The sequence below is a fragment of the Microchirus variegatus genome (assembly GCF_963457635.1).
Source record: "Microchirus variegatus genome assembly, chromosome: 21".
Taxonomy (NCBI): domain Eukaryota; kingdom Metazoa; phylum Chordata; class Actinopteri; order Pleuronectiformes; family Soleidae; genus Microchirus; species Microchirus variegatus.
This window is the reverse complement of record NC_139822.1, coordinates 11,922,586-12,066,764: the sequence shown is the minus strand read 5'-3', so window position 1 is coordinate 12,066,764 and position 144,179 is coordinate 11,922,586. Positions and strand designations below refer to the sequence as shown.

At 40.1% G+C, this 144,179-nt stretch overlaps 2 protein-coding genes across 2 annotated transcripts; both read left to right on the top strand.

The window, feature by feature from the left end:
- Positions 1 to 27,720: 27,720 nt before the first annotated feature.
- Positions 27,721 to 46,274, top strand: c9orf72 (C9orf72-SMCR8 complex subunit). Its single transcript, XM_083907462.1, has 10 exons — positions 27,721 to 27,860; positions 29,639 to 30,137; positions 33,147 to 33,242; positions 33,777 to 33,841; positions 34,392 to 34,464; positions 35,335 to 35,451; positions 37,096 to 37,331; positions 37,426 to 37,483; positions 37,981 to 38,090; positions 45,199 to 46,274. The coding sequence occupies exons 2-10, from the start codon at positions 29,691 to 29,693 to the stop codon at positions 45,383 to 45,385; spliced, it is 1,389 nt and encodes a 462-aa protein (XP_083763588.1). The 5' UTR covers positions 27,721 to 27,860; positions 29,639 to 29,690; the 3' UTR covers positions 45,386 to 46,274.
- Positions 46,275 to 47,525: 1,251 nt separating this feature from the next.
- kiaa1109 (KIAA1109) lies at positions 47,526 to 132,321 on the top strand. Its single transcript, XM_083907544.1, has 88 exons — positions 47,526 to 47,660; positions 50,105 to 50,240; positions 51,368 to 51,484; positions 52,487 to 52,565; positions 52,661 to 52,725; positions 52,966 to 53,140; positions 53,898 to 53,979; positions 54,135 to 54,328; positions 57,356 to 57,435; positions 57,668 to 57,818; positions 58,566 to 58,722; positions 59,177 to 59,255; positions 60,879 to 60,970; positions 61,082 to 61,199; positions 61,295 to 61,450; positions 62,296 to 62,393; positions 62,908 to 63,092; positions 64,533 to 64,639; positions 64,756 to 64,985; positions 65,728 to 65,946; positions 66,219 to 66,356; positions 67,380 to 67,556; positions 68,340 to 68,468; positions 69,095 to 69,214; positions 69,303 to 69,634; positions 70,737 to 70,987; positions 71,203 to 71,443; positions 71,579 to 72,070; positions 74,291 to 74,564; positions 74,684 to 74,821; positions 75,781 to 75,851; positions 76,024 to 76,197; positions 78,731 to 78,851; positions 79,041 to 79,190; positions 80,181 to 80,308; positions 80,969 to 81,171; positions 81,252 to 81,449; positions 82,584 to 82,795; positions 83,164 to 83,315; positions 85,213 to 85,363; positions 85,533 to 85,685; positions 85,919 to 86,159; positions 86,655 to 86,803; positions 87,430 to 87,727; positions 88,533 to 88,682; positions 90,325 to 90,500; positions 90,618 to 90,793; positions 91,157 to 91,730; positions 93,721 to 93,919; positions 94,575 to 94,838; positions 94,954 to 95,047; positions 95,987 to 96,037; positions 96,554 to 96,760; positions 97,329 to 97,564; positions 98,859 to 99,103; positions 99,190 to 99,295; positions 100,025 to 100,122; positions 101,498 to 101,683; positions 101,817 to 101,985; positions 102,289 to 102,500; positions 104,634 to 104,832; positions 105,118 to 105,177; positions 105,338 to 105,564; positions 107,276 to 107,406; positions 108,017 to 108,140; positions 108,293 to 108,405; positions 109,164 to 109,254; positions 111,829 to 112,097; positions 112,281 to 112,496; positions 113,137 to 113,317; positions 113,408 to 113,597; positions 113,943 to 114,104; positions 114,686 to 114,825; positions 115,455 to 115,650; positions 116,167 to 116,367; positions 116,965 to 117,141; positions 117,687 to 117,824; positions 118,576 to 118,821; positions 119,006 to 119,159; positions 121,788 to 121,945; positions 123,509 to 123,698; positions 124,155 to 124,372; positions 124,719 to 124,970; positions 125,094 to 125,297; positions 126,223 to 126,417; positions 127,601 to 127,735; positions 130,221 to 130,398; positions 131,189 to 132,321. Exons 2-88 carry the CDS (start codon positions 50,135 to 50,137, stop codon positions 131,403 to 131,405), a joined length of 15,288 nt encoding a protein of 5,095 aa, XP_083763670.1. The 5' UTR covers positions 47,526 to 47,660; positions 50,105 to 50,134; the 3' UTR covers positions 131,406 to 132,321.
- The last annotated feature ends 11,858 nt before the right edge of the window (positions 132,322 to 144,179 follow it).

Here is a 144,179-nt window from a genome sequence, read left to right as displayed (position 1 = left end):
CAATAGCCGGCCGGTGCGGACAAGCGATCGTTTGCTATCGTTTACTTTTCAATAAGCCGTGGTGTGTGGTAACTGTCAGCTGAATATGTCCGTGGTTGTGGTATTTGTATGAGTATCATCTTATAACTAACTGACAACCTAATAACGTGACTGACAAACGGATCGTAATAAATAATCGTGACGTAAATGTGTTCTTTTTTGGAGTCGACAGACTGGACGCAGCTTTCGCGTTATTCTGCCCCCCACAGTCTGAAGACGTATCTGCATTTAAGGGGTGTCCCATTTCTAAGTGATAAAATAACCCTCAACACTTGGTTTTGAAGGCCAGTTAAGATTAAGGGTTGAGCTTGAGGGTGAAGATAGGAATTGGAATTGGCCCTTAGTCTTAGTGTAAAGTGGTGTGGAAATGCCTGAAACCTGTATTCTCCAGGTGGTGGCAAAAAAGAAATCGCTTTGTATGTAAGTCTTTGATTGATGTCATCAGTAAACATTTTTCCGAGGAGTTCATGGTCTTATTGCTAGTTTCAGGACCTATCCTATCCCGCATCATGATTTCCAATCCACATTCATTGGAGGCCGTTGGGGCAGCAGGATCAATCAGTACGATCCAGGCCTCGCTTCTTCCTGAGCCCCACCCTCCTCATCCAAATGCGGTCTCTTCTGTGTTGCTTCTCTTGAGAAAGGATCCTCGAAAGGTTGAATTTCGAGGATGTGACGTCATCAGTCAAAGGATCCTCGAAAGGTTGAATTTCGAGGATGTGACGTCATCAGTCAAAGGACTGTTGCACTTCAAATTCTACACATTTACAAGGATGCATGCTGTGTGTCCACAAGTACCCACAGTCCTTTGCGCATCCTTTTTTGGTCCTCTGTAAAAGCCGACTTGGAAGGATCCTTGACTTTGAGAAACACCACTTGTTTGTACACAATAGTGGATTCATAGAATCTAACAAATATTCATTATCTTGACAGGTTAAAATTGTTTTTTTTTAATATGTTTTTGTTGTTGTTGATTTACCAGCAAAATGTCCCATCAGCCTCAGCTCTATGGCTAATAAGCAATGTGATCAAATCATCATTTTATCAATTTACAAAATGCTAACTAGCTAGAAGAAAAATCTAAATCAAATTGATATCTGGTGTGACCACTCATTGCCTTCAAATCTGTAACGATTCTTATCGGTAAACTTGCACAAAGTCTTGTATTTTGTAGGACGAGAGTCAGTTTTTTTACTGAACCAATTCCACCAAACAGGTGCTGATGATCATCCCTCGCATATGTAGGTTGAAGCAGGGTCATTAAGTGAGCACAGAAACAGCTGTGTAGGAGGCTCCAAACTGAGTGAGGAACAGCCAGACTAAGTTTATCAGTTTGTACACCATCTCAAGGCTGAGTACAGACCCAAGGTAGTTCTACTCCATCAGAAAGGTCTCTCCCAGACAAAGATTTCAAAGCAGACAGGGGTTTCAAGCTCTTTTGAAGCGGAACAAAGAAAAGTTGAGGACCGTAGACACAGTGGTCGGCCAAGGAAACCCGATGTGGCAGATGTGGCCTTCAAAAATCTGAAGATGTTTCGCTGTGCCATCAGCTCAGAAGCGGCAGAAAGCTGAAGGACCATGGGTATAGAAATCTGGTCAGAAGTGGTCTTCATGGAAAAAAAAAAACAACAAGCTACTTAACTAAGAAATGTGGTGCAGAAAAAGGGCTCTGGACTGATGAGTCCAACAATTGCATCAGAAGGCAGTTTGTTTATCAAAGAGCTGGAGAGCAGTACGATAATGACTGCCTGTAGGCAACAGTGAAGCATGGTAGAGGTTCCTTGCAAGTCTGGAGCTGCATTTCTACAAATGGAGTTGGGGATTAATGGTGTCCTTAATGCGGAGGAGTACCAGCAGATACTTATCCATAATGCAATACCATGGGGGAGGCATCTGACCTTAGTTATCAGGGATGTTTGGAACAACCTACCTGCCGTGTTCCTTCAAATACTGAGTGCAAGAGTGTACCTATACCAAATATTGATTTATTCTGTTAGCTCACTCTGCATGTTGTAAGTTGGTAAGAAAAAGCAATTAGAATGTCCCATCGCATACTATTTAAATTACATATTCTTAAAGGACATATTTTTCACTATGAATACAACATAACATCTAGTCAAACACACACTATATGGACAAACCATTACACCAACAGGGAAGAGACTCTGCCAAATGCTGATTTCAAGTACATATAGAGTACTTTAATATGGAGTCCCCCTTTTGCAGCTATAACAGCTTCCACCACTTTTGTTTCTATGGGAATTTGTGTCCCATTCATTCTGTAGAGCATTTATGAGGTCAGGCACTGATGTTGGATGAGGAAAAGCCTGGCTCACCATCTCTGTTCCAGTTCATCCCAATGGTGCTTGATGGGGTTGAGGTCAGGGCTCTGTGAGGGACAGTCAAACTATATCTTTGGAGTCCTGGTTTTGTACACTGAGGCACAGCCATGTTGTGATAGAAAATGGGTCTTCCTCAAACTGTTGCCACAAAGTGTTAGAATTACCCTTCACTGGAGATAAACTTGTGAATTCAATACTTAACAGATGTGTCCAAATACTTGTATTTTAAAGTCCATATTAAAAATATCACTTTAAAAGTTCCTTATTATTTAAAATGAACTCTTTATTCATTTAAATTGTTATATTTGGGACTCTTTTGTGGTCCTCAGTCTAATTACAAGAGATAAAACACGTGATGTTGACTTCCGCGCTCACTGGCACGTGACAATGCGCTAAATTCCTGGAATTGTTGTCTCGTGGAGCTCCACTTTGTCCGTAAAACAGGTCCGTGAAAAGTTCCATTCTTGGCTCCACAGTGCAGCACAGAGTTCTACACAAACTTCCAGCCTCAGAGGATTTATCTGTCCAGTGGATGACATCAATGTCCCTGCTTGAGCCTGCAAATGATCACTTTTCCAAATGCTAACTGCTGTTAGCTCCCAGTAGCCTCTGTGGCTGACGTCATTTCCTGTCCCTTAAGTTTCGATTTCCTTTTTTTGTTCAGATACTACTAAACAGAGCGTTCTGAACAGGGCTGCTTTGGCAGGGTGATTGAACTGCTGTGGTGCTTCATCATTATGGTATTTTGACCAAAGCATGTCACAGACATGTTCATTAGGACACCAGGGGAACTAGTTTAACTTGGAGAAATATGGTATAATATGAGTCCTTTAATAAAAAATAAAAAAATACCAGTTACATCACAGATCTGGCTTTATAGGATTTTCCCTCAAAGTGTTTAATGTTTTGGTCCATCCTCTTGAGCTGTATCTGTTCAGTCTGGACAAACATCTAATATCTAATCGCAAACATCTGACAACGGAGACGAGAAACAGAGCGACTTCTGTAATATGAGGAGACAGCAAACGTAATATTCAACAATCAGTTCCAACTTAAACAATCAGTTTAATCAGAAAAAAAAAGGACATCGTCTTTTACGGATGCAGCCTCGGAGCTTGCGAGTCCTCCATTAGACTCTTCGGTGACAGAATGTTCCCTCACACTTAACGGAGGCTGTTATTTCTTATATTTAATCTGCGAGAGGTTACACACTATGTGAACCTTTGTGCCGTATACATCCACGTAAGTCTGGCTTTTCACTCGCCATGGCGTGTCAATTTATATATACGCTGCTATGGGCTATGCGTGCATCGCGGAAAACGACTCGTAACGGCTGCTTTCCTCACTGCCTCGGCTGACAAACAGATAAAAGCAAACGCTAATTTGGCAGAGTTTCCTTTCTTCCAGACAGCACTTGACGTTATCAAGACATAGCGTTACGTGTGGAAAGCTCACTCGGAATATTCCCGGCTGTTAATGTAACGTTACGAAGAATGGATCAAAGTCTTTTATTATATTTGTTACAGTTTCCCCTTCTGTTGAGGACGTGCTGTAATCAGTGGTGAGGAAATGTAATGAATCTATTTCTGTCTAGTTTTCGACACACAGTGGGACTTCTGAATCATGATAGGAGTCTGCATAAGTGCTTAACAGTGGGACATCTATTTTAAAACCTGAAAAAATATTCCCCTGCTCAGTGATCCTGCAAAGATCCGCACATAATAAACTTTGTTGTGCATCTTTGATTTCATTCTGAAAGCATTTGCAGCGGTATATATATGTATATATATACGACTCTGGCACTAAAAGTGAATTAAATTGCTGAGCTGTGTGTGTTCGATGGCACTCGAGCAGCAGTAGTTTTCACGCTCGGGCACAAGTAAATGAATAATTTCATCCGTCATATAAGGGAGCTTCAAAGAATCTAAAGAACCCGTCTCACACTTGCAGCCGCATCAAAGCGAGCGAGTCAGAGTCAGAGTCGAGGAGCCTGTGTTGCAACATCGGTGTTGAGCCTCACTCGCTTTCCCTTTCATTTTATGTTAAGCTAAAGCTAAAGCTTCACCACACCTGAGGTCCAGCTTTACAATGAGATTTTTTGACTTGCTGGCCAGTAATTTGTCCCACTTTTATTTGTATTTTTTTTTTTGCAGTGGAGGTTAGAAAAAGTTCATCAAGACGAACTCGTGTTTTCTACCTCTAAAAACATTCATCAGGCTGAAACTAAGTAATTATGCTGTGAGTCCAATATAGATAAAGGGATAAATGATGCAGCCTTTATCTCGCTGATAGATTTACCATCCGTCAGCACAATTGAGGCTGCTGGGATTTGTGTTTAGAGAGGGTTTTAGAGTCCTGGGGAAGGAATTAAGATAATGCATTTAGAGGAAGAAAAAAAACATTGGTGAGATGTGAGTTGAATGTCTGTAACAATCAGACCTTCACCAATTGAGTTCACGCAATGCTAATTAATCCAATCGGCTCCTCTTGACTCTCTGTTTCTCTTACTAAAGCAGTTTTTTTGTTCCTGAGTCAGTGGCGACCAACAGGGCAGGCATAGCAGGCAAATTTTGGGGCTCCAAAGAAAAGGGGGCCCCCATAAAGCCACCTAATATGCAGCTCACCACCAAACCCCCTTAATGGGGCCCCACTATACACTCTTAGAAATAAAAGTGTTAAGTAGAACCATATCAGGTTCTTCGACTTGTCCTCATAGGAGAACCGTTTTTGGCTCCAGGTAGAACTTTTTTTTTATAAAGGTTCCACCCGGAACCATTTTGGACCCAATAACCGTTTTAAAACCCTTCATTCAGGAAAGGGGTTTAAAAGGGTTCTCTGGATCAAAATGGTTCTTACTGGAACCATAAGTGTTACCAAGAACCCTTCCCCGAAGAAAGGTGTTTTTCAGAAGCAAATGGTTCCAGCTGCTACATCAAAAACACCTTAATGGGGCCTCTTTCTGAGTGGTGGGATCAGTGAGAAAAGGTCAAAACACACTGACACATGAGCCATGTCTCAGACCGACCTGTGAGTGGCAGTAATGAGCCCAGAGCTTATTAGCCTGGGGGCCCCCCAGAGTCTAGGATCGCCTCTGAGTGATGCATTTTAAGTTACATCTACCTAAGTAGGTGAAGTGGAAGAAGCACACAGCGCAAGTAAAACGAGGCGGTTTCAAAAAGCAGCACTAAGGCTAAAATCACGAGAGAGAGGCACCATTTTTACAGACACCATAATTTAGACCAAGAGTTCCATTTACGTGAAAGGTAAAGTCTACGTTTGGCTGCATATTTCTTTTCCTAAACTGACCTGAGGCTAAGAGAGTTGTAACTGAGCCCAACATAAACCCAACAGGGATTCTGTTCTATTTCCAAACCCGACCTGAACTTGACAGTTAATAAAAAGCCGTATCACTGAGTTTGGGTTGCACATCTTTCAACCCAGTCTGATAATGGATGTGATTGAACTTGGGTCGTGACATTTTATAGTTTATAATAAAGCGAAAGAAGAGTGACGATGAAGAATGATTTTGTTCCCCATTTCTCATCAACATCATATAAAATCATATTCCAAACCAGCCTTTGTTTAGTAAGACTTAACACTTACTAAAATGTTGCTTTTCTGTGCACTCTTTTCTGCCTTTTATGTGTTACCAGACACTATCACTGCTACATATCACTTTCTGGATCCTGCGGACACTGTTGCTGGTTTGATGCAGGATTCACAGTAACCCCCAAATCGATAAAAAGTATTGGAATTTGGTGCAGTGGCTCTTTCTGGTGCCCTGGGACTGGCTGATGATGTGCAGACGATAATGAAAGGTCAGTCACTAATCGAGCTGGACCTGCAGCTGAGGCAGGTTCATGCCACGCTGGACCCCCAGAAGGCCCTCAGAGAGGAGCTGTAAAAGTGTAGTGTTATTGCCTGGTTTTGATGGTGCTGGTGTTGTAATAGAAGCTGCTGCTGCTCGAGAGCCACAGAGTTGATCTAATTCTCCTCAGACCATCCATCAACACAGGTGCCATCCATAAACTTCTCCTCACATATAATAAAAATGACAATAGAAAACATGCATACACGCAAAGACATTAAATACACAGTGTGAGCTCAGAACTGAGAAACAAAAGAAACCATGCAAGCAAGATAAAAGCAATTCGGAAACGCACGTTTCTTGACGGATTTAATTGGAGGAGAGAGAAAAAACAAACACATTCAGACCAGAAGTAATCATCCACCTAATGGTGCAAAACATGGACAAGTGAAGCAGATGGTTCTGCTGTTTTATAATTGTGTTTACAGCCTATAAAAGTGCAGCTTGGCATTTTTTTTACTGTGTTGGAAGTTTCTCGGTCTGAAGCATCCAGTGATTGATCTCTGCAGCTGTGGATTTCAGAAGCGAGCATCATTTTTGAGAACGAGATGAAAACATTGCCTTCGCTTTGATGCGACGTTTGAAAGGCAAAAATAACGCGTTCGTGGTAAAGTTAAAAAATACATGTGGAAACAATGCAACACTTATTTACAGGGAGGAAATGTGCTATTTCAACTGTTGGTCCAGTTGGCGAGTTGGAGCTAATGAGCCATTTGAAATTACAGAGAAATTACAAAAAATTAGTTGTTGTTTTACTATGTGTATATAGTTTTTTAAAAGCTATTTACAGTATTGTATTGTTCTTTACATTTATAGTTTCACATACTTTTTAATTACAAGGTTTTTCCATGTTATTTCATTCATTTCAGGAAAAAAACTTTTTTTGAATTCATACATTTTTCGTTATAACGTATAACATAATGGTGATGAACACTGATTGGAAGGGCCCGCTGGGAATTTTTGCTTAGCGCCCCTACAGACTCTAGAATCGCCTCTGGAGACCTGAAATGCTACTTTAAAAAAACAATGATGTCATATTCCCACCTCTTTTTTGCACCGGCATTCACTTCTTGTGTTTGGAGATTGTGCGATAGTGTTCTCAACTACTTTCAAAGAAAACTAACCAAAGTTCTGAAAATATCACGAGAACACGTCCTGTCTATAGCAATTTCACACACGGGGGGGGTGAAAGGAAAAAAAAAAGAGGTGAAACTGAATCGTAAAAGGGGGGAGAAAACAAAACCTATTCTCACAGACACTATTTTCACTTGAATGAACAATACAGTGATTGTTCTGCACACGGTCAGCTGCACTGCACATCCACAACTCGTTCCTGTCTGTGACGCAGTGTCTTACTTTAGAAAGTAATTAAGGGTTATGCCAGAAAGTCGCTAGATTTTTCACTTTTTGTGAAGAAAAAAAGTTGCAGAACGTCTGTAAATTGGCTAAATATAAGTAATATAAGTTGTCAACACTTGCTTGGTGCTACCAGTATGTGTAAGTTGAACACATGCTAACTTACACAAGTAAAGAAGTGACACAAAAGCTTTCAGTTAGCCACAATTAGCTTTCTTTCGTGGCAGCCATTTTGAGATTTACACTGGTGGATATGCACAGGTGTAAATAATCAACTGAAAGATTAAATGTAAAAGTAAGTAAAGAAAAGACAAAACAAAGAGCTATATTAGCCACAATTAGCCTTCTTTCACAACAGTCATTTTGTAGGCTGTAATGGCAAATTCAATTTCTTTGTCTCAGAAGCGAGAGCCTTTTCTAACACAAGATACCAGGTCCTTTTGTGTATTGTGTATTGAATATTGTGTAACTAGGACGTCTGAACTTGCACCTTCCTACAACATCCGCAGGGAGTCGGCTCCCCGATAGCTACAGTAGAAAAAGAGGTGTGAAAACACAGCCTGGAAAGGTAGACTCTTTGTCTATTGGAGGAATGCGAAAGGGGAGTTGCTCAGGTATAAAAAAATCTTAATTCATGCCGTAATAGAAGTAGAATAAGGTTATGTAGAATAAAGTGTTAATAAGTGCTTAATGATTACTGATAAAGGGCTAGTATGTTACTAATATATATTACTCAGCGCCTAGTTAATGGTAAATATGTGTTCTCTAATCTAAATTGTTACCTGCTGTTTTCGCGACTTTCTGTCACTTGCATAACTACATAACATCAAAATGCATTTCAATATAAAATACCAAATATCCAACAAGTAAATGTATCAAAAGTAAACTACAAAATACAGCAGCCAAACCCTGCATCTAAATAAAATATTGTATTTGTGTATTTTCAAAATACTAAAAATGAAACTTCACCCCAAGTGATTTTGAGGCAGAAAATCAACCTTTAGGAGCTGCAATTACCTTTTGGCAAGTGGAAATGTACATTTTATAGGTTGTATTTTGCCCCTTAAGGGTATTTCAGGGTATTCAATAAATATATAAATATTACCCTAATGCCTGAACCAAGTGATTTTGAAGCAGAACAAAAATCATATGTCTTTTGAGCATTATGTATTAGAAATACTCCCCATCCATGACTGTGTGTTCAATTATACTTTAAAATACACATACTGTATATACAGATGATGGAAATATTATTTATGACATAGTGCCACTATTAAAAATATATATATATATATATATATATATTTTCAAGATGAAATCCAGTTGTTTCAAACCGATACTGATTTAACCCTGCACTGGTCAAAGTGGAGCAGCTCGTCTAACCTCTGTGGAACATTAAAACACAGCTTATGGCGAGTGTCAGCGTTAGGGTACAGTGTGACAGATGGGCACAATAACAGCAAAGAAGCATCACACCAGTAGTCGACCTATGGGGTGTGTGGATTGACTGGCTATGTTGTTCAAAAGCTCAGGGGGGTAAAAAAAAAAAAAAAGAAGGAAAAAAGCTTGAACGTGAGTTGTATTAGCCCTGGACTGTGCTTTTATGAAGGCCCCCGCAGAACGTGACATTACAGCTGGGTGCCCGGAGCCATGTGGTGTGATTTGTGCTGAAGCCACAGAGAATTAGAGTAACATTAGGGATGTCCTCCGGGCTTCACTCTCACGCTGCATGAACACTGGCCCTGCAGGAGTGTTCCAGCTCAATACTGAGCAGCACCTTAGAATTGTGCTTCGATAAAATCTCCACGGCACTTTTGTGGGATCAGTGAGGAAGACAGACATGTCATATACATGTCAGTGTCTCTCATCAGTGCCTGCTAATTCACCTTTTCCTCGATCGATGATTATGAATGATTAATTTGCGAGTTATGACTCGGTGCCCCGTTTCCTCCCGTGGACACTAAATCACGGAGGAAGAAAGGCAAAGCTAGGTGCTGATTAATTCAAACATTAATTCTCCTTACAACAAGCCTCCCAGTCAGCTTTAAATAGACCCCATTGTTCAACTGAAATTTGCTCTCCCACAAGGCGCTGTCATCTTGTCACGGCTCTGTTCTTGTCAGCGAGTAAATCTGGTGCGTTCTTGGAGGACTGGCCAAAGGCAGCTCGATTTACACCGGTATCACAAATCTATTTAAACGATGATGATGCGTGATGTCTGCTGACATCTACGGAGCCCCCGAAGTGACATGAGAAAAAAAAAAAAAAATGACTGAAAGAAAAAATAATTAGAAATCTCAAGTTTCCCAAAAAAAAACTTGAGTGTGTTTATCTGTTTGTGTGTTTACAGATACGTGTGTTGCAATAATCCCACAAACGTAATACACTCTCTCTCTCTCACTCTCACCACTGTCCATGGTGCTGAACCAAAGAAGCCCTGAAAAATGGTGCAATTGAAAATGTTTGAGCGGCTGGCAGTCAAAAGAAAATCGAGATCTCGACTTTGAAACTCGAGATCTCAAGTTTCCAAAAAAAATATGAATTTTTTATTTCTTTTTTCTTTTTTTCATATTTTTTGGAACTCCAGTTTCAAAGTCGAGATCTTGAGTTTCCAAAAAATTATGAAAAAAAAATGGGATTAAAAAAAAAAAAAAACTTGAGATTTCAATTTTTTTTTTTTTCGTCATTTTTCTCATGTCACTTCGGGGGCTCCGTAGACATCTGCTTCTACTAAGGTTAAAAAAATGCAAGAAATACCCGCGCATGTGATGGAGCATCCGTCCTTTTTCTTAAGCTGCGTGTCAGCCAGCAGTCAAAGGGATGAAGCAGCAGTCAGCACCTTTACCAAATGAAGAGGTCACGGCCCTGCTTAGAGGGTCAGGAGAGCTAATTAGACAGAATGAATGAAGGGGGGACCTGAGGGGCTGAACGCAATTACCAACAGAGTGAAAGGCATAAGTAGAGGAGATAAACCCGTGAGATATTGGCTGATGAAAGTTTAAACATTTTTATAACTTTAAGCCCTGAAACACCTGAAGTAAAAAAAAATCAAATATATGCAGCGCACTCTTACTATAAAGCTTGGAGATATAGCAGGAGGCTCACCTCACAAAGAGCTGCTGGCTCATTACCACACAGCACAGCACGGATAATCATTAATGCATCAGAGTTAGTTACAGAAGGCGATGAGTGTGCCTGCCGTCTGCCGGGGGGGGGGATTTGTGGACAATATGACGTCGCCGACGACTGCGAGTTAATTTTGTCCAACTGCCAAATGAAATGATGGGTTAAAGTGAATCAGGGTAACGAGGATCACTCGCTCCTAAATACATACGCGTATCCCCGCCGCAGCAGGTGCTTGAGAGCGAGTTGCACCGAGCACCCAGATGAAAGAACGCCACTTCCAGCACGTCTGAAGAGAGACACGCTGCCTGAATAATTGCAGCGTGTTCAGCTCTTTTCCTCCCCCCCCAAAAAAAGGCAGCGATGAGCAGAATAAGTAGCAGTGCTACATGTTTCATGCTGTCTGTTTGATTGTTTGATCTGGAATAAAAGATGCACGGGGAAACCCACGCGGCTGCCTCGGCTTGGCCCGCTTCCAAAGACTGTCACTGTTTGGAAACAACTGGGGAGTCCCTTAATGTCTTGGCAGTGTATAAGAAGGATGTCTGGAGGGATTTAACTCTGCAGAAATGAGACTGGGGTTGACACAGAGCAGACTGAAGGCGCGATGGTAATAAGAGCACACAGGGCACAAATGAGTCCCGAAGGAAAAATGTCAACATGCACAGTAAAGGTGTTCATACAAGTACATCAGGTTCTCCTGGATGTGAGATAATTCACATTTGCAAAACAAGAAAGCAAACAAATATCTTGTCACAGGAGAATCCAGACAATTCTATAAATCGAGTTTTTTGTTTGTTTTTGTTGCATTCTGAGACCTAATAAACTACTAAAGCTGCTTTCAGACATGCACTAAACTCTGGTTTAAGTTGCAGTGCATAACTTTTGGTCATTTTTGTTGCTGCTGTTGTTGATGTTATTATTCTGGCCCCAGTTTGGTCTCCGTGAACAGAGATGATTGGTATGCTGCGTACTTCATCTGAAAACGGGCTCTGTCAAACATTACTACCAAACCTGAGTGATGGAGCGCTGGTATTTATACACCAGCATTGAAGGGAACAGATGGGGGCAAAAAGTCTTATCTCATCAGACTGCTGCAGGACCAGGTTTTTGGTGCAGTGGAATTCACTTCCAAAACTTTTCCTGCACGTCTGTTTGCTGTCACCTCACTTAGAGCACAATGTTGCTGTTGGCTCCTGTGTGCAGTGCAGTGTTGCTGAGATTTAAACCACACTTTACTGAGAAACACAAGGGGATTTGTGTGGAGGTGATATACTTAATCAGCATTGTGTGCAACACTTTTGACAGTGGTTTAAATGATACATGAGACCATATTTCTATAAGTTAACCTAGTTCCCTGGTGTCTTAATGAACATGTCTGTGACATGCTTTGGTCAAAATACCTTCAGGATGAAGCACCATAGCAGTTCAATCACCCTGCCAAAACAGCCCATGAAACTCCTCTGAGGCTGGAAGTTTGTGTAGAACTCTGTGCTGCACTGTGCAACCAAAAATAGAACACTTTGCATACTTCCGCTCTTCAGGATACTATTGCCCTCACCTGCACTCTCGTGTTTTTTAGGGACAAAGCGGAGATCTGCGAGACAACAATTCCACGAATGTGTCACTGTGACGTAGCAATGAGTACGGAAGTCAACAACGCGTGTTTTATCTCCTGTACTTAGACTGAGGCGGACCACAAAAACATGAGTAAGTCATCTTTTTTCACACTTTGCCTACTTATAGGGCCTCCAGAGTCCCAAATATAAGTATTAAAATGATTAAAAAGTTGATTTTGCATAATATGTATATGTATATAATATGATTGCAACAATTGGGGGCTCACCTGGGGATCGTCTTTTACAAGAGGTCCGGGGTTTAAATCCCACACAAGCCCCCAGTTGTTACAATCAGGCCAAGGGGAAATAACCTAATCGTAACAGGAGTAATGAGACTCCCTCTTCCCAACAACCAAAAACACACCAGCGACACAAAACAAGCACAAAATGTCTGCTGGCAATCTGTCTGTGAGTGGTTCAAGGGAAGTCCACTCACAGCTGGGATGATCAGGCCTCTTATACTGGAAGCATTTCTGTGCACGACCAATAAGCTCCCAGGATCCACTCGCACACGTCATCCAAACAAGCATGCCCACCTTCAACTCATCTCACGCTCACATGCAGACACACATACACGGGCAAAACAATGGCACGACCCTGCGGTCGTAACAGTGTGAGTGCCCGCTGCTGCAGCACATCAGGACAGATCAGAGCAGATAAATATGAGGCATTGTATTCATTTTGTCAAACACAGGGGAAAAAAAAGGTTTTGACCCAAATAAAGGCCTACAGATTTTCTCAATAAAGTAGCTGACAGCCAGTGTATAGGAAGCACTTTAACTGGAATAAAAGATCAGGATGGGGTGATTGGAGTTGACTGCCAATCTCCAAGCTGTTAAAGTGGAACCATGCAGGATTTGTACCCTAATTTTACAGATACGGAGTCCATTTAACATCAATGGTTAAATGAGATTGGGGATGTCTCCACTTCCCCAACCATCTGTTAAGCCTGCCCCACACGAGAGCATAATTGGCTCGATTTCAGTCGCGATCTGGCCCTTCCGAATATCGTGGGTGCTTCCGATTTTAGGCTGATTTGAGCCAACTATTGTGCCAAATTATCCTACGTCATTGGACACATCAGAGTCTCCTTGATTTCAAATTGTAAGTGTTTAACATGTTTGATATTAACGACTGAACAGTGATTGGGGGCATGAGCAGAACCCCACAATAGGAGTTGACCTGTGTAATGGTACATTCAGTTTCTCTGTCTCAGAGCTACATTTGCCCATCACCCATACCCAGTACAGAATACCAGGTCCTTTGTATATAGTGTATTGTATGTAGTGTATTGTGTCTAGCCTGCACCTTCCTGCAGCACCAGTAGGGAGCCAGCTCCCCGATACCTAAAGTAGACAAATAGGTGTGAAAGCGCCGACTGAAGGTAGAGTCTCTTTGTCTATTGGAGGAATGCTCAGGCATAAATGTGGAGTGTTCACTTTGCTCGGGGTCTTTTCTCCAGCAAGGATCACTCCTGTGAAGATTGACCTTTTCCTTGCAACGAAAATAAAACCTTGTCGGCCGGCAGAAGTTCTCTATTTCATTCTTCACCAGCAGCAGAGAAATTTCCACAACACCGGGAAACGGATGTTGCATACTGTTGTTTAAAACCATACTTTGTACAAGTCATGTTGTTTCCGTCTTCTCAGCCACGACTGCATCCACAGATTTTTGCATTTGGCAGCTCTAAACATCGCACACACTACAGCTATTACTGTAAATAAGGATGCCGACAGTCAGCCTCCATGTCTGTGTAAATCACGTGAGTCTCTGTGAGATCCAAAATCCCTGGAATCTCCTCCCTGCAAATTGTTTGGTTAAGTTTGTGGACCTGCGTCTTTACTGCGTGATCCAGTCTGTGCTTTCTAAGGATTACAGTAAAACATTGAAAATCAGTTACATCGGTTGCCTTACATTTTCAAAATCAAGTCAGATTTGAAAATCAGCCCCTCACCTGGATCTTCTTGGAGATCTCCTGCTGTTGTGAGAATGTTTCACCCTGAGGAGTTTGTCAGATTTGAATGGCAAATTCAGAGCGAGAATGTTTCGGACACAAATCACCTGCAGTTTATGTCTCAAAAAAATGACTTGAGTGTTTTCTTTTTCCATCAGTAGAGCACCTATATGCCTTCACACCTCAGTTGTATGTATTGTCACTGAACATTGATTGGAATGAAAATGCATCACATCATCCAGAAATGGCTTTTTATTCACACATATACCGGGGTGATGGAAACAAAACCATTGAAAACTGCAGCGTTGCTACTTGTTGTTGTTTTTGGACGGCAATGGGATTAGTGTTAGTGTTAGAAAGAAAAACGTATAGATAAATAAATACAAAAGCGGCGTACAGATTTGCAGTGGATTCTACGCCTGACTGCACAAGCCTGAGCTCTGAGTAAAGCAGCCCCAGCACTTGCCACTGGCACTTAGGCACAGGGAATTGGAAAACAAGTTCAAAGAGATTGAGGAGGCTTTGGTGTTGGACCAAGAAAACCTGCGAGACAAAGAAAAAAAAGCTCAGAAAACAGCAGATAGATAGATAGATAGATAGATAGATAGATAGATAGATAGATAGATAGATAGATAGATAGATAGATAGATAGATAGATAGATAGATAGATAGATAGATAGATAGATAGATAGATAGATAGATAGATAGATAGATAGATAGATAGTCAGAAAACTGAGTTTTTGGTCTTTGCTGCTATAATCTGTCTGTTAGAAATAGTGCTGTCTGTCAAGTGGCTGGTGGATTTCACTTAATGGCCAAATCGTAACAGGTCACAAGTTCAGTTCCTACCTGACCACACCATTTACCGCGTGTTATTCTCCTGCGTGCTCACCCCGTTACCTGTCTCTCCTCACTATCTCTATCACAAAAACCTAAATATGATAATATTATGAAGGAATTGCGATTGGTCTGCAGCAAATCCTCTGAAAAATAGTCGACACTTTTGGCCTTTTTGTGTTACAGTCCTATATATTGGTCCTCTTGCTGAATTTGTTGTGTCATTCTGTAATACTTAAAGCGGCGGGGAGTCGTGACGAAGCTATTTTTAAACATTGAGTAGCAGTGCATCCACCGTTCCAGAGGGGGGAGCTGCGCTTCTGAGAGCTGGTGCGCTAATTACGTTACTTCCAGGTATTGGCCAATCACATGACAGTTGGGAAAGCTCTACGCTGGCTGGCCGATCACAACACAGTCTGTCTTCTGGGTGTGAGATTTCAGTCTGAAACAGCGCGACTGACGAGAGCTTCAGTGAGGAGAGATTTCTATCGGCTCATTTACAGCAACTAGGAGGTTTTTGACCATAAAAACAAGTTAATGTATGTAAGTAGACCTCCATAACTCACATATATGTGTGATAGGACCACTCTATGGGAGCTTTAAGGGGGTTTATTGGCAGAAACATACTTTCCAAACAGTATGTGTATAAGTGCTTTAGAATAACATCAAAAATCTTGTTTGGTTTTCATAGCCCTAAAACAGATCTAATATGTACTTTAGGTAAGGGGTTTGTTTCTACAGCAGCCTGAGTCAGTAAGTCAGTAAAGTTTATTTATATAGCGCTTTTCTGCTGTACAATCATAAATAAAATGCTACAGGAACTACTACAAGGAAAATAAGACCACATACTACGCACAGTTGGCATAAACCAGCTCAAATCAACCCCAAGTAAAAGTCTGTCTAGTTTTCAGCAACTTCTTAAAAGAGTCCATGCCGCGCAGGAGGAGGCTTACTACACAAATGCAGAAAAATGGTTCCACCCGCATGGACCTGATGCATAATCCAACAAAGACAACAGAGAGAGTGGGAAAGCGAAAGAGGGGATAGAGTTGTGCAAGAAAGAGGGAGAGTGTTTACATCTTTTTTTTTTTGCCTTGTTAAGGCTGCTGTAGTTCTCCGACACTTTTGGGAACGCAACGGGTGAGGAGAGGGGGGTCCTCTGTTTTTTGTACAAACCTTTAAACCTCACGCATTCTAAAGAACCACCACCCTCTGACCTTGGCAACATTCAAAAAGACCAGGTTTTTTTTTTTAGCAATCTACCATCTACCAATCATTCTTCTGCCCATCATTTATTCACCCAACCACTTGCCAAGTCATCCAGTGAATATCTGAGGCGTTACAAGGTCAAACAACTCGCCACCGTATCAGACTGAGTCATGCCTAATTGGACAAGCTGCAATTGCTCTGGCAAGGTATTCGGCAAGCCAGGAGTTGGTGAGCATGCATATTTTACCCTCAGTGTTAGCAACTTTTCTCTCAGCAGTGTGGAATACACTGGAGAAATCACACAATGGGATTCTCGCAGTGCGACCGGTTCCACCCAGATGCGAGATGACGGCATCGTGCCGTCCTCCACCTGCCGCTGGGTTGATGAAGAGAACTTTGACTTTGACTTTGTCAAAGATTTCAGTCAATGTCACAAGTATATGCTTTAATAGACACTTTAAAGGGCTCCTGAGCTACAATTGCAGTTGTATGTGAGCAATCTATGAATAAAGAATGAGGGTTTTTTTTTGTATTTGATGTGAAATTACAGCCTCACTGTTTCCACTTGCATGAGTGAGTTCAGGACTAATGGCAGCTTTGAAATTAGCACGTCCACGTCCTTGTCATCACGCGTCAGCCCACTCAGTCAGAGAACATGAGCAAACGTTAGCCGCAGATGCTCAGCTTTGCATACCAATGCGTTATTTGCGTAAGAGGTTTCGAGCGGCACGATCAACAAATGATATAATCGTGGGAAAAGTGGCGACGCAGAGTCAGGTGTTTGAAGGACTCACAGCTCGTGACATGGCAAATAAAGCACGACGGGCATATGTGAGGCATGAAATCCCCCCACACAAACACAGACTGGACAGTAACGGGTGTCTTTGAGCCTGGCCACCCTCCGTGCATGACTACCACAACAAATGCTCACATTGGCAGAGGCGATTCTAGAGTCTGTAGGGGCCCTAAGCAAAAATTCCCAGGGGGCCCTTCCAACCAGTGTTCATCACCATTATGTTATAAATAATCTGACACCAAAAAATGTATGAGTTCAAAATATTATTTTTTTCCGAAATGAATGAAATAACATTGAAAAACCTTGTAATTAAAAAGTATGTGAAAATATAAATGTAAAGAACAAAGTACCGTAAATAGCTTCAAAAACACTGTAAAGAACCCACATTTTAAAGCAATATAAATATATGTAAATGTAATGTAATGTAAAGAACAATAAAATACTGTAAATAACTGAAAAAAACATATAAACTGAGTAAAAAAGATATGCATTACACTGTAAAAAATCCTCTTAATTTTCCAACTTGCAGAACAATAACTTCACACAGGTTAAAGTGAGTTGGGGCCCCTTTAGGAGGGTTTCCTACTGAGATGTCATTGCAAATTGCCCATTGTTGTTTAAGAGGGACGGGGAGGCGGCTGGTCACTGCACATTTCAGTAAAAACAGCCCTCAGGCTCCGAGTGTCGGGGCCCGCCTATCGGCTCGGGGCCCCAAGCAGTTGCCTGCCTTGCCTGTTCACAAACTGCACCTCTGCATATTGGCATCAGGCAAAATAAAATAATAGACGCCCGTGTTTAACATGCAAATGGAAAGTCTCTTCTGTCGGAGGCGTGCATAAGAATTCTGTGTGCATGAGAAGCGGAAAGTGCAGAAATCAGAAGTGATGCATTAAAAATCAAAGAAGGTGTGAGCTGCCACACTGTTGTCACAGCTCATCGCTCTGATCCAGGCTTGCTCAAGGTGAACGATGTTTTAACTATTCAGATTGTCCACGCAGTAAAAAGAAATGGCTTTTATTCCTGTTCAAACTCAATCTGTGCAGGGGAAACGTCTTGGGTTCTCGAGCGTTAACTGACATTAAAACCCTCAGATACGTCGCAGTGACACTGTGCTAACTTTTGAGGCGCTCTGGCAGATTCCAGGAAATATAGACTTTAAGTGACAGTTGGAGTTTCTTGAAGTGAGGGTTCTATGAGGGACACTTACACATAATTAGGGTCTTACATAATGCTGACCGTACTCCACGTGCTCCCTGAGCTGAGAGGGAGAGGACAAGTTGACGCAAGCTGCAGTGAAATGATTTTAGAATTAGAATTAAGTTATTTTTGCACTCACACACCATTTAGTGATAGTGAATTCGACCTCTGCATGTAACCCGGTTTTTTTCCACAGCAGTAGTGAACCCTTGGTGGGAATAATACACAACCCCTTATATGGACATTCTGGGGGTGGGTGTTTATATGTCACATATTTAGGCTTTAAAGGTGCCATATGTAAGAATGTGGCCAAAAACAGTTACTACATTCAAATTCAAAATACCGAGGTCTTTTTGGTTTTGTTTTATGACAAAATTGGCAACCTGTGGTTGCTCGGCAGCTGAGACTCTACTGACTGCAATGATTGGTAGACGGCGGTAGGTGGCGCCACATGCCAAAACATGATTTCAAAACATAAACATGATTTGCAGTCTGCAAATATATTTTTTTCATGTAAATATTTTGGTTGTACTGTTGTTGTTGGTGAGTTCAGTTTGTTATATGAACATTATTCCTGAGTCTCTGTGACATATTAGGAGGATTTTATGGCCAATTGCTTTAGATCTATTATGTAATGCACCTTTAATTTTTTTGTCTTATGTGTTGTTGAGTCAAAGTCATGATTCATCTGAAATCGCATTTTTAGTAGCAATAATTGTCACAAAATAGACTGTTTTTCTTTTTTTTTGTTCATCAAAATCACGTGAACTTCAGGTATTCCAAATTTCACAAATTCAGTCCGATTTGAAACATTTTGAGTACTTTTGTTTACTACGGAAGCCCTAAGCGGTCATGGATTTTACTTTTTTTCATGCCCTGTTATCTCGTGATAACAGTGAAATAAATTAATTTGTTTTCACGAGAAAACAACCTTTGTTATATAGAGATAACGACATAATAAGTCGTTAGTATGAGAGAATAGTGCATTAAAAAAAAGAAAAATCCATGGCCGTGAAAATTAAAAAAAATAATAATAATAATCAGATTTCCTATGTTGTGCTGAAAAAAAAGGATATGCGTGTGCACTGTGTTTGCGAGGATGTCTGGGCCATGTTTTCATTATGACATCCACTTCAAATCAATTAAGTGGACACAAAACGTTTTCAAGGTTTCTACTGCCGAGTTTCAAGGATCCACCTCAAGATTTTTTTTTATCGTTATGTGTTTGTTTATTTTAATAAAGGGTCAATTCTGCTGATTATTCGAAAGTGGATTCCCTTCACCTTTTGAGAAATGGGTCTTTGGATAGTTTTAGAAAATCTTTCTATCTGCACTCGACATAGAGGTTTGTGATTCTCTTAGGTCACAGTCGTGCGAAATCAGTTTTTACGGTAATTATTTTTGCTCTCTCTTATTGTGCACTGAATTTGAAATGAAAAAGCCCAAAAATCTATCAGTTATGTCACTTCTTAAAGGTGCATTATGTAATAAATCTAAATCAACTGGCCATAAAATCCTCCTAATATGTCACAGAGACTCAGGAATAATGTTCATATAACAAACTGAACTCACCAACAACAATAGTACAGACAAAATATTCGCATTAAAAAAAATATTTTGCAGACTGCAAATCATGTTTATGTTTTGAAATCATGTTTTGGCATGTGGCGCCACCTACCGCCGTCTACCAATCATTGCAGTCAGTAGAGTCTCAGCTGCCGAGCAACCACGGGTTGCCAGTTAGGTCAGAAAACGAAACCTAAAAGATCTCTGTATTTTGAATTTGAATGTAGTAACTGTTTTAGGCCACATTCTTACATATGGCACCTTTAATGCTAAAGATTATTTATACACGCTCCGATTGTTGTTCACTATATTCTGATTTTCATTTGCATCATAATCTCTCGACTGCTCAGACTGTAATTACGTAACCTATGAAAGCGCTCCTTCATCATCGTGATATCTGACAATCTGAGTCATGCTGTACGTTATAGCTCTCTTCTTAAGCACTTTTTTTTTAAAATTCATTATAATGATTGGCCTGTGGCAGTGAGCCACAGTGCAGCTGGGCAGGAGAAAATAAGCTACTTTGAAGTTCCCTCGCATGAATGGCAACGCAGATTGTTGTTGTTGTTGTGCCAAACCTGGAGCTTAATTGCTCTGAAACAACACAAAGGGTTCGGGCTTATTATGGCCCAGTTGCCTGACAATACTTTGCCCTTTAAAAAAAAAAAAAAAAAAAAAAAAAGTGGAGGCATAATTGAAAGTGGCAGTCACGAGCCTTTACTGATCCTGATAATGAATGTGAAAGCTCCTGGATCTTTGTGATCATATTTGTATGATACATCTATATCCTTTCTGCTGTTTTCATGTGTGTGTGTGTGTACAAACTGTCAAACAAACCTGTCTTAATGGGAACATTGGCTTGTTGTGTACAACTTTAACAGGCTTTTTGAGGATTAAGTACTGTTTTTATTGTTAGGGTAAGGGAAAGGCATTTATTTGTGATGGTTAAGATTAAGGTAAGGGGCTCGGGAAAGACTTAAAGAGAGTGCAAAACCAGCATGTGTGTGTGTGTTCCTTATGTTGTTTACACAGTCACATTATGGGGAAAACATGTCCCCATAATGTAAATTTATACTATTTTAAGGTGAAGACATGATTATGGTTAAGGTTAGAGTAAGGAAATGAATGTAAGCCAATGCGATGTCCTCACTGGTTATGGAAACCAGTGTGTGTGTGTGTGTGTGTGTGATATTTTCAGAGGTAACCCACGAAAACAGGAGGTTATTTGACAATGAGAGTGGAGTATGGGTGGCAGAATGAGGGAGGCTAAGATTCATGGAGGCCCTGGAGGCTGCTCCGAGGGAGGCTTTGCCCCATTTCTTGTGGTCGTGTCGGTTTACCGGAGTTAAAATGATCCAAATGGATGTTGGCGGCGGGCATCAGGTACCAGGCCAGGGCGGAAACAAGGAGCGCCGTCCGTCTGTCTGATGTCAGATGAAAGAAGATGCCGCGCTGTCACTGCTCTCAATCACGTCTCGCTAAGCAAAAAAAAAACAGTGACACTAATGCAGTGACGAACAGATAAAGTGCACCAGACACACCAGACTCCATAACCTCAGAGCTCATGGATCAGCGCTCACTCTATTTCTACTTATTATATTATATCCTATTTCTCTAACATGTCTATGACATGCTTTGGTCAAAATACCATAAGCACCACAGCAGTTCAATCACGCCGCTGAAACAGCCCTGTTCAGAACGTTCTGTTTAGTAGTAACTCTTAAAAAAAAAAAGTAAAACGAAACAGGAAATGACATCAGCCACAGAGGCTACTGGGAGCTAACAGCAGTTAGCATTTGGAAATTTGATCATTTGCAGGCAAAATCCGGACTTTAATCTCAGAATTCAGACTTTAATCTCAATCAGAATTTGAACTTTAATCTCAGAATTATGAATTTAATCTCAGAATTATGACATTAATCACACTCAAAATTCGGACTTTCATCTCAGAATTCTGACTTTAATCTCAGTATTCGGACATTAATCACACTCAAAATTCGGACTTTCATCTCAGAATTCAGACTTTAATCTCAATCAAGAATTCGGACTTTAATCTCAGAATTCAGGCATTAATCACACTCAAATGTCAGTCTTTCATCTCAGAATTCAGACTTTATTCTCAATCAAGAATTCTGACTTTAATTTCAGAATTCTGACTTTAATCTCAGAATTTGGACTTTAATCTCAGAATTCGGACTTTAATCTCAATCAGAATTTGCACAGTAATCTCAGAATTCTGACTTTTTCTTGGAGCAGGCTCTAGCAGGCACATTGCCGTCATATATAACATGTATCCACTGGACAGATAAATCCTCTGAGGCTGGAAGTTTGTGTAGAACTCTGTGATGCACTGTGGAGCCAAGAATAGAACTTTTTCCGCGGGCTTCTGGTTTTTTCGGATACTGTTGCCCTCGCCAGCAAGCTCGCATGCTTTACGGACAAAGCGGAGCTCCGCGAGACAACAATTCCAGGAATTTAGCGCATTGTGACGTCCCAGTGAGCGCGGAAGTCGACATTGCGTGTTTTATCTCCTGTACTTAGACTGAGGAGGACCACAAAAACATGAGTGAGTCATCTTTTTTCACACGTTGCCGACTGATAGGACCTCCAGAGTCCCAAATATGGATATGGATAAGGATTTAAATAATTAAAACGTTGATTTAGCATAATATGGGACCTTTAATTCCCTGATTCATTGTGTTATCAGTTCCTATAACTCAACTTGACTAACCCACATGCCAAGCAACCGGTTGTTACTTCTATTGTGAAAAATCAGCCTGGCTTCTTCTTACATAATGATTCTGGAAGCAATATAATATGTTAGTAGCAGCAACCCTGTTTTTTTTTACTAATGTTATTCTGCCACTGTTTTTAATGAGAAGCAAGTTCATGCTCAGTGTTACACAGATGTTAAAACATGAGCTTAATTAGCAGCAATATATTAGGGAACTTTGCAACTAGCACTGGACACTTGCTAAAAAGTATATACTTCATTTAACTTTTCCATAATCACTTTGACATTCCTAAACTGATGCTACGTTATCAAACCTTAATCTTGCCGTCTTTCGCTGTCATCCTCCTCTTTCTTCCTCTTTCCTTTTCAGCTCCAGAGGCATAAACACATTTCTGAGATGCTCCTCTTACTCTCATCATTTACGAGCAATGATGTGCAGCGCTGTGTGAACATGCACATGATCTTCACGGATGTCACTGCCTAAGCTCAAAGGGAATAGGAAGCACTCCTCCAAAAGCAGTACTATGTGTAATATTATCTCGGTTTTTGTGTTTAGTTTTTGTTTTTTTTGTTTTTTTTTAACAATGCCATGCTGTGCCTTGGGTAATGTTATCATCATGCACAAGCAATAAACAAATGTCAGACTCAAAGAAGATGCAATAATTCTCAAAACTTAAAATGATGCACAATAATTATTAACAGTACGCAAAGAGAAAATAGTTAAGTTCTTTTTCTTACAGCATGAATTCTGAGGAAAAAAAGTCAGAATTCGGACATCAATCTCAATCAGAATTCGGACTTTAATTTCAGAATTTGGACATTAATCACACTCAAAATTCTGACTTTAATATCAGAATTCAGACTTTAATCTCAATTAAGAATTCAGACTTTAATCACAGAATTCAGACTTAAATCACAGAATTCATACTTTAATCACATAATTCAGACTTTAATCTCAATCTAAATTCAGACTTTAATCTCAGAATTTGGATTTTAATCTCAGAAATCTGACATTAATCACACTCAATATTCGGACTTGAATCTCAGAATTCGGACATTAATCACACTCAAAATTCGGACTTTCATCTGAGAATTCGGACTTAAGTCTCAGATTCTGACTTTAATCTCAATCAGAATTCAAACTGTAATTAATCTCAGAATCTGGACTTTGTTCTTCAGAATTCTGACTTTTTCTTGGATTTCAGACTTTAATCTCAGAATTCTGACTTCTGATTTTTGATTTTACAATGAGATTTTGAATCTGGAAAACCACTCAAAAGTCAGGCTGCCACTTTAAAGAATATCACGTGGAACCCTCTGGGGATGGAGAACATCTGTATAATAGCATTTGAGCTGAGACAGACATGTAGGTCTGTATTTTGATAGGCTGGTCAATGGTCAACAGGTGACAGAGAGGGTTTTATTGATCGGGTTTTCATCCATTTATTTATTAGTTTCCATCTGTCGGTCTGTTGACAGGTAGGCAGGCAGGCAGATAGAATATATCGTGACATTTTTTGATCTAGACTAACAAACTAAGCTCTAACATTGTCACCCTCATATCAATGCTTGTACAGTCTAACAACTAAAACGATTTGCAGGCTGAAACAAGCTTTTCATAGTCATCGGCATGCAAGTCAGACAATTGTGAGTCAGTTATTCTGACCCAAAAGAATGTGTCATGACATGGAGCCGAGACTCGTGAAAGGTTAGATAAATGACCAGTCATTTCTCACGCTCACAGAAGGTGAGAAGTAGAAGAAGAAAGAAAGAAAAAAAGGCAACGCAGACACATTTGCCTCGCACTCATTAGAGAACGTGTGTGGCTAAAATGACAACTGAGAACAATAGTGTGACTGCACAAAAAAGGCTGTTTACCAAGTGGAAGGATGAGCCAGAAAGAATGAAACACTGCCTTCCTGCTGTCAGAGAGCGGAGAGTCATCTTAGGAAAGTCAATTACTTTGGGCATCGATTTAAAACGAAATATGTAACACACTGATATATTTATTTTTAACATGTTACAACGATGAAGCAGGTGTCAAGAACATGAAAAAATTAAGAAGAAAATGAACTCAATGTTAGCCACAATAAAGCAAAGATTTAATATGGTGCCGTTAACTTTGTCATGTTTTTTGTTTCTTTCTGTCACGTTTCCTGTTTTATTGTGAAACTGACCTCTCCTCTTGTTTCAGATCCCTTCACTTTCTGTCCCTGGGCGTTTTTTCCCACCATTCTTGATTGTCTGCCCCGCCCCCATTAGATTCACCTGTGTCTCGTTGTCTCCCTCCACCTCATGTGTATTTAAGCTGTGTTCCTTTACCCCATTTGTGTCAAACGTTCTAGGTTTGTAGTTATTTGTTATGAGCTGTTCGTAGTAGTAGGTAGTAGTAGTAGTACGAAGAGAGCGGTAGATATTCGTGACCTGTAGAACCACGTCCATTGTGGCAACTACCCCGTTTTTTAAAAGACTCGCTCACGGTAAAACTACGTTTTGTCACAATAAAATACTGTCAAATATTATTATTTGTTTTACCTGGAAAAAAAAACATGTCAAATGTTGATGAAATCATGTTTTGGCATGTGGCGCCACCTACCGCCGTCTACCAATCATTGCAGTCAGTAGAGTCTCAGCTGCAGAGCAACCACGGGTTGCCAGTTACGTCAGAAAACGAAACCTAAAAGACCTCGGTATTTCGAAGTTGAGCGTAGTAACCGTTTTGGGCCACATTCTTACGTATGGCGCCTTTAATTGTAGTACATAGTATAGTAGTAATTGGTCATATCAATAGACTGTACCATGTTGTGGAACCTTCTTGCCAGCTTCGTATTCTGTCGTATATATGTTATTGTATCATCTCCTTTTAAAGGCACAACACCAAGAATGCTTCATTGAAACCTAAATGACAACAAAAACGATGGTTTACCATTTACAGAGAACTTGCCTTATCTGTACTTATATGTATATGCACATTTACCACGACTGTATTTAGTGTTCTTATTGTAGTGTATTCAGAGTCTAACATAATAATAAAGACCCAGTTTATGACTTTAATAATGCCGTTTGGATCCTCTCAAAGCACAATAGACGTCTAAAACGTGATTTTTGTGGGCAATGTACACGATTATTCAGGCAAGAAAACCTGCAAGCGGCAAAGTAATATCATTACTGTGTCTTACACTGGCAGTAAACTGGTTACTGGGTGAGCCTTTTCTCACTGTGGGTAGTTAGAGAGTCGGATTGCATCTTTGTGGCAGTCTGCAGCCACAAGATATCTATGGAATGCAATTTTTTTGCAGGTCCCCCCCCCCATCACCATATTACATCGTTATACCAACACACACAGTGGGTGTCTGGGAAGAAATATGCAGACATTAGCCCCAAAATGTATTCCCATCTTGTGCTTGAGCCCAAATAATGGAGGTAATTCTTCTCCAAATGTCACATGGGAGAATTTGCAGGAGACACAAAAAAAAAAGAAAAAAAAAAAGCCCGATACGTTTGCACGATGCATTTCTCGAGACTGAACCAGGAACCTTGCGGTGCCTTTGAAGATGAAAAGAATTAAAACACGAGGGGAGGGAAACGATCTCAAGGCACTTCCATGTAAATCGAGGTCATGGGGGTCGATTCATGTCCTTTAAATTTGACATTAAAACGGTTTAAAATAACGACCTCTTTCTACGTCGCATCAGGTCGAAAAAGAGAAACATGACAATCAGAAATATCTTAAGAGAGTTTTTGTTTGTGACAAATAAATAGAAGCAGATACGACTTTCAGTCAATCAATGTTTATTTATATAGCACTTTACAATATATGCAGTGCCTCACATAAAAAGAATGAATAAAAAAAATACTCTCAATAAATTAGCAGGAGTAAAATACACAATAAAACAGGAACCAGAAAATAAGAATCAATAAAATTGGAAAATGTACTATTACGCAAATCAGTGGGTAACCTGTTCCCTGCGACGCATGCGTGCTAGATCACAGAATGCAGATTGCAGATCGGTTGAGCACTAAGGGTTAATTATTAAATATAATCTCGTGAAGGTTTGAGACACGAGTAAGCCGGTTTGAAAAGGTGAAAAAAAAAAAAAATCTCGAAAATAGCTGCATGGTGTTTGTTCCCTATGTGCCACGGGTTTACTCGGGGAGATTTGCAGTCCTCGATTACAGAAGCCACGAGAGGCCTCAGACGAAATTGAAAATAGCTGCCAAAGTCTGACTGATGAGAACGGACACCAGCTGGGAGCCAAAGTATAAAAAGTATTCAGGATTGAGATAACTTATATAGGTGCAACCATTTTCACCAACAAGGAGGATATGTATTGAAAACATTTCCGGGGCCTGCAGATGCAATTTAGTCTCTCGACTGCTGACAAGCCATTTAGAGCCAACAGCATCAGCCACCTCATTAGTGCCTTGCTGAGCCCAATGGATATAACACTGCAAATTAGGTGAACTTTCCCATGAATCCGTGTGAAGATATTCGCGGTGGCATAAATGCAGCCAAATGTCCGACAGGGGAGGGAGAGCGCGCCGGACAACTGCAACTGATGCAATCATCCTCAGCCTGTAAGATCATCCTCTACCAAAGAAACTTTACAGTCTCAATTTACAGATAGATAGATAGATGGATAGATAGATGGATAGATAGATAGATAGATAGATAGATAGATAGATAGATAGATAGATAGATAGATAGATAGATAGATAGATAGATAGATAGATAGATAGATAGATAGATAGATAGATAGATAGATAGATAGATAGATAGATAGATAGATAGAAAAGGCTCAGTGTGATCAATCTCCCATCCCAGAACAATGACATTAAAACTAGAACTCATTTTGCCTGCAGATAAAGTCATTTGAATTTCCCAGGCTTCATGTGAATGAATTTAAATGACTCCTATTCTGCAGGTGGCCCGCCTTGAATAAAAAAATGACATCATTGACTCTCTCTGCACAGTACCCATGTCCCCGTCGCTTGAGGGCGCTGTGTACTCCCGTCAGCTGTTGACGTACGACCTCGTCGACTCACGTTCCAGGAAGTGGATTCAAAGACAAACAAACAAAAAAAATGCCAATAGAGCGATACATGATGCTGTAGCAGCAACATGAACACGATGAAACGCATGACTGTGTTGTAAACATATGAAGCTCTTCCTCTGGGAACATTGTGGTGTTGCAGCGCGGAACCAAAAACACCGAGCAAGTAAGTCTGTTAGCTTCCTGTTTGGTTAACGCTACGTAGCGAGCTAACCCTGAGTTAGCGTACTAATAACTGGTTACACACAACAGGGAATCTTTAAGGGTGTTAATATTGTGTCGTCTGTAATAATGTGTTATAACATTTTTCATCGGTTATAATTAAACCTCGGTAGCAGTCCGGTAGCAAAGACAGCGACATATCCTTTATTATCTGGTCAACTGGGTTTTAATATCAGTCAAACCATAGTTTAAGCTTATATCTGTGGTGTTATTTCTCAACTAATGTAAATATGGAAGCAGCTTTTTGATTTGACTGACTTTACACAATAGAATTCTCAATTATAACTCACAGTGCCAAATACAAAATCTGTTTAAACTGTAAACAATACAATATATCCATACAGCATTGGTTACAAAGTCTAAAATCAGTCTCACAACATACACATGCAATATGTGTTAATATTAAGAATATGAATGACCCACACATGTGTTTTTCTATGCAATAATTCGAGAATTCAATTATAAATGAACTATTTAAATTAAATGGATGAATGTGGAAACTGTTTATTGATCCTCAGCAGTGTGGTACAGACCCTAGAATTCCCTGAACTCCCATGTTATAAGACATGCATTTGCTCTCTCTGTGTGTCTCAATATAACAGTGTTAAGATCCTGCTTGGCCTGGAGACATTACCGCACTGTACACAGGAAGTGATTAGTTTTATATCAAGACAGATGGAGGCAAGATCAACATTATTCTTGTAAAGTGGTGGCAAATAGGGTGGACTTTGACTTAAAACATAAAGAAGGACCAATGAAAAGTTTCAGGAGTGAATTCTATTGCTCAAAATCTTTCAGCAGTTCAATGAAATATGTGCTCCTTGCCCCTGCCCATCAGTAGGAAACACCCAAACGCCTTGAGGTCTCATAGTATTTCTTTATAGAGCCAGTTGTCAGATGAAGGACGCAGCAGACAATGATGTTGCATGATATGTAGCTGTTGACTGTTTTGGCGCAGCAAATATTAATAGTTCCAAACACCCGATTTTTTAACTTGCTCCATGTCATTGTTGTTCTGTGTTTGTGAGTCAAGTTGACCGGTGTGCTGGTGACACATGGCATGCGTTGCACGTGCAAACGTAGAATTGAAGTGAATGGACTGGCTGATATTGGATCTGATATTTTTATTGAATCTGTGCATCCCTAATTATGTTGTTTTCTGTTCACAAAACTAAACACTAAATCAGCAAAAGTGACACATAACACCTTCATGTATAAGACTCAGAAATCAATTGAGTGAGACTTTCAGACCAGTAGTGAACAAACAGTATTATAGCACATTTAAAGTACCAAAAATGACCAAGCTGGACATGCACTTCGTTCTGGTGAGATTTTAAGACTCATTGAAGGCTGCACTGAAACATAAAATCAGTATTTCCTAACTCAGTCCTGACATGAGGAAGTTGAAGGACCAGCCAGTCACGAGTTTTAGTTTGAAGGAAACCAGATATCATGAGTAGCAGCAATGTGATGTATAGTTTGAAGGACTATACTATGCTTTCAAGATGAACTGATGCCAATCATTATTTCATTGCTCTTATGCATCCAGATAAGAAGTATCTTCATATTTTCTAGAATATGAAATTGTTATTTCTGAAAATTATTCAAATTAACTCGTAGTAGCTTGTGATTGTATTTACTACCTGTCTACTATTGCAATTATTTTGTCTATTGTGTAATATACAGCTACCATAAACAGAACTGTCTTGTCTTTTGATACAGATTGAATATCATTCAGACTTCTAGTAAACGGTGACATTTTCAAGCCACTCCGATGTCTTCTGGCTGTCCACCCCAGTCACCTGCTGTGGCCAAGTCTGAAGTGCCAGTTGAGGGCGAATGTCCCTTGCTGGCTGCCACCTTTGCCTATTGGGACAACATCCTGGGTCCACGCGTGCGCTACATCTGGTCACCAAAGGGTGACCAGCTGATGTTCCTCAGTGATGGAGAGGTCACCTTTTTGGCCAATCATACCCTTAATGGGGAGATTCTGCGTAGTGCCGAGTGTGGCGCCGTGGATGTGAAGTTCTTTGTGCTGGCAGAAAAGGGCGTCATCATTGTGTCTCTCATTTTTGACGGCGAGCTAAAGGGGGACAAGAATACGTGTGCCTTGTCTATTATCCTGCCCCAGACAGAGCTGGCCTTCTACCTGCCCCTGCACACCATCTGTGTCGAGAGGCTAAAACACGTCATCCGCAAGGGACGCATCTGGATGCAGAAGGTAACTACTGATGTTTTGACGTCTTACTCTTGGCCATATATTTCCATTTTGTAATTTGCAAAGTACTACAAATAATAATAATATATTGGTATTTTACAGAAAAGAGTGATTCATAGAGGGAATTATACAGAGCACAGTACACCCACAGATTATTATTAAATCACCATTATGAGATTTAGATGAGTTGCAGACATTATTCGTTATTTGTAAGTCTAAAAGCAGCAATGCCAGAGAACCTGCAATAGCTGGTTGTTGTTGTTTTTTATTTCTTAGGATGAAGGCCACAGAAGAACATTTTTAGCAATACAGGAAATATAAACAAATGTCTGGTATATTTAAACTATTTTCAGATGAGTTCAGACAATGCTGATTAAGCCTCCACACAACTCTCTCTGTGACTCTCTCTTAGAATAGCAGTGTTGTTTTCATGTCCGTGGAGAAATGCACTGTATGTGCACAACTGAGCAGGCGAGGAAGAAGAAGCACACAGTGCATGTAAAGTGAGAAACAGTAGCTTCATACATCAGCATTATGGCAGAGAGAATCACCCATGAAAAGTTTCAGAAGTGGATTCTACTGCTAAAAATAAACCTGGAGATTCATTAGCAGATTAGCTAGGTTATGGTTACCCACTGGATCTTAAAAGCATGTGAGCGTATCTGTTATTGGAGTTCAAATTTAGGACTGATTTACGGATTCACTTTAGCAATGTACAGAGAAAGAACACTGGGGTCATTGTGAGACTGACAACTGAGCAGTTTTATCACTTCCCTTCTACTCTCTCCTCATGTTTTGTTGCTTATGACTAATTATTGTCATGATTAGAGTTGCAAAAGTGTGGAAAAGTTCAAGTACATTTCCAAAAACTTAACATGTGAACCTTTGTTTGGGATTCGGTGCTCTATCCAGTTCTTGTAATAAATCCATGGCATGTGATGGAGGAATGTACAGTGCATGTAGGGGGTGTGGCCTCACTTGCCCTGGAGTTAGTAGTGTGCTATGCGCCTGTGATTGAGTAATAATAGCATTGATATTCAACTGCATTTGCTTCAAATCTGATTGAAGCAAATTATGCTACAATATATTTAGCATTTTTTGCAACCCTAGTCATGAGAAATGTGCAGGTAACATAATATTGTCTTACTCCTGCCCTTTCAATCATGGAGTGCACATAAATATTGATTAGAAAATAATCAATAGTTACCCTTTTTTACTTTAATTTACTATAAACCTTATCTCACCTTACCTTCTGGTTTTCAAGTGGTATTAAGTCATCTATCTCTATGGTGTCATCCTTTTGGGGTTGCAGCAACATTGGCACAATAATTAAGTTGCTCACTTTCAGCACACAGGAGTACATTTGCTAATTACATCTGAGATCTCCTGCAGAGAAAGTTAGTGAGCAGATAATAATAAGGGCAGATGAAATAAGCTGACGCACAGTGTTTTACAATGCATCACTGTTGCAGACTCTGCTGTATAGGCCTATTTATCAGTCTCCAGTGTTTCGCATGTTTGTCACGATTGTTATTTTTACTGCGTCCCTTTTGTCAGACTGCTCATCCTGGCGTAAATATTGTAGCACGGGTCTTTATTTTTTGCCCGACACACCTGCAGTGTGGCCTCTTCACTGCTCTGTTAGTTGTGTTGTTACATTTTGAGAAACTAAATATATCATCAGCCTGTATATCAAAGCCCTTACAGCTGATGTTGCTCACTGACTGGGGCTGGGGGTCTGTCCTCCTCTATACTTTTACAGTTCAGTGCAAAATTCACCTCTTGTGCCACTGCTTGTATTAATACTGCACCTGACCTACATTTATGCCCCTAAATGAACAATAATAATTGTGAAGAAACATATTTCTTTATGGTTTAAAATTGCTAACTTAAAGCTCCGGTGTGTACGTTTTGGTGAGTTTCTGTTGTTGTTGATATTATTCTGCCTCTATTTGGTCTCCATGAACAGAAACAATATTTTGTGAACAACGTTATTTGTATACTATGTCCTTTATCTGAAAACAGATTCAGTCAAGCAATGCTATCATACCTAGCTGAGGGATCGTTTACTAGTGGCAGTGCAGGGGCAGGCTGATTGTAAAATTGTAAAAAAAACCATTTTATAATTATGACAAACCAATAAAACTGACACAGATGGGGTCAAATTTTATGAAAAGCTGCTCTCTACTGCAGCTGTGGATTAAAAGCTTTGTGAAGTTAAGAATATATATTGCCCTTGGAGTGACAGATTTTTTAATATTTTTTTAGTTGCCAGGAAAACTCTGTAGCGCCTCCCAGAGCTCAAAGGCTCAAACTGACTGTACATTTCGCTTTTCTGTTCTTTCTGTAAAAAAGCTGATAGATTTTTGGGGTTTGCCAATTATTTTTGTTGCTGTTGACACCATTTTAGAAAGCTTGCAGCTCATTTGGACACACCAGGCAGGAAATTTGTACACCAGTTCTAAGATGTGTCTTCTTACACCAAGGCCTCTCTCAGAAGATGTCAGGGCTGAGAGAATTTCTCAAGGATACATTCTGTGTTCAAGTTCAACTGGCAATCCAAGACTGTGCCAACATATTTAACATCTACAGTTTCTACAAGTTGGCCTGTCAAACCGCTGAACGACCGGGTTTATTAAGCAGCAGAATTCATTACTTTATATTATTTGTGTTTTCAGTCATTCTAGCACCTCAAGCATAATTACTTTTTCTGTGCAATATGAGACGGGTGACATGACATCAAAACACCGAGTTGTGTGGAGTTGATAGGCCTTGTGAACTAATTTGACGAAGGTTTAAATATAATGGACATTTTTTGACAGTTAAACGTTATATAGTAAAAAAAAAAAATAGGCATTGCTACTTCCAAATGTAGTGAATGTGGTAGAATCAACAGATTGGAGAACATGCTGCATCAAATCAACACCTCTAAAGTCTCTGCTCCACGATGTTTTCCATCCGTATTACACCATTTATATGCTGTGTTATGTTTCCTCCTCTCTTCATCCTCAGGGCTACAACATCATCTCAGTGTTAAGCCTGGAGATAATCCCAATCATGGAGCTGTTGGCCTCTATGAAGTCACACAGTGTGCTCGAAGATATAGATGTGAGCAATACACACACACACATACACACACATGCTGATTGATTGTTTCACTAAGGTGGCAACAACATCTTTGAGCCAACTTTAAAACAAGAAAGGACATTTGTTGTTTACTGACACAGTAATTAAGTTTCCAGATTTGTTTTCATTCATTATTTAAACCAAAAAATATTGCCACTTAAATAATTTATAGTGAATTCAGATTAAATGCTATTGCTACAGGAACTGAAAGGAAACAAGTTGCCTTTTGTTGCAAATTTCCATAGTTTTGTTCTATCACTTGAACTTTTCAAATGGCCTCATTTTCCTAAAGGATCTGAATTATTCATGCTTCCTCGATTACCATCCAGAGTAGTTCTATACATTGTTCCCCTAATGTAACAAAAAAGGAGAGAAAAACCTCCCCAAGAAATCTTCTTGGGGTTTCTGAATCAGATTTTCATGGCAGGGCCTGCAACACTGCCCATCTGTAATGTTGTTTCTTTTGTAACCAATTTTCAAAATGACTAATTTCTTTGTTTGGCTCCTGCTGAGTAGATAAAAGACACCGTGCTGAATGATGATGACATCGGGGACAGCTGCCATGAGGATTTCCTCCACAAGTAAGCGCTCCAATGCAGACAAATGGAGACAGATGATGAACAATGCCTGTTTAACACCCATCAACCTACCAATGATGAGTAATGGCTCTCTACTTTAGTGAAGGTTCCTCCTGAGAAAAGGATTGGAGCTAAATTGCTGTTTAGTGTTGACAGTCTGGAAAGTCCATTTTGACAATAAAGCTCCCAGCTGCTCTGAGCTGACCTGGATTAGTTCACCATCATCTGTGGACATGACAAAGTGTCAACTCAGAAATATTTAATTATAGAGTATATTTTTATACCACCAATCAGGGATGGACAAAACATGGCAGACACAAGGTGTAGTTTAGATTAAAAGCAAAACTTGTCAGGCCACATTTTGGTTGGAGCGAGGCTAATGTGACTTCCCATTGGCCAGAGCCATTTCACTTCTTACTCCAGGCTCTTGATTGTTTACTGGAGTCAGTTCATCCATCTCCGTCATGATTCCTAAAAGCTGCCATTAATAATTAGCGTAATGCCAATGGCGCTAATTGGTTATAATTTACAACCCTTTGTCTCTTTGGTTCAGGGCCATCAGCTCTCATCTGCAGACTTGTGGCTGTTCAATAGTCGTGGGAAGCAATCCAGAGAAAGTAAATAAGGTAAATTTACTGGATTAGTGGCTGCACACAGACAGGATTTGTAAACCATCTGCATAGTTTAAAAGCAGGCCGTTCTGAACAGGTTTTTGCAGTAGTTTGAATCTCAAGCTGACATTGCAGAGCAGATTTGCTGCTTCAGCTGTCAACAGAAAAAAGTGATTATATAATGGTGACACTGTAGATTAGACTTCTCTACTCACCCCTTGCTTTCCCAACTGCTTCAGGGAACTATGGTGGCCTTCACATACCAAAAATATGTTAATTTGCATGGTAGATGGCCCAAAATGGAGGCCTCCGTAAAGCAAGTCCTTGCTGGAAGTAAAATAAAACGCTGGCTCTAAGGTTATGAAAACCAAGCCATTACACGTTTAATTAGACATACATACTTCTGAATAGTATATTCAGTGTTTGCCAGTGAAAACTGCTAAATGTTACACACTGGACCTTTAACTGTTGTTTAGTTGACTTGAGGCCCAAATTGACAACCATTTACATGATTTTATTTTCTATCTAACAGCCAGGCCGAAGGCTAATACCAGATTAAGGTCTATAATTAAATGTGGCTTTTTAGTAATTATGGTCCTGATTTTGCAGCAGTTCACCTTCGTTTTAATCCAACGAGCAGCAAATCTGAGGTAAAAGAACAAAAACAACCAAACGAAACAAAAGGCTGTTCAATTTCTGTCCATATTTAAAAACTAGAAACCCAATACAGCGTGATACAGTGTCAAATAGCTTGATTAAGTTTTTCAATTTATTTTGCATGCCCAAACCTTTGACTGAAATCTATTTAATATACTTTCTGTTTATTTTACTGAACGCTTTCATTAGTTTCAGTTTTTAACTCTGTCTCTGTTTGTCTTCTTTAAGATTGTGCGAACTCTTTGCCTCTTCCTCACTCCTGCCGAGAGGAAGTGCTCCCGCCTCTGCAAGGCTGACTCTTCTTTCAAATATGACACGGGCCTATTTGTCCAGGGTCTTCTAAAGGTAGCCGCCAGTTCGTTAGTACATTTGTTTGAACTCGCGCCTGGTTACTGCTCTGTGTGTTGTCTGCTTGTTTGATCTTGCCCATGCTGTTGTCCTTGTTTTTACCCCCCCTTCAGACATTTTTTTTCTTTCTTTTTTTTTTTTTTTTTTTAACAAGATCCATTTATTAACTTATTTCACAGGGGCAGAAACAGCACATAGATCATTGCACAACAATAATCCAATGCAATACATACTGCATTTAAATACAGTACTGCTTCCGTTTTGTCTTTGTGAACAAAAACGGTTTATGATGATTTATATACTGTGTTCTTCATGTAATACTTTCAAATCTGACTGAGGGAGCATTTGTGTGTATACAGCAGCAGCATTCGGGGTGGATGCGGGTAAAAAGCATTTATCCTCTCAAACTACTGAATAGGTATATATACTGTGGTATTAATGACAAAAATTATCACAGGTATCAGTTTACTGTGGTATTGTTAAAATATGTTCAAAATGTAGAAGACAAAAGACTAAATAAATTAAATACAGTGAAAAAATATGTATGAAAACTGTGCAAAATTAAATACAACTGTGCAATATTAATAATAATCTCACTTATAAAACCTTGAATAAGTAATTCAAGTGTTTAAATAAAAATAAGAGTCATTATAAACACATTCCACAAAGTAACAGTTAAATTTCAGCTTTAACAAGATTGTAGGGTTTGGTGATTTCAGTTTTGCAAAGTAAATCCACGATTGGAACTTTGTGCAATTGAATTCACTTCTGAAACGTCTCGCTTCTGGACGCTTCTTTGTGTTTTGTGTCTCACTTTACCAGTACAATGTTGCTATTGCCTTCTTGTCTTGAAATTGTTTGCCTTGTGCAGCGTGGGAATGTCCTTGGATGACACGAGAAGTTTCTGCACGGATCACTGCTCTGCTGTGACGCAAAAGAGTGGGTAAACAAAAACAAGGGCAGCAAAAAAGCTGATAGAGTTGATTGACTTGTTAAGAACATGAGTCTGTTAAGTACACACTGACACTGTTATGTATCTTATACAATATTAGATTTCCGTGTATACATGCAGAAACCAGACGAATAAAACAAACTAAAGGATAGCACAAGTTCCATACTTGAGATATGAAATAATACATTAAAACCCACACATGATGCCTACATAGCATGTTTTTTTTTTCAAAAAGCTATTCTGATATTCACCCTTTGTGGGTTTTATTTCCATGTGTCTGCTCCCCTAAACGCTGTGTCTTCTGTGCTTTTTCACTGGAACAAGACATGAATAACACGAACATGTTATCACACATCTGACACAAAACAAGGACGGCACTCCCAACACTCCCCTTTAATTCAAAACACTGTGCAGTGTTAACAATGCTAATAAAACGATGCCTGATCCGCCCCCTTCCTCTCATCAAATCAAAATTTAATTTTTTCCTCACTGGCGCATGCCCCACCCCTCCACTTTGTTTTGTGAAAATTGGCTCAGTAATTGTTTTGTAATTAAACCAACAGATGCAGGTGAAAATATAGCCTCCTTGGTGAAGGTGATAATCATACCAGATAGTGAGATGATAAGCCCCAAGTTCACATGTTGATGTTGATAACTGGCTTTTCCTTCCCCTGTTGTTTAATTCCCAGGATTCCACAGGCAGCTTTGTCCTGCCCTTCCGTCAGGTTCTCTACTCCCCGTATCCAACCACTCACATCGACGTTGACATCAACACCGTGAAGCAGATGCCGCCGTGCCACGAGCACACATACAACCAGAGGCGCTATATGCGGTCAGAGCTGAGTGCGCTCTGGAAAACCGACAGCGAGGAGGACATACCTCCAGACACGGTCATTTACACTGATGAAACCTTCACACCTGACCTGTGAGTCACACACACAGACAATCCTTGCCTGACCTGAAAGATGCACACATTTGTACATATTCTAACTTTTAATCTAATATTCCTTTTTTCTCAGCAATATTTTTCAGGACGTCATGCATAAAGATACCTTGGTGAAGTCATTTATAGATGAGGTGAGACGACAGTTTTTTATTTTTTTCTTAAAGTGAAACATCATATGAAACGTACACCCAAATTCTCTTTACTGTCGCTAGTCATGATTCCTCCAAATTCTGAGGAGTTTGCTCTTAAAGACAGAGATTATTCAAAGTGATACTGAGCCTCCTCTACATGAACATGGTATTTATAAAGAAAAAGATCTTTAATTTGTTTTTATTTCTTAATGATTTGCCATTTTTAAACCCAAAGCATGTATTCAATCAGCCCTTTTAGGTGAAATCACCAAGCGGAAATTAATTGGGTAGCCATTTTTTGTGTGATCCTTACAGCGGTAAGTCATATTGACAACACTCCTGGAGTGATGGTTACTATTTGTAACAACAATATGTTGCTTTTTCAAGGTTAGCACAAAGGAGGAAGATGGGGGGGGTGGTGTAGTATTAATTATTATGAAGTTTTTCCAGCTGACTTGTGGCCTGGACTACTAATTTGCATCCTGTGTCATACCCAGGTGTTCATGCTGAAGCCGGGGCTGTCCCTGCGGAGCACCTATCTGGCCCAGTTTCTGCTGCTGCTCCACAGGAAGGCCCTCACACTGCTCAAGTACATCGAAGACGAAACGTAAGAACCGTCACAAATGCTGTGTTTCCGTCATGCTGCTGAAAATGGTTTGTAACGGTATGGTTTGGAATGGTAAAGCCCTGGGTCGGGCTTGGCATTTCGACTGACAACAGTACTTGGTAGGCGGGGTGTAGGAGCCATACATGTAAGTTTTGTATATTTATTCTGTGTTGATTGATGCTGGAATTGGTGCACACTTGGGATTGGTATATTGGTGATGGGTGTGTCACTACCGGGAGTATGTGGCGATAAAGGATTGTTGTCCCCAGTTCACTGGTTGCTGGTTGTCAGTCATGACATAGGGTGAGCTAGGTGGAGCGAAATCTTTTGTTGACTAATACAGTGGCTTGTCATTGAAGTAATCTAATGATGATTGGCCGCTATATGGGGTGTGGGCTGTGCCTCATGGCTGCATGAGCAGGCCATCGTACTGGTGTGACAACATTGAACGCTAATCAACAGACAACAATGGAGGACATCCATTTTCTACTCTTTGTTTGTGGCTGATTGTTTCAACAAGACGCCAAGCTTTGTATAGAGAATAGACCGCAGGCATTTGCCTCGACTTTCATGGGATATTTACACGAAGGAGTGAAATTTTTCTGTCGCCCAATCAGCCTTTCTATTTGACTCTGGTACTCGAAGGGAAGGGTTCCAAGAACGGAACAGTTGGGGTTATTTTATTACTACTCTTACTGGAAATGCTAAAAAAATACGTACCATGCTGTACCAAAGCAAACATATCACATATGAAGAGTGCAGCAGGAGATGGCCTTGGTTAAATGTATTCAAGTGCAGGAACATTTCCCCAACTTTCTGGTGAAGGGGTGGAACTTGCACAAGGGTTACTGGCAGGAAAGGTTCAGGAAAATGTCTAGAGTGGCATTTGCTGACATGGGCCTTCTCATGTATTACCCCTCCTGAGAATTTCAAGAAAATGTCTGGACTTTAGTGCATGTTTAAAGCAGAGGAATAAGAAATAACCAAAATAATTAATGTACTGTGGTTGCACTTGCTCAGACAGCAACATGATCACCACATGCCCGAGGACACACAGAATCAAAAAAGCCTAAAGCCCTGTAGCCTATTCATTCTTGTCATATCAGTGAATCTTTGTGATAATATGCAAGAATTTGCTGTGCAGTGGTGAGGATATGGCAGCTCTAGAGGGACAAATCATCAAGCAAAGGATGACGGGGAACTGACGAGATTATTTTCAACTGAGAAACATCTGCTCGTCCTCGCTGTCCGAGTTCAATAGTGCAGAGAGGTGTGTCCTTTGTGCACGACACAGAACTGCCTGAGGAATAAGGATAAGTTACTCTGATTCACTTGACCGGAGGTGCACAGCAGACACTCGATGAACAGATGAAGATGAAGACCAGGATGTCAAACAGTGAGCGAAAGATAAACATATGGTCAGGATACCATGCGGGGAGAGTGCACAGAATGTAGGCTCCTTTCCACTGAGCTGCAGAAACGAACAGATGAGTCACCCAGCTCCCTCGCCCTGCTCTTGATCTGTAGCTGTGATGTGTTGCTCAAGAAATCTAGAAGGTACAGATATTTTTGGCATTTGAAAATGGTCAAATCTGAGCCCTGACACCACAGTTAATCAGAGTCATTATGACTTACACTTGCCAAAAGTAAGTGTGAACTAACAGCTCACAGGGCTTGGGTTGTTACATCAGCTAACTTTGCTGAAATATCTTGCTAATTTTCTCTAAACCCCTTGATATGTAAACAATAGAATACTTGGTATTGTAGTTCTAGCACTATTAAAACAAATAAATCATTAAATATCGTGAAAAAATAAAGCGAAAGTTTAAGTTGTCGTAGGAGTCTGGAAAAGCATGCAGGAATGTAGCGATAAATCCCACCTCCTCCTCTCTGCTCGCTCATCAAAGCTCTGCCCATAAAGAACATCATGTGGGAATCATCTGCATAAAACACTCCTAAATTATCATTGTGCTGGTTGAGGTTAAAGGGGACAGTCATGCCAGCAAATCAATCCATTCAGTTCAAATACAATGTTTTATGTGTTTATTACAGCATTGTAAGGGCTGCAGTACAGGATTTTCACCCAGACAAATGTATTGACTCATGGCTATCAGCTGAGCCGGCCCGAGGCATAAGCAAGCTAAGTGGCTGCGTCGGACCAATATTTTAACATCTAGATATCTTTACATGCGTTCATATAGCTCAAAATAGTGTTTATCAAAGTTTTGTCATTCTGTCATCAAGATTGTACTTAGTATCTAGTGCAAATTTGCACATTTATTCCAAGTTTTGAAAACCAAGGCTATTGAACTGGTTTACTACTTTGCATCAAGTGCAATTCTGCTGTTGTATTTTCTTACTTTTTGTAAGTGCTCCACTTTGAATATGAAAGTGCAAATTAAAACGAGGCAGTTTTTTCTGTGATTTTACGGCCCTGTAAACAAAGAGTGACACTGTTTTGGGGTAAATAACATAGCTAAAATATACAATGTAATAGTCAAGCACAGGCGACTTCTAGGTGGTGGGAGGGGGCCCCAAATCAGATTCGGCTTAGAAGTCACCATAAAGGCTTGGGCTGGCCCTGGCTAAGAGTGTGTGTGAAGAGGATGTCAACAAATAGGATGTGTAGTGTATAAATACTAGGGGTGGGTCAAAATATCGATTTGGTGATATAGCATCCTTCCTCCTGCAATACGATAATCGATACGCCAGGGCAAATATCGATATTTTAATCAACAAATGGAGGCGCTCTCAATTTCCCTCACTGGGTGTCACTACTACTACTACAACGAGATAATGGCAGAGAACGCTACGTTTTAGAGATGCTACTTCTACGTTCAATACATAGACTTCATGCACTTGTTGTGAATAAGTAGAGAAATCTTGCACTTTAGACGGATATCATGGATCTCCATATGATTGTCCTGCAATATATTGATTATCACAGAATCATTCTATCACAACATTGCTATCGTGGAATTGCGTGTCGTAACGTATCGCCAGTTACCCTGTGATTCCCACCCCTATTTAATTCAGACTATAGCTTTAAATTCAGATTTCCCCACCAGTGTGTCCTTTTAAACCTCACAGAAAACAAGTTCACAGTGAGCAGTCGACTGACATCTACTGACTTTGTGCCTCTGTATAATCACACCCGCCACAGCATCAAAGCTGAATTTTCCTCTCTGATAAATAAAGTGTGGGCATAATTTTAGTATTCCCCTGGTTACATTTGCGTCCTTCTGGCGGGACAATGCACATAATGTATATGCATGTGGACAGGAGCACGGAAAAGTCTGTCCTTGAGTTTTAACATGTTGGGCAGATCTCATCAAACAAACACCGTAACACCCAGCCCTCTCTGTTTATGGTACCTGTCATGAGATCGTGCTGCGCGGTGTGCTAGCTCACTCAATTCGACCTGAGTGGTGGTGATTGATTGTCTGGTGACACAGAATGATGAATCCTGAGCATCACTTCCTTCTCCTCTATAATGCATAAGTGTTAAATGAAGTAAATAATATATGGAGTAAGGAAATCATGTAAAGCAATGATTTAAAGCATGTTGCCTTCACAGCCATGTAAGGCTCAGAGAGTCTGGAATGAAGCCAGCAGCGTCATGTTTCCCCATCATCATCAAAACACCAAATGGTGCTTTTATGATCATCGTTTTAATCACTGACAAGAAACTTGTCATTTATCTGCCTCCCTCAGCCACACAAATTGACTTATTTCCGGTTGTAAGTTGAATCTGGTGGCTTTTAATGGCCTCACACCACCTTTTGCATTAATATGCCTTTGATTTTTGACTGTTAACAAAGAACAGCACCGGTAGCTTTACACTTGACTACATCCACTGAATTCCCTGTATCTCCAGGGACTCGATTCAGTTGTAAAAGGACTAGGAATAATAGTATTACTGGTCATTCTCTCGTCCCATCAGCATTACTGTAACCACCCTGTGGCTCAGCTCCAAAGGCCCAGACTTTTCATCACAGACATTTTTTTTTTTCCATGCCACCCTCCCTGTGGTGACTTGGGTCAACGCTCCATCTGGGCTTGACACATCCTTCTGTGCTCTCATCAGTGAACTGACCTTCCCACTCCTTTAGGACAGCAGTCACTCCATATTTAAATCCTCCGCTTTTTACATAGTCTTCCTATACTGTTGTTTGCAAAAGTCATTTAAAGACTTTCTGCAAGTTATTTTTCCCTATTGTTCTATCTTTAACTCTATATAGAAGTATAGCATTTTAAAAGTGTATTTGTCAGCGTCCTAACTGGTTGGCTCCAGGAAGCCCAGACCAAAGCCCCTTTCTAACGTTATGAAGAGCTCAGTACTCTGCTATTTGGCTGCCTCTGTTTTTGTATCATAAAGCCAACCATGCACAAACTCTGTTCACTCTTGCAGCTGTTGAATAGTGGTGGAACTAGTTGTCTTCAAACTAAGAAGTCCAGTTATTCTAGTCAACATGCAGATGTGTAGTCCCAAAGTGCTTCTGACTGTGTTGTAAGCGTGTGAATGGAGGTGATAGATGTTGTAGGCAGGTGTGTGAAAAATGCTGTGAGTGAAACTCGGTAAAATGCTTCGTTCAGTGTTTCTCAAACTTTTTATACCAATTACCACCTGAAAAAATGTTGAGCGCTCAAAGAAACACCTTAATCATGTTAAAATACAGTGGTGTAAATAGGCAGAGCAAAGTCAGCTACAGATGTTTCATAGGAGCCAGGTTTATTCCTAATAAGATAATTTGCTCTCTCATCCTCCTCCTTTTCCTCACATATACTTTAGACACTGGCAACTGTTTCCTAACTTGTTTCTTATATGATGTATAAATGGCAGCTACAAGGCCACAAACCCCTTAAAGGGGTAATATTATACCCTATTTCTCCAAGTTAAACTTGTTCCCTGGTGTCATAAGGAACATGTCTGTGACATCCTTTGGTCAAAATACCATAAGAATGAAGCACCACAGCAGCTCAATCACCCTGCCAAAACAAGTTAAAACAAAACTTAAGGGACAGGAAATGACATCAGCCGCAGAGGCTACTCTAGCAGGCTACTCCTGTATGCTGAGCGGTTGACAAAGAATACTAACACATAAGTTAAAGGCCATGTTTTTGTTTTAGTCCTTATAAGTATTTCTTAAAATACATCAATTTAAAACCTTATTACAAAATTGAAAATGAAAAAACATTTATTAATTTATATTTAATGACCTTTCAAGGCCCATCTGCAGTCACACACGCTGTCTTAATGGAATATCTTTTTAGGGTCTATTTTACAATAATGCAGCTTTCTTAATGATCGTTATCTCAGCATATGTGCCAACTCTACCCCAGTTGACTATAAATTAGCTACATACAATTATGCCCAGTTCTTTTTTACAAGAAACTGAACTGTGTCCCCGGGGAGGATTTAGTGAAGAGCAAAGCTACTTAACTGTTTTTTTTAATTATTATTTTGTTTTATTGTTGAATGAATGTTCTGTTAACGGTGTACATCCACGGCACTTTAATGCAAAAGGTGCGGTGAGGACAAGCCTGACATACCGTTTCAGTTAATCCAACAGCCGCACCCTAGGGGTTCCTACTTCTACATCATCATGTTTGTACTTTGCTAAGCCTCTGGCTGAAGTCAGAGCCCACCAGAGATTTCACTTGTTTTCTCTCCCATCTCTCATCTCTGTGCTCAAAACCTTTTACTCAAATTAAAAACTTTACAGTTTGTGGAGCCCCAGCCGACGCCATGCCTAATCAGTTCCTCCAGGAATTAGAAATTGGCTCTTTTCCATTATACAGTTGCAGCACTACTCGGCTTGACTCAACAGTTTTTTTTTTTTGCTTTTCCATTAGTGATAGTACCTGGTGCTTTTTTTGGTACTTGCTCGGCGAGGTTCCAAGCGCACTGGGCCGATCCTAAAATGTGATGTCAACAGACTGTCGGCCACTGATTGGTCAGAGAGTGTCGTCACTGGACGCAGTCTACGTGACTGTAGATCAGTTAAAAGACTTACAAATCCTGAAAACATGCTTTAATCTCCAACATTTAGCAAGGAAATGTCTAAAATCTCAACATTTAATGGAGGAGTCTGGTGTATTTAGAGACAGCACTGCTGAAATCACAACCCGTTCAGCCGCATTTCATTTCAGTTCAGTGGCTGTGTCAGAGTCTGAGCTCCAGTCATGAAGAAAGTACTGAACGATTTTAATTAGCTGATTCAAATGATATAGTGCGCCGAAAAAGAGGGGCTTTGCTCGTCACTCATTTGTGTTTGTGTAATAATGAATGCAAATTCAGCCAATTACAGCGACTGTTTGCCAACCTTGGAATTTATCCCAATCACTGCAACTTTGACTAATCACTGTAGTCTTCTGCAAGGCATGTGTCCATGACAGTGGGGCTGTTTTAGCATTCATCACTGTGTTAGTTATATCACTCTTTCTCAGATGGTGGGTTATGGGCCTGGATAATGCCATTTTACTGTACATAGGGATGTGTTGACTTCAGCTGCTCCTCTTTCGTCTGAGAGAGGGAGCTGCAGGACGGGGCTGCAAATAGCTATGCTTTTCACAATCAAATCATTTGTCGATCCATTAGAACAAACATGAATTTATTGTCCTCATATTCAGTCATTTTACAATATGCTGTCATCTATAAATATATTAATACTGGTGTGTAACCATGTTTGTTTTCTGACCTAATATCATAAGAATTGTTGCTGTGATCCCATTATATTCTGTCTAAAATGCTCCAAAATGATGATGATGATGGCATTTTTCACAGCAAAAGCTCCAGAAACAAAACACAACTCCACAAACAAAGCCATTATTCTTGTGCTTGCAGGAAAAGCCCATAAGCGCTCTTGTTTATGGCGTTGCTAACAGCCTGATGTCTAAGGGCAGGTTATTTTACAGGTGTCTTGACAGGGTTGTTTATGCTCACTTGCCATTCTGTATCCACATACATAATTCATGGTGGCATGGCATTCCTGCGCGCACAGCTGCAGCCCCAGCTCAATGCTAATACAGAGCCTCTGACCCTGAGCAGTGTAGGTTGTTAACAGTTGCAGCACAGTGAAACATTTTTGCTCACTTTCATTTGCAGGCAAAAGGGGAAGAAGCCGTTTCGATCCCTGCGCAACTTGAAGACGGACCTGGATCTGATGGTGGAAGGAGACCTGAACATCGTGATGGCCTTTGCTGAGAAGCTGAGGGCAGGACTGCACTCGTTTGTGTTTGGGAAACCATTCTACACCAGCATGCAGGAGCGAGACATCCTCATGACCTTGTGACTCTTATTGTTTACTTGCACTTTATTTATTGGATGGTCAATGAAAACACATGTTTCTGTGCCATTGTTTTCTGTCGTTATTGTGTGTGTGTGTGTGTGTGTGTGTGTGTGTGTGTGTGTGTGTGTGTGTGTGAGTGTGTGTGTTTGAGTGTGCGTTCTCTTGTTACATGAAGGCATGAATATTTAGTTCTGCTGTGCTGGAATGAGAATCTAATTTTGCCTTCCTTTTGTGTCTTGATCAATACAAGGCATGATTTTTATTAACAAAATGGTTGTTACTGTTGTTATGAGCCATTAGAATTAAAGTTTTGATATATTGCCTTGATCATGATGTAAGTTTATTGTTTTAGAAGTTAATTATTCTCTACTGCTGGATTAATTATTCATGTATACAGTGCCTCCTGCTAACAAAGGCTCTGTGTTAATTTATGGTGTTAAACCTCGCCCAGGTACCCACTGGTACATTTGCAATTTAATTGAATTTGTATTTATAAGAAGTAGAAGTTATTAACTTTCATTACTGCCTAGTATTCCGTGGACCTTTGAAACCACTGAACTTGTGGCTTGCCATTTTTAAACACCTGATTAACGACAATGTGTCCAGAATGTGAACAATTCAGATGCAATAACATTCTAAAAATGTTTTTGTCTAATAATGAAGCAGGATAATTTCATAAAAACAAATAAATAAATCAGAAATACGCACAAAGGCACTGCAAATGAAATCTCAATTCAAAAGACTGAAAGCAGCAATCCACGTGTTACAATTATTCAAAGATGTTTTACAACGCTCAATTGTGTTCTTGTTACCTACGCTGTTTCTTTTTGCATTTTTTAAGTCGCACTTTTGTCTAATTTATTTTCAGATAATACAAACTTAAACACTTGTGATCGGTAATCCACAAATATGTCTATGTAGAAACTGTTTAACTGCTGTATTAAACATGTTTGATTAACAAATGTAGTCTGTCCATAATTGCCTTGAGGAAGAACATTATTGTCCTCTGAGTATTTATCATATTTAAAACAAGAGGGAAATTAACCAAAAGTGTTAATGACATAGTCTGATTTATAGTGACTATACTCAAGACCCCCATATGGAGTTATTTCAGCTGCTTTTTTCCCCCCATTATTTTGTTAAAACAGTATTTACAGAGACAAAAAGGAGCATATACATACAAAAAGTACTAAAAATGTGTGATGTAATGTGAGGTGTGTCAATCTGAGTGGATAAACAATGCAGCTCCTAAATATTGTTGCCTTGCTTGTGGCCACTTATTGGCCCCAACTGAAATACCTAAATTGATGCCATAACATTTTATGTCCTCTGAGGAGCATACCCCACTAGTGTCTTTTACTGTTTGTGTTAAACTGTTGGATGATTGGAAAATTATTTACGTACCCAGAGGACGGATTCTGTTAACTTTGGCAACACTTAAAGGGCCTCGTGAATTTATGTGAAATGCCTCAAGACAACAAAATTCATATCAATGAGAAAATTAATTTAAATGACTTTGGAGGCCTGCCCCTGACGTTTCCAGAACCATAACCATGAGGTTTGATATGTTGGAATGGGTTACTTAGCTGTTTGATATAGACATATTTGTTCCTTTCTGTATTAGTTGTGTTCAGGTTGGTGAACCCTTCACTGGGGATAGAACTTACACAGCACAAACTTATTTTACTGAGCTGGACAGATAGCCTATGGAAAATGTCAACGCCAAAAAGGACTCACAGTTACAATGCAATGAATTCCCTTTGGATGATACAGGAAATATTTAGACAAACAACATGTGGCAGGCAGTAACTCTTTGCTTTGCAATAGTTTCCTAGTTATATTTATTTATTTCTTTTTCAAATCAATATTTAGACAATGCACTTCACAAACATTAAAAAATGTCATGAGCAGCACAAAATAAAAGTAACACGTTCAATATAAAATAACTCCCATTGAAAAACAATCACAGGTTGAACACAGGAGCACTCACGCAGCTCCAAAAGCAACGCTGATTGGTCGATTTAACTGCCTGTCTGTCTATGGGCGTGGTCTCTCCATGCTATCTCCTCATTGGTCAGTCTCTGGCTTTGCCCTTTTTCTATTGGTCGCTGTTATGTCTGCTCTCGGCAGAACAGGAAGAGATGTGAAACTGGCCGCCTGCCAGGTAAATACTCACCAGAGGATGCTAGCTATGCCCATGTCACACACGACAAAGGCACAGCAACTCCTGAATAACTGGAGCAAAGATGAAACCACGCGGTTTATCGAGGACACTGAGGTACCTTGCTTTCATTAAGAGACTTGTCTTCGCAGTTTGAATTTGGAGAAGTTACAGGGCGCGGCCTGCTGTCGTTAGCTCGCTAGCTAACAACATTGCTAACCTTGTGATAGTAAGCACTTAGCATAATAACTGCATTATCCACAAGCTGAAACGTCATAAGCCACGGAACGGGTCAGCTGCCAGTTGATAGAACGATACTAACACCAACCAGTTACGTTTGCTGGCAGATCGCGGTCGTTACGAGTGCTGAGGATAATGCTTAGGAAATTACTCAAGACCTGGGATTAGCTTTGAGTGTGGTTAGTACATGTACAGTGAGGCTGTGTGTTCCGGATAATATCTGTAGTGGGATACATTTATAATTCAGTCTTTAGTCATGACTTTCCATGGTGAGCTTATGTCAACACTGAGAGTTGTGTCAATGAGAACTTACGCAGTTTAGCATGTAAACAAAGCCGGATACAGTCGCTTGTAGTCTCCACTTTCTGTTTGCTTGTCATCCTCCTCAAACTGAACCCAAAGTTTATTTTAGGTCATGACTTCAAAGTGATGCTCTGTGAATCATGTCCTTGTCAGGTAAACGTCTCTAGCATTTCAGTCAATTATTTTATCAAGGTGTTGCCAAGCATGGGAGGCAGAGTTTCAGTTTCAGATATTATTGTAATGCCCCTGATTTTGCAGTGGTTGCATTCTAAGTAAAGTTCCTTTGTGTATTACCACTCAGTATGAAGTGGTGTACTCATTATCCAGGAACACAAATGTTTCAACATACAAACGTCTCTCTTTTTCACTGTAATTAAACTGACACTTTTCCAAACTTGTGTGATGTGTTCAGTGTCTCTCAGGACACTCACATTAAAACATTTGGATCCAGCTGTGGTAAATTAATAAAAATTAGTAGGTGTTTGTATTATTTCATTTTACCGTCTTTACAGTGCACTTTAAGTCATTGTTTATAAACCAAAACTGAAAACGGTGTGGTAACTATGATGACTCATGTTGCAGGCATGTTTCTATTGAGATCTATTCTTGATTTCATTGTTGGGTCATGTGTGTAAACAGAACAGGTTGGTATCTGGCAGGGAGTTGGTTTAAGGCTGGTGCTAAGTCTAAATAAAATCTGCTCAGATCTTCTCAAAGAGAAGGATGTGGTTGTGCTTCCATCTCAGTGGTTTTATGAAACTTAATTTCAAACTGTAGTTAGTAACTTTTAAATGTAAGCAAATGAGTTCACACAATGGTGATTAAGCCTATCAGCTTCACATGACTCTCTCTGTGTTTCACAGTGTTGTGGTGTTTTGATCTCATGTTGTTTGATGCCATTCCTGTGCTGCACACAGCAAGTGATTTGTTTAATGTCTAGACAGGCTGAGGCAACTGTGGCTTATGACATTCACCAAAAACATTTTATCAATTTATGAAAACATTTTTCCCTTCAATTAATTTTGCCTCTGTTTTTATTGGGTGGGTTAAAAATTGATCTTCCAAATCATATTGATATTTATTTGGAAAATCTGATGTTGATCGATAAAATCCTTAGATCTCTCTGTTAATATATGGCATTTGTGTATCCTTTGTATTAAGTTTTATTTTTTTTAATCTTGTGAGTCTCTTGCTGTCATGCGAGACTTGATCGCGATAGTCTCTTGTGACCATGACAGTCTGGCGTGACTGCAGACTTGTTTATTACTTTGCCATCTTTGGTGAAGAACCAGAAATATTCCCACACGCTGCTTTTCAGATGCTGTGGCATAGTGATTTTGCTCAGGAAGACAATTTCGCTTGTGCGTGTCCTCCATTGTCACCACAAAACAACATAACTCTTGTCTTCTTCTGATGGGCAAAGAGTTAATTCATGCAGGCCAAGCTGCACTCACAGTGCCCACTGTTGGACAATTAGTTAAATACTCTAATATCTGATGCTATTTGATTCTTTTCCTTTTTAAGTGTGAGTGAAAATACTGCAACCCGTATCTTGGGAGTTGTCCTCCGTGCTGGACATACGGTGTTACTTTGGACTTTATACTCCCAACTCTGGTGAATGCAATGCACTTTCATAGGCAGCAGTGACATTGCACTTGCAGTACAATGCAGACGTGTATTCTACTTCTTAAAAACAGTCATTCTGCAGTTGAATGGGATAGGCACTTCTTGCCCTGACTGCCCCTTTACTGCTAGTGTATGAACACACAAACACTTCCTCAGTCAGGCTCTGATAGTTTTGTTTGCAGCAGCCCTAATCATGTTAATCACATCAGGTTTTTTTTTTTTTTTTACTTTCCAGTTGCTCAGCTTTTGTGAAATGTGGGTATTATGCTAATGATTATGTTGTGTTATACAAATAAGTCCATAAAATTCAAAATCTTAAGAAATAAATAGCATTTTATGTTTTTCTTTGTTCGCTCAGTTCCTGTGCCATGTCTGACATGTGGCTGTTTTAGTTGTAGACGCCAGACTGAGAGCCTGTAGCCATGGATGGACATGTGGCCAAAAACAATGAAAGCTCCTTCCCCAGCGTCTTGGATCTTGATGACTTTCTCACCAAGCACGACTCGAACCTCATCTGGCTCCTCTCTGGTAAGTCCTCTGCGTCTGTGCTTGTGGGAAAATATCCAGAACAAGTCAGGAACAAATGTGTCAGGTTGCATGTCGGTGGCTGAGCAAACTGTTGCTTGTTTTTGTCTAAACGTTCTGGGTTTTTTTTTCTTTTCATCACAATTTATGTTATACATTGATTTTCATATAAAAAGTCTATTGAAACGTGTTAAGTTATATCAAATATTATTATTAATTCAATACTAACAATTCATTATTTTAGTAGTAGTGGTTAACAAAGTTGTCCTACTTTCATTTGAGATCGTATTTTAAATTTGAGCCAACACTATCCATGGTTCCAAGCAACAGTAAACATTGAGAATATTCTTCAACATACTGTATTACTATTATTATTAGTGTTGTTGTTGGGGTGTTGTTGATGCAATATATTAATTTGGGATGATTGCATTAGTTCAACAGTTAATTGTTATGAATCACATTTTAATCACATGTTAAAATTATGTTATTATCATGGGAATTGTAGTAATTTATGGGAATTGATGAGAATGAATGGGAAATTTCAATTTAAAGAAGCACTCAAGTGACTCTTTCCAATGTATCTTTGTTGGATATCAAATAAATGCAGTGAACATTTGTTAATGAACTTGACTTTTACATTTATGAGATTATTTCATGTTAAAATAAGTTCTCATCTAGGCTGCTGTGTTCACAAAAGCAACCAAAAAACTAATAAAGGTGGAGTGAGTCTATGAGACAGAGAAGCAGCAGAATTATTTCTCACCATCTCTCAAGAGTTACAGCTTCATTTATTCATTCATTCATTCATTCATTCATTCATTTCACCTTCTGACCAAGTGTCCTCTGCAGTTGGACCGCAGTCTTTTTCCTGAAATAACATTTTGTTTTTGTTGAGTATGCCACACAAAGATTAAGAGCTGTTTATAAAAGTGTGCCACCGACCAACTCTTCCGCTCTCTTTCTCTAATTCGAATGCATTATGTTTGGCCCTTTAATTAATCACAATTTTCACTGACAGCCCTAGTATTACTATGATTAATAGTGAACGTGTTCCAGTGTGCTTCTTTCTGCCTGAGCTGTTTATTATTGAACTGACTGACATCATTTGATGTGTTTTTTTTCCTTTTCAGCCACCATTCTGTCCTGTGGATGGATCATCTATTTAACTTATTACAACTCCCGCAACATCGGCCTCATCCTCACCCTCATCATCAACAGACTCTACAAGGATGGCTACATTCACATCGGTATGTTTTGCCAGAAGCTCTGTCGCAAACTTCAAGGAGTTAACTCAGCCTCCTGAATATTTCATAACGAGCCAGGTTCCCTCAGTGTTTATCTCCATAGAGCATGAACAACAAACTGCACCAACACCATATCACATTTCTCCACATAAGTGACATGGGAATTAATTTGTAAGGCAACTTGAAGCCATGAATTCAGTAGAGGAATTAAGGACAAGTTTACGAGGCGAGCGCCAATTTTTGGAAGTAAACAGGAGCATAAATCCATGTAATCTAAGCTCAATTTCAAGGCAGAATTAGTTTTTCTTTTTTGAAACCAGGCTGGGACAAAGGCTTTGTCTTTTTACAAGGTGGCCTGAGTTTACATAGAGAGCCCTGACCAAAGCAAGGTCGAGCTTCATTTCCTGTCTTCAGTCAGACAGCAGAAAAGTCAATAATACCACAAACAGACAAACAGGCCACAGTAATTACAGTTGAATCAGTTGGGAGGTGTAGTCGTTCTTTTGACATGAACATAATTAAAGCAGAGGAAGACGACATCGACAGCAGAAAGGATTCATTCAAGGAAATCATGTTTTTCTTTTCTAACTCTGTGTCCACCTGTGACCTTATAGTTGTACAGTCGGATGTTAAAGGTGTTTTTTTTCTGAATGATGTGAGAGGGAGACTGAAAAGATGAATACATTTTGTGAATCACATGTTGGTGGTTTTTATTTTCATCACGGCTGCACAGCTACATTTTCTCATCTCGGCTGAAGGATTTATGGTAAATGTCTAATTGAGGTTTTAATTTGCGACTACATTATATTCTATTGCAGTGATGATTGATCCTTTAAAAATGTGAACTGTTTCTAATATGTACGAGTTGCATAGGAGTTAGAACTGTCAAAAATAGAATAAATAAATTGCAGCCTTAGTAAATGTGCTAAACGCATTGTTAAAAATAGATAATTTGATTTAAATGTGTTGTCCAGCCGTAAACATTATCTACCCTTTCCCCTCCAGGCTCCTTCTCTTTCTCTGTGCTGTCAGGAAAAATCATGTTCAGAGATGTCTACTTCATCAACCAAGACATGTCTATCAGGTAACATGACTTGTTATACATGCTCTTCCTCCTCTGTCCCTCCGTTTTATAACCTCACAGCTTAGTTTGTAACATTTTGTTTGTCTGTGTAACAGGATACAGGACGGCTTCCTCATCTTTCGCTGGTGGAAAAAGTATAACCCAAAACAGAAACAGCATGGTGAGCTGACTGCGATTACTCCCTGAGCGAAAATAAAAATGAAGTGTGTCGTATTTTTAGATTCATGCTAATCATGTGTTCACTGATCAACTGAACTGACAGTGCCGTTTATGGTTAGATCATTTTTCTTGTTCTTGGATCATTATTTGGAGCAGTAGCAGGATGGATGAAAAACATGCACAGATGCCCTGATGATGATGTGTTTTATGGTGTCTCGCTTATTCTCTTTTCTTCCACCAGACCCCAAGGCAGAGACCAGGCTTTACGTGACAGTCAACGGCTTTGAGTTTCACGTCTACAACCGCACCGACCTCTACGCCCGTCTGCAGGAGACCTTCGGACTTGAACCCACGCTCATTAAGCCTAAAAAAGATGAAGAGAGGGGACAGGAAGACGGAAGCAAGACCCTGGAAAGGTACAGCCATAGCTTTCACCTAGTTGTTTTTTGCTTTATTTTAAAATGTAAGGCTTGGTTTGGTAAAATTCAAACATTAATTTCAGAGTGTTTCCAGTATGAGTCTCACTTAAAGGTACAGTGTGTGAAATTTGGCAGCATGTATTGGTAAAGTTTCATGTTGCAGCTGAATATCCCTCACCTCGTCTTCTGAGTGTGTTTGGAGAATCTACGTAGCCCTTCACTTAGCATTAACATTCAATTTGATTAATTCACTTCATCAGGGACAATGCAGTGAAGCATAGTGGAAATAAAGTGCATCTGGTGTACTGCACATTATAGCAATTCACTAGTTTGCAACTCCTGTCCCTGGCTGGGCTTTTCAGGAATAAAAAATTGTTAAAAAAATTTATGATTAAAACGAACTTTCTTAGTTTTCTGCTGGGATTTCCTGGCTGGGTGACCTTTCTGGGATTTTCTTCTGGTTTCTTTGCTTCATATAACAAAGAAATCATTAAAATTTATGAATTTTGTTTGAGAACATCATCATGTTGAGCTTTGGGAAACACAACACAACATTTTTCCTGACATTAAATGGACCAAACATCTTTTTCCATTGAAGTGTGCAGATTTGCTGTTGTCACATAGCACATTTGGAGCAAAGACACAGAAGACAATTAATATATTCAGTATCCAGTAACCAAAAGTCGTAGTACAAACTGGCAATGTTGTACTAATGACCTGTTTTAAGATTGAATATCTTCTGGTCCTGATTTAGTGTGGACATCAAAGCAGAGAGTCCAGAGCCCACGTCGTCTTGGCGCTCCCTCATTCCTGTCATCAAAGTTAACATCAGCACCGTAAGTAACTCAGAAATGTAACATATGACATGGAATTAAGTGAGTTGGGGTTTGAGAAAGGAAGCCATGATTTCCAGGAAATGTCCTCTTCATGTTCTTTTATGTTGAAAACAAAAGACGTTTCGTCCTCACTCTGTGTGTTTGCTCATCGTCAGGGTCGCTTGGCATTTGGGAACCATTTCCTCCCACAGACTCTGTGTGTGAACTTTGAGGATGCCTTCCTGACATACGCCACAAAGCCTCCATCCAGCCACCTGGACCAGTACATGCACATCGTCAAAGGCTCACTGGAAAATGTCCGCGTCATGCTTGTTCCAAGCCCACGCTACCTGGGCTTGCAGAATGATGAGTGAGTCCAGCTCATATGTGTTTCTCTCTAAAATCACCTTTTTATGAAGGCTCTAAGAGTTTGCTGTTTAAGTTTAAAATGATGTTTATATAAAAGAAATGGCAAAATAGATGAAACTAGAGGGCACCTGAACCTCTTTCTCCATGTACATACAAACGATATGTGATTTTTCTTACATTGCATTTTGAATTGCGATATAATTTTTTGCAGATTTAAAACAAGATGGAATACTATTACAAGATGGAATACTACTACATGAATTACCATCAGAATATCAACTAAACTTGAATGAACTTAATGATTTTTCTGGCATAGAACATACAACAGTAATTGATAATTGCATGTAGGACTGGACAGTACAGTGGTTTCTATTAAATTATTCCAATATATAATATTAAATGTGATATAGAATGATGCATTACCTTTTATAGTGGGATATGTATCTAATTTTTTTTGTCCATATCACCCAGCCCTAATTGCGTTTCAAAATGCAATTTCAACACACAAGGAAACAACATCATAAACATTACCCCTTTGCAGGGGTTATGCATAATGTAACTGTGACTCTATAATGTGTTTTTTATGCATTCAAAGCAAATTTCGCAACTTCTAACACCATCGTTTTTCATATGATGCCTTTTTTAGAGCTTCCTCCAAAAATATTTCTAGTGATAAAGCTCTTGGCAGAGGAATAATAACTTCGAAATGTCCCTTGCTAGTCATGTTTTAAGCATGCTGTAATATCTGCAGAAAAGGAGCTTATTATACAGCTTAAAATGGATAATGGTCTCTCTCTCTCTCTCTCTGTTTTTGCCTATTTACATTGTAATATGTTATGCATGCCATGAATCCTAAACACAGTAAGACGCAGTACTAGCTCTGTATTTCTCTGTTTATTCGAACCAACTTTTAGTGCTACAGGTATAAATTCTTAAAGTTTTTTTTTTGCTTGTTTATCCATTTATTGCATGACTGCGGTCACTTTGCTGAGTGTTGAAGCTGCTGCCTTCTTAAAGGTTAAGTCTGTTGGATATACTGTAGAAAAAAAAGGTCAGGGTCTATGGGCCTGAACTTGGCATTTTTGATACCAACATTTTGGCAGAATGATTAAACTGGCAAATTTACCTGTTCTGAGAAGCAAAGTCTTAAAACATCATCCCCACTAAAGTGCATGAAATAAAGTTAAAGACTCCCTCTATAAAAAACAAACAACCCTGTGGCCCTCTTAAAAAAAAGACATAGGGCCTGATTTACTAAAGCTTTGCGCGTGCAAAAACGTGTGCAAACTGGATTGCACACGCAGATCTGCGTTGATGCTGATCTACTAACAAGGCGCAACGAGGAGTGCGTCCCTCAGACGGGCAAAATAGCACTCGCAACCCATCTAGCGTTCTTGCCTTAATGCATATGCAATATGGGGCGTTTACACGCTATTTTGCGTGTGATGGGAGGAGAACATGTAAATATGTTATTTTAGCACGCGCAAAGTGATTTATCAAACCTGAAACTGATTGCGGTGCTTATTTTTGCGTCTATATTTAGCACGTTTGAAAGGCAGGTCTTAAATGGCACAGCGGTGCGCACACATGGCTGCGGTTATTTATAGTTATATTATATTTGTAAATCAGGAAATTACGCTTTTCCACAGCATGTTCAACTACGCGTTCACAGATGATGCACATTAATTTCTTATTTGGTATATCTGAATAAATTAAATATAGATATCCATAGGAGAAATGCGTGTTTGTAGTGGTATGGGCTTACCTTGGTCTGCAGTTTGTGGTTCAAGGAGGGTTCGTACCTATGTTCCCCGGTTAAGACCAGAGAAACGGGGAACCCCGCTTTACCTTAACGGGTCCAGCTCTAACCTGGTCTACTCTCGGTGCACGGCGAAGCGCAGGTGGCACAGTGCGCACACGTCACCAAAACCTCACAGGCAGGTTACCCTAACCCTAACCCTTCCAGTTCCAGGCACATTTAAATGCAATAAATAATCACAACAATCACTATTTAATGTAACTATCTGAATCAGCTATAGATATATTACATCTATATCGATTGCCCCGTCGCCTCTGACGTCAGATCAAAGGGTGTTGGCACGCGTAATGGAAACTCAGCCTGACTGAATGAACACAGATGAAACCATTATTGCTTCACCCATTATTTATTTATTTACTTATTGACAAGAAAGTCACACATCCATTGAAAATAGACCTATGTGTAATCTTCAGAGAAACAGCAGAACTCGCTCCCTGGCAGCTGTCAGTGAGCTGCAGGTGAGTCAGGAGGAGAGTGCAGCACCTTCTTCTTTTTTCTTTTTTTTTTCTTACGGCAACATCCATAGTCCATAGTTTTCTTTGTTTGATACGTCAGGTATAATGGTGGAGCTGTCCAAAATACTGACGCAGGATTAAAATAATAATAATATAAAAAGGTCATATGGACCTGGGGAACAAGGATGTCATATATGCCTCGATCCCAGTTATCTGCTCATCAAGAACGTCAGCTGTGCTTTCTGTTCAGTGGCTTCAAATTTCATTCTGCGCTTCCGTTGAGTCTACGCTTTCTCCATGTGGACAACTCTTGACTCGCGCAAAATCCTCATTTAAATAGGGCGGTCTTAACCACTTCTGCGCCTGTAGTCGATTGCGGCCGCAATCTTAGTAGTTCACCCGCAAAACGTAATCCAGTAACAGGCGCAGTCTTTCTGCTCGCGCAAGCAATTTAGCGCTTTCTATTTGGAATCTTAGTAAATCAGGCCCATAGTGTCACGCTCGCAGTCTATCCACGTTGTACTGAATTATTTATTGAAAACCAAAACATGTATAAAATTGAAATTGAGTTTCCTTATGCTCGGGAAAATGCAAAGTGAATATTTAATACTAAAATGTTTTGTTACTTGGGAGGTACCTGCTGAGTCCAAACTGTTATATTTCTGTAGAATAGACTGTAAAGGTCATAGTTTTTTGTTTCTTTTTAATAAAAATTTGATTTGTTTTCAGTAACTTCGTGTGCTTTGTTTTCTAGACCTCCCAGACTAATGGGTGAAGGCTTTGTGGTCATGCAGTCCAATGACGTTGACATCTATTATTACCAAGATGAACCTGGTACAGTATATACACATGCACACAAACAACTCTCTCTGCTCCCCAGATCTTCATTTGTTAGAGAAAAAAATATGAATGTGTTTCAATGGCGGTGACTGACAGAGACAACAAGTGTGCCACATGTCAACCATTAAACTATAATAAAGTAGTTAATTGATTTCACTCTTGTTAGCAAGACTTTGCCTATGCATACACTGGTGTGACATCTGTTATTGCGTGTCTGTGTTTGCAGGCCTGGTCCCTGTCGAGCAGGAGAATGTAGAGGAGGTGGAAACATGCAGTGAGGAAGACAAGCTCCAGGATTTGCCTCCATGCTGGGGATTGGATATTGTGTGTGGTAAAGGAACCGACTTCAACTACGGACCTTGGGCCGATCGCCAGAGGTGTGTGTGTGCCAAACACAAATAAGTTCTTCAGTGATTGATGTGAAAATTGGGACAAAGCAACAAAACAAATGAAACTTTGGTTTTTACAATTTTAATAATCAGCCAGTTCTTGGAAAGTAATTCAACAGCTTCAAAGTCATTGTCATGGTTAGATGGCTTCTTTTATGGGGCAATTGGGGGCTGTCTCCACTCCCTACGTCTGTTAGCAGAAAACCAGCGCTGCCGGATTAGGGCCGCCAGCTCGGAGTCCTCAGAATAAGGAGGTCTTCTGAAATCTCAGGTCTCATGAGAAACATAAATTGCTTTATGGCATTACACACACACACACCCCCTAGCCAGGTACTGGCTATGAGATCAAGTGATAGTGTTATTTTAGATTCACAGATTCTTCACAGCAGAGGCGGCGATTTAGAAGCAAAGACAACCTCTGTTGGAGGAAGCAAGGAAGAGGAAACAACTGTCCAAGTTAACATTGGACCTGTTTTTTCTGAATGATGAAAAGCATGCAAAAGGAATGCTGACCGGAATGGACATGGCTCCACGAGTTTGTGTTCTTTGGCTGCATTGAAAATAAATGCAAAACAGTAGGGGAAAGTGGTAGACGATTGGATGGATGGGTGATTACGGTGGTGTGCAAAAAAGCATTCAGACTTGCAAAGTTCTGCTTTTAAAGAAAAAAATTAAAGGTTTAAAAAATATAGCTTTGCATTTACACGGTATGTGTGCTGTACCCTCATTCCTCAGGGACTGTCTGTGGAAGTTCTTCCTTCCTGCTGACTACCAGGCCATGAAAGTGACCGAGGTCGCCCAGCCAGGAAAACCCAGGCAGATTCAGGCCTTTGAGCTGCGGATGAACATTATTGCTGATGCCACCATCGATCTGCTTTTTACCAAAAATAGGGTAAGTCTTGCTTTTCCTCTTTTGTTCCTTCCTTTTTCTCCTGCTCTTTTTTTTCTTTTTTTCCATCTTCCTTGCCAACACATTTGATCTTTCTCCCTCTCCTCGCTGCTCCCTTTGTCTTTGTACCTCACTGTGTTTTTAGCTATTGATATTGGTTCATGTTTTATGCTTTTTCAAATGTTCTTCCTGTAGCTGTGCAGGGATTTCCACAAAGCTAAGAATGTGACGTGCATACTGAATAACAACGCAAATGCATATTTAATGCAAACATAAAACAGCTTAATTCAAGGATGGTTTGTCATTTTATTACCCCCTTTGAACCTATTTTTGTTCAGACTATGTTCCATTCTTTGATTTCTAAGGCAAGGAAGGTGGGCTCTATAATAATTTGACAGCTTATGTGATTTACTGTATCTGTCCCCCCCTCCTGCTTTGTGTTCATCCCTGTTACTAGGAAACCAATGCCATCCATGTGAATGTAGGTGCAGGCTCCTATTTGGAAGTCAACATTCCCATGACCGTAGGAGAGAACGGTACGTGTATGTGTGTGTTTCAAGGAAAAATGTTATTCATATTGAAAAATATGTCGGTGCAACATTTTTCTCAGTCACTTGGTAACGCGTATAATAATTACTGAAGGTTGAATCTATGAAGAACTGTTTCATTAAATGTATGCATCAACATTTAAGGGTGTTTTTCATTATGATCATGGTCAATTAAATTGAGCAGCACTATTTATTTTCATTGAAATGTAGCCAGTCTTTGGATTACCAGCTGTCTACTTGGCAGTCTATAGGGGTGACTGGATCAGAAGGTAGAATGGGTAGATTTTCACCAGAAAGTTAGTGGTTTGGTCCCCATTTTGGACACCTTTGTTTCTACACCAGACCAACTGCCTTTGTTGTTCTCCATTGTTCTGCATTTGCTGTGTAAATAATGTTTCAATACACTTTTAAAATCTGTTGGAATCTCTTAAAGTTGTGACTAAACTGAGGAGTTGCTACCTATGGTTTTGGCAGGTCCATAAATATTGGGACATCGACACAATTCTCTTCTTCTTGGCGCTTTACACCACTACAATGGATTTGAAATGATCTAAAATGTGGGAGGCACATAAAGAAAGTGTTGTTATTTCCCCAACTGTTAAATACCCTCAAATTGAAGCTGAAAGTGTGCACAGGGTATCTGCGGGGTCTTAAAAAGTCTTAAAAAGTCTTAAATCCAATAATTTGAATTTAAGGCCTTAAAATGTCTTAAATTCTCCTAAAATCTCATAAAAGGTCTGAAATACATTTTGAAAGGTCTTAAAAATCTATTAACGTTACTTTTATTTAAAACATGCATAAACTTCAGTCTCGCTTTGAAATGTTTCTATTTTTGAGGATGCGATAACGTAACTACAACACAGAACTAAAGTAGGCCACCTGTGCTGCCCAGTGAAAATTTATCGAGCACCACTAGCTAGCGTGCTGTGCGTGCGCAGCGGTGTGTTACAACTTAGCATAGCAGCAGAGACAACTTTTCGAAAGCCCACAGCGAAGCCGAATTTCAAAGATTTGTGGCTCCAATTCTCCTTCATGTCTTTTGTACTTTATTGCCAGTATGGATTTGAAATGGGTCTTAAATTGTATTCATTGTGGTCTTTAAAAAAGTCTTAAAGTCTTAAATTTGACTCGTTGAAACCTGCAGAGACCCTGTGTGCAGTTAAAGCACATCTTGTTTGTTTCATTTCAAATCCTTTGTAGTGATGTATAGATCCAAAAAAAACAGAATTGTGTTGATGTCCCAATATTTATGGCCCTGGCTGTATGTATGTAGGTGAAGTGAGCTTAAATTCAATATTGAACTTTGAGTATTGAAGGAGAAAGATCACATGAAACTATCATTAAATTTAAAGTGCTATCGAGAAACCCCTGAACTCAGAGAATAGCCATAGTCTCACCACTGATGGAGAGATATGTAGTAATTTATCACGTTCAGTGGATATTATTTAATCAGTCATCAGTCACTGCTCTCCTCTGTCCCAAGAAATGTAGTTAGGATAAGAGGCTTTTGAGGTTTTGCTCGTAAATGACATTATTTGCAAGAAGACTGCCACGGCTTTGGATTCTTAGAAGTGATTGCTCTGCATTTCTGCTGGCGTCTTCTGCCCTCAGGCTACTCTCCCACCATCAAAGGTCAGCTGCTTCATGTGGATGCCACCAGCAGCATGCTGTACAGGACTCTCCTGGAAGCTGAGATGTTGGCTGTAAGTAGCAGCCACTGGTGGTTCAGTAGACTTTATTTTGGAGAGGAGTTTAAAATGCCTTAAAATGCAAACACAAACACGAGCCTGTCCTGCCTGTCAATTTTAATGCAGTTCCATGTGATCGCAAGTTATCCTCGGGTGTGGAACATGCCTCAGTCGTGGCAATGTGAGATCGAGGTGTACAAGGCCACCTACCACTTCATCTACGCTCAGAAAAACTTCTTCACTGGTAAGTCTTTCAGCAAATTTGATTTGATTTAAAATTACAGTAGGTCAATAGAACACTTGATAATCAACTCTTCAATGATTGTTGTATTACTTTAGATCTGATCCAGGACTGGGCGAGTGACAGTGCCCCAGACATCTACTCCTTTGTGCCCTATTCCTGGAAATTCAAAGTCCTCTTTCACCAGTTTGAGATGATCTGGGCAGCAAACCAGCACAATTGGATTGACTGTTCCACCAAACAGCAGGAGAATGGTAAGAAAGAGACTGCTCTACAGTCATTCAGTGTACTTTATATGATGCATGAATAAGACAGAAGTTTAGTGTAATTAATATTTAAGCACAAGATATTCCCATGTTTTTAATTTGTTTTTTATTCAGACTTTGCTGCAGGGTCTTGACAACAATGTAAATAGTTTGCAAATATGTTGAGTCTGAATTTCCAGTTAATTTAAGAAACATACTGTTACATTTGTGTGCTTCAGTTGAGATTTTCCCCGGGAGTTAAGGGTCTCAATCGCTAGTTTTGGGTCTTCGCCAATAGCACTTATGCTTTGGCAGTGTCTTCTTTTGTTTTGTGCCAAATATCTGGCTTCTTTCCATTATGGGTAGATATAGGCTGCACACACTGTACATAGAGAGGAGGGGCAGACAAATCACCTGACAGTCTGTGTGTGTGAGAGAGAGAGCTGAAAAAAGACGGGATCAATTTGTGGCGGTCAGTGTTTATTCTCTAGTGGCCCACCACGCATTGGTCAGTGTCTGGGAAACACAGCATGAGGTTGCCTCATTTGGTCAGGTCGAGGTTCAGTTTTTTGCGGCGGCTTGTTCCGAAATGACAATGCCAGGATTTATTGGGCTAAATTGTGGAAAGAATGGTTCACTGAGCATGATTCATCATTTTCACACATGGATTGGCCACCATTGAGTCCAGACCTTAACTCCATTAATGAGAATCTTTGGGATGTGCTGGAAAAGACTTGACACAGTGGTCAAACCGATGTTGGTACATTTCCTGTTGGGATTTGGTTCTATGCTATTAAAATTGATTTGATTTTGATTTGATGAGATTAATCGGACACCTGATTGTTCTTTCACAGTTTACCTGGCAGCGTGCGGGGAGACGCTCAATATAGACTTCACTTTGCCTTTCAATGAGTTTGTTCCAACCACCTGCCATACCCGCTTCAGCTTGAAGGTAAACCATGTGAAAATGATTTATTACGAGAACAGATAGGGCTGGATATTGAACTCATACATTTGTGGTATATCGACCGTGCTTCGGGCTGGGTATCAATCTAGCACAGATTAAATGTGAGAGCAGAGAAGTGCTCTTTGTTTGACTGTAAGAAGACAACTGGGCTGGCTTAAACTAAAGGATTTTACTGTGTAATGAAAAACTGTTAAAACAGATTTCACAAAATTGGTAATAAAGGTATTGTGGAGGAATCTCTATTGAAGTCCAGATATTTATTGGATACAGATACCACATTGAAAGCTATAAAACAGAAGTGCAAAGATTGTCGTTATTTAGAGTGTAATTATCAGCAGTCCTTTTTGCAAAAATATTTATTCAGATGCTGAATATTTTAATTATGGTTCAATGTTTCTTTTTCCTTGGCCGCTTTTCTTATGCACCCACAGATGTGAAAACTGACACAACTATGAATGTGTGTGGGTGTATGAATGTGTACATGCTTTGTCCACCTCAGGCAGAGGATACAGACATGCGACTGTCCCTGCCCGAGTGCCACCCTAGTCGCTACCCTCTCCTCACCCTGGCCAAAGACTACCAGAACATCAAACTGCCCCCAGACATGTTCATGCCCGGGGAGAATCAAAGTGCTCCACCTCCCAAACCCAGCAAGCCACGCTGGAGGAACATCACCCACGCTGAGTGAGTTAAACTGGCAAATTATTTCTTTATAGTGTGGGCAAAAAGTGAGAATATTAGCAAAGAGCAGGATGACTCACCAACCGAAATGTTCCCAGGCAGCAGTAGATGGTAACTTCATGAAAATGCACTACTGACCCTCACTATTCTTGCTTTTGTTTGGCTCAGTTGTTGCTGTGTCTAGAAGTTAGATTCAGTTACCTACTTTTTTTATTTAATGTCCTCAGTTGGGTAACAAAACAATTATATTATTTACTAAATGTTTAGATATCCTTCATTTCAGGGGGGATGACTGTTACTAAATTGGAGAGATTTCTCTTAAGTTTCTTTACATCCTCTCTAATCATAAAAGTTAGCTCCTCCTATATTAAATGTTTGTTCCGTTGTGGCTAACCATGAGTCTATTTTTGGTGGCTTTGGCTGTTTACTTGTCTTGTCACCGGCTTCACTGCTTGAACAAGCAGTCTGTTAAAAAAGCATTGGTTGCATCTTTCCTTGCCTTTGTATTCCAGGGAATGTTTTACATCAAAGATCTGCTTTAAAATTTTCTCCACCTCTTCCCAAAAGGGTGTCAGGACTGGACATGTAAAGAAAACATGTGTAATCTGAGGGGCAACATTTCCTATATATTTTAGGTGTTATAAAGTATCTCATGCTCACTAACCCCTAACCCTGAAACATTTAAAGCAAAGTAAAATAATAGAAGATAGACACAAGGAAATTGGTGATATTGAAGGTAAAGAAAAGAACAACTTATCAAACTAGACAAAATGTGAACAATACAGATGGGGCTATACATTTAATCATTTCAAATACAGTTTCAAATCGAAGTTTAGAGAATACAGCAGTGTGATGGTATCACATGTGTATATGTTGCAATGTCAGCATTGAGTTCACATTGCATCACACATCAAATTGCGATTGAATTTAGACATCTTTCTACCTTACTGTTAACTTAGACTCTTCTTGTAGCTTGCACACCAGTATTAAATTACTAATTTCTAATTATGCAGTACACTAGATGCGAATCTTATTTTCCAACCCTTTTGGGGAATATTGCAAAGCAGAGTCTATTTCCATATTGTAAGCAACATCCTAAAGTTCAGTCAAAGTTCGGAGAGAAGCGAAAGAACCCTGCATTGTGCAAAGTGTACATGATAATTCACCACGGAGATCATTTATAATCTAGAGCCCAGAGACAGACGATAGTGACGCAACGCTGCACGAGACCCACTTACTCCTCTTGGAGTCTACGACTGCAACTCTGTCCGGGTCGTTGCACTCTCTTCTGCAGAGAAATCAAGTGCATCCCAGTCACTTTCTCTTGCCTTTACTGTTTGTCCTTGAGTCAACTGTTCATAAAACAAATGATGAACTGGAAAATCCACTTGGAATGATGATAAATTCAGTATTATGACTGTACTGTGTTTTTTTCTCTCTCAGAGCTGGCTGGGTGGATTGTTGGAGTGTCCCCAACTTCATGCTCATCATTGACTACACCTGGCATCCCATCTATCCCCAGAAGGCTGATGAGCAACTCAAGCAGTCATGTACGCCTGCTGCTTTTGTACAAATTTTCTGCTGTTCAAGGCTATACATCGTCGTATGCGTGCAGAGTTCTAACTGTCTTACCGTATTTAAATTTTAAATGGCTTTTATTCCTTAGTGTCTGAGATGGAGGAATCCATGCTGTCAGCTCTGCGCCCTCCTGAACATACGTCGGTACCCCACAACGCCCCGCCTCGCTTCACCACGTCATCCTCAGCTGCTCACGGCCGGCTGCCCACTGACCCCTCTGAACTACCCCCTGACAGACTTCATGTGGAGATGGAAATGTCACCAGATTCTCAAATCATTCTCTATGGGCCTCTGCTCAGGGCACTGATTTCCATCAAGGTAAAGAAATCAGGGAATTATAAGTAATAATCAGAAAAAGTAATATTTATTGTTTTTTTGTATGAGCTACTGACAAAATATTTAACTCTGGCTGTGTCATGCACGCCTCTGACGTGTTGCCGAACGGACACTGTGCCAATGAATGATGATTGGAGGAATTACCTTAAAAGCAAAATCGCTTTTTGATTGACTGCATCGTAGAAATAAACATGATAACAGTGTCCGTCTCAGTCCCAATGCGGATTTTTGTAGTTGTGTGTTATTTGCTCGGAGATATAGCTCATTTCCGTTTGTACATATTATACACTGTAATACCATGTCCTTGTTTCAGTTTTAAATATTTGTTTGTTAGTTCAGGGACACACAGCATTTTCTACAGAAGGAACAGAAGGCAAAGTTTATGTAGAAATAACCCAGAAATGAGCCTCCCCCGTTTCAAAGTCCAGCAACCAGAACATCTAATGTGGACGGAATAAAGATGAGATTAGCTCTGTGTTCGACTGCACGAAGACAACTGGGCCAGCAAAAACTATAAACTTGGTATCTGTAAAAAAGTATTGTTCAGAAATTGGTGTCAAAAGTTCAGATATTGATACCTTATCAATATTTTTTAATCAATGCCCAGCCCTCCATGTCAGTACCTCATATAACCACACTTCTAACACTCTGTAATTGCCTTGGTGTTTCCAACTTTGCAATCCATCATACAGCCTTCAAACCTCCTCTGGTATTTTTCCCACAGGAGAACTATTTTGGTGAGGATGACATGTACAAAGACTTTGAGGAGGTGGTGAGCAGCCCCGTCTTATCCACCTCGACCTCCTCGGGCCTCGGCTGGTCCCCTCTGGGCATGGAGGGTGACGAGCGCAAGGAAACCTCAGACCTCCATCCTCTGGACCTGCGACCCTGGGACATCACTGTGCTCATCAACCTCTACAAAGTCCATGGCCGCCTGCCAATTGTAAGACTGACTGCCAGTGCTCAGTTTTCATAGTTTGGCAGAGATGGAGAGATCACTGTTGAAGCACAGCATCACATTTTATCAAACATCACTACAGTGTGAAAAACATTCAGATATACATTAATACAGATATAGATGTAGGCAGATGGACATTAATCATTAGATGTCCTTTTTTTTTTTTATTTAAACCTTCAACTAATGCGCTTTAAATTGATGCGAGTGTTGCGATTATGAAAATAACTTGATGACGTATAATGTTTTTTTGCCTCCAGCACTGCAGCAGCGAGGGTCCCGAAGGTCCGTCCGGCTTCTTGGAGAGACTGTGCTTCGAGATGAAAAAGGGTTACAAGGAGACGATGCTTCAGCTGCTCCTGTCTCCCATTCACATATTCGTCAGTGACAACTACCAGGTATGACATGACTACACCACTGACGAATGCTGCTGCTTACTGTGCAGACATTGTTTTACCCTTAAGCTTATTACCTTTTTATGAAAGCATAAAGAGAAAAAGAATATGCCTTTTAGCTTAGTGACGGCTGTACATGGCCGTTGCATGGACCATGCTACAGTTTACATTTGAATAACTTTCTCTCAAAAGAACCTCAGGGTTCTCTATTTTCCCTGAGGACATCAAAGTGCTTCCTGTATTGCTGTACATTAAACTTGAAGTGGGGAAAAAGTTATTTTATCCTCTAGAATAGTGATAAATCTACTTGCTTAATGAGCAGAAAGAGCTTATACGAGCAGTAGCCAACTTATCTCAAAAAGTATTGGCAGTTCTGTTCATCAGTGTAATCCAGGGCTTTGAAAATAACTTTCTGTTTCATTTGAAGCATCATAATATGGAGGCTCACATTTGTGCTGTGTCCTGTTTTTTTGTGTGTTTACAGCACTAGTTCAGTGAATACTGAGTAAGCGAAACTAAACTTTGTTTTATTTTCTAAGATGCCTGATGGCATTTATTTTATTATTAGCTGAGACATAGTGTGTAGGCTTAGTGTAGAAGTTAAAAAAAACTGACTAATGTGGATTGATATTTGAATTCTAATTCAAGGGTTGTCTCAAGTTTTGTTGTTGAAGTCCAGATGTTTTGTTTTAATTAGACTTTAACGACGTTTTAAAAGCTTTGCTACAATTGGGGCTAAAATATATCTCTAGTTTTTAAATGTTTATGATTTATAGAAGTCGTACCCTTTCTATGCCCCTCATGAAATCCTGACCTAAGTGGAAGCTCCACTCCAGGAGGACAACAAGCAAACTTTATTGCACTTTTAGGACAGAATGGAGGAAAGATTATGTTTCACCTCACCTAAATATTGCCTTATATTGCTTTTAGGAACTACAGATTAACTCTGCAGTTTCACCTCTACCTTTCAAGGCAGTGATTGAGGCTGAATGAAATAAAACTGTGCGTGTGATATTTTGCCCACAGCGTCCCACAGCAGACGGGGTCTTAAGGGATGGTCACCTTAGTCTGTCTGGACTGCAGATGAGGGCCCACGCCATGTTCTCTGCTCAGGGTCTTCCTCTGGGCGGTGACACTCTGGAGTACGCTTGGCTCATTGACATGCAGGCTGGAGGCCTTACCGGCAGGGTCACTATTCCACAGGTGTGTGTGTGTGTGTGTGGTAGAGTGCAGGTTCACATACTGTATATGGCCACAGCATTTGTGATGATTTTGTTACAGATCTTTAAATCAGCTGTGTATGGTAATGTATTTTTTTTTAAAGCCCTCTTGTGTGAATCACATGTCTGACACCATAAAGTCTAAGAAAAGTCCTGCCAGAAATTCTACTTTGTGGCTTCCTTGTGTGAGAGGAAATTTTCTTAATACCTTAAAATGATTTTAAAGTTGCAATGCGTAACTTTTGGTTTTGTTGTTCATGTTATTATTCTGCCTCAGTTTGGTCTTTGTGAACAGAAAACATGCAACATTATTTATATGCTGTGTCCTTCATCTGAAAACGGGCCCTGTCAAGCAATACTATGACATCTGACAAGAGGGCGCATTTGTGTGTATGCACTAGCAGCACAGGGGCAGGCAAGGTCCAGAAGCATTTATTCTGTCTAACTGCTGAATAATTAGGTTTTTGAGTTGCTTTTTGTGGAGGCTTCTTTGTATTTTTTAGTCACTCCAACCTGTTTGCGGCTGTCTCACTTAACTAGCACAATGTTGCCTTTTCCTCTGTCTGTCTAAAACAAATCGCTTTCTGTGTGTGGTGTGGGAACGTCACCGGGTCACACGATATCTAAACACTGCTATTATAATATATTATAACATTTCCTCAACTTTTATTTTTTATCATGTTTGTGTACTATTTTTTTCATTATATGCATTTTATTTGCCCAAATTGTCTTTATTAATGTTTTCTTTGTGCCTGTGTGATGGCAGGTGGCCAGTATGATCGAATGGGGTGAAACCTTTGTTTTCCACGTTGTTTCGCGGGAGTTTCAACTAGAACAGCCCAAACCCTCTGTCCTCTGCCAGCATGGTGCTGACCGTCGCGTCTGTGATGCCAAGGTACAAATAAACTGTACAGCACGACAAGTTGCACAAACTCTAAGCCCCCGTGTTTTGATTTGTTTTGCTTTCTCTGCTGTAACTGCCTAGCTTTGTTTTGAGTGAGTCAGCAGCTGTGTGCATCTGAGTCACACACATTGCAAGCTACTAAATTGGCTTGTTATCACTGAAATAGGCTTTTTTCTATTATATAAAAATATGTCAGAACTGTCCTCTGTGAAACATCGATGTGGAAATTGCATTTGACATTAAAGGGAGACTACTGTATGGACCTTTCTGTAATGATGCATTACCCAGAAAAAAAGTCAAATTTTCACAGTTGGAGAGCGCCAACACAAAACGACTGATCTCCCCAGAAGCCTTAGATAGCATACATACAATACACAATACAACACATTGATGGGATAAAACTTGGGGAAAACAAGTCACAAAATGTCTCATTTTTATGGGAATACTAACAAGGATATTTTTAAATTCCACCTGAGAGCTCTCATTACTTTCTGAAAACTGAGCAGCTGTGGCTGCAGGCTATGTCGAGGTATGTTAAGCTCAGTCAGGCTTAACTGGTGATGGCTTCTTTGTAACCACAGGAAAGTTTCTAGTACTGAACAGTTGTTGTTTTTCAGATGAGCTGCCTGCCAGGTCACTGTCGCACATCAGAGGAGCTGAAGTACACCATGACACGACTGGCTGTAGATGCAGTTGATCTCTTCATTGTTGAGCATGGCTGTGCCGCCAGTGTCAAAGTAATTAGTACAAACTCATTTTGTACTTTTTAATTCATTGCATTTCAGTTTCCGATCTTTCAGTTGCCATTCTTTCTTCTTTCCTTAGACGGGTGTTATTCATGTCGCCAACTGCAATCTGCACAACCAGGCAGTGGGAGAGGGAATCAGTGCTGTGGTGCAGGACGTAAACATCCGACAGTACATCGAACAGCAGCAGCACAGTGAGGCGACCAGGCTGCAGCCTGCTGGACAGGGTCAAGGTCCGGGGCAGCCACTTGGTCTCGGTCAGCCACCTTTGCTGCGACGCTCTGTCTGGCTGGAGGCAGGTTCAGTCAACCTGAACCTCATCACAGCAGACGTTGCCTTGGCTGCTGACCACCCAGCCAAATGTGAAGTCCAGAGGCACTTTCTGGAACTACACGATGCCCAGACCAAAAGGTAGACAGCACCCACTGTCATCATGTGTTGTTTGTTTTTCCAAACACCGTGTGAGAACTACCCCAGAGTGTGTTTTCAGCATTATGGCATTCTTTGTGCCAATCATCGGCCACCATTGTTCATCTATATTCACCTTTGAACTTGTTTTTAGGTGGAACACAATTTAAAATGCAATTATGCAGAACAGGAGACGCATCTATATTTAGTTTATACATTTTCTATTTCACACCTACATAGAATGAGTCATGAGTCAAGTGGCTTTGTCACAGTGGCATTTCACTTACACATACTGTACCTGAACAAAAACTGAAAGTGATACTTTTACAGTCGTAGGCAGTGATCCAGCTCATAGTACAGTATGTGAACACTGGCTGGTGGAGGATGAAGCGGTAGATAATGGATGGATGGATGGATGGCTCAGATCTTGGCTGCCCTCTGTGATATTAAGCTTAATAATTAAGAGTTTTAGGCAGTTTTTTTTTTTTTTGATTTTGGTCGCACATTAGTTTGGTAAATTTGCAGTATGCGGATTCTGAGAAATGGAAAGTTAAAGCTGAAATAGACAACCATTTGGCATAAACTTGTCATTATGATGTTAGCGCTGTTAGTGCAATAGAAAAATTACCCTGTCTGTGTTTGTATCGATTCCCTATAACTCTTGCTCTTACTGTTACTCTGCTGCTCACAGGGACAGGGTTTTCACTGGGAAAATGGTGATTTTACGATGCAAAAGAACTGCGTTATTCCCATCTTTTGTTATTCAAAACACTGCAGAGAATAGCATTCACTCTATACATATTGGAGTGCTTAATATGATGCAACACTACAGAGGCTTGGAGAAAAGATATGTGTTCACTTTTGTGATTTGTTACTGCTACGTCTTTGTGACGGTTACCAAACACAAAAGTTGCTGTTGTTTTTCCCCTTTAAAAGAACAATGATCAGATAATGACAAAAGAAAGACTTATAGAGTAACTTCACCAGTCACTTGACAGGTACATAAAATGTTCCTTGTTGTTAAATTTTACTGAGAAACAGCAACTACAACACTATAGCTCCAGTCCCTCACTACCTCTGAATTAAGTCTGTTTTATTTCCTCAGACTCTGGTTCCTATGGCCAGAAGAAGCTGGCATTCGCAACAAGCGCAACAGGAACCGCTGCGGCTGCCTCGGAGGCTGCAGGTTCTTCGGAGGCACCAACATCGGCCTGGATTTCTTCAGGCTCGAAGAGCTGACACCTTCATCCTCATCTGCATTCTCCTCCTCCAGCTCTGACTCAGACATGTGTTATGGCCAGTCCTTGTTGCAGCCTGGGGAGTGGATCATCACAAAAGAGACACCCAAAGTGGATGGTATGGATTTACTCTGAAGTCTTATAGATTTCCTTATGTTGTCTAGAGTAATGGAGCAGTTGCTGTAGGGGTTTCTTGCAGATCCTAATTCAAACAAAGTAAGAATACTTAACACTTACGGTGTTTTAGTTTCTTACTAAAACAAACAATCATTTGGTCAATTAAACTTCTCTTACTGAAGTTTATCATTTTGAGAATGTTATCTGTTTTCTCAGGGAGAGTTGTTGGTGTGAAAACAGACACACACTCGCCGTGCCTGCCCCCTGAGCTGCCTGAGAGGAGGGCTCAGCAGCACCTTAGTCTCCAGGTGCCCCAGCGCTCCCACAGCTCTGCCTCCTCATCTGAAGAAAATAGTTCATCCAGTGCTGCGCTGCCCCTGCTGGCTGGAGAGAGGGACACTCCCTCACCGAGCACAGAGGAGCGCACATTTCCCATGAACTGCAAAAGCCCTGCTGAGTGAGTAACGTACAGAAAGACGCACTTCTTTTGTGTGTTGTGGCTATGACCGCATCTAAATTACATTATGACATATGACAATTCATGCCATATGTCATTAATTCTCAATAACTATTACATTTTCTCCGAATGCAGCACCTTAGGAGAAGTCCCAGAAGGCTCCCCGGTCTCACCCAACAGCTCCCAGGACCGCTCCTCGGTGCGCTCACCCCTCTGCTCCCCCCTTAAACGCCAGTCCTCTGTACACTCCGGTCGACTGGGCAGCACCAAGAGCCTCTCAGCTGCCGTCTTCACCGACAAGCCTCCTCCAGTGTTGTCAGGAGGCGTCCAGTTTAGCAGCGAGGTGTCGCGCAGTGATGAAAACGTGCTGGATTCACCTCGTCAGCGCAGAAGCTACGGCTCCTTTCCCTTCACGCCCTCGGCAGACTCCAACACTTTCCATCAGTACCGCTCTGCTGACTCCAGCATGTCCGTGGCTGACAGCGAGGCCTACTTCTCCGCCACTGAAGACTTTGAGCCAATCAGCAGCGCTGATGAGGGTCCGGGGACGTACCCGGGCCGCAAGAAGAAGAGGAGGCAACAGATGCAGCAGCCTCAGCAGCCCCCGTATCACATGGAGAACTACAGGTTAGCTCGGGCCGGAATGTCATGTAGAGAATGTAACGTTTAATAATCACTAAAAGCTCAGCTTCAGTAGTGCTCAAAAAGGTTTGTTTGAGGAGTGACCAGTAGGGTTACTATATTATCATCAGTATACATCAGTTTCATGGTGACAGGATGTATGATAGATCACAATATAATCAGTTACGACAGCTATATGGGCAGTAATAACTGTATCTGCAGCAACCCTAATGGCCAAGTCTGACTTTACAGTCTGTCTTTTACTTTTACTAATGGAAAAGCAAAAAACAAACCGAGTCTTTGGGTTGAGTAGTGCTAGAACTAGAAAGCCCCATATGTGTTATCATTTTTAAAGGCCACGCTCACAGCCCATTATGAATAACATTTTGATTTTATTTATTTACAGTTCTAAAATATGGACATTTCTGTGTATTTTCTTGGAAAAACTTTAATCTTTGAAAACTTTTCTAGATTTCACAAAAACTACAATCCAAACAACAGCACATTTACTCAGTTATGTTTTAGTACACACTATTAGCATTAGTTAAGCATGAATAAATATGGAATTCATCATTTATAACACATGAATACTCATTAGCATGTAGTTTATAAACACAGTTATAAATGTTTTAGTCATGCTGCAGAAGTGTTGGCATGTACTGAGCGACTGCTGGACACACAGACAGCAGTCCCTTGTAAATCGATCAAAGAGCTTGTTTGCTGGAGGTGGATGCTGATTGGCTACTTGAGTATAGCAGCTATTTGGACAGTGTTCCTGAGCTGATGGGATGAGTAAAACATTTATGACTGTGTTTATAAACTACATACTAATGAGTATTTATGTGTTTTAAAAGATTAATTCAATTAATGCTTAACTAATGCTAATAGTGTGTACTCGTGTTACCATGTTTCATTATTGGTGGTTTTTGAAGCAATTGTTATTAAATAACCTCATGCCACATGGAAAACCACCTATTTTTTTGGAGTGGAAGACTGGAATGAAAAACAGTCAGCAAGCACTTGGGTCCAATAACTTTGATGACTCGAGCTGACATCTTTGCAGTAATTGTAAAAAAAAAAAAAAGAAAAGTCTTGAGTGGAACATTATACAGGAATACGTTAATGGTGTTATGAGATTTTAATGTTTAATACACAACAAGCTCTAAATTTTATGGTGTAAAGCAAATTGCCCTGAAGTGAAATACAGAGCAGTTTTCATTTATTACATTGATTTGATTTGATTTGATCACGTGTGGATGGATGTGATGTAGAGCCGCTGTAGCAAATGAGATGCTTGATCTGTGGGCAGCCACTTACTGCTGGTGTGTTGTGCAAATTGGATTTCAGTGTGTTGTAATGCAGCCACCTTGTCATTTTTTAATATTACCCTAAATGTTCTCACATTAATCTCAGCTTGCTTATTGATTGATACGGTCTGCAGTCAAACACACAAACTTCCATTCTGCCTAATGAAACGTTAGCACCAGCTTGTACAAACGTAAAAGCAAATAGAGTGCAGTGGTGTCACCGGTTTTGCCAAGAATCCTGCTTTAATATTGTACAGACATGTTATTGATGTTGGAGTATATTGCACTTAGGTAGTAATATATTGTTACATTATGCTAACAATCAGCCACAACTATTTTGAGGGTTATAGGTGTTTCAGTCAAAAAGCTCTATGATATAATCCAGAGGTCGATTGATGGTTCTTAAATGTTTTGCTAGGAATTTTATATTTTACTACAATTGTAACCATTTATAGCATTTTTTTCAGAAAATTAGGACCCATAACTTGTTGTAAATGATCTAAATAATGTGATTATGCTCAGCCAGTTATATAAGTGAATAATGATGTGAGCAAGACACACAGGAAGGGCTGGGGTCTGAAAAAATCAAAGGAAAGTAAGACAAGTAATTTCATATGATGTTTTCTGAGTTTTTAATCGGGGCAGACAAAGAAAACATTGGAGGAAAATGGGAAACTTCATTTACAAATCTTTCTCTTAAAATTAATTCCAGATTAAAGTGCTTAATTTCAAATTTCTGTGATGAAAATGTGTTAAATTTGATAACACTAATAACACATAATGATGTTCTGGATTTTGTCTATCTGGACCCCTCTGAATTTTAATTGAACACCTGGTTTAGACAAATATCTAGGCAATGTGTGGCAGGCAGTGACATTACAAATGTACACACTAATTGTGCCTATTTGACCTCCTGTAGTCGGAGCTCCATCTACCACAGTGTTGAGGGACCTCTCACCTACGTTCTCAATGGGGAGTTGATCACTGAGCCCCGTCCCCTGCCTCTGCCGCCAACTCTGCCCCCTCTCCCGCCCCACCCCCTGCCCAGCCACACATCCCAGGCCTCTTTCGTCTCCGCTCTGGCCATGGAGGAGGAGAGCTCGGTGGAGGCGGAAAAGACAGCTGAACCGGGACCGGTGACCCGACAGCCTCACGTCATGGCGTGCTACCAGAGCTACCTAGCTCAATACCATGTAAAAAAATATCTTCAACTTTTGGTCCATATCTGTGCAAATTCTGAATCCATTCTAATGTCAGTCAAGTCATTATAAGAATAGTATGAACATTTTTCTTTTTGCTTTGTCTTTGCCAGGTCTCAAATTGGTCTGTCAAGCAGCCCACTAATAAGAGGACCTCCAAGTCTTCACTGCACCGCCCATTAGATCTGGACACGCCCACCAGTGAGGAGAGCTCCGCCTCCTTTGACCAGCTCTCTGTGCCCACCTTTAAGGTTTGTGACTAATGACACTAAAGGCTGGATTATATTTGCTACGGCGAGTCTGGCTTGAAGTTGCTTGCCCTAGAAATGTCATTGCTATGCAGCATAGCACCTCTTAATTTTCTGTATCTACACGTGTTATGCATGTTCAAGAGAAAGTTGGCCTAACAGATATGTCTTAACCAGTTGCTCAAGATAACAGAAGGAAAGTCACGTCTAAGTGTAAGCTCTCTTCGTGCAGTAATGTAGCTTGTTATTTGTGTGTGGTGTGAAAACAAAACACAAATGTGTAAATTAGAGAAGGTTAGAGTGTTTGAAAAAACATTAATTCAGTCCATCTATTTCAGTATAACCCCTCAATACATCAGCAGTGACTGGCAGATGTTATCTTGTTGACCTCCTGTTTATCTAGACTAGTTTCTTTGTACACTGCCTTGCAGTGCAAAGAAGTCTTTGTTGCAGTGTCTTGAACAATGATAAAAGAAGCTTGAGGCTCCATACCGTTTCCCCATTGCCCCACATCATACGCCCTAACCCTCCTTTGTGCATGGTCACACGTCAGTGTATGGTGTCACGATTCCTGTCGAAGTAGAGGTGAAGGGTGTAGTGTAAAGGCTGACCAGTCCTTCGAAACTGAGATTTTTCAGTGGCACACTAAAGATGGAGGGTTATAAGATGTTTCCCCAAATGTTTCCCTCATATTGTTACCATCCTACACCTTGGTTGCATTTTGTGAAATCAAACCTGGGTCACTGCAAATGGATCCTTTGCTATGGCACACCAGCTCTACCAAGTGAGCTATTCGCGGCCTAAAAAAAAACATAAACTGCTCTGTCAGAATTGTTCTGTTTGACAACAATATCATGACAAATCTCAGGTGAAAACTTTGTTTCATGTAACATGTATTTGAAACTGAAGAATAATATGTTGGCTGTTAAAAGATGGTAAATGTGCATCTGTTTACATGTCAGGTGGTAAAGCAGGGCCTTTCAGCCAGTTCTCTAATCGACAGAGGAGTTCAGGTCTTAGGAGAAACCAACAGGTATTGAAGCCATTTTTCTCCATCTCACCCTTTTAAAATTGAATTTGTATTCTCACACTTAAAAGCTGAATGTGAAGCAACTTTTTATATTATAAAAAGTTGCTTCACATTCAGCTTTTAAGTAGCAGCTGTTAGTAATGTCATTATCATCTGTGTCTTTGCTTGGCCACAGTGCTCCATACACCCCCCTGGATAAGAGAGCTATGGAGAACACCGACGAGGACACGACGACAGAAGACTGGAGTTTGGAGCAGCCTTTAGCTCAGACCAGAACCACTGCTATTGTGGAGGTGAAGGGAGCCATCAATGTGGTGCTCACCCCCCTTGTGGCTGAATCCCTGGACAGGTAACAATAATGTTTTTTGACTGATCTCATTATTTCTTGATGCTGTGTTTCTTTGTTCAAGTTTTTTTAATCTCAGTTTGAAACTCCTGGATTGAAAAGAAACCAAAGAATGGCTTTCTCACACTGCATATAAATGTGTAAATTAGTGGGTGTGTTTTTGTCTGATGCTGCAGTTTGGCTTAAAGTCCATGTAATCTCTATGCACACTGTATCTTTGCTCTGCTGAATTCTGAAAATTCTGCTGACTGTGTGTCAGAGTCTGATGTTGTTTTTGGTTAATACTTGAGCATGGACCTCCTGGCTTGCACTGCATGTAGATGGATGAACCATAGTCTGGATGATTAAGACTCAGGAGACTTCATAGTACTAGTGATGATATTTTCAAAGAATGTAGTGAAACCCATACACGGTATTGGTATTTGTTGTTGCAGTGCTGCCATCATTTGACCAAAACATAAGTGACAGTTGCTGCATGCTGCAGTTATTACACGAGCTGTGTGGAAGATAAAATAACAAAAAAGAAGCGGTATTTTGTCTGTGAAAAAGTCGAAAGTACAAATAACTAACTTCATTGGTGTAACCTGTCCAACGTTTCATATGTATTGCATTATCAACAAATCCATGACAACCTTTCAGCATAATGTAAATCTGGGAATGATCTTAACAAAGCCTGGAGGAGGAGGAGGAGGAAAAAGAGGAGGTCCTCTAGGCTTTGTGTCCAACCATGGGGAAATATGGCCCATGACAGAGAGACTAAATCACAGTAGCTGTGATATTCCAGCATTGGCAACAACTGCCGGAACAACAAATGTTACAAGGCAACTTAATAAAAAAAGAGTAAATGCAATAAAATGTGTCAATATCAGCAGAGCCTGTCACAGATGGGGATATTGCCTCAAGTAATTTGTCATAATATGACAAATTACTTACATGTGTGTGTGTGTGTGTGTGTCTCAGGACAAAGATAATCCATCTCATTAGAATTTTAACAACCTTGAGCTGAGACTAAACACTGAGATTTGTTGTGGGGAATGCTTGAAGTGGGCCGGTACTACTACCGGCACTTCTTAATTTTATTATTTAGCGTACCGAAAATTTTATTTGCGTACATGCTCACTCGGTTTATCTTATTTCCAATTGTGCACTACGTTACGTGACATTTACCCGTTCCAGCGAGAGTGAGTGTAGTGTTTGTTTCTTGTGTCAAGATACTTTGTGTCCTGGAGGACAGCATAACAGAACACCAAATAAAATGTACTATATTGCTTGGTTTAAATCAGAGTTGTTGGAATGTTAAGGATAATCTAAATATACAAGTTGGAAAAAAGTGTCCAGTACAGAAGTCTAGTTTTTAGTATTTTAATATGGACTAATTTAAATGGATGTTTGTGAACATCACTAATATCTTCTGATATCTTTTATTTGCTGAACATTTCATAATTTAGAATGTAATGATTTAGTAATACAAACATTCATGTTTCATATGGATAAGGGAGTACTGGCATTGATTTTTTCCCACACTGGTTGTAGGCTATTTACTTCTTCCTCTATGGGAGCAGAATATTTTTCACAGTTGGATGTTTCTGAAATGGCTGGTTATGTCAAGGCAGTCAGCTAAAATGTGTTATTAACAGTAAAGTAGGGCTACACTTTTAAAAAGTCAAGTTCAGTGTAACTTGTTATTTCTTTGAATAAATTCACACACACGACCTACCTGTACCAACAGTGCCGCTCTCTCCATTACTCTACAAACATCACAGTTTTCATTACTTTATCAACAGTTTTAATACTTGTTACTATATTAACAGTGCTGCTTGTGTTCAAGTATTCATATCACTTATTAGAGCAGGGTGGAAAAAACACTCCCTGAAAGCGAAATCACTGACAACAGGAGGGCGCTCCAACAGCTGAATTGAATTAAAATGGAACAATGGTTCAGTCAAGGCAAACAGCCAACCTTAATTTCTAATATTATATGCCAGAAACACAAGTCTGTCAATCTGATCAGGATTGAGTGTAGATATTTGTATTTACAATATCTACCTACTTTGACACTTGTGGTTGTCTCTCCACCAAAGCAGTGGGTGCTTTATGGCTTGCATCTCCAAAGTGCTGATGCTGCTGCAACTGCATTTGCCCAAGTAATTCAGTTTGTACAGGTACTTCTGAACTGTCACTGTCGAGCGATGTCTGCTGGATCCTAAGGGGTACTACTTCAAATGGTCTATGAGACTGCCTCAAGATAAACTTTTAAAACTACAATTAATTGATTTCATCAACTTACTCATGAGCAAAGCTTTATTTTAACGGGATAATTGATATCGACTGATTTTAATTTTTTATGTTGTGATAACATTTTTGGCCTTATCGCCCAGTCCTGATATATACTGATGGTTGTTAGGCATAAATTGGTAATGAGCCCTGTGTAATGTTTTTGTAATCTGGTCTGAAAATGCTCTTACAATTACCTACTTTGCGATTTTACAAAATATCTTAATGCTATGAAACTTTGTGTATTTGCTCTTTTTTAAAGGTACATCGAGTCCATGGTTCACTTTGCCAGCGTTCGACACCCAGCAACGATTCTGGACGACCTGCATGGGAAAGTCCTCAATGAAGCCTATCAGATCAGCAAGTCCACAGTCACTGAGTCTGTAAGGAAATTGTTTGATCATAAAAAAAGCTCAAGTTGTGATCACAAACATCTACTTCTCAGTTATTTCTAAACTATGCAAAATAAGTGTTTTCTAATAGTTTTGAGGTTTGACAAGCATTTCATCAAAAGTCGACTTTTCTGGCTGTTAACTGGTGTCTCACTGTTTTTTGGGTTTGAACGCACTCAGAGCCAAACCGGCAAGCAGGAGCACAAGCTGTCCAAGACGGAGGGCACGACCCCTGGCTCGATCAACATCCCCCATGGGCAGACGGACTTGTCCATCAAACCAGATAATGTGAAAATCAAGGGCCTTCAAGCCAACGTTTCCATCCCCAAGGTGAGACCCCTGACCCTAAACAATGACAGGCCAATTATGACCATAAGGGGTTCAAGAGCAAGCACAGAATCATGAGCATTGCTGTCCACCACTTAATACAGTATTTTGATAAAATCTTATTCAATATGTACTGTAGATTTAAAAAAAAAACAAGAAAAAACCTAATTGATAACCCTCAAAATGCTATTCATCATTTATGCAATAAAAACATTTGATTTGTTCCACTCAATGGAAGATAAAGTTTACATTTAATAAATGTTTCATTCGATAAATACTTTCATGTGCTCACACGGATATCAGACAGATATTTTCCATCCATTTAAATGTGCTTCAGTACCCCATTAACTTGGAAGCACAGTGGCATAGCAATTACTGCAAATTCAAATGCTCTTTCTGAGTGTTCGCAGATTTGGTTTTATTGTTTTACTTTACTCACAAATTTGGCTAACATTTCTATCAGCAAACACAATGTTCAAGCCTGTGAAAAACGCAGGTGTTTGCAGATCAATACCAGTTGAAAATGAACACTTAATATTTAATCAGTACTTATAATTGTAATCATGGTGTTTACATTTATGTCATTAATTATTTCTACTACGAGAAGATGTGTTCAGAAATGCTGTTTCCAATAAAACACTGTTTATTCAGTGATATCTGGTCAAAAAATTACAACTAAATCACTGACATACAGCTGTAGTGGCTGTCACATTATTGCATACCATGTTTTAACAACATTACTAACCTGAGCTTAGTGTTTGCAATTACCTAATTGTCTTATAAATCTGCTAACACTTAAATTAAACAATTTTATTTATTATGAAAATCATCCTAAACATAAATAGCGTGCTCACACAAACACACGACTGAAGAGTGTTGAGGAGAATAGTGAGAGGAGTGTTGTGGACGCTGTGTAATTTATACAACACAGCATAGTGGGCTTTAGTTCAGCTTGGTTAAGTTGTCTCTTTGTTTTGTTATGTGTGTGTGCAGGTGAACCTCTGCCTCCTGCAGGCTTCTGTCGAGGAGGGGTCACCGTCCTGCTCCAGTAAGTGTGTCACGCACGTGTCGCTTGTGGCGCTCTGCTTCGACAGGATTGCTACCCAATTCAGAATGAACAGGTAATACTCCTCCTATTATTAAACAACTCCTATTATCTCCTATTATTGTGTGTGTATATGTATGTGTTCACACTGACTCATTAACCTGCTGTAAATTATCATTTAGTAGCTTTAGAAGCTGTATAAACACATTGAAAACCGCGATGACCAATGTCAATCACATTTATTTAAATCAGTGTTTTTCAACCTTTTTTGAGCCAAGGTACATTTTTTTCATTGAAAAAATCACGAGGCATAACACCAAACAAATTTATTTTTTTTAAATGATACTCTGCAGATTATATTAACAATTTAGTCATTCTTATCAAAGTGTCTTGAATATTTATATCCATATTATTTGCAGATAACTAATTATTTGTTTTCAAAAAATGTTTTAGACCAATTAGGTGAAATTAGATAATTTCCCACGGCACACCTGACGATCTCTCACGGCACACTGGTTGAAAAATATTAATTTAAATTATTGTATTCGATTCTCACGCTGTACACAGAGTGATGTGTTTTACATCATGACTAAATGAGGGAAGGCTACATCAAAATAGCTACACTAGTAAAGCAACACACTGCACAGCAGTGAACAGTGCAAAACCAATGTTTTCATCCCTTGTGTCTGATCACTGTCAAGCTGAGATACACACATTTGCTTTGTACATCTTGCAGGGGTATTGTTGAAGAGACTCCCAACACCACAGAACATGGCCGACCCTCTGTCATGTTGGAGAAATATGCCTCGGCCACCAAGATGCAGCCCCAGTCATCTGGCTCTCTGCGCTCCAACGCTGGCATCGAGAAAGGCAAAGAGATCGCCGCCAGGCTGAACGTCCACCGCATCCACAGTCAGCTTCGAGGCCTTGACACCACAGGTCGGCTCAGTTAATGGCAGCCCTTTTTGATACAATGCTGTATATGCTGTTAAAAATGTTGTTCATTCTCTTTTCCACAGACATTGGCACATGTGCCATCACAGCCATCCCCTTTGAGAAGTCCAAAGTACTGTTTGGCCTGGAGGAAATGGATGATTTCGCAATGGTTGATGAGACAGACACACAGGCCAGCTCGGGAGATCTGAGCCGTTCTGCATCTCTTGAGAAATGGGGCTGGATCATGTTCGAATGTGGCATCGAGAACCTCACAGTCAAAGGTGAACAAGCAGTGGTTACTGTCTTTAGTCCTCTGTCTATTAAATATTTAAAGAAGGATGTTATCAATCAATCAGTGAGTTATAGCTCATATTCATAAATCACAGTTTGCCTCACATGGGAGGGATCTCTCTACCAGGTCAGACAGAAGTATGAGAGATATAACATATAACAACAGCATAAATACATACACATTCTCAGAGATATGTATAACAATGTGTAAATATATAATGTACAATATAATATTTAAAGCATTAATACAAAATGTACTTGTCTGCATAGAGATGTGTCAGGTTGCCTTTATTATGATCTAAAATCTAAATTAATTCTTGCTTTCAGATAGTCTAGGCTACTGGGCTAATAGCAGCTGGGATAAATGACATTTTGAACCTGTTGGCTTTGCATCGTGGCAGATTGTATCTGCGGCCTGAAGGAAACAACATGAACTCCCACTGTAATGGGTGGCTCAGATCAGCCGCAATACACGGGCTGTCTTCAAAGACCTGACCTTATGCAGGTCATCAAGGTTGTTCAGGGATGTTACAGCAATTTTCTTGCACACCTTCCCTATAACCTGCAGGCTTTTATTTGTTCAACAGAAATTGACCTGTGCTAGCAGATAAAAGAAAATAGATAGATAGATAGATAGATAGATAGATAGATAGATAGATAGATAGATAGATAGATAGATAGATAGATAGATAGATAGATAGATAGATAGATGTTTTGATGAGACACAGAGCTGGTTTTAGATGGACCTAAGCTAGGCCCAACTACATGATTTATCAAAATGGAAACTTTTCACCCTACTCTCCAATGAAGAGGAGGGTGTCGACTCCCTGGACTGAAACTGGGAAATAATTCCTCACAGGAGAGGAACATGATAGATCAAGGTTCTTGCTCCCACTCTGCTTTTGGAGACTTAAAGCACCATTAGAAAACCAGCATTTTGTCATAAGTGTTCTAGCAGAGCTAGTATGGTTGTATAATGTATGGTTGTATCATTCCCTTAAGTATTTTGATAAATATTCTGTTGTAATCTAAATTGAACATGAAGCCACTGTTGTGATGAATCACGTACCATGTGGGAGAATTTGTTGCTAGGGTTTTGAATGGATTACATTATTATGTTACAGGGGGACGCCAGTCAGGAGCCATTCTTTACAATGCATTTGGTGTGATGGGCCAGTCAGACAATGTTGGGAAGACGGGAATATCCAAGTCCAATGGTTCGACAGGCTCGCAGACTGGAAGTGGTTACAGCACCGACGTCTCTGATGACAACCTAACACATGATCCTCTGAGCCCTGCTTCTGATCTCAACGAAAACTCGGACTCAGACGACCAGGTAAGATCATCCCTCCATCATGTTTAAAAACCCAAACAGTGCTGTATTTCATGAATCCACATTTTGACATGTTGGGCCACATAGGGCTGTATTGGTTAGGAATTTTGCCTCAAATCAAGAAGACCTCTAAATTGAATATGCACATTGTCTGTAAAAGATAGATAGTAAAATTTTATTCAGTGCAAATGTCCCTATAACTTGCATTTATTCAGATTTTAGTTACTTCTTAAGGTGTGTATTAAATAAAAACTATATCAGCTTGAAATGCAAAGAAAGAAATTAAAGTGGTCAAATTAGATTGATCAAATTCAAAGATAAGTCATGATGGTTACTGCCACCTGTTAACATCTGTTCTCTCTGCTCTGCAGGATGAAGGGGTCGAGTCAGATGACCTGAAGAAAGACCTCCCCCTCATGCCCCCACCACCTGACTCCAGCAGCATGAAGCTGACCATCAGAGAGATCTGGTTCAGTTTTGCTGCTCCCACTAATGTGCGTTCACCGTCACAGGCCATCTCCAGGTAAAGACAATTGGACTGTGTTTGCACCTCCTTTCTGCTCATAGCTGCTAGAGAAACAACCACATTCCTTTTTCAGCTGTGCATAAAGTACTGTAAGATCACTAAAAGCACTGTGGTATCATAAGTGCAGCGTTATCTGCTAGAGAAAATTCAAAGGAAAACCATGTTTGTTGTGCGCTGGTGGCAACAGCTATCAGACCTGTCGGTCTCGCAGGGAATTGAGCTGCACCGGCAGTTACATCCTCGAGACTTGTAGTGTGGATCTGAGTTGTTTTATCTCAGCAAGTGCAACATACCTTGTGTTTGCAGCATAGAATAAAATTGGAAAACATCAAGTTTTAACCTTTGAGAGAAAGAGCATTGCTGACATCATATACAGTACAATACTGAGCTTTAGAAACTCAAGGGACCTCACGATATGATGAGAGTATGACTCAGATGGCCATGGTTTGATGATTAACTGATAATATGATTATTTTTCTTAGATAAGAAAGGCTATTTAATGATCCCGATTTAATCCATCCATCCATCTTCGACCGCTTTATCCTCCACGAGGGTCTAAATGGGTGCATGTGCACAAGCTCATGTATGTAGTCATGGTTTACTCTCTCCATGAGGGGGTCATACAGGAGCTGTTTTTTTTTTTTTTTTAACCAAACTCTATATAGAGAGAGAGTTGCACCTCCTCCTAACTTAATATAATAAAATCTTTTAGAAATGTAAACATTATTTACCACTCTGCTGGTTCTTCCGTAAGCACTCTAATTAATGTGTATTTACCCCTGGGACTATTCCATGGCATCAATGTGATTATTGATTTTTTTTTTCAACCCTTTGAACTCATAATCATTCAAGAAAGAATTACAATGAAATAGATTTCTTCCCTAAACCCATTACATAAAGCATTTTACAGCTCGGAAAAAAAAACATGTTCCAGAATACATTACTGATATGGCTGTCAAAGGTGGTATCATCTTATAATGTGCAAGACAATTAACCTCAAGTTAACCTCAAGTTGCCAGCAACGTGTGTATGGGTATCAAATATGTGTGATCGAAAACACCACACATAAATGTGCCCTATGAATGTGTAAATGAATGGGTGAATAGTAATAACTGTAGCGTAAAGCAGCTTTCAGTGGTCTTCAAGACTAGAAAAGCACTATATAAATGCAAACCATTTACCGTTAAAGGTGATATAGGTAAAATATGTACAACAGTTACCTAAAGTGTTTAAAACTGTCTCTATAAGCCCAATTAAAAAATTGAAGTAATGCGATTGCTGACTTTTCTGAAATACTGAAATGAGTAGCCACACTTTACAGCATTACAGTGAGTTCACGCACATTCACATCCATTTACATAACTGTCATACTGTCTGTTTTATTTTCATAAATATTGAACCTATTTGGTTCATTTAACAGGCGAAGACTGAAAGTGAAACTGTATCTGCTTTAGAGCAGATGAGACATGGAGGAAATTACGGACTATGAATTTATGATGTATGTTAAACATCCACCGTTAAAGTGTATAAGAGAGAGAGTGAAATTCCCCATTTTGCTTCCCTGTACGGGATAAATTTGTACATCATCAACTTCATCCTCTATATTTTTAAACATCTCCCCTGCAGACCTTTTGTTTTTTCTCCTGTGGTTAAGATGTTTTTAAGAGGGGTACCAAGGCTTTTTAAGTTGTAGTTACTTCAGCATTTCTGACACATGGCATGTAGCTGCTTTCTGCTCGCTTTGCTGTCATCCCATGTGTTGAAGTGCCACTGTGCTGCAGTTACTGGGTGTGTGGTGGTGGTCAGACAACACACCAAAAAACAAATGAAAACAGAAACACAGTTTGCGGCCCACAAATTTATTACAGTACAAGTGCCTCTGTTACGTTTACAGGCAGTTGAACCTGCTCAGCACAGCCACACCTGCCATTGGAGCTTGGTTGGTTCCTATCGATCAGCTGAAATCTTCTCTACGCAAGCTGGACATGGAGGGCACACTGCGCGTCTGTGCTGTTATGGGCTGCATCATGACAGAGGCTCTGGAGGTCAGTAGTGCTCATCATCACATATGAAGAAGTCATCTGCTTAAATTAATCTAGTAAATGTGTTTTAATAAAATTGCTTCCTGTCTGCTTGTCAATATGTTTAAAAATAAAACTCTCTTTCATTGTTAAATATGCAGTTTAATCATTTCTCTTTTACATCCTCCAACAGAAAAAGAGCATCCACATCCCGATCCGGAGCAAGTACAACCGTGTGACAAAACGAGCTCGCTACCTACATGAGAATCCCTCCTGTATGCTTTGTAATATTCTGCACCGCTATCTGCAACAGGCCGACTATTCTGTCATCGAGGAGGCCACCATGGTTCGTGCAAGGCTTCTTTCTTTATTGCTCCAGTGTTACAAAGCTGTTAAACTTGGCCATGTTAACTTAAATGACTCATAAAATTAAATTATATGGTTTAATTTGGACACAAAAAAACAGCTAGCGATTATTTTAAGTGTTATTGCTCTTGGCTGCTCTTCAGTCATTTAATTAATTCTTTAAACATTCGAAACCATTGCCATGATCCACTTCTCTTTATCTTTGCGCCACAGAATGATGGAGTCCCAGCGCTTGTGACTCTAAAGAAAGGCCTGGTGGCTTTGGCCCGACAGTGGATGAAATTCATTGTGGTAACTCAGGGCTTCAAGGCCATAGGTCTGATTAGGCCCAATAATCTGCCCAAACCCAAAGACCCTCATCAGAGCCTGAGGGACCCAGTCCTGGGTCTGGACAACGGAGCTGCAATGCAGAGTGACACCAGCGCTGACGGAGCTGAATTTGAATATGACGCAGGTGGGAACTCACAGATTTCTGCATAAGGTTTTAACAGTGATGTGATGTATTTTTATTATATTTATATTATACATAGACCATAGGCCTTGCCCAGCCTACTTTACATGACATCATTATTTCGAGGCGCAAACCAATGTTTGTTGAACTTTAGATACATACTGTAGGTTTATGTCATATAAAGCTCACAGCCTCTTTTCTTCCTGAACCTTTAAGCTTAAAAATCACACTTTCAAAATCTGTAAATAACTCAAGATGTCCCTCTGCCTACTTTTTGCTGGTTTTGCCATGGCTGGGCACATTTTTAAATCTGGCAACTTCAAGTGGAGGGGTGTAATAACTACAAGTTTACTGTTGAACACTTAACCTCCACTTTTTCAGTGTTGGCATAGAAATAACAAGACAGGAAGGAACATGTTGGGGAGAAATGACAGAACGAATGTATGTAGAAGTCAAATATGTATCCCTGGAGTTTTATTTTATATCATTATTGTGAAGCCACAGTGAGTGAACACACCATGCTGCTGGAGGGAGCATGCAGTCGTCCCCCACCTAAAGAGGCCAACTCTGGTCCTGTCAGTGGCGTGGAGATCATGAGGAAACTGTCCAAGTCCCACACGCACAGCGAGTCTGCACTCAGGATTAAGGTACCATAGTTATTTACAGTGGGATTTAAATGTCCACAATGTGTTGTAATTTAAATTTGTTAATATATTTATTTAGTTATATTTTTTTAATTTGTGTTTTGGTCTTTTGAAACAAACACACTCTTTGGTTCATGCCTGTTAAATAACACGTCATAACGCTAAAGTAAAGTTTACTTTGGAACAAATTTAAGGAAAAAAATAAAATGCCCTTGAAGTGTTTCAAATGAAATATGTTAGGCTCTTTTAATTCTGTAAAAGGCATTTTCACTGACAATGAATCAAGAAAATAATCTGGAGATGTATCTATAATGAAAATCCTCTTGTTGCTGCCTTTAAAACACAAGCCAATGTTGTATATATAATCCATTAAGGAAATGACTATGGTGTGAAGATGATCTCACTGCTGGAAAGCCAGGATGGATTAGAGCTGAGTGGGCAGATGACATTTTCCTCTCTCTGCCAAATTAAAATGTGATGCTTTTATACCATTTTAGGATATGTTTTTAGCCCTTTTTGTCCAAAAACCTCAACTATTAACTATTTCCATAATGCTGCCAGACACAATGCCATCATATCAGTCATGAAAATACCTACTCCCACTAATCCTTAAATCCCATCATACCCAGGGCTCCCATCCATACCAGTCGCTAAGCTACACCAGCGGTGACACAGCAGCTGACTCGCCTGCCCACGTGAGCCGTGCAGGTCTGCCAGTGAAGGACAGCCCCAGGAAGGAGAGTCTCCTGAGCAATCTGACGGGCAGCTTTCGCAGTCTGCACAACCTGCTGGAGGGAACGCCTCAGAGGAGCGAACCGTCTGCCGTGGCAGCAGCAGCAGCAGCAGCAGCAGCAGCAGCAGCCAAGAGCGGCTCCCTCACTCGCACAGGTATTGATGCCCACTGCGCCACTGCACACTGTGCAGTGTGTGGCAGAGTCTGACAGCCAGGTGTGAACTCGTTTCAGAGAGATAAAGAGAGATCAATACTTGTATTGTTGTATTCTTGCAGCTTTTTGCCATAGCTGCGCCATTTGCATTGTCAGACAAAGCAGAAGAGAAAACAAAGACATACAATTAATTACAATTACAATATTACATTAATTACAATAAGGTTTATAATAATAAAATAAAATCATAACATAAACCAACCTAATCAACAGCATGCAATTATACTTGAAGGGTACTGCATTTAAGGACTTTTGGATGCTTTGTTACAACATGCAGCAGCTGATTTGTCATTTTTGTTGCAATGCTGACCTCTACCGATCGGTGAGTAATCACAAAATGAAAAAGACTCCCAGCTCGGTCTGTCTGCAGCCAAATGCCCACTGTGAACACACATGCGCTCAGTTTGCCCTGAGCTTTTTTTTTTAATCCATTCTACTAACATTTAATAATTACTGCTGATCCACCTGACACAATATAAGCTTGAAAATGACTACATTTACATAACGCACACACAGGAGCTGAATAGAGGAAAACGAAACTGTAAAAAGAAAAAAAACTATTTCCTGTTAACTATATGCAAGAATGTGTGAGTGATGTAAAAAAGGAAACCAAGACTAATCCTGTTCATTTGTACATTTGTCACCAACAAATTCAATAATCATAAAACATGTGTCTCCATGATATATGAAAATGATCATGTGTCAGCTCTGTGGTGACTAGTTTATTCACAGTTCATGACATGATGTAATGTGTGCTCTCAATATTTCTCTTTTCATGGCCTCAGGGACAGAAATGTTAACAGAGCACCCGCTGCTGTCGGAGCCCTCCTCCGTCAGTTTCTACAACTGGATGTCCAATGCTGTGGGCAACAGGACAGGAGCTGGGAACCAGGAGTCCCCGGTCAACCGCTCCCAACACAACAGCCTGCAGACAGGTGAGACATTATGAACTTGGGCTGCGGGGGTGGGAAGGGTTTGTTTGTGAAAGAAGTTGATCAATAACCAGTGTATATTAAAAATGGACATAGTCTTATAGTCGCAAGACAGACTCCAGTTGTGAAGCCGTGAGATTTATGATTTGATCAGCAACCTTGTCAGTTTTGAAAGCAGAAATTCACAGGCATCACTTAATGGATGATACCAGCTGTTGAACACACTGGTGTCCACTCATGTGCCATGCTTTATAATACATTTTTCCTCTAAATGGGAATTAAGTTTACATATATTACTTTGTGTTCCATTAAAGAAGACATGAACTATTTAATCCAGCATGTTTACAGACGGTATAAATGAAGTCAGAGGTAGGCTGATTTTCCCATTCTTTCTTCCTACTTCCTAGGCCGTACTTTTCAAACAAAAGACGGCTACATCCATTTCTTATACACAGTCAATGTAACATGGAACCGCAAGCTCACAAATATGTTTGTCTGTTGTATGTTTGTTTTACTGCTACTAGAATACAGTACATATTTATAACTTCTTGTGCAGTAGCTGCAAACTTAGGAGTTGAGTCAAATGTTAATATAATTTTGTTTTACTAGACCCACTGGATTCTCCTGACAGTTACTGCCTTTATCAACCTCTGGCAACAACCAGCCCAGAAGGAGGTCAGGGTTGATGTTAATGATGTTAATGTTGTTCAGTGCTGTGCTGTGTTAGTTTAATAGTCACCGCATTTCATCTTTTTGTCAGAATTTGTCACTACAACAAAGACTGAATTTTAACAGCAACTACACGGATAAGCCTGACTAAGGAAATGCAATTGGGTGTATGTCCTTAGTGAAGCATGGGAATGGGTGGTTGTTGTGTAAGAGAATAACAACTAATGGAGCTCTTGTAAGACATACTGGTTGAAGGCATAATGCCATTAGCACAAGAGATAAAAACAAGACAAGAAAAACAGCCGGTAAACAGACAGACTACTGACTACTAATGGAGCTCTCGTAAGACGTAATGAATAATAATAACTGTATATTTAGCATGTAGTACAGATCATTCTGAAACAGTAGACATTTTATTTTAGAGTGTATTTACAGTATATTGTCACTCCTTTGAGAAACAACAAAAGAAAACTTTTCATGAGCCCAGAGAAACAACTTGTGTGCAGCTTTATATCCTGATCTATAAGCAGAATTGCCCAGCCTTACTTCACACTGTTGCAATTTTGCCTGTGTCTGGACAATTACAAATGCATGTAAAGGCTATAATTTGTGGCCTAGAGGATACTCTTTGTCATAATCTATTTAACAGGTGTCAGTCTTAGACAGCACAGCAGGGCAGGTTCTCCCAAACAAATTATGTGAAAGTGATGAGGCGGTTTAATTTTTTTTAAATTGAACAAAAAGTGGCCATAAAGTTTCTCTTAACACTCCCAGTGATGTCAACGTTCCCTTTGGTTTAATTTTCTCTCACACTTTTGTTATGAGGAGCTGGAGTAGTAAAGTGTTCCATCCTACAACACTCACTGTTACTTACAGTACATTTTAAGGCATTCTGCTCACACTAGAACTGATCACATACATTGGTGAGGAACGAGCTGACCTCACAGAAGCATGTGTTCCAAACCTCTGCACTCAGGTGGGACGTGTAACCTGCCCACAATTCCCTCAGCATCGGACTTTAACACGGTGCTGTCCAGTGACCAGAACACCCTGGATGGGACCCACTCCCAGCACAGCACTAGCCAGGATGACATCGCTGACATTGAGGAGGGCAACCAGTGTCCGGCTGCTGTTCAACTGGCCGATGCTCAGGTCATTACATCATTACGTCTTCATTGTTATTCTTGTTGAATGACTTAGCTTTAATTATTAGTTAGAGAATTACCATAATGTCCTAATGTCCTGGTTTTTTTTCTTGTTGATGGACAGGTTGTTTTCAAACCTTTGCTGAGCTACACGGGCATCCAGGCTCAAGACACCACGCCACTTAGTTACAGGATGTATTTTGGAGAGCACCTGTCTTTTTCTGGTAACCTTGAGTGTCTAAGAGCAGACATCGTCGACTCGGACACCGCCAAGGAGCGCAAAAACAAAAGATCCAAGAGGTAAATCAATCTGAATTTTAACTCAACAGCATTTCAGTAACAAAATAATTAGGAAATTAAATTATGTTGTCTAATTTTTGTGTCTTTTCTCATCCAAGGTCAAAAAAACTTCTAAAGAATTATTTTTTTGTAGCCATAGAATAAGCCTTTTATATGTACTTTTGACATTCGTTTTACTGTCAAGTTTTTAATAAGAAAAATATATATAATTTTGCTGGATTAATCTAAAAACCTTACACTGACCATCTAACAGTATACCTCTGGAAGTCCCATAAACCTCATTTGAGAATCACAATCTAATCATAATCTAAACAGATAAAATGTCCTCTAACTTCGCAAATAATCATTTATCTCTGTCTCTAGACAAGGCATGGTGAACCTCCCTCCACTGGAGTTCAAGCCAGCCCTGCTGATCGAGACCTTCAGCTTGAACGCAGTGGTGATGGAGAAGTCGACCAGCGCTCCACAGGGCCCCACAGCAGTGCCACTCTCCTTCCACGACCTCAGCCGCCGCCATTACAACACATTCCACTGTGATTTCACCACAGCCTGCCAGTCCATCAGCCAGCGCGTGGACATGGCCCTGGTTCGCCTCATCCACCAGTTCAGCACTATGATCGATGACATCAAGGCCACGCAGACTGACATCAAGCTGAGTCGCTACACTGCTGGCTCAGCTTCCCCGACACCGACCTTCAAGGCTCGGCCATACCGCCATTTCAGGTCGTCGGATTTCAGCCGCAGCTCAAGGGGAAGCCTGAACGGGGGCCGCAGTGCTACTCAGACTCTTAAGAGCAAGAGAGGTGCAGTGGGAGGAGGAGCAGGTGTTTCTGGGGGATTGCCATCAAACGGACCTCCTTCAGGCATGGACACACTAGGGAGGAGGGAGCCCCGTGGACGCAGCTCCCTTGGACGCTCAGAGCGACGCACCTCCAAGGTAACAATAATGAAATTTGTCTCAGACAAACCCAGGTGATTGAAGCTGATTTTCCCCCAAAAATGTTTCCAGTGCAGTTCAGCCCAAAACCGTACATATTTGATCAGTACACTCTGATGTAACTTGCGTTTCACCTGTGGAATGAGTGGGCAACATGGTCATAGCTGTGCCAACAAAGTAAATGGCATGACATTTATGATACAGATTTTATGGAAGAACGTAACATTGTTTGTTAAAAAATAAACACAAATAGCCTTGATTTCTTTGCATTTTGCTTAACAGAGCTCTGTTAGTGGAGCGCACATTTTCAATCAAATGATCAGGCTGAGAGGCTAAAATTGTGATTGTCATTAAATAATATGATTGGAACTCCAACTGAACATTCAGGTTTATTTCTTGCAGTGGAATCCACTTCTGAAACATTTCATTGGCGCTTCCTCGTGTTTTTCACCCATAGTGCTGCTGTATGAAGCTGCAGTGTGTCTCACTCCACCTTTTAGTTTCCAGACCACTCTGCTCGATACCCCAACAGAATAATGCCAAAAAGTGGGACATTACAAATAGGTCATTTTGGTACCCTTCACTACATTCACAATTCAAGCACAAATAATTGTCAAACCGAATCGAACTGTAACACATCAATGGAGCTGAAGGTGCCTCGCTAAGGAAATGCAATTGGGTGTATGTCCTTAGTGAAGCATGGGAATGGGTTGTTGTCGTGTAAGAGAATAACAACTAATGGAGCTCTTGTAAGACATTCTGGTTGAAGGCATAATGCCATGAGCACAAGAGATAAAAACAAGACAAGAAAAACAGCCGGTAAACAGACAGACACATTAATAAAAAGCACATTATATGTAGTCGTTTGTACGGACTGAATGCGTAAGTTGTCTCATTTGAAAAGGTCAGGCAATTCACCAGACTCATTAACCACAGCAGGCCATTTCCAAATCCAGATGTTGCGTTTTACTGCCTCCTCTTTTTATTCTACAGCTTGAAACAGCTGCTACCTGCCCAGTACAAGGACTTCAGCTTATTTATAGAGCACATTTAAAATCAAATAAAGCATGGGTATGATTAAATAAAACCTGAGACAGCAGGATGGAAGCAAAATGACAAGAGCAAAGTATAGTTGTAATGAAATCATAACCAGAACAGCATCTCACAGAGAGCAAATTAGACTGTGACTTGTAGGTGTTAATTAGTCTGCAGAAATTAAAATTAGGACTTCAGACCTAATTTTCAAGCAAGTTTTTTAGTATCCAGTATTCAATCCCTCACTTTAATTTAGAAGCGAGCAGGACTTCATCGATCTACAGGTTAGCCTTTTATTGCCTGCAACTGCAGTTAATGATCTAGTTCTAATAGTGTTTGAAAAGGTCTCCAAATATTCCTCAGTGGATATAGCACTTGTCCTGAACTTTAAATGAGGCTGGAGAGTAAAATCACAACATGATCCATTCATTTTTCACAAATAAACTCTAGAGGGAGCCTGTAGATTACAAAAGCCTTTCAGAACAGGCGCCGTTGCCTGAAACACAGTGTGAGCTGCTCTTTCAATCTTTCATTAAGGCCACAGCTTAAGGCAGGTTTGTTTTTATGAGGAAAGTTACTTAGTCTGAGCAGTGGGGGACATCAACTTGATTTATTTCAAGCATGTATTCTATTCTACATCTATCTACATTCTATTCTAATGCTGTGTAAATTTTTAAAAAAAGTATGTTTGTGTTTTCACTCTATGATGTGCACTGAGCCACGTCTAAGATGATTTTCTGTCATGACAGACGTTTTTCTGATTCTACAGGTGTAGAAAGAGAGAGTAGATCTCAGAAGAATACCCCCTGTGCCGACATAGCCGAGTTTCAAGTATTGCACAGATGTCACAAATTGTCGTAAACCGTAGGGTGATAAATAAGAAGTTAGCAAAGCTTGTTTTGAGCGCAACGTTTCTATTTGTTCCGTAACACATTGTATTGTATAACATCTTCAGGTGTCGAGGAAAGGCTCTCGAGACGTGGCGGACCACATGGCGATCCAGATGGATGACTCCGACTCCATCACAGTGTCAGAGCAGAGTGAGCCGTCAGCAGAATGTTGGCAGAACATGTACAAGCTTCTCAATTTCTACTCTCTCATCTCCGATCCCACTGGCATCCTGGAGAAAAGCTCCCCGGAGAACTGCCTTTCAGGTGGGAGTTGGCTCACTTCTTTGTTTTTATTTATTTATTTTATTAATTATTCAAAACTTCCTCCCTGCCTCACCTTCCACATCTATCAGACCTTTTTTCACCAATTACTGGTTGCAGATTTAGTGTTGTTTTCTTCCCTCTTTGGTAATTTCCTGTGAGTTGCCCTGTAAGCTTTTTGAAAGCTGCTTCCTATATACTGCATACACCACATTTGTATTTTTACTTTTTTCCCCAACAGCCCTTCTCGACTGACCTAAAGTACACATATTTTTGTAATAACAGTTTGTTTCTTCACATGACACAATTTGAAAATAAACTTTAATGATCTTTCTTCCTATTTATACTTTTTGCAGGTCAGGCTGCATATTTTCTTCTGACATTTGTTAAACATAAATGTTATTTTGCATGAAACATTTCTTCATCTTTGACTATGTATTCTTAGTTTTTAAATTATAGTAGTAATAGTATAATTGTATTTCTTGTTTGTCAATTATCTTTGTCATGTTCTTGTACATGGTGTACGAAGTGATTATCCAGCCTTGATGTACAGTCTTGACAGAAGTGTGTCTAATCAGTAAGACTGCTATTAGTGTGTAATGACTAATTTGCAAATCAGTATGTAATCACGTCGCTTCTACATTTATATTTGGCACAGAAGGTGGACTTCGGCCCTCAGAGCCTCTGTGCAAAGTGATCTTTGAGAATGAGCAGCAGGAACCCACCACGCCCAGCAAACCCCTCGGTTCAGGCGGAAGGCGGCGTAGCCTGGTGAACTCCGAGCCGCAGCATGTTACGCTCATAGTCTTTGGCATTGGCATGGTGAACCGCACTCATCTGGAGGCTGACATCGGCGGGCTCACCATGGAAGCCGAACTCAAGAAGATCCATGGAAGTTTCACTCTGAAGGAGAAGATGAAAGGTGAGGATAAATCACTGTGGGTGCTCATGGGTTTGTGCTGTTTTCTTTTTTTTACTTTCACTAATCCTTGATTGACAGTTGATTTTCTGTTCTTTGTATGGTCATGTTCCCACAGATATCCTGCACCAGAAAATGACTGAGACATGTGCGTCAGCTCATATTGGAGGGGTGAACATTGTCCTCCTGGAGGGCATAACGCCCGATATCCAGTACGTATGAAGTCTCCTTTGGTTCAGCAATGAACAATTAATTAATTAATTCATTAAACATTTTTTTGGAGGGAAAAACAGATAATAATTATGCCGTTCAAATGTAAGTTAGTTTAAATTGCACATTCATTTGTTTTGTTTTACCCAAAACAAAGATTTTGATTTAAACTGTGGTCACAAATGTGTCAGATGTGTCCAAAGTGGTTAAGCTCTTAGTTTCTAGAGGATTCTCAGTCATATAGAAAAAAGGGAAATTATTTTTGTAAAAAGCAGAGCTCACTATCGCTCTTTGAAAAGTTTAAAGCGGGAAGTGGGTGCTGCATTTTTAACAGGCTCAGGTGTTCAGCGATTTCTTTCTAACAAGGCAATTTTTAACAGCAATTTGTGTTTTTACTGCAAGCAATTTCCTCAAAACATAAGCACCCTAATCAAGTTACAAGCTTAGCAGTCTTATATTCAGACAGGTTGATGTATCTCCACACTGCTTTTGATTCACTTGTGCTGCTGCTTCAGAAGCCTAATCTTATTTTCATAAAGTATGCCCCAAACAGTGCCTGTCTGCTTAAATATGAGTGTGCCAAACAACCTGGCACTCACTCGATGTGTGAAATTGCCCAACTTCCCGGTATATGTTGGAATAATACTTCCAATTAATTCAACTTCGGATGCCGTTTTTAGTTTGGGGTCACCGGCTGCTGCCTGTTTTTCCTACTCTCTAAGGCCCCAGCCTTTAAAAGAAGTGAGTTATTATAAATGGAGCTTGAGCATTTCAAATAAAATGATAGGTAGCAAAAGAGCTGACCACATCTTGAATTCAGGTGCCTCCTCAGTGTTTGTGCTTATATTCGCACTTGATGTTTAATCAGAACTGTTTCACACCCTTTTCTGCTCTTCTTTTTTAAAAAACTTTCCTTGGCTCTTTTCCAACTACTTGCATAGGCTGGAGGATTTCCCAACATCTCCCACCAGCACAGCTAAACAAGAGTTTCTGTATGTTAATACATCCCACATGCATTAGTCAATCAAAAACTGGAACTCATTTGTATTGGTCATCTGTCCACCACGTGATGTCAGTGACATTTCCTTAAGGCTTTTCCTTGTCCAGTGTGTGAATTAAACTGATTGCATAGACTTAAGGGAAAACAGCCCCTTACTCTTTCATGAAATCAGTCATTTCCTTTCCTCCTGTTTTCAGTAAATAAAAAGAAAATGTCTGAAATTTCAGCCATGAGCCCCTCCATTTTTACATGGCCACAGCCAGACGCTGACCTAAGAGACCAGACATTTCACTGTCACTGTGTACACTTCATTACCTTCATCCATTCACAGCATCGCTCATTCTACCCAGAAAACTGGATGCTTTCCCAAATTTGCATGATGTTTCGCTGTTCGATGTCCTCTCAATATTTCCACCTGAGATGCACATTCATCCCCATGTCTGTGTCAAGAAAATAAAATGTATATTTGTAAGTGCTGTTGCTCATTCCACTTCATGCTGTGTTTCAGAACTGTGGTCAAATGCAACATCGCCAAGTCCCAGGCATTGTACAGTGCCCAGCGTGGACTGAAGACCAATAACGCTGCTGTCTTCAAAGTCGGGGCGATCATTATCAACATCCCTCAGCACCCGGCTACTTTACATGGCATGATGGTCCGCAGCTCCCACCAGCTCTCCAAACAGATCTCTGACCTCATTCGCCAACCCTCCAACATGTATGTCTTCCCCATTTTTCAATCTTATTTTTAATATATAAAATTTTTAGCCTTGGGAATAATTGAGAAAGTGACTCTAAAATAGTCCTCATTCTTAAATACAAATTAAATTGTGTGAATGTCATAGTCGAGCTGCAACCGTAGCTCAACTTCTCTGTGCATGGAAACATACTGACTATTGCCTTCATAGTCTGCCTGTGGTGTGTTTCCATGGTGATATCCTGATTTATGTTAATATATTTATGGAGCTTTAGATGTGCTTAGGATATTGAACAACTTTTTATAATTTGATATCCACTGTAATAGAAGCCAATATCTGCCAAGCTCTGCATAACACACACTTAATCAAAGCGGTATTCGAAAGTTTTTCAGGTAATAGTTTGACAACAGTTTGCTCCACACACAGCTTTTGGATTGATGAAAGTCTGAGATACTCGGTGATAAATCCAGTTTAACTATTAGCAAAAAAAAATGTGTTGCTTGTACTCTACCTTCATACACAGCATCACTGCCTGAGTACTTAATGAACCGTTGCAGACTTGAGTGATGTTATTTCCTCCCCACACAGTCAGCCTCCGAACAGAGAGGACACCCCCACCCCACAGCCCTCCGACAAAGCGTCCAGCATCAATCAGACTCCCGTAGAGGCCAACGAGTTCCCGCAGCTTCCCGAAGGCCTGGAGAAGAAGCCCATTGTCCTGAAGTTCAGTGCCATGATGGATGGCATCACCATTGGGGCTGCTCTTCTGCCCTCACTGAAGGCTGAATATAAAATGGGTCGAATGAAGAGCCATGGCATGACAGGTGTGTGTGAGAATACATGTGGCATTGATTTCCATAAACAACAGCTTGGAGGTATTTTGTTTTCTAGTTGTTTCTTACCTTTGCCCATCCATTCCTGCTAATGTGAAATCTCATCGGAACACAATGAGGAAATTTACAAAAGATTCGGCTTAAATTTTTATGTTTGTATTTATACTTGCTGACAAGCCATTTTATATTTTAGAGATCAGTGGTCAGCTACACTGTCGCATCATAATGGTTTACACAGTTTTCTGACCATTATTCATCTTCAGAACTCAAGGACAGATGGAAAGGGTTAGTAAAATATTCAGGTTAATACTTTATTATTGATTGCAGTGTGGCTAATAATAATTTGATTTAATCAAATGAATATTTCAAATCCAAATCTCAGCTGTCAGGTCAAAATAATTAGAATTCGCTATTTATTTGCAGGGACATCTATGTATCTTTGAAACATTGTCATTGCATGTTTCATTGCTGTCACTGATAATTTGTGAGAGAGGAACTGTCACTCTCTAAAGTAAATGATATAGAATCATACATACTTAAAGTGGCAACTTACATTTTGCCATACACATTAAACTTGAAACTTTTTTCTTATCATGTCCCTGTTGCTATCAATAAAAACATTTGTCTGAAGCAGAGCTGACGCTAAGCGTTGCTGAATTGCATTATGAGGTCTGTCACATCTGGAGAAGTTGAGAAATATTCAACATTCCGAGTGTCAGCCAATCAAATCATGTTATGCAAATATTCCAACGCTGTTGCTAACTAATCAAATCACTTTTAACGTTTAGCTCAGACACGACATGGCCCAAATAGAGCTCTTGGAATAGTTTATTCTCTCGATTACCAATCTGTTTTGTTGGACACAGTGCACCCAATAATGATGGAGATTACATCACCGTCACTTAAACGACGTTAGCAACTCTTGCTAGGCAGTAAAGTGCCACAAAGTGCCAGACCCGCTCTTTGTCAAATAACTCAGTCAGTGCATACATGTGGATACAGCATTGTGTGAGTCATGGAAAAATATAAATAGACAATGACTTTGTCTATAGTGACAGTTGAGCTTTGACGAGAGGAGGGGTGGGATTGATCGGCAAGGCAGCAGTTCTTTAGTTTATCTTCAAATTTTCCATTTCATTCAATTACACTGCAAACTCTTCATCCAAAATTGTAATTTTCTTTTCTATCAATGTCGCACTTGATGTTTCTTCCAGTATGTGTAACCCAATACTGGAAGAAAAAAAAGATATTTTACAACTTTTTTTTGTGCTCTTCTTTTATGTAGGGGCACAAACCAGTTTCACCTTTGAGTTGCCAAACCACAAGCTTTGCTTCCAGTCCAAAGTGTCCCCAGTGGACATGTCTGCCATGCCACCATCAGCCAGCCTCACCCTGCCTCCAGTCACCATGTCGGGAGAGTATATCATGGAGGAGCATGAGAGCCACTCGGACCAGGGCTGGGGACAGGACGACTTCCCTGCCAAGCAAGGGAACTACCTGCAAGGCAACTACCTGCGCTGCGTGGCTGAGGTAAGATGAGGATGATAAGATATACAGTATATTTTGCACATTAATTCCAGATAATCACACACTGACGTGCCCTCTTTGATGTCCAGATTGGTTCATTTGAGCACAACCTGACCACAGACCTGCTCAACCACCTGGTCTTTCTTCAGAAGGTTTTCATGAAGGAGGTCAATGAAGTTATTCAGAAGGTGTCAGGTACTGTCAGTTAAAACAAACTCAAGTAATAGTACAATAATAGTTAACATAATTGAATTTCTGATTCAATCAATGTACGTTCTGGACCCAGTGAGTAAAGGAAAGTGGCTTTCTTGCTTTCTAATGATGGTTTGCCTTTCTGAAAAAGTGCCTGCCTCCAGCATACAATTTTTAAACATAATTTCTTACACGCTTCACACAACCTACACATATATAGTGTATGCAGGCTCTACAAAACTATATCGTTTTCTTGGTATTGTAAGGTCCCAGGTTTCCTCTCAGATCAATAAAGTTAATCTAATCTTAAACGTTTGACTGTTCCCCAGAGTATTCTATAGCCTACAGCTGCTGCTTAAGTCTCTGAAAAAAAGTGCCTTTTTCACACAGAACAATGCTCAAAGCAGGAGCACAAATCCATTCGTGTTCATTTCCACAGCATTATTGATAGTTTTTTGTTTAACTGACTAAGCCTGGTTGATGTAATTGCCCAACAGAGAGAAAGCAGGGAGTTATATGCCATTTTAGGCCAAAGAAAAAAACGGGTTGGCCTTCAGTTGATTAGGTACCATTTACATTCACATCAAGGAGATGTTGTTAAATGTAATGTAATGGGACACCTCATCAGATATTAGACCTAACACATATTAAGACATCTAGCATAATCCAGCTACATCGTGTTGTGTGAGAGCTTTCTTGTGAGGTTTACTTGTTTACTTTCTATGTACGCAGGAGGAGAACAACCCATTCCGCTTTGGAACGAGCATGACACTTCAACTGATGCAGACAAGCCCAAAATCCTGCTTTATTCACTCAGCCTCATGTTCAAGGTATTTCCTTGTTATCTCTTTCAGTAAAGAAACTACAAAACAGCACATCAGTCTTAGCAGGGGGTTGCAACCGGGAGGAGGATTTTGGGTCTAGACCTTGTGTTCTTTTGAGCAATAAAACCAGTAGAGAATTTATTATCCACCCAAATTTTTACACCCACACCAAGTCTGCCTTCAGTTTTAGACAATAATCTTGTAGACAGGATTCGGTTCTGAAGTTACGAATGTTATTGATGCACATGAAGATCAAAGATGTGGCCAAAAATAAAATGTATCAGCAGGAAGTACTTTTTCCCCAATAAGAGCTCGAAAAAGGGCTTAGAGAGGTGGTGAAAAAAAAAAAAAAAACACTCTAATGTCATCAGTACATCTATAAATAGAGACTTCATGGCTGTACCCTGGAACTAAAAAGAACAAGGAAGGCTCATTTTTCTGTCATTTTAATACAAATAACGACAATCCACACACTGTAGTCACTGTCAACGGAATAACAGATGTCTCATCACCAGTCTCTCCTCACACCATGCTATGACTCTGCATCGATTTTTCACAATAAAATTATAATGAGACCAGGAAATATGTCGCCTGACCTCTACATGGCACTGCTGTAGTTGACTTGGCACTTTTCCACCCTCTAGACTATGACGTGTGGACACTAATTGTTCAAGACCTTAGTCCAGCAACTGCTGCTCTGACACTGTCGGGCTGCTGTAAAGTTATTTTTAACTCCAATTAATCAATGTGCTTCAGGTAGTCGCAGTGTTTCGCTTCATCCAGACTGTCATTTTTCCAAGGGCTCAGGAGACCGCAGTTGTTAAAAAGTGTAACCTCTACAAGACACCTCACTAATAAATAACTACATGCCCAAATCAAACTTAAAACTATTTTCGGTGCTTACACTTTTGTCTGTAAAGCACTATTTCCTTGATGTTTATCAGTCTAACCCGCACTGCACATGTTAAATATTTGAATGACAGTTCAGCAATGATGTTTCAAACTTGTCAGGGTTGGTATGACTGGATCCCAGTTCTGCATTTACACAGTTGACCATAAGATGCTGCTCAAGACTCACTGGGACTTTTTGACACTGTGCAAAGTACACTGAAAATCTGCATGAAAAAAAACTTCCTGAGTAACTGAGGTCTTCTGAAGTGGTCACTTCTTTTAAGGATGACTTGAAACTATTATTTGCTTTGGCTTAGCAAGAAATTACATACATTACCTCTTCTCAATCTTTAATTGACATGTCTTTAACACTATTTTTTACTTTCTGGGGCACTTTGATTTGCTTTGTGTCTGTAACTTGTTTTCTGAATGTCTGATATTCATAGAGGAGTTTTTCTTAATACCGTTGTTTCTGAATATTTATTCACAGGGCATCCAAATGACCGCAACTACTCCCTCTATGCGAGCTGTGCGTTTTGAGACAGGCCTAATAGAGCTGGAGCTCTCCAACAGAATCCAGTGCAAGGCTCAGCCCGGCAGCAGCAGTTACCTCAAACTGTTTGGCAAATGTCAAGTTGACCTCCACCTGGCCCTCGGACAGATCGTCAAACACCAGGTACAGTTTAGGCTCACACTTGACAAACGAGGGGTATTTCAGGCAGATGCACACAGGCGTTCCAATTTTTCTTTCTCTTCCACTTAATTGTCACAGATGGCTGACTGACCCCCTTGCTCATTTCACTTTACAGGTGTATGAAGAAGCTGGCTCAGACTTCCACCAGGTGGCATACTTCCGAACTCGGATTGGTCTTCGTAATGCTCTGCAGGAGGAGATCAGTGGCTCCTCTGACAAAGAGGCTGTCCTCATCACGCTCAACAGGCCAATTGTTTTTGCCCAACCAGTGGCCTTTGACAGAGGTTCAGTTTATTTCTGTTGACATTATACCTCACATCAAATGTTAAGGTATACAGCATGTTTATAGTGAACACTGTATTTTGAAGACTATAATACCATTGGTGCTCACTTACTGGATCGCATTCTAAAACATTAACTAAATTAGAATATCATTTGATTGAATATAATGCCTTTATTGTCATTGCTCAAGAATATGCAATTGAAATTTTGGCACTGACCATTGTTGACAAATATTTAATCAATTTAACACAATGGTTGTTCAAGAATGAATGCCTGATCAACTCTTTCTGTGTGCGTTCCTGCAGCTGTTCTCTTTTGGCTAAATTACAAGGCAGCGTATGATAACTGGAACGAGCAGCGCTTGGCCCTCAACAAGGACATCCACGTGGCCACCAAAGAGGTGGTGGACAAACTACCGGGCATCCAGCAGACCTCAGCACAGGCCTTCAGCACCCTTTTCCTGCAACTGACCGTCGACGACCTGGGCATCTGCCTGCCAATCACCAGCACATCACAGGTACACAGCTCCACTGTTTTGTTCATTTTTGGCTGGTGTTTTACCATTGTTCATTGTTCAGTGTTCAGTCGTGAAACCAATATCACAACCTTAAATTTCTATTGATACGGACATCAGTCCAATGCGGTCTTTTACCTCTTTTAAACATTTTAGCCATAAATAAGACATATGCTCATGCATTGACCACAGTCCTCACTCACGTCTTGGTCACATGACAGTGATGGCAAACATCTATCATTGCTGCATGTTGCCTGTGCCTAGTCGAGCATTTATGTCAATTTTGTGGTTTGCGGATCATATTGGATATCTGATCCAGTGATTTTGGTCAGTCTTGGAACTGATATGATAAAGTATAATTTCAGCCCATCCCTAATTCTTTATACAGGTCATGGTTGTCATCCTTTTAAAGCAAGATCTTTTTAAGTCTCAAATCATTTTTTTTTTGTTCACTTGGTTCTAATCTCATTCCATATGAAGCCAAAAGTCAGAGTCTTAAATAATGCTCTTTTCATCTCCACTGGTACTTTGATGTTCATTTTGCTTTTATCAGTGGCCTTGAGAAGCAAAACTGTCTTCCTGTTCTTTGTTCCAAAAAAATGAAAGGACAAATCTTCTGTTATGAGCTGTAATATCAGTGTTTTCCCTACCAAAAGCTGGCCTCCAAACACACTCTGCTACACAACACTTTGTTGCTCCCACTGTTTGTAACAATTTAACCTTTTGATGCAAAGAAAACGAACTGCATCTTTGTTTCATGATGAATTCCTCCCCTCACTCCCCACTGCTGGAGCCTATGCCAGGTTTTGGCACACTGATTGCAGAGTAGTAATGTTCTCTTTTTCAAAATAAATCTTAAACCTACACGTTAATAAAAAATTACTTGGGGGAAACACTGTATATTAATGAATTGTTATACTTGCAGTATGTCCATAGAGACGAAATATACCAGCTGTTATGTCACACTTATTTCCATAGAGAGGACAAGTACCAGCTACGGATGGCACCAACTCTGATGCTGGGGCCAGCACATCAGTAGGCCGCCATAAAAATGCAAGAAAAGTAACCTGCAGTTTCTTTCATTTGTTGTGATTGGCTTGTTGTGGTGCAATGACTTACTTGTGATCCATGCAGTGAATACACTGCAATACAAATGTTCTTCTGTCTAAAATAGCAGGTCATGCTTCTTTGTAATAATCAGATTTCCCTCTACAAGCTGGCTTTAACAACATAAAGCTTGAGCTGTTATCTTAGGTATTTGGGTGTAGATACTAAGATGGTGTTTTGCCCATTGGTGTACAGAGTGTTGATTGTTTTTGCAGGCTAATGTTTCAAAGACTGACATACAAATCTGTAAAATATTGGGGGGCTGTTCACATGCAGCGTCATTTGCGCTCACAGATATATTATTTTTGATTGAGACGTGGATCAAACTCGAACATGCACGACACACTTGCAACGTGCCTGCTTTTCTGGGTCACAACAAGATGAAAATATCTCAAACATTCTGGAATGCAGTGAGCACTTTCAATGCATCTGCAACAAATTCAGGCCAATTTTCAAGCTATTTGGTCGTGACTGTGGCTTCATCAATGTGTTTTTCATGCGTTTTTTGGACACTGCATGAGAGCTGCCCCTTATGTATACTGTATATGAAGAAAAGAAACACTGGGGATTTTGAATATCTGGAATTCCAGATCTAAAACTGTGGTCTGACTGTGGAGTCACTTACTGTCCTCCAGTTTTAACCGACATCTTGATCAGACCGCTGTTTTAGGACCAATGCCCTGTATTTATTAAGACATTCAGGTGATATGGACAAATCACTTTGAGTGCTGCATAAAAACACAATCGAACACATTTAAAAGGTTGGTAACATTTCACCTGTTGATTAATTTACAATCCAGTCTGTGATTGGTAGTCAGTTGCATGTTTTGCAGAAATCATGTAATGATGACGATGTCTTGATTCAAATGAACCCAATAATGTATTTGTTCATGAGGTGGTGGTACAGTAGATCTGATTGAAATGTTACCAACTATTCTTGATAACTGCCTTTTCCGAAAACATGGAAGTGGGGTTTTTTTTTGTATGCGCCCTAGGCCTGTGTAATCCCTCTCACTGCTCCTTCACCAGGCCAATCACAGCATAGATTTTGACACCGGCTCAGCTCTGGTCCTGACCATTGAGAGCACACTGATCACAGCCTGCTCCTCCGAGTCGCTGGTGAGCAAAGGTCACTTCAAGAACTTCTGCATCCGTTTCGCTGAGGGCTTTGAGACGACCTGGGATGACTGGAAGCCTGAGCTCCGAGGGGATATGGTCATGAATGCATGTGAGTGGTGAATTATATTAAATTTGAAATGTGTCACATAGATGGTTAAAGCTGCAGTGCATAACTGGTGGTGATTTATACATTTTTATGTGATTATTTTGCTTCTTATTTGTATGCTGGGCAGTGCAGGGGTGCGTACAACAACTGTTCACTTCCTGTGTCCAATGTGGGAATATTGTCGGATACCATGAGAACAAAATTGATTGATAACCTGGCTTCAGTTGGTAGAATCTGCACTCATATGTGTTATTGAGTGGCTGGTTTGTGTTTGTGGTGTGTCCACAGGTGTTGTCCCTGATGGTACATATGAAGTGTGTTCCAGGACTACAGGGCAAGCCTCAGCAGGCAAGTTTCTTTCAACTGAGCCACACTACATGAAATATGGATCATCCCCTCAAGCTGCACAATAAGCACGAGTCACCTGTTTCAAAAAACATTACCTTCATCTGTATCCAATGCTATTCTTGCTTTCCTCTCCCTCCTGGCATCCCCCTCCTCAAAACAGAGAGCAGTAGTGCCGGCACCTGGACTCTCAATGTGCTTTGGAAAATGTGTGGCATTGACGTCCACATGGATCCCAACATTGGCAAACGCCTCAACGCTCTTGGCATCACGCTGACATCACTGACGGGCGAGGAGGACGTAGACGATATCGCCGACCTCAACTCTGTCAACATGGAGGACCTTTCAGACGAAGACGAGGCTGACACCATGTCACCCACCATCCACATGGTCAGTTCATGAAAGCTGATTTATTTTGCATAAGCATTAGTTTTACTTGGCCTAATCTCTGGTTATATAAATATTACTTTGAAAGTATTGTCAAGAGAAATTTTCATTTTCGGAATGGCCGATAATTGATGCCAAAAAAACTTGGGCCATTTTGTTTTTTCTCCTATCTTAGAAAAAGATAACGGTTCAATTAACGATTTACATTTGAAGTCTGCACTGCAGTGCAGTTTGCACAAAAAGTGACTTAGCAACATTTATCAAGTTTCTGCGAATACGAATGCATAATTTGCAATCATTGGCAATTTTTCTCATAACATTCGCCCATGCCAATTTTAAAAATGTTTTAAATAATTGATAATTAATCAACTACCTCAACTATTTATGCATTGTATTACTGCGAAAAAGTATAGCTGAGAGAAAGGGCTGTAACCCCATAAAAGTAAGCCCAACTGAAAAATCAATTACATTCTGACTGTGTGTTATATTTTCTGCAATTTACTTTCTCTTTTACCTTTTGACCTAAACAGCGGATCTGTTGTGGTGTAACAGCTGCTGCACTGTTGCACTCAGCAGCAATGGAATACATCGAAAAAATATAGTGGCGAAGGAGATGAGTGTCTGACCGCATTGTATTGGTTCTTTTTCTCAGATAAAATGTTGAATAATGAGCTGCAGAGGTCCTTGTAGGCACATCTAGTAACCTCTGGACAGAACCAGATAAAGAGTTTTCAAATTTGTATTCTCGAACTGCACTAACTTTACTGAATCGAAATTACAATGGTGTTGTTTTTGTCATCTAATTCCCAGCAAGAAGGCAATTTTCCTTAAACTGAAATTACACTCTTTTCAATGTTTCAAATCCATCTGAAGAAAACCCAACCTGGCTTACCTCAAAGCTTCAGAGGGTCAAGACATTCACTCTTCCAGCTGCCCATCCATGTGTCCCTACCATTGTTTACAGAGTCCAGAGAACTTCAGCCCTCGGCTGACCTTAAAGAAGCGCCTGGTAAACCACATCCTGGGCCTCAGCCCCAGGCCTCAGAGTGTGTCTGTCCCAGTCGACTGCTCAAACTGTACCTCACCTTTCCTCCGAGCGGGCAGTGCCAGAGCCCAAAGACCTGTCTCCTGGGCTTGTGTATGTAGCCACACGCAGTGTGAAACTTTCCTCTGGGCTCACAAAATCACTGCAGGTCGCATTCAATCTCAGTCACCTGCCATTAACACATCAATGCTGTGGATTCTGAAATGCTAAGCAACGCTATTTAACACATATATATATAAATACATGTATCTAAAGCTATAAAACATGATAATATAATAGGTAATAGTGTTGCTTAGCTTTTGTTTTCCCTGCTCTCCTTATTAAGCTTCAATAATGGGTGAAAACAAATCAATTAGTTTTACACGATTCCTGTGGTAATAGTTTTTAATTAAATTTTTTTCCTCTTTCATTTAAGTAAAATGGTGGTGGTGGTGGTGATGTTTTTAATCCGCTGTGGTGTGTGATTGAACTCCGAATAACTTTTTTACAAAATCATAACAATAACATTAATCTTAAATCACAGGTTTGGGAATGATGCTTCACTTATCGCAGCTGCCTGGTGAAAATCTGCAAAAATACAATGGTTCAAGGGTTTTGATCGGCAGGTTTGTCTCGGATTTCCCATCGGATAAATATGTTTTGGTCTGTATCATTGCTCTGACACAACAGGAGACCATTGACCCCAGAAGGCAAGTCATGATGGGGAACCAGGTGATTGATGCCAGAGGGAGGAAATTCACCAAGAGGGTGGTGGACATCAGAGAGTTGAACGAACAGGCCAAGGTCATCGATGACCTCAAGTAAGATTTATTTTGTACACTACTCACCTGTTCACTTTATTTTGTCAGGTCTGATAATTGTAAAACTACCCAGTCAGCATCCCATAGGCAATAACGTGCACCATATTGGAGGCCTGTGTGGGCAAACACGGGTGGAGCTACCATGGAAACTACAGACCACCTGCTTGTCAGCTTGAATAAAATACGGGGCCCTGTTCAGACCTGGTATTAGCATCTGTCCTCTGTGATCAGATTGCCTGTGAATCAGAGCTCTAATTACACTGCTGTAACATGAAAAAAGTTTTTAAGCAGTAGAAAAATATATTTTTTTAAATCTGTGTTGATTATGGTCAAGATGGCTCCAATTAATTGTTGCTTGAGTAAAGACTACTGTGAAACTACAGGTCAGACGACATCGGCTAAGGTGATGGTCTATAATGTGTCCTCAGTATTGTGTCCACTTGTGTCCTCAAACCACCTCTGAATGTGTTTTTTATTGATGGGATCTAAGGATGCATGTGTTTGGATCTCTCAGGACAAATGTTAACACCACATCTGAACAGGTCTAAAAGCCTCCATTTGGAGGAGAAAAGTATTGTGTATTGAGCCAATCCTCTTTTCATGACTGCAGGAAGTTGGGGGCCAGTGAAGGCACCATCAACCAGGAGATCCAGCGCTATCAGCAGCTGGAGTCAGTCGCTGTCAACGACATCAGAAGAGATGTGAGGAAGAAACTGCGTCGCTCCAGCATGAGGGTAAATGCTCCGTTTTCCATCTCCAGTTAATGATGTACAATATTTGCCACAGTAGTTTGAGCACTGTCATATGCACAAATAATGACAAAATGTGGCACCCGTGTATATTTTTTAATGAGGCCTGTTGTTTGTGTGTGTGTATTCATCTCTAGGCGGCCTCTCTAAAGGATAAGTGGGGTCTTGGCTACAAACCAAGCTATAACCGCTCTAAAAGCATCTCTGCACCTACAGGCAGGCCCCCTCTTAAAAGGATGGACAGACAAAGGTAACAAATGGCAGCTAGCTCTGGTGCGATATAATCAAATACACCATCAAGGGAACTTCATCGAGCATTTACTGTAAACAACCAAGACCGAGTGACCTCTGTGTCAGACCACTGACACAGAGTGGAACACATTTCCCATTAACATTTCCCATTAACCCTCTTTCAAATAGGGAGGTGGCGGCTCGAATTAGAATAAGAGAGGAAGTGCTTGTTTCATTTTTTCATAGAGTTTCGCAGATATTCACACAATGCAATTTTTAATAATGGAAACCCAATAACTGTAAAATAAAACAAACAATAAAGAAGTAAATAAATAACTAGATCAAATATCATATTGCTGGCACCAAAATAATATTTTAAGGCCTTGGAAGAATGATGACTGGTGTCCTTCAGAGGTGGATAGCTGCAAATTCAAGCTTGCTGCATATGGAGAGAATCCAACTCAGTGTTTCTCCTTGCGCTGCAGTTTTTAATAAAATGTGGCATACATTTATTTCTCATCTGTTGAGCATTGGCAAATGTGTGTGTATTTATTATATGTATAGATAAATCAGTGTACTTTATGAAACCTCTTTTGGCCGCAGTGGCCACAGTTTACTGTATATTCATTGCGATTTTCCTGTCTTCTTTAAAACCTGAAGATGGATTATTGTATTTTTTTTTCTTTACTTTTGCTGCTGCTGTTGTTAGCTACTTGTTTTTGAAACAGATTATTAGTCAATTAAATATGTGTGCATGTTATTTCCATGTCTCCTTAGTTCCAGAATGGGGGAAGTGGATGATTTACCAGATGTCCGTGTGGCTGCTTCCTCTCCTGGACCCCGGGTCACTTTCAACATCCAGGACACGGTAAGCTTACATGTCTAATATATACACATAAAGATATGATATATAATATAACGAATTGTCATTATTTACAGATTTAATTACACAGTTTCTGATATTATGATCTTTTTCTGAAATTATATGTTGATAGTTTGAATATTATCATCTCATCTCCCATCATCTCAGTTTGTCAGCGTAATTAAAAGCTATGTTACATCATATGTTCACTGTATTGTGTCTCCTACATCTATGTTATCATCCGATCATCAGTTTTACAGTCAACTTAGGAAGCAGCTGAGGCCGAGGTTGTGCTTTGAGGATTTTTGTCAATCCTTTTTTTGGATGAGCTTGTTTTTTAACAAACCCTTCTATTCAATTGAAGCTAAATAATCAGGTCTTGGACTCTGCACATTCACCTGTCAGTCCAGGAGAGATATTCAAGGTATACAGTGAAAAAAAAAAATCTACAAATTATAACACCTAACCAACACCAATAAATAATACGTCTGTTTCCCTTTTCTCCTCTGTGATTGCCTTGGCAGTGCTGATAGGATTTTGTTATGCAAATCAAAACAGGATGATGAAGTACCAGCCTCTGCTATATAGACTGTGTGCTAATTAGCATAATAACATACTGTTATCCTGAACTCAGTGTCCCTAGTTACATCAGGATTTGTTCCCAGTGCACAAAGATCACCTCCACTTATTTTCAACTGCGGTATTAAATTACAAATAAAGTTTCACACTCTTTATTTCTATGTTTCTGATTAAAAAACACGTTCCATCCAACTCAGAGGTTTGAGCTCGCGGCTTATCCCTGAAATATTTGGATAACATAAACACAAGCATACTTTCAGAAATATGATTTCTTATTGATATTTGTAAAGGCTGCTTAATGAACTGCAGAGTGGAAAATACTCATCCTGTCTTGAAACTGCAAGAAATCCAAATCGGCTTTTCTCTAACTTTAATACATGGAATGATTTCTAACAGCTATGCATGGACCTCCTCTAAACCGCAGTCTTCTCTCATATCCTACATTGACAAAAACATGAGGTTCATACTATGACTGTTATTGACTGCGATTGTAAATCCACTGATCTGAGCATTGAATTTATTATGTCATACTAGTGACTTTGAAATAAAATAATTTACATAAACCAATTCCTTTCACCCCACCTACATATCTTAGTGATTTTTTTCCTCTCGATGTTGCATTAAAAAATGTATTTCACATCATTAGGCAAGTCTTAACCGTCTGTGTGGCTTATATAAACAACTGCCATAATTTGGGAAGTATTCTCATTGATTAGAACCATTCTCATACATGTTTAAATTTGAATCTAAAGCCAGCAATCAGTTTGTTTATCTTTGATGTGTATTCCCTACACAAAATTGAACTTGATTGCATATTCATATACATGTGTACACAGCGTGCAAGTCAGTACAGTGTTGAGTCCACAACCCTCACGATTCACTACAGTCTACTGTGCAGCGGCAGTCCTGTTCAAATACAAATACATCACTTCTTCACATACTTATAAATTCTTCCCCAAACTAGTAAAATTGACCATTACATCTGACATTGTCTCAGTTATGTACAGCAGGGTCACATACATCATTCATGAAAAATATTGTTTCTATGAATAATTGGTGCGGTTTTAATTGCCAGTCACTTTATGACATGCCCAAAAGTCAAACATATGTAGAACATAAGTTTAATTTTAAATAATTATTAAATTAAACCATACCACTACCTAATGTATCAGAGTATAATAAAAAGTAATTGCCATAACAACCCTTTTCCAATTGCCTGGTCTAAGCAAACCTTTGCACTTTTTTTCCCAATCATTCTTTAACATTTACAGTCTGCCTGGTAATGGCTGTATGATTGAGTTTCTTTTGTCAGTCCTTCTGTGATCATTTGGCCTTAACCATCCACTTACTTACTTTGGTCATTGACTTCATAACAAACTTGTGATTTGATTGAGAATATATCTGTTGTTTTCTGAAGGTAAGAAAACACAGAATAACCCAATAAATGATCATCATTCTGTTAAGCTGAATCTCAGACTGGTCACGAGTCAGTTCTAGTCTCAGATGCCGTTTGCCTGTGTCACACATTTTCACCCTCTACACGTTTATCAGTTTCCAGCAACTGCAGCTGGTCTCTGTCAGTGACTTTCTTGGGTATCTGTTCTTACTTCTGACAACCAAGCCTTATCTCCTACTCTCTCTGAGGAGAGACGAGCTGTCTCCTTGTTGACCATCTTGGGCATTTCTCCATGGTTATCCTCTTGAAAGTGTTTTCCCTTTACATCTATGGGGTTTGCCATGTCTTTACCATCTTCCTGTTTGCCATACTGGGTCATAATGGTTGTGTTTTGTAACTGGACTACTACATGGCAACAAATGAAGAAAAGAGAAATTTGTTACCAACGTAGACCAATTAACAGAACACTTCCTTCTTCAGAGTTATGATACTTTGATTGCTTGCCTATTAAGTCATCAGCCACATTTGCTTGGTTGATTTCTCTTAAATAGGACAAACATGAACTGTCTCTTTGTGTGAGTCTGACTTTCTGCACTTCTCTGAAGTTTCCTGAGGAGACACAGGCGGACCTGTTGTCAGCCACCACTGACGACCCATCTCATCCTCATCATCAATTCCATCCTCATTCTCCATCCGTTGTTGAGGGCCAACACTCAGTTTTCAGTGCTCCTTGCACCCCTGCTGTCTTCTCACCCGCACTTCCCTTCCAGCACGATGACATGAGGCGTGATGACTTGTCCTCGTCTTCCTCTGAAGACTCGGAGAAGGAGGATGACTTTGAAAGAGAGCGACCACTGAGCTACAGAAGGCCTTTGTGAGTGATCTCATTGTTTTGTTTCTGTGCACTCAAGCATTCCTGTGATAACGTTCGATGAAAGAAAGCACTATAATACTTTTGCCTTCTGTTGTGTTTTTATGACTTGTGTTTTGAACTGTAAATAAAGTCTTGGGGTTTACAGAAAACCACAAAAATATTCTTCTAACTGTTTGTTTGCAGCCAAATGTCTCACAAAAAGCCCTCAGGCTTCTCTGCTGTGAGTCAGCTGTTCAGTGAGCGTTGGCCAAGCACACCTGCCAACCGCAGCTTCAGTGGCCCAGGGACTGAAAGAAACATCGACTTTGAGTTGGATATCCGCGTGGAGATTGACAGTGGGAAGTGTGTCCTTCACCCCACCACTCAGCAGCCTGAGCATGAGGACGCTGCTTTAAGGAGGTACAGTGTCCTTCATGTTGTTATTGGTCAAAATGACAGCATTTAATCTAAAAGTAATGTGTGTCATGAAAAGCTAGCTGTAGCGGGCTACTCTTGGAAAATGCAACCAGGCCATTCCAAGCTCCTCCTGTCAGCCCTCTGCTCAAATCTCTTCCCCAAAACACTGGAAATCATTCAGTACCTTTATTATTACATACATTATTGTTTTTATTATTCATGAATGGTAGGAATACTTGGGCATATCACCCACCGTAGTGCAATTGAAAGTGTTATGATTGTCTTAAATGTAAATGTGAATTGTGGCTTGTCTCCGCCTTTTCACTCTCACAAACTTCGTGCTATTGTCTCTGTTTCAGTGGTGGGTGCCTTTGCTTAGTGTGTTTCAAAATCAAATTGCATACTGTAGGTTTTAAATCTGCCTCACATGGCCCTGAGTCATTTTTGAAAACATGCTAACCATAGATAGTTAAACATCATATCATGAAATTCCCATTTGCCAGATAGTTTTATGCCTGAAACAGCAGTGACAATTTGTCTTCAGTGGATTTTCTATATGCAGGTAAACAAACAGAATAAGGCCTTCAGTAAGCACACCTGCCCTCATATGACAAGACTTTTCTTCTCCCTGTGGATTTTGCAGGAGCTGTGAGCGCAGCCTCAAGAGTCTCGATCAAGAATCTCCCCCCAAGAAGAAGAAGCTGCAGCCCACCTACACCTCCACCACTCATCTCTTAGCTGGAAAGAAATGTCCCTTCTCTCTGCAGACCAAATCTAATGACATGGAAACCACAGTCTTCTACATTCCAGGAGTAGATGTTAAGGTCAGCCTCTATCTCAGCTTCCAAATTTTTTTTTGTCTATTTGAACTGTTTATTTATTTTTTTTGTGTTCAAATTTATTCCCCACTCTAGTTGCACTACAACTCCAAGACCCTGAAGACAGAGTCGCCCAATGCCTCACGTGGATCGTCACTCCCCCGCACGCTCTCCAAAGAGTCGAAGCTGTATGGTATGAAAGATAGTGGCCTTCCCAATCCTCCCAATGCTGTCCAAAGCAAGACTAACTCGCTCCTACCTCCCCCACCCCCACCTATTCCATCAGGTACTGAGCATTCCCTCATTTTTAATTGCATGCTCTAGCACCTTTCCACAATCACCAAAACCTACAGAGCCATGAAGCTCTGATGATTTTCATCCACACATGGTCCCACCGAATCAAATGCATGTGATTTCATCCTTAAAGGCATGAATCCAGAGGGCACCTTTGATCAAATAGGTTCATGCATATTGATGTGCACCACAGAGGGGGGGGAGACACCAAACAGACAAAAAAGACAGAAACTACTATTCATGTGATTCCATTTAATTTCCTGAAGTGAACTTCCAGAAGTGTTGCAGCCATTCAGCCTAGACTTTGAGTGACTTTGACTCTCATGTTTCTCTGCAGCCAAAGGTAAGGGCAGCGGAGGGGTAAAGACAGCCAAGCTATATGCCTGGGTGGCACTACAGACTCTGCCTGAGGAAATGGTCATCAGCCCCTGTCTGCTGGACTTCCTGGAAAAAGCGTTGGAGACCATTCCTATCACTCCCGTGGAGAGGAGCTATGCAGGTGGGATTGTTGCGTCGACTGCTCTAAATATCGCAAAATGTGTTGTCAGATCTCATCAGTGTCACTCAGCCAATAAGCAGGCAGCGTGCTGTTTGACTCGGATCTAACAGTACTTGTGACTTGTAGCTTATTTCTGAAATGAGGAGAGGGAGAAGGGCTTAACACTTTTGCAAGTGTGTCTGGGTTGTGTTTTTGTGAAGCTGGTGCTTGTTTAATGGGTGAAGAATACATTTAATGAAGCACTTGATCATGCATGGATTAATATGCTTATGTTCAATTGCAAGAAATTAATCTGGACAGCCAAAATCAAAGAATTTTACCGTAATGTGTGATGTAATTTAGATAGAAGTATAATTGGTAATGAACTCATTATCAATATAAAATAGAAACTTTCAGTCAAAACTCAGCCCATGTAAGTGTCTGACAACTAAAATAAACAGCCATATCTTACTTGAAATGTAAGGTTTTTGAATCATTGCATTTTACATTTTCCTCGTTTTGATATCTGATCACTGAACACTATTAAGCATTGTATCAGCTCATACCTCGTCTTTACCCATGTATTTGTGTTCCCCAATTAGCTGTAGCTTCCCAGGAAGAGGACATGGGTCAGTTCGATACAGTGGAACAGCTGGAGGAATCCACTACCTCCCTGGTTTCCTCTTCTACATCAGCCTACTCATCCTTCCCTGTGGACGTGGTTGTCTATGTCAGAGTCCAGGTATGAACAACTTAACTGCTTCAATGGAAATACATTTTGTACTGGTTATGGAGCTTATTATGTAAATAAAATACTTCCCACACAAACCCAATGCACAAACCAATGAAGAAGCAAGAGGAAACTTCAAAGAGAATGTTATAGTGTAAGAGTGGATGAGTAGTGAAGGTGTGTAGGGCTGCAATGATTATTCAATTAATCGATTACTCAATAAATCAATAAGTCATCTTTTTTGATAATTGTTGAAACTTTTTTTTTTTCTGGTGTCTTTGTTCCATATAACCAAGAAATCATTAAAACTGAATCATTTTGGTTTGTGGACAAAACAAGAAATCTAACAACGATCAGTATTTCAGTTAATTGAGAAAATAATCGACAGCGTAATATATTATAAAAAATAATCGTTAGTTGCAGCACTAAATGACATATGTTTACATCCTTTCTGGAAAGCTCAAGCCACTGTAGTGAATCTGTTAATTGTCACAAAAAGAGAAACCAAGCAAACATCTTGTCATCCTTTTTTGTGAGATACTACTGGAGCTTCCATTCCAGCTGTAACTGTGAGATACAACTTGAATGGAAGCTGCTATTTTTCACCAGCATTTCTGATTCTCTTTGATTTGTGTTTCCAGCCGTCTCAGATCCGTTTCAGCTGCCTGCCCATGTCCAGGGTGGAATGTATGCTTAAACTGCCTTCTTTAGACCTTGTCTTCTCCTCTAACCGTGGCGAACTGGAGACTCCACCATTAGCCCACCCCACTGAAGGTTCACAACCGCCTTCCTCCACCCCACCGGGGCAGCATGTCCCCAAAATTCCACCCAGCAAAGGTTTGAAAATTACTTCTTTTTTTTGTCAGAATAATGGTGCTGTAATGTTTGAAGGGATATGTGAAGAATAAAACTTTTTTTAAAGTCAAACTCTTTCAGTCTGTCTCACACTGTGAGCATATCTATTAGCAGTCACTTCATGCCATGTCTGGGCCAATTTTGATTTAATGTCGCTTCTTTCTGCTGCATTCATTACTTTACTGCTTCTCAGGTCTTTTTTTATTTTTTAACCCAGTCAAATGGACAATAAATGTACAGTTTGTTCTTAAGTCAAAAGGGAGCTGTCTACATATAATTATTATTACACAAAGCCATTAATATGAATGAGCATACAAAGTGCAGCAGAGAGTGCATTTACATATGTGCTCGTTCTCTTCTATTATGAAAATGTGATGTCAGAACTGTAAAATTTGATGCAGGTCCCACTCTTAATTCTCACCTTCTCAGTAATTTAATCCTCCTTTGTGTGAATGCTCATCCTTACCTGCTCCTTCCTCTGCTCTCGCTTCCTTCCAGGGTCTCCATTGCTGGGGAGCCCTCTGGGCAGGAGCCGCCACAGCAGCAGCCAGTCGGACCTCACCGGTCCCCCAACTAATTCCTCGGGCCTCAGCTTTACTGCCTGCATGTCTGACTTCTCCCTCTTCGTCTTTCACCCCTATGGTGCCGGAAAGCAGAAATCTGCAGTCACGGGGTTGCCCCCAGGCCCAGGGCCCTTAGGTATGAGATGAGGGGAAACCTCCTGTAATGTTCTCATGTGCTACTTAAACACGTAAAGCTGACTTTTGCTGATGCAAGACCAGAATGAGGGAGTGTGAATGCGTGTACAGCAGCAGTGTACGGGCTGGTGGTGGAAAAAAGCATTATTCCCCTCAAATTGCTGAATGACTGGGGTTCTTTAAGCAGTAGAATTCACTTCTATAAACTTTCAGTCATAATCCAACCTGTTTGCACTCACTTTACCAGCATAATTATGCTGTTGCATCTGTCTGTCTTGATATAAAACAAATCACTTAAACACTGCACTACTGAGAAATATGGAGAGCAGTTTGGAGCCGATTGGCTTGATCAGCATTGTGTGCATTCATTTGAAAATGGTTTGAATCAAACAGACATTTGTTTACGTTTGAAAATTCTGCCCTACAGTTTGAAGTACTTTAATCAGTTAAATAATATGACTGATAAAGACTTATTGCCCTCCTGTACTGGATAAAAGTTGAGAAAAAATATGCAATACTAACTCACTACATTACAGTGTGTATGTAAAGACACCAAATCCAATCTGAGTCATCATAATTATTCCTCCCTTTCCTAAAGGTACAGTTGATGAGGAGCCGTCCTCCGTAACAGGCAGAAAAGACTCTCTGAGTATCAACCTGGAGTTTGTGAAGGTCAGCTTATCCAGGATGAGGCGAACCGGAGGCCCCACATTCATCGAAAACTTCATTCCTGCCAAAGGTGGCAAAATAGACACCACCCTTATCAACATCTCAGGTACAGAGAGACAAATCCTCAGGTTAACATGGCCTCATTCTGACATTTTGTCAGTTTTGAATGGGATCTATAATGTTTAATTTCATTAAAAAATGTACACTTGATAAAAGTATGAATTATTTTGAAACTGTGTAAAAGGGAGTTTTGTGTCTGCTGATCACGACTGCTTCTTTAAAAGTAATTTATGTAAAAAATACATACACAAACTCTGTTCTAGTCTCATCAACAGGACCATTCAAAATATTGAATAGAACAGAATTAATATTTATAAAGATATGAATTTTATTAGTCACATAATATTGCTCCTCGTTTATAAGATAGTAACACTTTTGTAATGCAGTGACTGACGCAGATAGTGTATGTGTCATTGTGTAAGCATAGAGATTATATTTGATTAAAAAAATTAAAAAAAAGAACCATTTCAATCTCAAGGTTTAAAAGTCATTAGTTTACCCTCTTATCTTTGTTTGGAGCCTGTGCCTTACACTGGAGAACATTTTACAGGATTGTCTTATGTGTGAACAAATGCAATTTTCTCCTCCTAGCTGTGTGTGATATTGGCTCGGCTTCCTTCAAGTACGACATGAGACGACTGAGTGAGATCCTGGCCTTCCCCAGGGCCTGGTATCGGCGAAGTATTGCCAGACGCCTTTTCCTTGGAGACCAGACAATCAACCTGCCAGGTGATGCTTTGACTACTCTGCAGCAGTTGGCAGTTTTGGATGAGAACGTTATGTTAATACTGGGGCTGCAACAATCAGTCTATTAAAGGATTACTAAATTAATTGCCATTTATTTTTCAATTATTTCGTATGATTTTCTTTACCAAAGAAAGCAGCAAGGACATTTTATGGTGTTTAATGGCACAAAGAATGAAGTGATCAATCAAAGATATAATCGGCAGATTAATGTAAAATGAAAATAATCGTTTGTACCTAGTTTATACCACTCTGTTTTCATAGAGAATAATATTTGAAGGTGTGCCAAGAAAAGAAGCAAAAAAGCATTTTAACATTCTTTTTAAGAGGCAACTGAAAAAAAGCCATCTTTTGTTTCATCTTAGCTTTTATGCGACATCCAGCACAATGAAAAAGCAGCCGCTCTATGGTTTTGACAGCATTCCCTTTTTCTTCATTGTTAGTAGCTGCTTTCTGTCTGTACGTTGTTGACTTTTGTATGAACGTAGAGCTGAACTGAGAGAAGCAAACATTGCGACAAGTAAGATAGCTAACAATGAGAAAAGAATAAAAGTGAGTGTTTGCAGAAATGTGCAAGTCAATTCATGTCTACTATTCTCTGCTGGTTTAGCTCTTGTTAAATTTTAATGTCCAATCATGCTGACTTTTTCTCAGCCAACATTTCCTCTTACTGCTCCCTGTTGACATTTTCGCAGCTGTCCTTTACTGATATCTCTCAACCTTTACCTTTCTTCAGCCTCTGGCCCCGCAACACCTGACTCGGCCGAAAACGTCACCCAACATCTGTCCCCCGAGTCCAGCCGGAAAGCTTACTGGAGGACGTGGGACGGCAGCACTGGGACGCAGCATATTCCCCAGTCCCCCAATGTCTTTTCAGATCATTCCACTGGAATCAACATGTCCCCAGGTGGCCTCGGCCACCTCAAGTCCCCCGCTCCTGGTCGCACACGAAGCGTGTCTGATTCCTCCGCTCCCAGGAGAGGTGATTACCACTCCAAAATATAGAATATGAAGTAAAATGTGTGGTGATGTAAAGTCAGAGTGAGTTCTAATGCAGAAGCACAATTCAGACGTTAAAGAGCAGTGTCCAAAACAAGTCAATGAAAATGGAAATGTTTAAATGCTCACACCCTCCAAGTCTCTAATCTCTATTCACTTTCCCTCAGATTCTGTGACAAAAACATCCACTCCGGCCTTCAGTAAAAACGGTAAAGCAGCAGGTCAACAGGGGGCACCGTGGGAGACGTTGGTGGTGTTTGCCATCAACTTGAAACAACTCACTGTCCAAATGAACATGAGCAACGTGATGGGAAACAACACGTAAGTGATCATATGAACCCCTTTTTATATGAATTCTGTTTTATCGCTGTTGTTGAGAGAATGTAGTAGCATGTAGGCTGAAAAGTTATTGAAATTAGACATGAGTGGCTTTTTCATTTGTCTTTTGCCAAGTGCTTATTCTGTAATATTCCAGACAATTAGTTTATTTGTATTTAATTTAAATTATATTAGATTATTTTATTGATATTAAAATCTCTTTTTCAAACGAGACCAGGAAACTTTACTTCAGACTAAACCCCATTTACACAACAGGCCTCTGGCGGCCTCTGTTGGTCATGTTGGCAAGTGAAAATGCGGAAGCACAGACGGAAACAGAGCCACCAAAAACAATACTTCACTCCCACTCCGTTATTCTGTTAGCGAGTAAGATTCAATAACTGTAGTCCAGAGACAATTTACAACATATTTACTATATTAAGTACTTACATTTATAACAGTTAATCTTCCATATAATTACCAGCTATACATGGTTCTATCAAGATAAGAGGTAACTATATTTCATCTAGTGTATTTTGTGTGGAAAAAATATTCAGGATCTTCTCTGCATTCACATAATTGATGCATCTAATATTTAATTATATATATATAGTATATAAACATTTGCAGGAATTTGTATCATTTCCACCCTCAGGGCTTGTATGATTAAATCCTCTGGTTGTTTCTTCAAATTAGCCTCAAACTTAAAGGTGGAAGTAGGAATTCTGGCAAACAAGTCCGGGGGGGATTCATGTCACTCTGGAAAGCTGTGAATAATAATAATAAAACAATTGTTTATTTATTTATTGACTGCTGTGGTGTGCTTGACACATGTTGTGCATGTGGCAAGTGAAGGTTAATATAAAACCATCCAAGGTAAATAATGTGAGCAATATCTCTTACAAATACTTATCTACCACAACAAACATATGCCGTACGTCTTTAGGATGTCTCTTTGCTTAAAGTGCATCTTAATCCCCTCTTATACAGCTAATTCTGCCCAATGCCTGTTTTAAAAAAAAAAAGCAAAAGAAGCGGGCTGAGAGGAGGAGGGAGTGCAGCGCAGTGAGGGGGCGTGGTCTGGCAGTGAAATCTGACACCAGAGTTTGAGACAATCAGTCAGTGATGCGAGCTTGAACTAAAATAGCCATGCCAGAATTTGCAGTAGTTGTAGTAGAGGCAGTCGATAAGCTGATTTTTATTACATGTATAATTTGCACCTGGATCAATAAACGAAATTGTTAGATCCATATACATTTGTCTTCACCTGAAAAATATGTGGTATGGGGGTTTAGTTTTGCTTTAAATGTTTGGCTTTTATCTCCTGCATCACATTCATTCACCATTTGATAGTTCAGCAGCTCTCGTGTGCCTTAATCCCCCCTCTCATGAGTTCTATTCATTTTTTCATACACTGTCATATTTCACTGGTCGCCAAAATATGCAGTTACAGTTTTCATCGCTTCAGAGGAGGCAGGAGAGCATTAAACCCTGCTGAATCACTGCCACACTCAGCACCGTCATAACTGCTGTTTTATGAATCTGCGTCATCATAAAGTTGTGTGCTCTCCTCCTGCTTCTTCAGCTCGAATGACATTATTTATCCCTCCAACATGAGCACATTTACGCATGAGCTGGGTCCTGGTTTAAATCTCGACATTTAAACTGACACAAAAGGTTAGCTGCATAGTTATAAATGAGCATATGGTCTAAAGATGTGTTAAATTGCCACAGTCCCTTAAATTATCCTGACCAAAATAATTGAGATTTATTCGATATATGTGTATATATGTTTATATACATATATGTGTGTATATATATATATATATATATATGTGTGTGTGTATATATATATGTGTGTGTGTGTACATGTGTATATATACATATATGTATATGTGTGTGTACATGTGTATATATACATATATGTATATATGTGTGTACATGTGTATATATACATATATGTGTGTATATATGTATATATATTATATACATATATATGTATATGCGTGTGTGTGTATATATATATATACATATATACATATACATACATATATATATACATATACATACATATATATATACATATATACATATATATATGTACATACATATATATATATATATATATATATATATATATATGTATGTAATTGTACATGCTTGTTTTTTGTTAATTCACAACCCTTCATAAAAGAAAAGGTTGTGAATTGATACCATATTGTAATTTGGAATTCATTCTCATGTTCCATGCACTTTTTCCTTTATTACCAAGATATTTATTGTTTAATAACCACAGTAGAAATTCCATATTATTACATAATAAAATTTCCATATTGCAACATTATTACCATATTGTGACATGTAAAAGCGTTTTCAGTTTTTTAGATGTCAATTGAATGTGACAAAAACCTATTACCAAGATGTTTCCATTGTTTCAAATTGTGATTTTGACTTCAAAATTATTTATTGTTCAGCCGTACTACGGAATCACTTTTTGACTTGTGAGTCACAGTCAATACTTAAGGGCGACTGCTATTTTCCGTTTTGTGTTTATGTTTCATAGAGCGCACTCGTACATTATTAAGCAGCGTTTCAGTGTGTGAGTGCTCACAGGTGTGTTTACTCCTGCAGCTGGACGACCAGCGGGCTCAAGAGTCAGGGCCGACTCTCTGTTGGCAGCAACCGGGACCGGGAAATCAGCATGTCCGTCGGCCTCGGCCGCTCCAAGCTCGACTCCAAGGGCGGGGTGGTGGGTGGCAATATAGACGTGAACACCCTGGAGATGGTCTGTGAGTAAACAAAGCATCCACTTTTCAGACATCTGGTGTTTTTCTGCGACTCATTAGCAGCACTCCTTCTAGCAGAGTGTAAACTGTGGGTATGGAGCTGAGCCAGAGTTCAGTACAGAGCTGTTATACAACACCTGGAGCAGCACACTGATAAACTATGAATGTAAAACTTACATTTTATTCTCCATTTTTTTCCACATGTATGTTTATAAACAATATATTTAGTGTTTCATTGAGCTTCTATATGACATAGAAACATCATTTAGAAAGTTTTAAGTCATTCTTTTGAATTTGAATTATTTGTTTTCAGTTATAGGTTAAAATAAATAAATATCCAATCCAACTTTATTTGTAAAGCATTTTAATACAACCACAGTGAACCAAAGTGCTGTAGAGAATAATAAAGCGAAGCGAGAATAAATAAAAGCTTGCACAAAGCAATTAAATACATCTAAAAACCAATAAAATAATAAAACATGGGTAAAAGTAACAACCATGCAGTAAAAACAACTTAAATAGCATCAAAGACCAATGACAAGATGAGTTTTAAAAATATATTTAAATACAAACAGGGAAGAGGCGTGTCTAATGTGTAGAGCCACTGTTTTGGGGCTGGCGCTGAGCTTGCCTTTAGTTTGTGGCACAGTCGGGAGCAGCTCATCATCTGACCCCAGTGAGCGGGTAGGTGTGTGTGTGGGTGTATTATAGCTGATAATTAAAACACTAAAAAACTAAAACACAGTAGGAGAGTAGGAAAGACATGTGGATCCCTACTCCTTCTTTATCCTATGTCTCTTTTGATCTTGCAATTAAGTGATAACAAAACAATAAAAACAGTGTGGGCAAGTAAACCAACAGAGATTATACAAAAAGAACAGAACAAAAGAAAACAAAACAAAATATTTTACAAGCGCAAAATGGATCCTGGCTTCACTTGGTGTATAGCAAAGCAATGTATAGATGGGAATATATAGAAGTATGTCTTTAAACTTTAATATGCTAATTTGAAGCGTTCTACTCCAGTTACCATACGTACATAAATAATCAAAAGAAAAGATTCAGAGTGAAATGATCGACACATCATGTTTTGTTTTGTTATTGCCCTGTCTAGACTGCTCCTGTTCACGCTACACTTTGTGATGCACAAACTAAATATATTAAGTTATACTTAAATATTTGAACATTTGCCCGTGGTTAAGGCGAGACATCGTTTCACAAGTAGGTTTATTAAATAGATAGGAAGTAAAATCACTTAATTACAATAACAAGTAATTGCCTATTTTTAAATCGACTGATGAAAGACACGAACGTGAAAAAATTACTCATAATGGTATAATGATGCAACCCCCAGTGAGCATTACACAGTATTTTTCAAAAACATGGTCGAGGGCAGGGTGTAATGTTAGTGTTTGAGCCAGTAAACAGCATTTTGGAGAGGGTTAGGGTTACTTTTTTGCTGTCTTTGACATACATTTTAAATAAAAAACCTTTTTACTTTATCCTCCAGCATTTTTACCAGATACACAGTGCTGCATTGTGAAAAACATACCGTCTGTTTTTTAGCCCACATCTCAGAACACCCAAACCAGCAACCCAGCCACAAGATCCAGATCACCATGGGCTCGACGGAGGCGCGGGTGGACTACATGGGCTCCAGTATCCTAATGGGAGTGTTCAGTAACGCCGACCTGCAGCTGCAGGACGAGTGGAAGGTCAACCTGTGCGCTGTCGACACCAGCCTCTCAGAGAAGAGGTATGTGATGATGTTGCAACACACTTTCTTAATATTTAACACTGTGCATTTACCATTTTAGCAATTTTGGTTTTAATTCAGCAGCAAATTCTCAATACTCTCAAGTGAGACACAAAGCCATTCACCCACGAGCCTCGTGATAGAAATCGTGCAGAGTGTTCTTCTGTATGTGGATGTTCATAAAAAGTGAGCTGACATTTAGTCCCGTTTTTAAACTGTGTATTTGTTCATTTATATCACAGTTTATTAAGGATGGAAATGTCAAATGTCGACACTGGAGTGCATGTTGTGAGTAGAGGAATTGCTCTTGATGAGATGTAGTTTATGATGATGATGCAGTTTTATTTCTTCTATTTCTTCTGAGTTTCTTTCCCTTCCTTTGTTTCCTGCAATTTTAATAATACATCATGTTTCCCTGCCTCCCCCTCCCCATCTTTTCTCCTCCACTCCTTCCAGTGAGATCTTTGTCCATGGAGACTTGCAGTGGGACATTTTCCAGGTGATCATTTCACGCTCCACCACACCAGACCTCATCAAGATCGGCATGAAGCTTCAAGAGTTTTTCACTCAGCAGTTCGACACCAGCAAGCGAGCCCTTTCCACCTGGGGCCCCGGGCCCTACCTGCCCCCTAAAACCCCTGTCATCAACACTGAGAAAGGATCTGCTGAGCTGTGTAAGCATGACTTGTTCCGAATCCATATTGTTGGGTGATATATTTAATGCAGACTGCGGCATAATAAGGTATGCACAGCACAGCGCTTTCCCCATAACCAGCAGGTTGTAGGAAGCTAAATGATTTGTAATTCTAATGAGCTTCATTTTCAAACCACTTTTTCCACACAGTTGACAAGGTTGTTCAACAACTGAATGTAATCAAACAAGCTTATGAGATGGTTACAAACAACACAGCATATGTTTTAAATAGAATGGAGGCAATATAAGGACAATCCTCGTATCCCAGTCAGAATAGATTTGTTGTTTCATTGTGAATCACCTCAGTATTTGTCATTGTCACACAGACATGGATGCGGCCCATCACCGTCACTGGCCCGGAGTGCTGAAGGTAATCGCCGGCTGCCACATCTCCCTCTTCCAGATGCCTCTGCCTGAGGACGCCGTGCAGTTGGGCGGTTCAATGAGCCTCCACGGCAATCACATGACCCTGGCCTGTTTCCATGGCCCCAACTTCCGCTCCAAATCGTGGGCTCTGTTCCACCTGGAGGAGCCCAACATTGCCTTCTGGACCGAGGCTCAGAAGATCTGGGAGGATGGTGAGTTGGCTACCGCAAACCGAGCGTGAAGACAGTCATTAGTTTCAATCATAATAAATAGTTTACAAATCAAGATGCAATGTAATGTGTTTCAATAACTGCGTTTGTTTTTGATATATCCAGGCTCTGAGGAAGTGTCTACCTACATTGTTCAGAGACTAGATTTCCATCTCGGTCATAACACTATGGTCACAAAACCGTGTGGTGCCCTCGAGAGCCCAATGGCCACCATAACCAAAATAACCCGCAGACGACATGAAAACCCTCCACCGGGTGTAGCTACTGTTAAAGAATGGTTCAACTATGTCACGGCCATGAGGAATGAAGGTATGTGATCTTTGTTTTTTTTACCTGTAAAATAAACCTCACATTGCATTTCCTCAAAGGTTTGCAGAATATAAATTCCAACATCTAGTGCCATAGTAGCGGATTACCGAACAATACCACTTTTTGTTCAGTGCTGATTCATTTTTACTCCCCTTTCAACGACAAAGCTGTTAATGCCACCTCAGTGTTGATGTGTAGCCAGCCTTTGGAAAAACAGAATGGTTTTAATTGTGTAACAAATTTTTTGCTCGGATTAAGGGAGAAATAAACATGACTCAGTTTAACAATGCTACGGCTATGTTCTATTGATTTTATAGATCTTTGTTTCTTTTTTTACTTTGAAATAAGTCAATATAGCTGACATGATTACGGCAAACATGAGCAGCCCCAACATCACATGATGGCAGCAGTGCACGTTTCTCTAAGCAGTATGCCGCTTGTGTTATTATGTCAACTTTTTTAGCTTTTCATTATCTTTTTTGTTTGCTCCCTCTTGACTGATACAGCATATTAAGGTTGATATTGAACCTCCATTTGTTTCTGTATATAAATATATATACTATCATAATAGAAATGTGGTGAAAGACACTAACTATATTCAGGAATGAACAAAAACTGATTATAATATAAAAGAAGGTAGGGTTCATTTTAGGTCTGCATTAGATTGCATTAGCGTTAGCTCGTCGTACCTATTACACTTGGAGCCGAATATAAATGGTTCACTTCAATGTTTCAAACTTTTCTCATCTTCAGACCGCTCTGACTAAAAGGCAGCGCAGCATTTGTTCCAGAGTGTCTGCCTCGCGGCTGCCGCTTGTTATCTCAAATGTAAAATAGGAGCAGATAGTGTTTAACGAAGCAGAGAAAGTGTGAACATGACCTTAAACCTTAAAGAGTTTTGATTTCTTTTTATCTCTCGCTTCAGAGCTGAACTTGCTCAGGAACGTGGAAGCCAACAACCAAGAGAGCGGAGTAGCTGCCAAAAGCTCCAGCCTGCTGAGCAGCTTCCGCAGTTCCTCCAGCTACAACCACGAGACGGAGACTATATTTGCTCTTCCCAGAATGCAACTGGACTTTAAGTCCACCCACGTCCAAGATCCTGATGAACCTTCGCTTACAGGTACATTGACACTACAACCATCTGTAATGTTGACAAATCTTTTCATGTATTACATAGTTCTATGAATAAACCTGGTCTCTGGGTCTGGAAAATGAAGCCAATGTCAAAACGCCTCAAACCTGTATTTTTCTGAATGACCATCAGGGTGCGACTCCACTGGATACAAAAAAAAGTCTGTTTCTGTGCAAGTCGATGAGAAAATGAGTCTCACTTGAGTTATATTGCCACTAAACAATTTCTTGCAAACAAAAGCTTGTGGACTCAGTCAAGAGCGTAATTCAGCATCTGCCACAAAGCCATTTGTTTTGATTCAATTCATGCGCCGTATATGAAAAGAATGTATATGATTTTAAAAGAGCTCCATTTTTATCGACTCACACGACGCAACTTCAATATGATTTGACAGTTTAATTTGAGTTCAGTCTGGACTTCAACTCTATTTAGATGGAAAATGCTTTCTGTTTAAAAACAACAATGCAGAAGTATGAATCACTGTTAAGAAGCGTTTTCACTTTTGCGTTGATCCATTTCATCCTTGCTTACTAAACTGATATGATAAATAATTTGGCATGATTATGTAAATCATGGTGCCTCCAAGAGTAATATAGATGATAAAGTAGCATGTATTTTAGGGCGTGGCTAGGATGTGATAGAAAGTGAATGTCACATGCAGTCGCTCCTCACATTTTCTTAAAAAATAAAACGGAAAACTCCAGGCATCGAAATGGCTAATCACAAACCCATGAGTGATGTTCCATGGGTTTGCTGTATGATATCACCCTCTTTCTGACACCATAAAATGACAATGTGGTAACAGTTTGGTAATGATTTTGTAATAGGAACGTTATATAAAGGTTATAGCATCTTATTTCTTTAGTAATAACTGAGTAATAACAATAGAACATATGTGGAACATATTTGACAATGAATTTATCCACCTATGCATCCACTTTATATATATATATATTTCCCTACACCGAAATTATTAGCATACAATTAGTATAATAACTCAGATTTAGGAAGCAAGAGGAAATATGTGAATATCAAACTTTCTTTTTTGTGGGTTAGGGTTAAAAAAGGTTAAAAAAAAAGGAGAACAAAACAATTAAGAGAAGCAGTGACTTGTCTCTGGTCAGAATCCTCTGTCAGTTTGTCAGTTTTTTTTTTTTTTTATTCCATACAGACTCCGACAGCAAACCCAAGGTGGAGTGCAGCGTTGTGACAGAATTCACCGACCACATCTGTGTCACGATGGACGCTGAGCTCATCATGTTCCTCCATGACCTGGTGTCAGCCTACCTGAAGGAGAAAGAGAAAGGTTTGTGTCTTTTACGACAATCACTTTTTTTAGTGATGTTGAGTCTTTTCCAACTGGCCACACTATGTGGGGATGAATACTGATGTCATTCATGAGGGAAGGAAGACACATTTCTGAACAATACATTGCACTGCGTGTCAGGAAAATGACTTGTTAAAGGTGTAGCAGGCAGGATCACTGGAGAAATAGGTGATTGTTAAGTTTAATCTGCTGGTTATGAAAGCACTTGCATTTTGGGATTGCAGCTGTCTGTTCTGAACTCCACATTAGATGAGCACAGACTGTAAAGCGTATATAAAAAATGGATGTAGTATTCCAGCTATTGGATAGCCACTAGGGGGGCAACTCTACTATTTGTGAAAAGAACAAATGAACCTACTTTTCACTTTATTTATAACTTCAGCATTCATTTATAACAGTTTCCTGAGGAGCTAATTATTTAAGGTCATTTACTAGAAAAGAGACTATCAAGTACAGCATCAGTGTGATTGACGGCTGGTATCGTCCAATGGGAGACTCGAAAACAGGAGTTCAGATTCTTATGGGTGACGATGACCAGTTGCCACAGACAGACACTTATTCAACAGCTTACCTAAGGCAATGTCTCTGAATGTCTTAAAGGTCCCATATTATAAGTAAAACGAAACTTAAGGGACAGGAAATGACATCAGCCACAGAGGCTACTGGGAGTTAACAGCAGTTAGCATTTGGAAAAGTGATAATTTGCAGGCTCTAGCAGGCACAGTGCCGTCATATATAACATGTATCCACTGGACAGATAAATCCTCTGAGGCTGGAAGTTTGTGTAGGACTCTGTGCTGCACTGTGAAGCCAAGAATAGAACTTTTTGCAGACTTCGGATACAGTTGCCCTAGCCAGCACTCTCGCGTGTTTTTACGGACAAAGCGGAGCTCCGCGAGACAACAATTACAGGAATTTAGTGTCTTGTGACGTCCCAATGAGTGCGGAAGTCAACATTGCATGTTTTATCTCCTATACTTAGACTGAGGAGGACCACAAAAACATGTATGAGTCACCTTTTTAACATTTTTCTGACTGGTAGGGCCTCCAGAGTCCCAAATATTAGTATGAAAATTATTAAAAAGTTGATTTTGCATAATATGGGACCTTTAATTACTCTGCCGATGTCGCCTTTTAATTGCATTTAATGTCCGCCTCTCTTTAAGACTGTTGTTGTCAGTCTCTCTACTGAAGGGACATTTATATAGACAGGCAATAGGAGCTCTCCCTCTCTGAACTGTGATTGGTCAAATCTTGTTATGACTCTACATATATCTGGTGTAATTTTTTCTCCCAGTTTACTTATGAAAATTCTGATTAAAGGTTATAAGATCCATCCATTTTCTACCACTTTATCCTCCTCCTATATCGAGTGTCGCTCGATATAGGGCGATAGGCGGGGTACACCCTGGGCAGATCGCCAGTCACCACAGGGCCACATATAGAGACAAACTACCATCCACTCTCACACTCTTTACCTAATCCTCAAATCTGCATGTTTTTAGACTGTGAGAGGAAGCCGGAGAACCTGGGGAAAACCCACGCACACACTGGGAGGGTTATAAGATCAATAATGTCAAAATATTTTATGTACTCTGTCTGTAAAAGCAGTTTTTCACAACCTGGGTGGAGTGTGGCATTATTAAAGGGGTGGTATATGATGAGGCCATATGTAAAATGCTGCGTTTCTAGCAAAGCATGGAAGGAATATTTGATGACAGTATTGGCAGAAGGGAGATTAACAGTAGATTAACTTAACTCCGCTGTCAGTGAACGCCTGAGTATGCTTTTGTTTTTCGAGGCGGTGCTGGTGATTTTTTTCCACTTTATTTTTCTAATATAATAGTGTCCCTTAAGGATTCAACTCTAAAAATAACAAACTGAGAAATAACACATTTTAAAGTGTGTGTGTGTGTGTGAGTAACCTAAGTTAACTGAAAGTGACTTCCTTTTTGTGCCTTTGAAAAAGTGTACAAACGGCTCACAGATGGCTGTCTGTGAATGCAATGAGTGTTATTTTCAGACACAGTGGGGAGGTCAAGGATCCCAACGCCGGCAGCATTTTAATGGGCTTTGATATTGTCACAAAGGAGCAAATTACCACTCTTTATGCCAACAACCATGCCTTCTTCATGACAATTAAAATACTGCCACCACTTTGTTCTGTTGACTGAGCGTCTGACTGGAAAGAGAAAAGAGACAAGTGCTTAATTTTTATTTATTTTTTTTTTTTTACCTGATTATCCTGATTAACTGAATTAGGGCAGACAGGTATTTGAATGTGAATAGAGTTTAGATCCATACTATCAAGGGACACACTGTGTTTTCAGGGATATTAATGAGTGCTTATTGTGCTCTACTTCTGCATGTTGTTGGTGGTGGAGAACGATAAGAGACAACACTGGGGCTGGGCGTTTGAAGTGGCAAATTCATTGCCCCTTTCTGTGTGTGTGTCTGTTCTCAGCCCTCTTTGCCCCACGGATGTTTGCGACCCGCCCGGGCCAAAAGAGCCCCACGGCAGTGCACGACGACAGCGCCACAGACAAGGACAAGGACAAGGACAAGGATGAAGGCATCAACTACACCACAGTGGACTGGAGAGAGTTCCTGTGCAACACCTGGCACTTGGAACCGACTCTCAGGTCAGCTCTGCTCTCAGTGGTTTCATCTTAGCAGGCCCACAACAAACTCATGACCTGAAGGCCACACCACGTATTAGTGTGATTCACTGACAAGGTACCGACAAGGTACCTCAGTACACTTGTATTTCAAGTACTGAAACACAGGTTGCTAATAAGAAATGTAGGGAGTCTTGCAGTTTGAGAAGTGAAGACTTGAAAGTAGGACTAAAGTAGTGGTTATCCACCAGGGGGCGAGTGTGCTCTTTAGGAAAATAACTCGGTTTGAATGAAAGTTTTTGGGAAAATGAGCCTCATTTGATTTATAACGTCAGTCAACCTGAAGAGTCAATGGTCTCAATTACTAGTTCCAGCTCTGCTTCAACGGAGAGAGTTGCTTATTGAGGACATTTTTAACGCCAGACCTCGGCAAAGGTGCAGCTCAGAGGGCGTCACGGTGAGCCTCACTTCCAGATATTTTGACTTCTTCTCACGCTAATCATGTAATGTCATGTTTTCATCATGGTATGGGATGGGATGGTTCAGTTTGGGACAGTTTGGGAATTACCTTTATTTGGTAGGCGGGGTGTACCTTGACATTGTGCCAGTGGGACGACAATGAACGTGACACAACAGACAACAATGGAGGTCATCCAGCAGCTCTCTTTTTTTCCTGCTCGGTTTGACTGTCGTGGGTGGAGCTACCCTGACTGCCATTTGTTTGGTACCACTTAAGGAAAGGATACCAAAGAATTTATTTTGATTATTTGCGTCTATGTAAACATAACTATTGACACATTTCCTCCATCTCCAGGCTCATCTCCTGGACCGGGCGTAAGATTGACCCAGTGGGTGTGGACTACATCCTGCAGAAGCTTGGATTCCACCATGCCAGGACTACAATTCCCAAGTGGCTGCAGCGAGGAGTTATGGACCCGCTGGACAAGGTGCTGTCCGTGCTCATCAAGAAGCTGGGCACGGCCCTGCAGGACGAGAAGGAGAGGAAGGGCCGCGACAAAGAGGAGCACTGAGGAAACGCCTCTGAAAAACCACTGAACTCAAAGCTGTGCACACTGTACATTCACACAAAACAGACACTGGAATACAACAGCGACGACTGTGCAACAAACAAAGCCCATTTTAACTGCTCCACTCTGTGAATTTCAGTATACTTGTTTACTGTGGTGCATGCCACCAGTGACTCCAGCTGAAGCACTTTGCACCCGTCATTTTTCTGTATATTTTGAACAAAGTAGCAAATGTTAGTATTGTTTGACGGCTTTAAAGGTGACAAAAAAAACCTGCCTCTTTTACCTGTTGTACATGACCTTACTGAAATCGCTTGAAAGTTTATTTAAAGGCTTACCAATATTTCATGAGAAATGATTTCTTAAACCATTGCCTTTTCTTTGTTTCCCATGGAACACATGGTAGATATGCTTTATGTACTTTTACAGTGTAGTTTAATGATATGAAAATGTCCAGTGTGTGGTTTTTTTTTAGGAGAATCTTTTGGCATGAATGAAATTTAATCATCATAATTATGTTTTGTTTTTTTTCAGTGAGACTAAGAGCTCTTTGAATCTACTGAGGGGGTGGGTACGTAATCGTGTTTCTACAGAAGCCTAGAACAGACAAACTGGCTGTAGACGGGGATTTTTATTTTTTCACATTTAACGCCACACACTTTGGTGAGAGAGGGGCCGAGACGACGTTTAATCATGTGACGGACTGACTTTACCACGAGTTGCCACCAAATCTCCCACACACTGGCCCTTTAAGACCTGGAGAACAGTGCGTTGACGGTGTTCTGGATTTTGTTTTTTAAGTTTATTTAATTATTTTGAGGTGAACAAATTAAATACAGGGAGGTTTGAGATCATGACGTTGACATGAGCTTGTAATGTGTCAAGCTTATTTTTTTGTCTTTTTTTAATCCATACAGTAGAACCAGTGTATATAATTGAATTTCTTAAATGTGTTGATTTCCTAACTTAATAAAAAAAAACAATAATTGTCATTTGATTTTCAATGGACCTCTGGTGCTTTATTGTGTTCTTCCAGGAAGAGCTAGTACTTATTGCAACCTTTCTGTTCAAGGTGTCTCCAGGGACGGTCATGCTGGCATTGGCTTGGACACAAAATGTCTCACCGGAGGAATCAGGTTAGTAAGACATTGGCTTAACTTTGTTTTTTTGTTATTTAATAATTCAAACAAGCTTTATGATTCTTCAGCTTCTTAAATGTGAATATTTTCTGGTTTCAATAAAATAAAAAATAAATCAATAAAACTGAATAATGTAGGTCTGTGGACAATAATTATGACAGATTTATGGATAATGAAAGTAGTTGGTTGCAGCCTCGTACAGCTCTCTGCAGCCCTCTCGCTTTACTAGCGCAGTGCTGCTGTTGCCTCTATCCGTTTCGGCGTCAAACAAATGACTTCCTGTGTGCAGTGCCGTTTGTATTTAAAAGTTAGGTGCACATTTAAAACCGTAACACACGACCACATGTTCTGTAATTTGAGTCGGTGGAAGCGTTTAATCAAAAGGCTGTAATTGTGGTCCTGATCTAAAATCCATTAGGCCCTTTACTCATCATTTTCCAATCCAAGAAAAGCATTAGTGCTTTGGTTTGCTAGGTGTTTATAATTGAAAAAGAAATTTGAATGAACTAGAATTGTTTTTTTGTTGAAGAATGTTTCATATTGTCCAAATCAGAGAGCAACACAATTTCTTTCTTTAGGCAGTCATTTGTTTTTGCTCTTTTGTTAATCAGTGCGAGTGTGTGTGTGTTAAGCGGCAACTACAAGTCTCTTCTGGTGTTTGTTTGAAAAGTTTGCCCCTCGGTCCATAATAAACCTGCTGTGCTCACCACAGGGTTCTGTAAATACAGTACTCTGACTGTACGACACCACCACCCCCCGCCCCACACCCCCACCAGCAGCACTAATCTCTTCCACTGTGATACCCAGCAGCCTCCACCTCACCACGAGCCCTGTTCCACTTCTGCTTCCATGCCACGGGTTTGCATTTTTGATGGCGCGTTGGCGGGTGAAGGCGAAGCACAGTGGCACTGTGGAGAGGAAGAGAGCAGCGGGTTTCTCCTCCTCTGTGATGTCTGCTGTGAGATTACAGCAGTGTGTCACCTGAGGAAACGCATACGGCTCAGTGTGAGAGCGCACTCGGCTCTTAGCTCTCGCTTGCCTGGGCCGGACATTATTTTTTGATTGTTTTTTGTTCTGCCTCCTTTGAAGCTATTCCTGTTTTACATTTCTCAACTCTGTATTTCCCTAATTAGTGCCACTCTGTGTGCAGCAAAACACATGGAAGCCGAGTGAGTGACCAGCAGATGGAGTCCAAAGCCAGGTGTCCCACTGACTCAACACTCCTCCTTAATGATGCACCAGCTCCCACTCTATACTGTCCTGCTCCTGCATTATATAACAGAAACAGGAGTGGAAACACAGTGAGCCCCGTGACGTGAGTCATGTTGAATTTGGTAAATTACCTGTCGTCCTGGCCCGGTGTCAAACCGAGCAGTTTTGTACTGAGCTTTGGACGTCGCAGTGGAGGTGAAGTGACGGCGTACATGTGCAGAGACTGTCATGATTAATTGTGGCTGCTGCTCTAAGATTAAAGACGACGACGCTGAACGTGAACAGAACATAGTTTTTCCTCTTCTCGCGCATGTTGCCAAGAACTTCATGTTATTAGATTCTGCAGCTTCTTCAGTAGCAGGGCCAGTCCACGCCTTTATGGGGCCCTCTTTTGATAGTAGAGGGCAGTAAAATCACCTAAGTGTCCGACGATTATTAATTTGCACTTTTGTGAAGCACGTGGTGATACTGAACTTAAAGCGTCCATCGACAGGAAGCTCCAATTACCACTGATTTTTGGTGTGTGTCTGCGCCATTACCTCATTTATGAAGCCCTAAAGTTTCAAAAACAAACAGTTCAGCCGCTGCTGAGAGCGCTGGGTTTTATTGTATTCTCGGGATCTACAAGTGGTCTGAAAAAGCCTGGAATCTTGACGCAAGGATCCCGTCTCCTGAACAGCCGATTGTCCTGCTCCGGGCACTAGTCCGGGCACATTCCGACTCAAAGTCATAAAAGGGACTGTGGCGGGGAGTTATGAAGAAGCTATTTTTAAACATTGTTAAAACAATGTTTTGATAATGAGTAGCAGTGCATCCACCGTTCCAGAGGGGGGAACTGCGCTTCTGAGAGCTAACATGCTAATTACGTCACTTCCAGGTACCTGGTCAATCACAAGTCAGTTCTGTCTTCTGGGGGTGAGGTTTCGGTCTGAAACAGCATGGCTGACGAGAGCTTCAGTGAGGAGATGTTTCGATCGGCTCGTTTGCAGCAACTTGGGGGTTTTTGACCGTAAAAACAAGTTAATGTATGTAAGTAGACCTCCATTTAAACTCCAACTAAACCAGTTAAATTACTTTGAAAGAACTTTGAATTAGAATTAGATTTGTGTCAATTTAAGAAGCAAACAACACTATGAATTGAGCAAACAAAAATGAACCACAAAATTAAAATGCACAAATTACAAATAAAATGTTGATTTAGTGATTTTTTTTTTTAGATATTGTATTTTATTTGTTTGAAAATATGCTTTTTTTGTGTTTGGACCAGAAGTAGTCACAGGCTTGGAGTGACTGTCCGTCTGGAACTTGTTCCCCAAATTTTCCCCCATCGCCTTCCGACAAAATAATTGTTATTATCTAGCGTTTGATTCCGCCCATGGTCAGTATTGCGAACAGAAAAACCACGGCACAAAGAACAAGTGAGCGAGTGCAAAAATGTTGAAAATATTGACACAAATCTAATTCCATAGAAAATGTTCCTATTTGTCACGTGATTTATAACCTCAGTTCATGGTCTCGATCATTATGTTGTGGTCTTCGTCAGTAGAACACAACACATCATCAATTTTGTAAATCAGGAGAATAGACGCAGTCACATGAGTGGACACCAGTGTGATTGACAGCTGGTGTTGCCCAATTGGAGCCGAGTTGCAGGTGACATCATTACTAAAGCAGTGAGGAATGAACAGCACCCAAGGGATGTGTCACATTCTGACAAACCCAATGCTGTTCTTACTGACTGACGTCTATTAAATATTAAAGGGACAGTTCAGGGTTTTTTTTTCTCTATGTGGTAGTGACTCATACCCTCACTCTCACTGATAATGGCTGCCAGCAGGGACAGGAGTGAAGTCACATAGTTAATCTACACCTGGTTGTAGGTTTCCTTGCCTTTTCCCTCACAGTTAGACAGCCTTTTACAGACTGGAAACTGACGTTTTTATAACCTCCCACTACCCCAAACCAAAAAAAATTGAAATGAACTGCTGTATGTCTTTTTAGCATTAGCATAGGCATTGAATGCAACTTTAAAGGGGTCATATTATACCCTATTTCTCCAAGTTGACCTAGTTCCCTGGTGTCCTAATGAACATGTCTGTGACATGCTTTGGTCAAAATACCATAAGGATGAAGCACGACAGCAGTTCAATCACCCTGGGTCCACCTTAAAGGTCCAACTTTAAAAAAGCGAGACAACAATTCCAGGAATTTAGCGCATTGTGACGTCCCTATGAGTGCGGAAGTCAACATTGCATGTTTTGTCTCCTGTACTTAGACTGAGGAGGACCACAAAAACATGAGTGAGTCATCTTTTTTCAGAGTCCCAAATATAAGGATTTAAATGATTGAAAAGTTGATTTTGCATAACATGTCCCCTTTAAAGGTCATATTTTCTTTTTATGGAAGCGATTACTTCAAAATAATGACTTACTTTCGCATAATAATGATTCACTAATAGTAATAATAAGTTGTCAGTAACGGCCTTCCATGTTATGGAGTCACAAACTGGACAGAAATGTTGGAAGCTGGACTGAGATCGAACATTAAAAAGTTCTCGCATTATACTGAAACGTATCAATAGAATAAAAAAAGGCAACAGAACAGAGGCATTTACTTTTCTCAAGTGATGTTTTGACTTGTTCTTGTCTGTATGCATGAGAACATTGTGTTAAAAAAAAAAAAAAAATCATCCCCCTGTGCCTGCCTCGTCCAAAACACACCCACACAAGAATCACTGATTGTGTTTCTCCAAAAAAAACCTGTTGTAACAAAACCTAATGATTTCAGGTTTTTAATTTCCTTGCAGAAAATGAAATTCTTTTTTCTTTATTTTAGAGTAACATAATTTTTCCACATCACCCTGTTATGAATGCCCTCATTAGCCTAATTACAGATAGAAGAGTAAAACATACACTTGTGTGAGTGTTGGTCAGATAACGACAGGGTAAAGAGCAGACTCCAAGTCTCGCTGCACTTTCACAATGAGCACCGACTAAACTGCCTTAATAGAAACCAGCAGACTGAGATTTTTTAGCTACTTCCTGATTCAGTTTCTAATTGCTTGTTCCACTTCATCAGCTTTACCTCGATTTGATAATTCAGTGGAACAATTATGGCTGAGAGGAGAAGCCGGTCTTCGGGATTATAGTCTGATTGCGCCTGCTTCTCTCGGGCGCTCCGTTAGCGATCCTCCGCTTTAGCTGTGAAACGGTGCCAGGCAGAATAGATCAGAGTCAAACTCTCACGTGGCGATGACCTCCCTCGACGCCCTGTTGTCTAAACCTCGTCTCCGTGAACATCTGCCACTGCGGCAGCTGCAGCTCTCTGATGCACCGATGCCAAGCGAGCGACATCAGTCTCCTTGTTGGCCAGAATAATAGCCAGCAGTTTAAAGGCTGTCACGTCTCATAGAAACCGTGTGTCTGGCAAACTGTCAGAGTCATCAATCTCCATAATCGTCACAATAAATATCAGATAATTAAAGATTGATTTTGGCTCCCGGGTGAAAGTTGAAGGAGAGACATTTAACATAGAGCGAGGGAACACGTCAAAAGCAATTGTTGTTAATGAAAGTGTGTTTGCATATAAATTATCATTATATAACTTCAAATACAGACCAGTGTTGCCAGATCACATTGACAGTTTGCAGCCCAGTCATATCTTAGACCCCGTCCGATCCAATAAAACCCAGCCCAAACCACCAAGTTGCCAGACACCCGTGTAAACCCGTAAAATCATAACACGTGTAATAGAAAAACACATCCAGAGCTTCATATCTGCATCAAATAACCACACATAAATGATAAATACGTTTTTGCAAATTGCAACCAACAAGAGCGCAGTATACCTCAACCATAGGCTACACAAATTGCAAAATGAACCTCTGCCATCCTACACTCTTAGAAATAAGGGTTCCAAAAGGGTCCTTCTACCTGGAACCACTTGCTTCTGAAAAACCCTTTCCCGAAGAAAGGGTTCTTGGTAACACTAATGGTTCCAGTAAGAACCATTTTGATCCAGAGAACCCTTTAAAATCCCTTTCCTGAATAAAAGGTTTTAAAGGGGTTCTTGGTGGAACCTTTATAAAAAGGTTCTAACTGGAGCCAAAAAGGGTTCTCCTATGAGGACAAGCCAAAGAACCTTATATGGTTCTACTTAGCACTTTTATTTCTAAGAGTGTAGCGCCCGTCCCAGCTGCACGTAAAAAGGTGCACTTTTAAGCCGTCTAGGCCTAATAAATGTCATTATTTACATCACAAATTACCTGTATGAGGACGACAAAAACTCCCCAAATGTGGACAAAAGCAGCCCACATTTTATTCATCCGCCCAGTGTATTTTTTTCCCATCTGACATTAACAAATCTGGCAACACTGAAACGGACCATTAACCATGGAAGTAACTTTAATACATGTATGCATGTCAGAACATGGTAGCATTACTTTGAATTTGGCATACTGACTGGTCTGAGAACTTCACAAGCTGCTCATCTGCTAGGATTTTAGAAAATAGTTTATTAAAAGAAAAGAGGCAATAATGTAATGGTAAATTAAATTTCTCTGTCTCAGAGCTACAACTGCCCATCACTCTATACCTGCCCAACACAGAATACCAGGTACTTTGTGTATAGTGTATTGTATATTGTGTATTTTGTCTAGCCTGAACTGACACCTTCCTGCAACATCCGCAGGGAGTCGGCTCCCCGATACCTACAGTAGACAAAGAGGTGTGAAAACACCGCCTGGAATGGCAGACACTTTACAAGGTGTCATATGTACCTAAAGAGTGGCTGATTAGTGCATATTGTTATTGAATTATTGGCCAGCCCCTAATGCTTTAGACTTGAGAAAGTCTTTTTTTTGTTGTTGTTCTCTCAAATACGTGACCCTCCTATGTAATCTTATGTTTGGAATTTTTCACTCATCATCAGCATTTTTAAGTTATTTTCAAGCTGTGCAATGACGTGAAGAGAAAGCGAGAGGATTATCACCTGACTCTCTGCATTTCCTTTCAGCTCATTGTTTTTGCTTTCATTTACCGGTGACGTGACCAAATGACTTACTAGATACACTATATGGACAAAAGTATTCGGATGCACTGACGTATTTAAATATGGTAACACCTTAGATTAGGGAACACATATTCACCATTAACTAGGTGCTTACTAACATATATGTAGCATACTAGCCCTTTATTAGTAATCAATAAGCACATATTAACAGCTTATTCTACCTCTATTATGACATGAATTTAATTTTTCCTACATGAGGTGTTAATATGAGCTGAATATTTACTAATTCAAGTGCTAGTATGCCACTTGTATGCATGTTGGTAAGCACCTAGTTAATGGTGTGTGCTAAAGTGTTACCTTAAATATACAGTACTTTATTATGGAGTTGGCCCCAATTTTGCACTTCTTATATGACTTTCTCTAAGATTGTGTAGTGTTTGGGAGTATTGGGGGAAATTGTGTACTACTCTAGAGCATTTATGAGGCCAAGGCACTGATGTCGGACGAGAAAGTCCCGACTCACCATCTGTTCCAGTTCACCCCGAAGACGCTCCATGGGGTTGAGGTCAGGACTCTGTGTCTTCCACACAGAAACTCAAAGTCAAACCATGTCTTTATAGTCCTCCACTGGGAGACAGCACTGTCCAAAGATGTCTTGGTATGCTGAAGTGTTAAGATTGTCCTTCACTGGAAAAGATGTGGCCTAACCCAAAGCCTGATTGACACACCTGAATTCAATATTTAAAAATATTTTTGCCTATGTCTGACTTGCTCCTGGTGACCTGTCAGATGTAAATCCAATATTCCCCCCCTCCCTTTAATAACAACTCCCTGCTGCGGCCAATGCAGACCTTGAAAGACACAACAGCAAATGAATGCTAATGTCGCTGCTGCTGCTGCGGCGCCTGCCAGACATCACATGGGCTACTGCTCTGCTACCTCCACAATATCAACTGCACGAGGCGATAATGAACGAGATAATAAACGTGTTGTTGTTGTTGTTGTCGTTGTCGTTGCCCCCAAGTGACCAAGCAATGCAGAGACACCGGTTAATGTTCATATATATGGACAAGGGGGTCTTCCTTTAATTACTACCTTTAATTACTGTTTTCATTCTATGTCATTTCTCAGCAGCAGCAGCAGCAGCTGTGATGTCGCCAGCTGATGAATACAGAGGCTGAAAATGCAGATAATTCCCTGAGAGGTTAGTGAAGGTCAAATCGAAGGAAAATAATGATAATGATGATAATAATATTGGACTTAGATTCATCAATGTGCCACGAATGCTAATGTCACTCTGTGTCAGCTCTCAATAAGTTGTTGGACAGTGATAGATAGAAAAATGTCAAAGGTCAATTTAAGCCTGCATAGGTGCTGCTCAACCCACGGAGAGTAATTATCACCCATCATGGACAACTTTAGTTTGTCTCCAGTACAAATGCATTTTTGTTGAACTTAAAAGGACAGTCCAGGTTTTTTGAAGTGTGGTATGTACAGTCAGGTCCATATATAATTGGACATCGACACAATTCTCTTCTTTTTGGCTCTATATACCACTATAATGGATTTTAAATTAAACGAACAAGATGTGCTTTCACTGCACACTTTCAGCTTTAATTGGAGGGTATTTACCACCAAATCAGTGTAGGAATTACAACACTTTCTATATGTGCCTCCCACTTTTTATGGGACCAAAAGTAATGGGACAACTGACTGAAAAGTATTAGTACCGCCTCTGCGCCTAGAACTAAGGATGACCGATATCAGTATCGGTCCCATACATACAAAATCCCTGTCTTGGTGAACTGGTTTTGAGCTGCTTATTTCTGCTTTATGGGAGAAGAATATTTGTGACACAACTGGAGAACGATGTCTTTGAAATAGCTTGAAATGACTCGGCACAAATGTGTTGTACCTCAATTGTATCTCAATGTTAGTCAGCAACTTTCTCTGAGCTTTGTAAAGTTCAAATGTGTTATTTTGTGACTTTGGTGTTTGAAAACCTTTGTTTGATTCACCTCATAGACAGAAACTGACTAAACAAGGCACTAAAAACGTTGATTTTCTCTATGGGCTTTGGTGGGGGAGAGTAAGTGGTATACAGACCATGCTTGAGTTCCGCTTTAGTCATACATGCAGCCGTAATTCAACTCCCAATCGCATTGTCTGTTTCTGTTTGTCTGACTTTGACTTCAGACTAAGTCATTATGCAAAATCAACTTTTTAATCATTTAAATCCTTATATTTGGGACTCTGGAGGTCCTATCAGTCGGCAAAGTGTGAAAAAAGATGACTCACTCATGTTTTTGTGGTCCTCCTCAGTCTAAGTACAGGAGATAAAACACGCAATGTTGACTTCCGTGCTCATTGCTACGTCCCAATGCGTTACATTTCTGGAATTGTTGTCTCGCGGAGCTCCGCTTTGTCCTTATAACACGCGAGAGTGCTGGCGAGGGCTGAACCAGGCTGTTTTGGCAGGGTGATTGAACTACTGTGGTGCTTCATTCTTATGGTATTTTGACCAAAGCATGTCACAGACATGTTCATTAGGACACCAGGGAACTAGTGTAACTTGGAGAAATAGGATATAATATGACCCCTTTAATGTTAAAGTACTGAATAACAGACTTCCAGTGGGGTCAGGGCTCACAGGAGGAGTCCACTGATTGTCCACTTCCACTGATTGAGTGATTGATTGAAGCACCTGATAATAACATCCAGCCCATGTGGTTTACTTGCCTCTTGCCCCACACTCGAGGATTTTTAAATTTGATCTGATTTTAAAAACATAGTAGACCACAAACACAGCAGACTTGTTTACTGATTTTCAACATTTAATCCTGATAAAGGATTGATCTTAAATTTCACTCCTAAGTGGCAGTTTTTAATTTAACTTTACCCTGCTACAGGATAATTTGACCAGATAATCTGTTCAAACCAGCCTCAAATCGGAAGACACCTACGTCTGTGACGGAAATCAATTATCCTTAAGCTGAGTCCCAACATTCTACATCTCAGGATTCGCCTCAAGATTGTTGACACAGACAGCACTCACGTGTGGCACCTTTATCTCACAAGCTGCCAGAGATAAAGTGAGTGGCTTCACCTAAAAACACAGTGGACATCAACACGCACAGATTAGCAGGGCTGCAAATGTCACATAGCGAGTCCGCACTACTCTTTCTAATGCAACATTAAGTAAAGAAATCATGAACTTCACAACTTCATACACTGGCTGCATTTGTATTTTCTTTATTTGAACAAAGAAACAACGGCAGTTCTCACCAACCTTTTTTTTTTATTCTTTAAATGAATTCCTCTAGTGTTTTATTAGTAAAACATTTCTCCAGGCACACTGTGAACTTTAGATATGTCTGCTGTTTCACAGCTTGTTCAGTGACCCACCACCGCCACCATTATTCAGATGCATGTAAACAAGGATGTGTCATCCCAGGACTATTTGCATTAAATGCCTCATGGGCTTGTTGCCACTTTTAAAAGGATTATTCCAAAAAATAAAAAATAAAAACTCACACAGACAAATGTGTCAAGAATCTTTCAAATTCTATAAAGGACTGAGTTTTTCACAAATTGAAGTCTGCATGTTTGTGTGTCCTCAGACGTAAAAGTTTCCAGTATGTGGACCGATCCTGGACGAGCCCCCAATCGTTGCGAGCAGGCCGAGGGGAAAACCTGATCACAACAAGACCAAGGCGACGCCCTCTTCCCAACTCTCCACTTTCCACGCATAAAGAACCAGCAACCCTGAAGCCTCAAATAAGCCAAATATACCTAAAGTGATTTCATATTACTTGTTTTAGGAAAAGGAATCTGCGAATCTGAGGTAAGCAAATTCTGCTCTTACACTTAAAACTAGTCACTTTCAGGATTTAGGTAATGTTCCTTAAAAAGAGGAAAAACTGGCCAAACTTTTAAGAAAGTTCTAAGACATTCTGTCTTGTGAGAAATGTCCACTTAAAATGACTAGTACTGTAAGAAACTAATCAATAGGGACGATTATGACCTGTAGGAGCAGAAGAGGCCCCATCTCCGCAACAGTGCATGCACCCGATAAAGTAAATATATAAAGTAGTAGCAGTAATTTCCATTCTCTTATCCCTTAAATGCAGTCCTCTCTCCCACAAGAACGTCAGAACAGAGACAACCAGAAGTTCCTCTCCCTCTCTTGCTGCTTCATCAGGTCGCTGTCCATGGTGCTAGTTCCCTGTCATCCAACTGACAGGACAGGTGTTCTGTGCTTCTCTCACCAATCCGCTCTGAATGTCGGGGAAAAGTGCCCATGGTGGTCTCACAGATTGTCCCAGGTAGGGCCTGTCACTATGTCCTTTTTGTCAGATAAATACTAATAATAAGAATATATGATTGAGGGGCCCATATTAGACATATGACAAAATTTAACCTTCGTTATTTGTCTGGGGTCTGGGCTCCCGGTAGACCCTTTCACCAACCCCATACTCATCATCTTTTTTAAATAAAAGTTTTTGTTTTTCTTCATTTTAAATTGTTAATACACTATTTCAACACGCAGTAAGTTGTAAATAACAACCAGATATTGAAAGAAAATGGGCAAAAAGCTCTTAACTCATAGGAAATTTTCTGAAAAATAACCAAAAAAAAAATCCAGACAGACATTTTAAGACATAGTTGTTAAAGGGTTAAATTTATGACCAGGTTGATGTGTGAAAAACAGCTCGTCATCAATGAATGAATCACTGTTTCTTGTATCCAGGAAAGAGTCTGGCCTTATACAGTACAGTATCTGCAGAATTCTGAGAAGATTCCCCCTTCATATTTTTAGAAGACACTAGAGCCCACACTCTGCCCCTGTTTGACGGATGAAAAAAAAAAAAAAAGGCAATGGATGCAGCTGGGAAATTACTCAGTCTTAATTATTTCAGGGCTCAATGCAGCGTTTGACATCGTATCATAAAATTTTAATCGACTCACTTAAAGCACTATACGATCTGGCTCAGCACCGAGTTGTCTCGCGTCCCATCTTTCTAATAGACCATTGTGTGTGGTATAGACGGTGCGTCTCTCCACACAGCTGCATGATAAAGTCCCACAGAGCTCAGTTCCAGGTCCTGTCACTTTGTCCCTGTACAGTACCGGCTCCCAGCAGGAAAAGTATAAAAATAAAACTGTACACGACTCTCCATGCAGAGAAAATATCAACCTATACCAGCTGGAATCCAAAAAGCAAAGTCATTTCTTTATATACATGTATGTGTTGCATCATCCTTCACAAACATTGCATGTTAAATTTGAAATTTGAGCCTGTTGGGCCTGTATTACTCATTATAAAGTACTTGATAAAGGGGGTAACTTAGTAACAACAGTGATGCAGTGTTGTGTCAGTAAATTACTTTTTTTTTTTTTCTTTTAAATAGAAAAC

Excerpts from the sequence above, each read along its gene's own strand:
- c9orf72 (XM_083907462.1), top strand. The coding sequence starts at position 29,691 with ATGTCTTCTGGCTGTCCACCCCAGTCACCTGCTGTGGCCAAGTCTGAA. Across the intron at positions 30,138-33,146 it reads GACGCATCTGGATGCAGAAG|GGCTACAACATCATCTCAGT; the intron begins GTAACTACTGAT and ends CTTCATCCTCAG. Across the intron at positions 33,842-34,391 it reads CATGAGGATTTCCTCCACAA|GGCCATCAGCTCTCATCTGC; the intron begins GTAAGCGCTCCA and ends TCTTTGGTTCAG.
- kiaa1109 (XM_083907544.1), top strand. The coding sequence starts at position 50,135 with ATGGATGGACATGTGGCCAAAAACAATGAAAGCTCCTTCCCCAGCGTC. Across the intron at positions 50,241-51,367 it reads CCTCATCTGGCTCCTCTCTG|CCACCATTCTGTCCTGTGGA; the intron begins GTAAGTCCTCTG and ends TTTCCTTTTCAG. Across the intron at positions 62,394-62,907 it reads ATACCCGCTTCAGCTTGAAG|GCAGAGGATACAGACATGCG; the intron begins GTAAACCATGTG and ends TGTCCACCTCAG.